The following is a 144,179-nucleotide window of genomic DNA, read 5'->3' as shown; positions in this document are numbered from 1 at the left end:
TGTTGGCCAAACAAAAGAGAAATTAAAAACTCGTATAAAAGAATATAAGGCTGACATAAGAAAATCCACTTCCGAGATATCAGTGGTTTTACGTCACCAGTTGAATGAGATGCATGAATTGGATTGGATAACATAAGAATTTTAGACACAGAACAATCATTAATGAAAAGAAGAATTTCTGAAATGATATACAATATATAAAAGGCCAAACAAGTGGTATCAATAAGAAAAGTGACACGAAAGGTTTGCCTGATGTTTATCTGCCTCTTCTTAAGAAAGATTTCTCTCTCTCTCTCTCTCATTTAATAAATAATTCTAGAACTTTCCAAACTTTTGACTCATATATATAAATAGTGGTAAAATATATATGACAAATAACAACACACAATGTCACGACAAATGTCTATCTATGCAAAGAATGTACTTGAGATTCATCATTATATTTTTTTGCTGTAAAATAGGTAACGATTCTATTCTTACATATTCCGATTAGAAGATATTAATGATACACAAATTTGTTTAAATTAGAATCTAGAAATTCTTGTTCTATACTTTTCGTGATAATTGGCGTTGTAACATTATTGTACGAAGCATCTTCACATATGAAAGAACACGTTTATATAATTACAACATATGACGGTTGAATTTAATGTCAATATATACTATATAAATAACTATATAAATAACTCTGCGTTTTAAGAATATTATGAATTTATTGAAGATGGCCAGATTGTGGCCGAAAGGTTTAATGTTTTAATTAATGTAATGATAATTAAATATCACAAACTATAACTTGTGCTGTGGTTTCTTATGCTCTTCTTTTTATATGTTTTTTATATATAATAATTATATATATATATATAATATATAAAAATATTAAGATATAGATTAAAATAAAAAGAATTATTGAGCAGAGGTAGGTAGAATATATGTAAGTTAAAAGTAGATAGAGGTAAGGGATGAGAGATAGGATAAAGATAAGAAGGTTTATTTTTATAAATTTAAGTAATTTGAATGATTTAAGTTTAAAAAAATATTTCATTTACAATGAAAATATTTTATTATAAGATAAAACATTTAAATTAAAAATAAGATAATTTTAAAAAATGAGGGGAGAAAATGAAACACGAAAAGAGGGGAATATTAAAAAATCATTAATTAATTAATTAATAAAAAAATTGATTACATTTATAAATAAAGATAATTAATAAATAAATTAAATTATTATAATTTAATAGAATATTAATAAAAATAATTATTTTTAATAAAAAAAATAACGTAAAATAAAAAAAATAATAATAATATGAAAAAAATGACAAAAAAATACAAAAAATGAAGAAAAATGATGAAAAATGACAAAAAATAATAAATAAAATTAATAAAAACATTAATAATTATTTAATAATAATAAATAAATAAAAATTAATAAAAAATTAAATTTATATTTAAAAAATTTATAATTTTTTAAAAGAAAATAAAATATCATTCTAATTAAAACAAAAGAAAGAAATTTATTTATAAAAAAAATTTTAAATAAATTAATAATAATAATAAAATATTATTTATTATAATATTAGGTATACTTTGCTTCCGCTGTTTTTTTTCCGAAATTCGAGGCTTTATTGTAAAAAACTGATTATACATTTATGATTCAAAGTATTGTCCATCACTGGCCACTACTTTCTCTCATCTTTCGGGCAGCATACGAATCCCGCGTCGAAAAAACTGGTCATCTTTTGAGGCGATCCACGAATCGATCCAATTTTTTACTTTTTCATAAGACCGGAAGTGCTGGTCAACCAGGCCGTGTGCCATTGATCAAAACAAGTAATAATCAGAGGGAGCAAAGTCTGGAGAATACGGCGGGTGGGGTAGGACTTCCTATTTCAACGTTTTCAAGTATGTCTTGATTACTTTCGCAACTTAGGGGATCGAGCATTGTCATGCTGCAAAATCACTTTATCGTGTCTCTCGTTGTATTGCGGCCATTTGTCTTTCAATGCTCGGCTCAAACGCATCAATTGCATTCGATACTGTGATTGTTTCAATCGGTTTTAACAGCCCATAATACACTACGCTGAGCTGGTCCCATCAAATACAGAGTATGACCTTGGAGCCGTGAATATTCGGTTTGGTCGACGTGGAATGGCCGGGAACTCCCCATGATTTTCTGCGCTTGGGGTTATCGTAATGAACCCATTTTTTGTCCCCAGTCACAATGCGATGCAGAAATCCCTTCCTCGTCTTTGCCTTTCAAGCAGCTGTTCACAAGCAAACGCCAACATTTCTCGGCTTCAACTCGTATGGCATCCAATTTCCTTGCTTCTAAATCATTCCCATGACTTTGAGGCGTTTTGAAATGACTTATTGAGTCACTCCCAATGATCGTGCCAATTCTTCTTCTTGATTTTGACACGAGTCTTGATCAAGTAATGCCTCCAATTCTGCATCTTCGAAAACCTTCTCTCTCCCACCGCTATGCCGGTCTTCGATGTCAAAATCACCATTCTTGAAGCGTTGAAACCACTTACGACACGTTCTTTCACTAATAGCGGCCTCACCATAAGTTGAGAGCATTCGATGATTTCGAATGCTTGCGGCTCAGCCGCTGATTTCTTCATATTGAAGCAGAAAATTAAAACCTCCCGCAAATGATGAGAATTTGACTCGTAAACTGACATTTTCAATCGAGAATAACTTTATGATGCAGACATAAATCGACTAATATTTCTATGAGGTTATGTTGACAGATGCCCAAGTTTATTGTATGACGTCTATGATCTATTTATTTCGACCACCATTTACCGCTAAAGGTATCTATAGGAAAACGGTGGAAGCAAAGTTGTACACCTAATATAATTATATAGGGTGAATATACGACCCCACTCGTCCCGAGCAGGTAGAACGTACTAAACTAAGTAGAAAAGTCCTCTACGTACGGCCCATCGAGCGCGCGGGCTGCGAGGAGCGAGTATGACCTAGCAAGCATGCCCCACTCACCGCTGCAAGCCTCTAAGCTTAAACGGCGCAGCGTGCCTTAAGCCATCTCCGCTCCTCGCGTGCCGTGCGCTCGGTGAGCCTCCGGCAATAGTAGGTCCGGGTGGATTCAGCGCGTATTCGGCTATCTTTAAATGTTAATATCTTGTTAATTATTGCGAGCATTGCAAAATGGTAGAGGACTTTTCTACTCAGTTTAGTCCACTCTACCTGCTCGGGACGAGTGAGGCCATATTCATGAAACCCTGTATATATTAAAATATTATATATTAAAGTTTTATATATACATATATATTAATAATTATAAATATTATAAGTAAAAGTAAAATGGGCTACGAGCCTAAAACATAAATTGACAAACTGTATGAGTAGTTAAAAAAGTTTTTTTGAAATAAAACTATGTCATAAATTAAAAACGTAAAATATAATTTGACAATCAGAAGGTGAACAAACGTTTCGATCCTAGTTGGATCATTTTCAATGTGACAAAGAAATTAGTGTGACAAATATTATTATAGTTACGTCGGCTGCTGGAAAAGTTTCTGCAATCTAATACTTCCAGTGGCGCCAACGTTCTGCTACTATCATTTCCATAAAATGAGACCATAAAATTAGAATTTTTAACCTATAATTTAGTTTACAGTTTATACCCAAGCCAACTAGTTTTGTTTGCATAGTATTTTAAAAGAAGTTATTTTGTGAAAAAATGGAAATTTCGTGAAAATTTTCGGGCACTTATTTTTTACGATTACAAATGTAATCTAAACAATGCAACGATCGACTTCATTTGGCTTTTGGGGATGAAGCATCATCCAATAGGCCTGTTTATAATTGGTTTGCCGAATTCCAGCGTGGACGTATCTTTCTTTGTAATGAATTCAGTGAAGATCGTCCATCCACGTCTGTTGTTGCCACTAATGTTGATGCTGTGCGTGAAATGATTGAGCGAGACCAGCATATAACATACCGCGAGATTCAGGCATTCTTAGGCATTGGCATGAAAGCAATACATTTTGATCACTTGAACGTACGGAAATTTTGCAGTCGTTGGATCCCACACAATTTGACCGAAGCTCAAAAACAGGCTCGTGTTAAATGGAGCAAAGAAATGCTCAAGAAATTCAACCGAGGTCGGTCAAATTTGATCTACAACATAGTTACTGGAGACGAAACATGGATCTATTCATATGAGCCCGAAAGTAAACAACAATCCACTGTTTGGGTATTTCAAAACGAACCGAAATCAACAAAAGTGGTTCGTTCACGCAGTGCTGCCAAGCAAATGATTGCTTGTTTCTTCAATTATGTGCAACCGTGGATTTAGAGAATCGAAGGACTGTAAATACTGATTGGTACAATCAATTCACAACAATTTGTTTGCCAGAAGTCATAAAAAAAATAAATAAATAAATTGCGTAGAACAAACCGAAATCGTCACATCATCCTTCATTATGACAATGCCAGCTGTTACACAGCACGTCAAACCGTTAATTTTTTATCCAGTAAAAATGTTGAATTGACTCAGTATTCACCTGACTTATCACCTAATTCTTCTTCTTTTTGTTCCCAAATATTAAAAAGAAGATACGTGGTGAGCGATTTGAATCGCCTGAAGCAGCTGTTGAAACATTTCGTACTCTGATTTCTGAAATTACAGCCTCAGAGTGGAAAAAATGCTTCAAAAATTGGTTCGAGCGTAAGCAAAAATATTGATCTTAAAAGCGAATACTTCGAAAAACAATAAAGTCATTTACCGAATTTTACATGTTTTTTTTCATATTGTTTGTAGAAACTTTTCCAGCAGCCTTACGTATAATATAAATATAATTAATATAAATGTAATTTTTTTTTATTTTTTTAATAATATTATGATGATTAATAAATTATTTGAATTATATAGGTGGACAAAATTATTTGCATTATTTTGGTAATTTAAATTACTTTAATTATTTAGGAAGTAACGGAGGTTATGAAAGTTAGTTAAATTATCAATTAATTAATTAATTTAAATTATCTAATTGATATAAATTATTTGAATTATTTACGTAATAAATTATTTAGAATATATTCGTTATTTTTTAATATATGCTATTATTTTATTGAAGTTTTTTTATTTATTGAGAATCTATTTATTGATTGAATTTTTTATTTATTGAATCTCTTTTATTTATTGATTGAATTTATTATTAATTGAATCTTTTAGTTATTGAGAATCTATTTTATTTATTGGGAATCTATTGTATTTATTGATTAAATTTATTTATTTATGTAATTTATTTATTTATTGAATCTTTTATTTATTGAGAATCTATTTTATTTATCGAATCTTTTATTTATTGAAAATTTATTGTATTTATTGAGAATCTATTTTATTTATTGAATCTTTTATTTATTGAGAATTTATTGTATTTATTGAGAATCTATTTTATTTATTGAATCTTTTATTTATTGAGAATCTATTTTATGTATTGATTGAATTTACTTATTTATTGAATTTATTTATTTTATTTAAATTAATATATTTATTATATTTATTATATTTAATATATTTATATTAGGTGTTGGAATTAATTCGTAGCGTTTTTTAATGAAAGAATGTTATTTATTTCACATGAGCATTAAAAAATACATTAATGAAAGTACTTCCCATCACTTGTAAAACGCTACGAATTAATTCCAACACCTAATAGTTAATATTATATACATAATAAAATTAATAATAATTATTATAATAAAATTTAAATAAAAATGTTTAATAAAAAAATAATGTATAAAAAATTTGATTTATATTTAAAAATTTATTTTATAATTAAATGTAAATAAAATTTTATAAGATTTAAAAAAAAATTTAAATAATTTTTTTTATAAAAAATAATATAATAATTAAATTTAAGAAATTTAATTTATTAATTTATATTATTAAATAAATAATGATAAATTTTAGTGTCAGCAATAGCAGTTAAACTATAAATTATAACTAAATTTTGTATTAATCAATATTTAAAGGGTATTGAATTTAGGATATATATTTTTTTATTAAAATGAATTTTTATATGGTGAATTACGTAAAGATTTAAATTTAAAGAAAAAATAATGAATTTTATAAATAATTAAATTATGTAGGAAATTAGGATTAGATACGCTATTATCATAAATAAAATTCAAAAGTGATTAAAAATTAAATGTTAAACATTAAATTTAAATAATTTGACGGTATTTTAAAGAATTAGAGGAACTATATAACTTATTATTATATTCAATAATTATATTTATTATATCCTATTTTTTTCCTTAATAATTAAACTTAGCATTCTTCCTTTCTATTTTTGATTTCCCAATCTCAAATTTTTTCCATTAAATATACTATTATATATAATCTTAATTTTTATTCAGAAAATTATTCCTTTTTATAATATCTCTAACTAAACTCAATAATTTCTTTATTCTACATCTTATCTTTCTGTGTTCCATTCTCGCCTCCCCTTATATGTGAATAAATATTATTAATTTTAAAATAATTATAGCTTACTCTTTGTGCGAGAGCGCACCGCGCGGAAAGATTCGAGTGAGAAAACGGCACAAGGTTGATACGATGCACGACAGTAAAGAGAACTCCGTTTCTTTGTAATTTAACAAAAAAATTTTCTTTAATATGCTCAGTTACAAAGTCAAAAAATATAATTAATTAAATATTAGATTAACAGAATAATAAATGCGGTCACCTTTTCCAAATGATATTTTGGAATCGCGGTAATGGAAAATCTCGGCGATTTTCTCGGCACTTCTCGAAGGATTCGTTTTATAGCGGTTTCATTAAGCGGTTAGCACGGCGATTTTACGAAGCGATATAGTAGCGAGACTATGACTCTAAGAACTCTAAGAACTTTTAGAAGTAAGAAGGAGTACGGCGAGCTCGAAGCATTTATTGCTTTCGGCCTGGGCTTTCTTCTTTGGAAAAAATCCAATAAAATTTTGCCACAATCGTAATTATTACGTGGCATTAGGTGTACAAAATTGATTGGCGCTTTGGATTCTTTTCTAACGACGTTCAACGTAACAGTCATGCGCGACAGAAAATCCGTGCGTGGGATTGGTGACAGCGCGTGACGTATTCGTCGAAGCGCGGCGCTCGCGTGCGCGAATTGAATCGTTCTAGAACTTTCGATTGTCCGTTGTCGGTAACGACAACTTGTTTGCGTGTAACGACTTGTTTTTAAAAAGAACAAAGAATGCCAAATCGCTGATTTTTATCGAGGATTTAGATCATGCTCGAGGTGAAATCACGAGCTCAATTTATGCATGCGTTCAATGACAATTACTGTCGGTCGACTGAAAGAATTCTTGCTTTTCTTTTCGAATTACCGATCTCAAACACTTTTCAATCAATCAATCAAGATAAATAATTTTAATAATTTATATAAAAATTTTTTCTTGACTAATATATTTTATTTTTTATTCAATTACTCTTTTATCATTAATTTTTATCTTCTTATTATTTAAAATAATTAAAAATTCTCCTATTACCCCTAATAATAATATTAATTTTAATCTAATATTTTTATTCATATTATTTAATATAACAGGCCTTCCATCTTTTTTATGTTTTTTATAAAATGATATTCAATTTTCTTATTTATAAAATTAAATAATTTATTAATTATTCTAATCCTCATAATATTAAGATCCTTATTTACATCATTTATTTATAATAATATATTATTTTACTCATTATTTTTATTTAAATTAGAATAAAAATTAATTAAAATAAATTATAACAATAACAATATTTATATCTATTTATTATTCCCCTTATTTTTATAATTTATTGTTATTTTAATTTAAATTTAAAATTTTTATTTAACTTAAGTTATAATTTAAACCTTCAACATTTAAAAAAATAATTTTTTTATAAATTTTATTTTTATTTAGTTTCATAAAAAACAGCTATGATTTGATTAATAAACTTAAGAATGTAAAACTGGAATCAGATTCTGTTTTGGTTTCCTTGGATGTGGTATCTCTATTTACTAATATACCTATAGATTTGGCATCTGATAATGTGATTGTAAGGGATGTTATATCCAAGAAGACTAAGATTCCGTTGGACGAGTTTTTGATAGCCTTTCGTATGGTTCTGAATTCGACGGTTTTCATTTTTAATAAAAAAATATATAAGCACATTTTTGGGACCCCCATGAGTTCACCTTTGTCACTTGTTGTTGCAAATATTGTTATACAGGATTTTGAAAAGATGGTATTGGGAAATCGCTTTAACGATACGCTATCTCCGACCACAGATGGCGCTTCTACCACCGGCACGTTCATCTTCCGCGTGCTTGATTCGACAAGGAACAGCATTCCCTGCGTCGCGATCCCTCCTCAACATGTTATGGGCCCAGGCAAAGATTCGCGATAAGTGTTCGTGTTAAAGTGACAAAGCGAGAGAGGTTCTCGGTGATCAAGTGCATAAAAGAAAACGACACTCACGATGAACGTGTCCGCTATGAGCCGCATTGAAACGCTCAATAAAGACAACTACGACACTTGGAAAATGCAGATGCAAGAAATATTGGTGAAAAACAACGCATGGAAATATGTGAATGGAACGAACGTGAAAACGGAACTAGTTGCCGACGACGACGGGATATCTGCCCAAGCTCGTGCGGAATTGGACGACAACGATAGCAAGGCGATGTCGGACCTTTCAATTCACCCAGCAAATTGAAGCAGATCAAAGGCTGCACATCATCTCGAGAAATTTGGTTGAGATTGGAAGGGATATATCAATCCAAAGGTCCCGCCCGAAAGGCAACGTTGCTGAAGCGCCTCGCATTACAAAAAATGGCGGACGGGGAAGACGTGCGCGAACACATTCGCACATTCTTCGACGCAGTGGATAAACTGACCGAAATGGAAGTGATCATAAATCCCGATCTGCTCGCGATTTTGTTATTATACAGCCTGCCATCGCAATATGAAAACTTCCGATGTGCCATCGAGTCGCGCGATGAATTACCTGCACCGGAAGCACTATGAATTAAAATAATTGAAGAGAGCGACGCTCGAAAAAAGGACAACAACGTTCTTGTGCAAAACGCCATGGCGGTCAAGCCTTACGCAAACAAAAATTGGAAGAACAAAAAGAAGGCCGCACCGAAAAACGAGGTGGACAAGGAAAAGTCTAAGCTTAAATGCCACAGTTGCGGAAAAACTGGGCACAAGGCGGTCGACTGCTGGCATCAAGACAAACAATTAGCCAAAACGGCCGAAGATATAGGATTCTTTAGGACGCTCGCGACGAAGCCATTGTTGCCCGAAACGGACGAAGCGCACGAGACGCACCGAAGACTCGCGGAGATAACCGAAGGCGAAGTTTCCCGAGCGATCGCCGAGGACAGAGAGTGCAGACCGCCACGAGCGGGGCCACTCGGCGACAGCGTCCGAAGTTTCCCGAGGGACGCCGAAGGCGCGACTGTAGCGAACCGCAGCGAGAATAACAAGTCGACGCACGCGTTGCCGCAACTCGCAATGAACTATGGTGCCTCGACAGCGGCTGCACGTCGCACATCTGCAAAGCGCATGAATTCACCAAGATGAGGGCGTGCGAAGACGGACAACTCAACTTAGCGAGCAATGCCTCTACAAAGATCAATGCGAAAGGAGTCGTGACTATTGTAGCGAATTCAGACGGACGTGAGACAAACGTGGTGCTGAGCGACACACTACACGTCCCCGACTTGCGCACAAATCTGCTTTCAGTCGGTAAAATAACCGAAAAGGGATTCAGTGAAACGTTTAACAGAAACTCCGCATCTATAATAGACGACGACGGAAATACGAAATTCATCGCAAAACGTATTGACGGACTTTATTATCTCGAGGGAAATGCGCGACCGAAGTGTAGACTGACTTTGCACCGCAAGATCCAAACCGGAATATCAACGGATTCTGAGATCGTGAAATGGCATCGGCGCCTAGGACACCTGAATCTGGAAGACTTAGTGAAGTGCGATCGCGAGAACAGAGTGCGAGGACTGCGCTTGGATAAATTCCATGGACCGCTCGAATGTGAAATCTGCACCCGAGCAAAAATGATTAGGCTTCCTTTCCCGAAGAACTCAAATAGAAAAACGGAATTGTTGGAGCTCATTCATTCAGACGTTTGCGGGCCCATGTGCGTGGAAACGAACGGCGGGGCCCGGTACTTCATGACCTTCATAGACGACAATTCGAAGTGGTGTCACGTGAGGATGATCAAAAGGAAGAGCGACGTATTCAATTGCTTCGTATAATTCAAGGCCTTCGCAGAAAATTCTATCGGAAAGAAGATAAAATATCTTCAAACGGATAACGGTCTGGAATACGTGAATACGGAGTTCTATAAATTTCTGAAAGCGAACGGAATTCAGCGGCGACTCATTGCACCCTACAACCCGGAACAGAATGGAACGGCGGAAAGGAAAAATCGCACGTTAGTGGAGATGGCGAGGTGCCTTCTGACGCAATCTGGATTAGGCACATCATTTTGGAGCGAGGCCATCGCCACGGCAAACTATTTGCGAAATCGGTGCCCCACACGTAGTCTGAAGGGGAGGACACCGTACGAAAAATGGAGAGGACGCACACCAAAGCGGCCAGCCATCTCAGAGACTTCGGATGCGAAGTCTGTGTCCTAGATAGGACACCCGGCAAGGGGAAGCTCGAGCCTCGATCTACGAAAGGAGTATTCATCGGCTACTCTGATACGTCAAGAGCCTACAGAGTCTGGCTACCGGAGGAAAAGAAAGTCGTGATATCTAGAGATGTCAGATTCATGGAGAATAACGCAAAAGATTCTACCCGTATTGAATCTGCGCCGGGAACGTTCAGTGAGAATAGGCCGACGATCCAATAGACGGGCCACATGAAGTGGACATCGAGCTAACGCCCCCACCAATAATTAACGAAACCGTACCAGAAGACGAGACAGAGAAAAACTTCGAGGACAGGCAATCGACGGCGAATGAGCGGGACGTCGTTGCACAGAGAGACTCGCAGGCAAAAAGGGGCCGAGGCAGACCTACCATAGTACGCACTGGACTGAGGGGAAGACCACTCAAAAGGTATCATGAAGCTCGCACCGCCAGCGAAGAAATGGAACACGCCTTCTCCGTTGAGATCCCCATACGTCAGGCCATGGATTGTTCTGATGCGGATGAATGGATCCGCGCCATGGCAGAAGAAGTGATCTCTATCGTCAAAAATGACACGTGGGAACTTGAACAAAGACCGACAAACCGCGACGTGATTGGAAGCAGATTCGTCTTAAGAAATAAGTACGACGCCAACGAAGTCGTTGAACGCCGCAAAGCTCGATTGGTCGCAAAAGATTTCTCCCAAAAGCCAGGAGTGGACTTTCACGAAACGTTTGTGCCAGTAGCACGTTTGAGCTCGATTCGTGCTCTAACCGCGGTGGCGGCGAAACATCAGATATCGATGCATCAGATCGATGTGACGACGGCCTATTTGAATGGAGACATTGACGAAGAAATCTTCATGGAGCTATCGGAATTTCTGGAAGAAACCATGCAGCGAGTGGTTCAATCTGGCATGGCATCAAGAAGAATCGAGGATAAGGTCAAGAAGATGCTAGACCAGATCAGGACTGGCGACATGGTGTGCCGTCTAAGGAAATCCCTTTACGGCCTGCGCCAAGCTGCACGAAGAACAATAAAATTAGTGAAGCCATCAAGGAGTACGGAGGCATTCCTACCGAAGCCGATCCTTGCATATTCCGAGTAAATCGAGGGGGAATCACACTTTTAATTGCCGTATATGTCGACGACATCGTGATCGCCTCCGACAACATCAAGGAGATCCATAACCTCAAACAATTCTTGGCTCAGAAGTTCGACATCAAGGATCAAGGTGAGATTGGGTACTGCATAGGACTGGAGTTCAATCGAGATAACGGAGGTATCTCGCTTCGCCAGAAGGGTTACATCTTAGACGTCCTGAAAAAATTCGGGATGGCCGACTCGAAATCTGTGTCAACGTCTATGGACATTAGGGTTAAACTGACCCGCCCTGAGGGCGCCATGGAGAAGAAGTATGCCGAGTTGCCCTATCGTGAATTGGTGGGTGCTTTGATGTATTTGGCCACTGCAACGAGGCCCGATATTGCACATGCCGTGAGTTTTCTGAGCCAGTTCCTAACCAACTACAGGCAAGAACACTGGACCGCTGCAAAACGCGTTTTGCGTTACTTGAGAGGGACACCGGACATCGGGATTACCTACGGATATGGCGGAAGCTCAGTCATCGGTTTCTCGGATTCTGACTGAGGAAACTGCCTCACAGACAGACGGTCGTACACCGAATACATATTCATGTACAACGGAGGTGCTGTATCCTGGGAATCGAGGAAGCAAAGGACAGTGGCTTTATCCTCGACAGAAGCCGAATATATGGCTCTCACCGAAGCCTCTAAAGAGGCCATTCATTTAAAAGGACTACTGAAATTTCTCAATTCAGAGGACCCGCCAGAGGTCATCGTTTTCAGTGACAATCAAGGAGCACTGAAACTAGCCGAGAATCCGGTCTTTCACGCTAAAACAAAGCATATCGACATATGACACCATTTTGTTCGTGAAGCTATAAATAACGGATCCTTTCAGCTGCGTCACGTCTCAACGGAAGAAATGGCTGCAGACGTCCTAACGAAAGGTTTACCGAGACCTAAGCACGACAAGTGCCGGAGTCTGATCGGCCTCGGCGAAACATGAGTAATAGTTCTCCTTTAGTTCGATCGCGTATCGAGGGGAAGTATTGAGAAATCGTTTTAACGATACGCTATCGCTGACCACAGATGGCGCTTCTACCACCGGGATGTTCATCTTTTGTATGCATAATAAAAACAATAACAGTTCGAGTCTTCCCTGCGTCGCGATCCCTTCTCAACAAAAATGATCCAACAAGGATCGAAACGTTTGTTTTGTTCACCTTCTGATTGTCAAATTATATTTTACGTTTTTAATTTTATGACATAATTCTATTTCAATTTTTTTAACTATTTATACAGTTTGTCAATTTATGTTTTAGGCTCGTAGCCCTTTTTCCTTTTTACTTATTTTGATTTATTGAACCTTATTATTTTTATAATTTAATTTTTTAATATTTTATTATCAAATTATTTCATCATTTTGAATGATTTTTTTATTGTTATTAATAACATTATTATATTTAATAATTATATTTTATTTCTTTCTCTCATAATTAAACTTAATATTCTTCCTTTTCTTTTCTGACTCCCCTTATTTACTAAATTTTTCCCATTAAATATATTATTATTATTAATTACTAAAATTAAACTGAAGTAATTAAAATTACTTTAAACAATTATTCTTTTTTATATAATTTCTCGTATTAAATTCAATTTTTTCATTTTATATGTAATTTTAATTTTATGTTCTATCCTTCTCTCATTTATATGTTTAAATATTACTAATTTTAAAATATTCTTAGCTTATTCTTCCCTTAATCAATCTAGATGAATAATTTTAATAATTTATACAAATTTTTTTCTTGATTAATATACTTTATTTTTTATTCAATTATTTTTTTATCGTTATCTTTTACTTTATTATTATTTAAAATATTTAAAAATTCTTCTACTACAGCCAACATTAATATTAATTTTAATCTAATATTTTTATTTATCTTATTTAATATGGCTTACTATTTATCACATTTTCCTATATTTTTTACAAAATGATATTCAATTTTTTTATTTAAAATATTAAATAATTTATTATCTATTTTAATTTTAATGATACTTAGATCTTTATTTATATTAGTTATTTATATTAATATATTATTTTATTCATTATTTTTATTCAAATTGGAATCAAAATGAATTAAAATAAATTATAAAAGCAATAATATTTATTTATATTTATTATTTCCCTTATTTTTATCATTATTATTATAATAATTTAAATTTACTTAATTTAAAGATTTTAATTTATAATTTAAACTTTAAACCTTTAAAATTTAAAAAATAATTCTTTTTATAAATCCTACTATAATATTTTATTTTACTTAATTTATATTTTTAATCTATTTAAAATATATAAATAATATATATAATTATTTATATATTATTTAAATTATCTTTAAAATATTTAAATTTGCAATTTAAATTTTTTCCTTACATTATAATATATATTTTTATAATATTTTATTTATTATTTTATTTATTTATTCATTAAATTTAAATATAAAATTTAACTTTTTTTAATGTTAGAAATTTTTAAAATTAATTTCTTAAATAAATTTACAATTTATTACTTAAATCAGATATAACATTTTTACTTATTTTATATTTCATTCCCTAATATTATTTATTTTCCTATACTAATAATTTTGCTTACAATTTACTTTAATTTTTTTTATTTACAAAATTATAAAAATTAAATTAATTTTTATATCATCCTTCTCCTTCTTCCTCTTCTTTATTAATTAAAATATATAAATAGTATATATAATTATTTATATATTATTTAAATTATTTAAAAAATTTTAAATTTGCAATTTAATATTTTTTCCTTATATTGTAATATATATATTTTATAATATTTTATTTATTATTTTATTTATTTCTTTATTCAATAAATTTAAATATAAAATTGAACTTTTTTTAACGTTAAAAATTTTTTTAATTAATTTCTTAAATAAATTTCTTATACCCTATAATTCTTCACTTACTTAATTCACTTTATTTTTATTTTATTTCTCTAATTTTATTATACATTTTAAATCATAATCATATAAATAAAATATATTATGAATAAATGATTATTTTCTACCAATCATAAAGATATTGGAATTCTTTATTTTGTATTAGCTATTTGATCAGGTATAATTGAAATAAGCAAATCAGAAATAAGCAATAATATATTAATTCGATTAGAATTAGGTTCTTGTAGAAATTTAATTAAAAATGATCAAATTTACAACTCCCTAATTATAAATCATGCATTTATTATAATTTTTTTTATAATTATACCTTTTATAATTCGGAAATTTTTTAGTTCTTCTTATACTTGACTCTGATATAGCTTATCCTCAAATAAATAATATAAGATTTTGACTTTTATCTCTAACTCTTCTTATTCTAAGAAATTTTTTATACATAGGAACTGGTGCAGAATGAACACTTTATCCCCCCATTACATCTAATATATTTCATAGAAGTCCATCAATTGATTTAACCATTTTTTCTCTTAACATTATAAGAATATCTTCAATTTCAGGGACAACTAATTTTATTTCCACAATTTTAAATATACATCAAAAAATTCTCTCATTAGATAAAATCCCTCTTCTAGTTTGATCAATTCTTATTACCGCAGTATTATTACTTCTTTCCCTTCCCGTTCTTGCCGGAGCCATTACTATATTTTTAACACATCAAAATTTAAATCCCTCTTTCTTCGACCCATCCGGCGGTGGAGACCCTATTTTATATCAACATTTATTCTGATTCTTTGGCCATCCTGAAGTTTATATTTTAATCCTCTCGGGATTTGGATAAATTTCTCATATTATTATAAATGAAAGAGGTAGAAAAGAAACTTTCGGTTCATTAGGTATAATTTATGCTATAATTGAATTTATTGTTTGAGCTCACCACATATTTACTATTGGTCTCGATGTAGATATACGAGCTTATTTCACTTCCGCTACCATAATTATTGCAATTTCCACAGGCATTAAAATTTTTAGATGAATCTCCACCCTCCATGGCATAAAAATCAACTATAATCCCACTTTATGATGATGTATGGGATTTATCTTCCTATTTTTTATAGGAGGATTTACAGGAATTATACTCTCAAATTTTTCTATTGATATTATTCTCCAAGATACTTATTACGTAGTAGCTCATTTTCATTATGTTTTATCCATAGGAGCAGTATTCTCTATTATTGCTGGATTCATTCACTGATTTCCCCTAATTTCTGGATTTAGACTAAATAAATTTTATTGAAATATTCAATTCATTTCTACATTTATTGGAGTTAATTTAACTTTTTTCCCCCAACATTTTCTTAGACTTAGGAGTATGCCACGTCGTTATTCAGATTATCCCGACTCATTTTTATCTTAAAATATTATTTCATCTATCGGATCTTTAATTTCTATCTTAAGATTATCAATTCTTTTATTTATTATTTGAGAAGCCCTATCTAAAAACGATTTATTATTAATATATTCCTTCTTAATTCTTCATTGGAATGATTAAATAAATTTAATCCCCCCCCCCCCTATTAAACCAGAGTTTCTCAGAAATCCCTTCTATTTAAAAAATTATTTTTCTTGTAATTTTACTCTAAATTTATATGTTAATTAATTAAAATTCACATTCATCTAAATAAAATGTTTTATTTAATATAGCAGATTTAAGTGCATTGGGTTTAAACTTCAACCATAAAGATTTTTAATTATATCTTTTATTAAAAATTAATACTTGATCTATTTCCCTTCAAAATTCTAATTCTTCTACCTATGATATAATAACCTTATTTCATGATTTTATAATAATATAATTATCTTAACTTTTATCTCAACATTAATTTTATTCACCATATTTCAATCACTATCCAATAAATTTATTAATCGCTTTCTTCTAGAACATCAAATAATTGAAATTATTTGAACTATTATCCCCATATTTATTTTAATTTTTGCCATTCCTTCCATTAAAATTTTCTACCTTACTGATGAAATTTTTAATAATAATTTATCTATTATATTAAAGCTGTAGGCCATCAATACTGAAGATATAAATATTCAGATTTCTTAAATATTGACTTTGATTCATTTATAATTCCCACTAATCAACTTATAATAAATGAATTTCATCTTCTTGATGTTGACAACCAATGTATCTTACCATTCAACTACCCAATTCGAATTTTAACCACTTTCATAGACGTAATTCATACCTGAACAGTCCCATCATTAGGAATTAAAATAAATTCAACTCCTGGTCATCTAATTCAACTTTATTATTAATTAGACAACTCGGAATATTTTTTGGTCAATGTTCAGAAATTTGTGGTATTAAGCTACCTATTGTTATTGAAGCACAAATTTAATTAACTTTAAAACTTGACTTTCTCAATTCTATCTCTAACAAACCCCTTTTATTTTTATATAATTAATTTTTCTTATTTATCTTCCTAATGAAATCAAATTAATATAAAACAAAATCAAAATAATCCTTATTTCTTATTTATATAATATTTATTGCATTATATAATATTCATAATATTTATTATATAATATATTTATAATCTTTTATTTTACATATTTAATATTTATATATTAAATATTTTACATTTCTTATTTTATGATAAAAAATTTAATTACACAACATTTTTAATACTTCATAAATAATTGCTTTTTTCTTACTTTTTTTTTTATTAACTATTATATCTTTAATAAAAAATTTTTTATCTTTTAGTTAATAAATTTATTCAATTGTAATCATTTTCTTTATCTTATTATAAATAAATTATAACAAATATATAATAAAATAAATCTTTTCAAATAAAAAATTTTAAGTTATTTTTAAATTTTTTAATGTATTTTTTATTTTATTTTATATTTTATATATATATTCAATTATTTAATACAATATTTTTTTTACTTATTATTTAAATCCATTAAATGACTAAAAAAAGTGTTGACCTTTTAAATCAAATTATAATAGAATTTAAATAAATCTATTTTTAATGAAAAGAATTAGTTGTAAATAAAAACATTGTCATTTTAAAAATATTAATTAAATAATAATCTTTTATTCCTCAAATAATACCTTTAATATAAACATATATATTAATTTTTTCAATTATAATAATACTAATTTTAACTTCCTTCTTATATTTTATCTTCGTACCCTTATCTAATTTACACCATCGCAAAAAAAAAATCTCAAACACTATATGACAAACTAATAAAAAAATTCTTTGAAATTAAATATGATAATAAATCTATTTTCTATTTTTGATCCATCTTCATCCTCCTCTTTATCTTTAAATTGATTAAGTATATTAATTTTCCTATTTATGCTTCCCTATTAATTGTTATTCTCACGTCCATCTCGTATCATTTATACTTGAAACTTATTTATTATTTTCGTATTTAATGAATTTAAAATTTTAATTAACCACTCTTTTTCAAACATTATTATTTTTCTAAAACTTATTCTATTTATTTTCTTCAATAACTTTTTAGGACATTTTTCCATATATTTTTACAGCCTCTAGTCTTATAAGATTCTGCTTTTCCCTTTTCCTAAGACTCTGAGTAAGACTAATTTTTTGTTCAGAATTACTAATTATTTAAATAATTTATTAGCTCATTTAATTCCTCTAGGTACTCCCTTTATATTAATACCATTTATAGTTATTATTGAATCAAATATCTTAATTATCCGACCTTTTACACCAGCCATTCGTTTAACAGCAAACATAATTGCTGAACATTTATTACTTACTCTCTTCAGGAACCAATATTCTTAATCCAGCTATTCTCCTAATTCTTGTTTCAACTCAAATTTTACTTAATATACTTGAAATTGCTGTATCTTTAATTCAAGCTTATGTATTCTCAATTTTATCTACCTTATATAGAAAAGAAACTTAAATTTTATTATGATAAGTCATAACCATTCCTTCCACTTAGTTACATTTAGTCCTTGACCATTTATTATTTCCCTCAGAATTTTTAACAATTTAATTTGTTCTATCAGATGATTTCATAATTTTTATAGATCACTTCTTATTCTATCTATCCCAAACACTCTAATCTGTATACTCACTCTATATACCTATGATGACGAGAAGCCGCCTTCCTAGAATGTCATTTAACTTATGTATTTAAGGGTATAAAAATAGATATAATCTTATTTATTATTATTTTAGAAATTTTTTTTTATTTCCTTTTTCTGAGCATACTTTCACTCATCTTTAGAACCTAGAATTGAAATTGGACAATTGTGACCCCCCCCCAAGGGGATTATTCCATTCAATACATTTGATATTCCTCTTATAAATACTATTATTCTAATTTCTTCAGGTCTAACTACTTACATCAATCGACATCATTCTTTAATTAATAAAAAGAAAGAAAAAAAGCCTTTTAATAACAATTACTTTGGGAATTTACTTTTCAATCCTCCAATTAATTGAATACATCAATTCTCCTTTTACTACAGCTGACCCTATTTATGATTCAATCTTTTTTATTGCAACAGGCTTCCATGGAATTCATGTTATCATTGGAACTTTATTTCTATTAGTATGCTTAATCCGACTTTATAATCTACACTTTTCAGCTTATCAACATTTTAGATTTGAAGCAGCGTCATGATATTGACATTTTGTAGATATTGTTTGATTGTTTTTATTTATTTCTATTTACTGATGAAGATTTTAATATTATAAATTAATATTTTTTTTATAACTTATTATTTTATTATTTAAATATAAATATTCTTTAATAAAAAAATGTAAATCTTCAGACACATATTAAATTAAATATAAATCTATTAAAAAATTCTTATCCTACTATAAAAATTTTTTTCATTTGTTATTATATATAATATGGTTAATAAAATAATTTATAATATTAATATAATAATAATGGAAACTAAACTATCTTTACTTTAATTTAATTTTATTTATATAGTATAAAATTATCATTACATTTAACTTACGATTAAAAAATTTAAAAATAAATTAATATAAATAATCATAAACATTTTACTTAATATTTTTTTTAACTATCTTATCTTCTATTTTATTTTTAATTAATTTTATCATCTCTAAAAAAACTAAATTAAGTAAAAAAAAAATATCCCCATCTGAATGTGGATTCAATTTATTCATTAAATGTCCGACTACCGTTCAGAACCCAATTCTTCATTATTATTAGACTAATTTTTCTAATTTTTGACATTGAAATTGCTCTCCTTTTACCCCTATATTTATAATTATCCATAAATTTTTATCCATTTATTATTTTCTACTCTTCCTATTCTTATTTATTCTAGGCATTGGTCTAAACACAGAATATAATAAATTTGAGGATAGGAGGCTATCGATAAAGAATATCTCTTAATTTAACTACGTAATAAAGTAAACTCTTTAATGGCTGTGAATGTACGATACATCGCACTCGTGTGTATACAAGGAATAATATATATAGTAGGGCGTGTCCAGAGTTGCCAACATCGAAGTTGTCAAGTCACGATCTCGTACTGCCATCTACCTATCCTCGAGATCGTTTCCTATTGATCTCTGAATCCTAGTAATTTTTATGTCTGCTTATCTATACCTATTAACAAAAAATCTTATTAGGTGTTGGAATTAATTCGTAGCGTTTTACAAGTGATGGGAAGTACTTTCATTAATGTATTTTTTAATGCTCATGTGAAATAAATAACATTCTTTCATTAAAAAAACGCTACGAATTAATTCCAACACCTAATATATTTATACAATAAAAACAACCTCTCACAATCAGCCCCCTTGGTTTTATTGATTCATGGTTGACATAAATTTCTTTACATTTTTTAGTAAAGTGGGGCCACTTAAGGGTTTAGTCAAACAATCTGCTCTCATGTTATCTTTTGGCTCATGTCTAACGAGAATGTTCTGTTCTTTCACTGTCTCTCGGATGTAATGGCATCTTCTATTCATGAGTTTAGATTTTGTTTTGAAATTTCCACCATTAGCTAGTCTGACGGCGTCCAAATTGTCACATCTCAGTTCACACTGTATCTCATTCGATAATCCAATCTCTTGCAATAGTTTGGCAGTCCATGTAAGCTCGTTTACTCCTTCTAACATTGCCTCTAATTCACTTTCTGTGGAAGATAATGCAACTCTCTTTTGTTTCCTGCATCTCCAATGTACTAAATCTCCATTCCAATAAAGTAGGATTCCATTGAACGATTTGGCATCTTCTGTTCTATCCCACGACGCATCGGTTTCGCATTCTAATTTTTTAATTTTTCTTTGCTTCCCAAACTGTAGTTGATAATTGATAGTTCCTTTCAAATATCGAAGGATCCTCTTCAGTCCTGTCATGTGTATTGTTCTTGGGTCAGTATTGAATTGTGATAAGCAACTTAATGCGAAAGACAGATCTGGTCTGGTATGGACGCTTAAATACATCAGTCGTCCCATTAATTCTTGATAAGTTCGGACTTCAACTCTTTCGCTCTCTTTGTACTCTTCCATTTTTACGTTTAAATCCATTGGAGATCTTACGATGTTACGTTCTTCCATCTCGTATAATTCAAGTAATCTTTTTATATAATTCTTCTGATCTACATACACCTTGCCTTCTTCTTGTGTCACTTCCATTCCGAGTATACTTTTTGCTTCTCCTAGATCTTTAATTTCCATATACTGTTCAATCTTTTTCATGAATCCTCTTTCGAATTCATCATCGCTTGATACTGTTATCATATCATCAACGTGAATACCGCAATATACGAATCTATTTTTTTCTATTGCATAGAATAAACACGGATCTTCTTTAGAATATTTCATTCCGCATTTAATCATAATCTCTGTTAGAAATTCGTTCCAACATTTTCCGGCCTGTTTGAGACCATAAATGCTTCTTTTTAATTTACACACTTTTTCGTGGTTTTCTTGTATCCCATCTGGTAGTTCCATGTAAATCTCTTCCTTTAACTTCCCGTGTAAATATGCGGTTTTTACATCGTAAATCTTCATTCTTTTCTGTTTTTGGGCAGATATACTGAATAGCAATCTTATTGTTTCAGTTTTTACCACAGGAGCGAACGTCTCATCATAATCACTCCAGGACGTTGTCCGCACTCTTGGGCCACTAATCGTGCTTTATATCGTCGCTTTCCATTTGGATCTTCCTTGATGTTGAATACCCATTTGCTCTTGATCACTTTCTTATTTTTAGGTCTAGTTACAGTGTTCCATACTTCATGTTTTTCCATTGATTTTAATTCTTCAAATATTGCCTGTTTCCAATGTACCCATTCACTTGATTGTTTCGCTTCTTGAATATTCTTCGGTACTTCATTCTCCATTGTCATCAATGCCATCTGCTGCCCTTTGATTCTCTCAGACCTTCTAAGATTTCTGTATTCCCCTTCTTCCCTTTGTTCCTCTCTCATTTGTTGTTTTCGAGCTTCTATCATTTCTTTTGTAGTCCCTTTTGGTCTTCCTCTATTTTTCTTTTCCATCTGTTGTATTTCTGTTTCCATATCTTCGTTCTCTGATGTGATGTCATCGCTCTCATTTTCTGAAGATTCTCCTATAACTGCGTCTTCATATTCACTGCTTTCATCTTCTGTTCTTGCATTTTCTTCATTTTCTTCGATCCCTTCTTCTTCTTTAGTTTCTTTTTCATCTCTGCACTCTAATCCTATAACTATTAATTCTTCTTTCTTAATTTTTTTAGAATTTTCGGTATTTAATAACTCACATCCGTTCCTAGTCTCATCAAACCTTACATCACAATCAGCTTTTACTTTTCCATTTTCGGGAATGTATATTCTGTACGTATTGTTCATTGCATATCCAATAAATATTCCTTTAATAGCTTTGGGATCAAACTTCTTTCTTTGTGGTTCCTTGTTTAATAAATATGCTACGCATCCGAATCTCCTCATATATTTTACATTCGGTCTCCTACCATTCCAAATTTCATAGGGTGTCTTCCCATGCACAGATGTCTTGCTTCTATTTTTTATATGCACTGCTGTACACGCTGCTTCAGCCCAAAAAACTAGCGGCATTTGTGAGTCTGTCATCATTGTTCTTGTCATTTCTATTATTGACTTGTTAGCTCTTTCTATCACACCATTACACTGGGGTGTTCTTGCCGAGCTTAATTCGTGTTTTATTCCTTTCTGGCTGAACCACTCTTGTAAGTTCTTTCCTACGAATTCTCCTCCATTATCAGATCTGATAGCCTTTAACTTCATTCCAGTTTGATTCTCTTTCAGTAAAATTAGCTTCTTTAATTTTTCACCAGCTTCATTTTTTTCTTTTAAAAAATCGATAAATATTACTCTCGAATAGTCGTCGATAATGGTAAATATGTATCTCTTACCGCCATATGACGACGGATTTATGGGACCTACTAGATCTATATGCCATAGTTCCATTATTTTGTTGGTTTTTCTATGTGTTAATCTGGGATGCGCTTTACGGCACATTTTTCCTTCCACGCATGTCTCACATTGACTTATCTCCTTGTCTGTTTCTTTTAATCCTGTCACTAGATCTTCTTTTTTCATTTCTTCGATGATCTTCTTGCTTGTGTGTCCGAATCTCTTATGCCAAATGTCCATTTCTTCTGTTCTCGCTGCTGTTTCATTTTTTATCACAGACGATTTGACATAGTACGCATTCTCCTCCCTGACGGCTGTCATTTTTATCTCATCCTTGTTCCTGTAAACAATGGCTCCATATTTATCAAATTCTACTTTGTAACCATGATCGGTGATTTTTGCTACCGATAATAAATTTATATTAATGTCTGGTACACATAATACATTTCTTAACCGTATCCTATCTTCATTAAAATTCTGTTTTATTACTATTTCACCTCGACCATCTGAGGTTAGTTTTTTTCCTTCTTTGTCAGCCAAGGTAATGTCTCTTGTATCGTCCTCTATATTATCAAATACGACTTTATTGCTTACCATATGACTTGTTGCACCTGAATCTAATAGCCATATATAACCTTTTTTTATTTCATGCTCAGGCTCTTTATTTACTTTTGTTGTACTCACGTGTGATCGATCTCTTACAGTTAATACCGCTTCATCTGTAGTTTTTAATGTACTTTCATTATATCCTTGACTACGTCCTCTTCCTCTTCCTCTTGAGATTCCTCTAAATCCTCTTCCACATGAAACGTTTCTCTTCTGTTCTCTGCAATCAACCGCGATGTGATTGTATCCCTGGCAATTAAAGCACTTCTTCCTGTTACGACATTCGCTTGATTTGTGACCACTCATTCCGCAATTGTAGCATGTATAGTTATTTCTTGATTTATCTCTGGCTTTTCTTACATATTCTTCTTTCGATGTTTTTTCATCTTTATGTTTGTCTCTTCGCATTTCCTCTTGTTTTAATGCATATCTTATGTCATTTATGGTTAGCTCTCTCTGTGTTTCAAACACTCGTACATTCTGATCGAATTCAGATTTTAGTCCTCGTATAATATACATCCTCAATTCGTAATCCTCTATGTTTTTACCGAGTTGTCTGCATTGGTTTCTCAAAGCCTCAGCTCTATTAACATACGCATCTACACTTTCGTCCTTATTCATTTTTAGATTTGTCAATTCACTTAATGATCTCGCCTTCAACTGCTCAGTTTCCGCTGCCATATTGTTTTAATTAGATTCCATAATTTATTTGCATCCTTTTCGTGACTGTACTTCAATAATTGAGCTTTACTCATCGTGTTTATCATGACTGTACGTGCGGCGTAGTTATCGTCGTCCCATTCATTCCATAGCTTAAATTTTTCCGCATATCTTTCATCATCTTCTTCTGGTTTGTCGTTTGGCCTCACATTCATTACTTTTTTCCAAAGTTTCTTTGTCCTTAAGATTCCTTCTATTTTTTCGCTCCACAGGAAATAATTCGTGTCGTCAAGCGGTTCCACACAACTCAAATTCCAATTTTCAGCCATATTGAAAATGCGTCTTTTTTATGCTCAAGCAAACTCACGATATTCGATAGCCTCACTCGGATACACTAAGCCAAAACCACGGATACACTAAGCCAACCACGTTCTGCTACCAATTTGTGAGGATAGGAGGCTATCGATAAAGAATATCTCTTAATTTAACTACGTAATAAAGTAAACTCTTTAATGGCTGTGAATGTACGATACATCGCACTCGTGTGTATACAAGGAATAATATATATAGTAGGGCGTGTCCAGAGTTGCCAACACCGAAGTTGTCAAGTCACGATCTCGTACTGCCATCTACCTATCCTCGAGATCGTTTCCTATTGGTCTCTGAATCCTAGTAATTTTTATGTCTGCTTATCTATACCTATTAACAAAAAATCTTATATTTATACAATAAAAACAACCTCTCACAATAAATATTCTCTTGATTGAAAGATAATATAAACAAAAACTCATTTTTTCCCTATTTAAAATCAATAAAAAATTAATTTTAAATATCTCTCTATAATTAATTCAACTATATTATAACTAATCTGTGCTTCGTGGGTTTTCTCCATGTCTTGGTCCATTCTTGATGTGCCAACGTTTCGTGGGCCTTGCAGTCCACTTCATCAGGGCGAGGAGCAGCCTGATACTGAGCTGTTCCTCCAGGTCCTTCCTTTTTATGTTACGCTACTTGTTGAGGTGGGAGATTTTGGTGGAGGGGGGGGGGGGTTAGAGTGATGGGGGAGACAGATAGTGGAATCTTGGTCGGTCTTTGCTGGTCGGGAGGATGGTCTTCCATATCTTACTTATGTTATAGCCATTATCCCTGTTTAGATTGTTAGGGTGTTTTTGTATTTCTATGGCTTCTCTGTATTTTCTTGGGAAGTATGATGTGGTGTTGGTTATCGTGGTTGCTTGGTCAAACAGTATTTGATGTCCTGTTTCGACGTTATGTTCTGATAGTTCCGACTGTATGACATGTTTCAGTCTAACGTCTCGTTGGTGTTCTTTTATCCGTAGGTTTACCATTCTCCCGGTTTCCCCGATGTATACTTGTCCGCAGGAACACAGTATTCTGTATACTCCTGCGGAACTGAGTGGCGGTCTTGGATCTTTGGGGTTTTTTAAGATTTGTCCTATCTTCTTGGGTGGTTTGTAGATAGTTCGGATATTGTGTTTGTTCAATATCCTGCCGATCCGGTCTGTAGTTCCTTTGACGTAAGGGAGAATGGTTAGAGTCCTGTCGTCTGTTTGTGTGTTCGGAGCCGTTGTCTTGTTTGTGTGTTTGTTGATTATTTTGGTTATGTCTTTTTTGTCGTGTCCGTTGTTTTGTAGGGCCTGTTTTAGATGGTTTATTTCTGTCCGTAGATGTCCTCTGTCGGAGATGGCGAAGGCTCTGTGTACCAGTGAGTTTATTACTGATTGTTTTTGTGCTGGATGGTGGTGTGACTCAGCATGTAAGTATCTGTTCGTGTGTGTTGTTTTTCTGTATACTTGATGCCCTAGGGTGCCGTTGGCCTCCTTTGACACCAGCACATCTAGGAATGGGAGTTTCCCGTTTTCCTCTATGTCTATGGTGAAACGGATATTGGGGTGTTGTTTGTTGAGGTGGATGAGGAAGCATCAAGAAGATTATCAACTATATTATATTAAATTCGATTATCTCACTAAAATAATTTCTATATCTTATCATCTATTTAAACACAAATAATTAAATTATTCTCCTCTCCCTCCCCCCTCTGCCTTTCTTAACTAATAAAATTAATATAAGGATATTAGTTAATTTAATTTATAACATTTTAATTGTATTAAAAAATATTTTCTATACCTTATCTTTTCTTTTCTACATCTTATCTTTATTAATTTAATTATTCTTCACTTTTTCAATGATATTTATAAAAAATTTTATAAATTTTTTCCAACCTCACCCTTTTTATACCTTTATGCTTTTATAAACCTGCTAACTTTATTAAATCTTAATTCTTAAAATAATATTACACTTTAACTTCAAATTAAATTATTGATTTTAATCATAAAATCTAAGAATTAAAATTAATTCTACGATATAAATTTAATTATTAACATAAAACATTTCAATATCACTACTACCCATCTACTACTCCCTTTATTTAAAACTATAAACTAATCATTATAATATCAACTATAATACATCCACTCATCCCAATCATCTACAATTAATATTAAAAGTTTTTAACTTATAATTTAATTTTTAATTTATTAACTACAACCAAGCAAGTGGTATATTATAGTTAATAATATCATTGAATAATTTTTAATTTTCTAGTCGAGTAATTTAAAATGAACCTCTAATTCATTATTTATGGAAATTTATCCATTTTACTTTACATTTTACTTTAAATAAAGTTTATAGAAACATTATATTTTCATTATAAAAATAATATACCTATTATTAATTTTATATATTTATATTTAAAAATTTTTTAAATAAATTTTCTTAATATCTTCAAAATTATGCTTTATGTTATAAGTAATCAAATAGAAAAGGGAATATGAGCCTTTTTAGTAATAGCCGCAATATTAATAATAACATCAATTCTATACCCCCTTTAAACATAACTATTTCCCATCTTCCTACTATTATTATTATTCTCATTGTTATCAAAATCCCTACATCTCCAATTCGATTACACAAAACTGTAACCATTCCAGAAATTATAAGATATATAATTATGATAATAAATTACTAAACAATAAGAAACTATTCCAACTAAACCTACCCAACTAAAATTCTAATTACATTTGGACTAATCACTATTGAAATTATACAAAATAAATAATAACAATAAATAATTAAATTGATTTATATACTTTTCTGATTTTACACAATTCTATATAATATAATTATTAAAGAAATTAATATAATAAATCTAATAAATAACATAGAACCTCAATCAATTAATAAAACAAACTTCAAATTTGAAGCATTAAACTCAAAAACTAATCATTCTAAAATAACTTAAATCTTGATAATAAAATCAAACTCACTACCCTCAAAATTATAAATATTCAAAATATATATATATATATATATATATATATATATATATATATATAACGCATTTAAAATAATTTAAGACTCATATGAATCAAATATCATTAATTCCACAAAGTAATATTATATTTTTTCTTTTAAACTACTTAAATTTTATCTATACTCTTAATAATCAATTAACTTTGAATTATTTATTTACTTTTTAACTATTATTATATAAATATAATTAAATTCAATAAATCTATTAATAAGGAAAAAAATGTATAATTAAAATTATACAATATATTCCTTTAAATTAGAATTACAAATCTTATTTTCATAATAAATATTTTTCCCATGATAAACATATGAAAATAAATACAATGAATAAGCCCCTCTCAAAAAACAAAAAAAAAAGAGAAAAAAACGCAGGTAGATGGTAGTCCATTTCGTAGTACAATATATTGTATAAATTATTTTAAGCAAATTTGCAAAAGTAACGAACTTCTAACTTTCACGATGTCAGATAACGAAACGCGAGATGACATTCATTGCCTCGTCTACCTACGTTTTTTTCTCTCTTTTTATTAATGGACTCTTAACACGTTTACTGATATTACTGACAAGAATTTTTTGTGACTACTTTGATTTTTGATAAAAATGACTTGCAGCCTACTACACGGAATGATGAATACGGGATTAAAAATTATATATTAATATTGTAATATTGTAATATCATGTACATATTTTTGGTTTAGAACGATGTTGAAATATTACGACTGCATTGAAAATGATTCGATTGGAGTCGAAACGTTGTCAATTGTAATGGTTTATGTGAATTTTTAATACTAATTTAAATTAAAGTTCTTTGCTGCATTACTAGCTCTTTGCCCTTCTTTTACCACATTGTTTTATACGTACTTATTACTATTTATTAATTATAAATATAGATATGAGTACAAAAAGTATACAGAGTAAAGTAATGTTATTGTAGGGGTAAAAGTAAATGTAGAAAATATTCTTTATATTAATTTAATATTAATAGAAAAATTTATATTAAAAATATTAGAATTTATGAAAGTTAAATGAAAATTGGGAGTGAAAAAAAAATGAGAAGATTTTATGGGAATTTTTATTATTATGATATTAAAAGAGTTGAATAAAATATAATAAAAAATATTAGCGAAAAAGAATAAGGAAGATTATAAGGAAGATATATATAGAGAATTTAGTCACAAGTTAAATTTGGTTAGTATATATAATTGTAGGAGGCACAAAGAAAAGAAAGTTAAATTTAAATTATTATAATATTAAAATTAGTGGAATATGGTTGTTGAATAAAAGGAATAAAAGGGGAAATAACCAAAAAAATAGTTTATGGAATAGAATATTAATTTTGGAGATTAGAGGTATATATTGAAAAATATCTTTTTGTTTTAATAAATAAATAATTATTATATCTTTAATTTACAAAATTAATATTTTATTTAGGATAAACTATAAAACATTAATATAATATTGATATTTTTGTAGATATTATTAGGTGTTGGAATTAATTCGTAGCGTTTTTTAATGAAAGAATGTTATTTATTTCACATGAGCATTAAAAAATACATTAATGAAAGTACTTCCCATCACTTGTAAAACGCTACGAATTAATTCCAACACCTAATAATATAATAATATTTTTTTAGATAGTTTACAATACAAGTTTTTTAAATTTTTTTATTAATATTAGTATTGATATATAAATGTATGTTAATTATATTAATAATAATTGAGTTATTGGTAGTTAATATGTCGATAATATATATTGTTAATCTGTCGTGAATATATCGATTATATACTAGGTGGGGTGAAAAGTAACCTCCTTGGGAATGAAAAAAATTTTTTTCTTATGCAGAATCTCGCCCAAAATATGGCGTGTTCGCTCAGTACTAATCTTTGTAGCATCTGCTAGCTCGCGTACCTTCACTTTCCGGTCAGCCAACACCATTTCATGTATTTTTTTGACATTTTCCTCGGTAACCGCATCGGAGGGCCTGCCGCTGCGGACTTCATCGGTAGTGGAGTTGCGGCCACCACGAAACTCTCGAAACCAATATTTGACGGTGTAATCTGACGGAGTATTAGCCACATAATATTTATCCAACTTTTCTTTTGTTTCCTTCGCCGTTTTGCCTCTCAAAAAATAATGTTTTATGAGAGAACGAAAATCGTTTTCGCAAACACGTCAACAACAATCAGCTCTCAAAACAAAACTAAGGGCAGTATCGCACTGTCACTTGGCATGTCTGCCTAAATATGAACGGACTACAAGGCACCATAAACTTTTTTGCAGTAGTGGCGCATTCTGGCGGTCAAGGAGGTTACTTTTCACCCCATCTAATATATTGTTATAGTACAAGTGGGGATAGAATTTTATTTAATTTATTATTTATATATTCATTTATAATATTTATTATTTTAGAGTTTGTGAAAGGGTATTAGGATTATTAGTAATGATTAGGTTTATTAGTAATGATTGTTCGATTTAAGGGAAATGATTTATATTATATATTTAATTTTAGAAAATTTTAATAGAGCGGAGAGGGATGGGGAGGGGGTAAGTTAGATGGAAGGAAATGTAGGGGGAGATTGAATTAATAATTAAAGGTGGATTAATTTAAATAAAATTTATATTATTACAGTATATATTAATTATAAATATAAATGATTTATATATAAATGTCATTATAATGTTATTATATAAATGTTATTATATGTGTTATTTTATAAATGATATTATATAAATGTATATATATTATATATATATATAATATTATTGTTATTATTATTTTATTGTTATTGTTATATTAATATAATATATTACTTACTAATATTATAGTATTAAATAATATTTAATTTTTTTATAAATAAAATTTTTTAAAGTTTATGTTATTAAATTTTTTAAGTTATGATAAAATTTATTATAATAATTATATTTATAAATTTTTATAGTTATATTTAGTAATAATATAATTATGTTTTATTATAATTTATGTTATTTATTTAGTCTTATATTGATTTTTATATTTATATATAAGGACATCGAATGATTTAATATTACTATAAGAGTAGGTTGTAATTATTAGGTGTACAAATAAGTTTCCGCTGTTTTTAATAAAAAATTAATCATTTATTGTGAAAGAACGATACATAATGTTTTATTGAAAGTATTGTCCATCGCTAGCCACTACTTTTTCCCATCTTTCTGGTAGTATCCGCATTGGAAGAACGCTTCATCTTTTGAGGCTATCCAATTATCGATCCAATTTTTGATATCTTCATATGATGTGAAGTGCTGCTCAGACAGGCCATGCGCCATCGATCGAAATAGATGGTAATCGGAAGGGGCAATGTCTGGTGAATACGGCGGGTGGGGTAGAATTTCCCAATTGAGTATTTCCATGTAGGTTTTGATCGGCGCCGCAACATGCGATCAAGCATTATCATGCAGGAGAATAATTTTGTCATGCCTGGAGTAGTAGTGGGCGCGTTTTTCCTTGAGTGCTCGGCTCAATCTCATCAATTGTGTTCGGTAGAGAGCCCCAGTAACGGTTTCGTTCGGTTTGAGCAGCTCATAATACACGACACCAAGCTGATCCCACCAAATACACAACATGAGTTTTTTTCCATGAATATTCAGCTTGGCTGTCGATGTTGAAACATGGCCAGATGATCCCCATGATTTCCTCTTCTTTGGATTATCGTAGTGGATCCATTTTTCATCACCAGTGACTATACGATGTAAAAAACCCTTTCGTTTATGCCTGACAAGCAGCATTTCACATATGGAAAATCGGCGTTCAACGTTTCTCGGTTTCAGTTCATATGGAACCCAATTCCCTTGCTTTTGAATCATTCCCAATGATGAAACGATGTGAAATTGCTTGTTGAGTCGCTCCTAATGTAAGTGCAAGTTCTTTTTGCGTTTGGCACGAATCTTCATTCAATAATGCTTCCAATTCCGCGTCTTCGAACACTTTCGACCTTCCGCTACGTTCTTTGTCTTCGACGTCAAATTCACCGTTCTTAAATTTTTGAAACCATTCACGACAACTTCTCTCACTTAAGGCAGCCTCACCATATGTTTCTACAAGCAATCGATGAGCCTCAGCTGCGGATTTCATCAAATTAAAGAAGTAAATCAAAAGTTCCCGCAAATGACGCTTATTCGGCTCAAAACTCGGCATTTTCGCACAAAAAAAAATATGATGCTGATACAAAATCGCTAGTATTTCAAGGTTATGTTGTTGACAGATGTCCAACCTTACGATATAATGTTTTATATCAGACAATTTTAACTGTAGCTTGCTAGTGGCGCCGTCTTTTGTCAAACGGCGGAAACTTATTTGTACACCTAATATATTCCTATAAAACATTTATTTAAATCTTATTTTTAATCTTATTTTTAAATATAAAATAACAATATTATTATTCTAATTATTAAAATAAATAAATTAATATTTTAGTTTTATACGTACAGAGAGATTATTAACTTTATATACGCGGGCGAAATAATGCATTATTATCAGAAATATTTTAATTTCTCATTTTCTTATATTCGGTATGAATTTGGTATTGAAACATGCCAATTTCTAAAAGAGTTTTGTAACCTGATGATTAAATTAAGCGTTAATATTAGAACACGTATCAGATTTTTGAAATCTTGCATTAATTTTAATTTAGTTCCTCTACATTTAAAAAGATACACTAATACTAGAAGCTTTGTACAATAGTCATTCTTACAGAAGACTTCAGAGAATACAAATAAATAATGTGAAAGTAATTTTGCAATTGGAATTGAAGGACTCATATCATCACTTACATTGTATTAGAACGAGCATCTTTGATTTCTCCTTTAAAATCCATAATGTTTTGCCAGTTTCCATAGTTTGTGAATTCTTTAAATATTTAGACAATATTAATAGTTTAAACTTTTTTCGACATACAAGGAGAATAGATAAGAAAATTCTATGGTTGAAGGAAAAAGAGAATGGTTGAAAAATAAAAGAGCAAATATATAGCCAATTTCTTATGTTTGTGCTTCTAATAAGGAATTGCTAAATAAAATTATATCTAATGATGCTCTTAATGATAAGTCTTTACAGGAAAAAATACATATTTCGGCTGAACTGTTTGGAGATGCGGCTCCTCTAGATTTTTTAAATAATAAATAGTTCCTCAATTTGAATAATATTGATATTCTTATAGAAGTCCAGTATCTGCTACAGTTGGGAGAAGGCTTTGGCTTTCCTATTAATAAACATAATATTGATAGAACGTTAATTGAGTTTATTAAGAATATTGAAAATAATATTATTGGTCGTCGAAATAATATAATAAATTTCGTTAGAAATAATACTGTTTCAATTCTTGAGAAGTTTCAGAATGATTTTCCTAGGACTGGTTCGAATAACAAATTATTATTTGATTGCATTAAGACAACAAAAATATTTGTTAAAAATCATCCTGAAGTATTAATTCCTAAAGCAGATAAAGCAAATAATGTTACTGTTGCTAAAAATAAACTAGATTACATATCCAAGATAAAATTGATATTTTCAGACAATAATACATATGAGATGATAACTAAAGATTCTACAAAAAAATTTACGAGTGATTTACGTAACATGCTTAGTAGGTGGAAAGGAAAAACGTGAATAGATGACGAAAGTTGCATACGATTGATGGGATCATTCCTAGAGCATATGGTTTAACGTAGATTCATAAATAAAACTATCCTCTTAGAATCATTGTTTCATCTTTAAATAGCCCACTATATAATCTATCATTGTTTTTGCATAACATCATTAATGATTCTATACCAGAAACTCTTAGTTGTTTAAAAAATAGCTTTGACTTAATTAATAAACTTAAAGAAATTAAACTGGAACCAGATTCTATGTTGGTTTCCTTGGAAGTGATATCTCTATTTACTAATATATCTATAGATTTGGCATCTGATAGTGTTGTTGGAAGGTGGGATTCCATATCCAAGAAAATTAAAATTCCTTTGGATGAATTTTTGATTGCCTTTTGGATAGTTTTAAATTCTACGGTTTTTATATTTAATAAAAAAATATACAAGCAAATATTTGGGACCCCTATGGGGTCACTCTTGTCACCTGTGGTTGCAAATATGGTTATGCAGGATTTTGAAAAAATGGCTATCGGAATGCTGCCCTATCTACTGCTATTTTATTATCGATTCGTTGACGATATTATCTTAGCTGCTCCGTCTGAGAGTATTGGCAATATTTTGGATATTTTTAATTCGTTGCACACTAGACTGCAGTTCACTATGGAGGTTGATGGAAAAATAAGTTTTTTGGATATTATGTTGGTTATTGAAGAACGGAATCTTATTTTTGATATATACCGTAAAGCAACCTTTTCCGGTAGATTTCTTAATTTCCATTCATATCATCCACTTTGTCATAAAAGAGGTGTAATTTATGAAGTTGTGGACAAAGTTTTTTGTTAGTGTCATCCGAAATTCCAACGAAATAATTTGATTGACGCTATTAATATTTTTTTAACAGAATGAGTATCTGTTACGTTTTATTTTCTCGACTATTCATAACAGAATTAAATACCACATTAACAAGATTTGAATACGAATAAGGATGACACAGGGAGATTTTTTATGATTCCATATCTCAATACGATATCCGAAAGATTTATACCTATTATTAACATGTTTAATTGTAAATTGGCTTTTACTATTCCTAATATATTAAGAAGTTTCATAAAGAGAGGAAAGGATGATTTGGAACACGTTCAGAATCAAAATGTAATCTACAAAATATCATGTGAGGATTGTAATATTAAAATAAGTAAAAGTAAAAAGGGCTACGAGCCTAAAACATAAATTGACAAACTGTATGAGTAGTTAAAAAAGTTTTTTTGAAATAAAACTATGTCATAAATTGAAAACGTAAAATATAATTTGACAATCAGAAGGTGAACAAACGTTTCGATCCTAGTTGGATCATTTTCAATGTGACAAATAAATTAGTGTGACAAAGTAAATTAACAACGGTAATTAACAATAGAATTATAACATAGATAAAAAACATAAGAGATCAAGTAAAATTCGCATTCGGACGCAAATTAACTATAAAACTCGCTCCAAATTGAGAGGAAATCAAATAAACGATTATAGTTGACAAAAATGTGCTCCTCCGAACCGTATGTGTGTATAAGGACGAACATGTTTCTGTTAGCAAGTATAAATTGTAATAATAAATTAACGGTAGAAGTAAAAATAATAAGAACAATAAGAAAAGTACGAATCGAGTCGCAAACAGTAAAAAGGAAAGTACAAATAAGTCGTAAATAATAAGTCAAATTTAAAGAAAGAGGCAAAAATTATCTTTGATATTATAAGACAAGCACATAAGAAAAAAGAGTAAATCGCCAACATGCATTGCATATGTATGATAAGTTTAGAACAAATAAATTCACAATAAATACCTTATGTGTGTGTCGAAATGATGTATTATAGATTAGGCAATGCGAATGGAATCGAAATTGATCGTCTCTCTAAGAAGCTAAGATATAAAGTACGACATATAAAGACAAGAAGCTTGAAATGAAAAACTAGAAAGGGAAGGGGGAAAAAAATAATAAGAAGGAAAGAATAAAGTGGAAGGGAGAGAAAGTAGGGTGAGAAGAGAAGGATGGGGAAGGGAAAGCAATCAAGAGGGAGAAAGAGACTGGATGATCTGTGAATAAGTATCGGGTAAAGATTCGGTATCGTTTTATCTATTAAGACCTTGTTTCTGTCTTTTAATATGAATCATTTCAGATACCAATCTCTTATTGTAAGAAGATTTGCAGTCCAAAATTCTCACATCGTTTCATTTGAAATTATGATCAAAATTGATTCGATGATCAGTTATAACAGTAAGAGAACCTATATTCTTTTTGATGTCAGAGATATGTTCGTGTAGTCTCGTGCTCAATTTTCTCTTTGTCTGACCAACGTAACTCGCCTCACAATCATCACATGAGATCTTGTAGACAACATTCTGACTGGATAGGCAGCTAAGTTCGTCTTTTCCTCTCTTTATGAAGCTTTTTAACATGTTGGGAATAGAAAAGGCCAATTTACAATGAAACATACTAGAGATTGGAAGGAAACTTTCGGAAATGGATTTAACATAAGGAATCGTAAAATATTTGTCTTTATTGCGTGAATAGTGTGTTGTATCTTTGTTATATTTATGAAACTTTAATCTGCGTTCTATTGTAGAGAAAATAAAGGGAAGAGGATAACAGTTATTTAAGAAAATATGAATAGCATCTATCAAATTTTTTTGTTGGAATCGTGGATGTGATAATAACATGATTTTGTCAATAAAACTGATGATGGTGCCTTTTTTATGGCACAGAGGATGATTTGAGTGGAAATTAAGGAACCTTCCAGAAAATGTCTTTTTATGATAAATGTCAAATATAATTTTTTGGTTATCTATAATCAGTATTGTATCGAGAAAACTTAATCTGCCATTTGCACCAACCTCCAAGGTGAATTGTAATCTCATATGTAAGGAATTGAAAATGTTCAAAGTGTCATTGTCGTATTAGTAATGTTAACCAAACAAAAAGACAACTAAAGACCAGATTGCATGTTTCGAATATTAATATAAGTTCAAAATCTCCATCAGTGATTTCCAACCATCGTATTGAGGAGAATCATAACTTTAAATGGGATAAAGTGGACATATTAGATGTAGAGCCTTCATATAATAAAAAAATTGATATGAAATGGTCTACGAGGTGTGGCTATTAAATAGCGAGACTGACGCTGCTACAGAAGAAGTACGCATGCGTCAAACGCTAGCGACCGACAGCTGTTTAGCCTGAAGCCTTCTCTTTCGAATGCAGTACCTCTTGCTTCTGTAAACAAATCCGTATATCCGTAGCCTTCTTTCGCATTAGAGTTGTTTTTTTGTTTCACCAGAAAAATGATAAGTGTAACAATAGAGCAACGAATTGTTGTGAAATTTCACGTGAAACTTGGAAAAACCGCTTCTGAAACTTATAATTTATTGAAAGAAGTGTATGGCCATGAATGTTTATCGCGTGCACGTGTTTTTGAGTGGTTTAAGCGTTTCCAAGACGGCCGAGAAGACGTTGAAGGTGATTCACGCCCGGGTCGCCCTTCCACGTCAAAAACGGATGACAATATCGAAACAATCGGTAATCTGGTTCGATTCGACCGTCGGTTAAGTATTCGTGCGATTGGTGAAACTGTAGGAATTGACAAAGAATGTGTACGGCAAATTTTACATAACAATTTTAACATGAAAAAAGTGTGTGCCAAAATGGTACCTAAAATTCTCACGTTTGAACAACAAGAAGCTCACAAAAATCTTTGTACTGACATTTTGAATGCCATTGAAAATGGACCCAAACTTATTGGAAAGGATAATAACATGTGACGAATCGTGGTTTTTTACTTATGATCCCGAAACGAAGCGCCAATCCATGCACTAGAAGAGCCCAACTTCACCGAGAGCCAGAAAAGTTCGAATGAGCAAATCAAAATTCAAAGCAATGATGATTGTTTTTTTCGATATTCATGGGATTGTGTACTTTCACTGGGTTCCTGAAGGTCAAACTATTAATCAACATTACTACCTTTACGTTCTTGCTGAACTCCGTGAAAGAATAAGGAAAAAACGACCCGAATTGTGGAAAGACAAGTCATGGGTTCTCCACCAAGACAATGCGCCGGCTCATTCCGCATTGTCTGTCAAGAGGTTTCTAGCCAAGTACAGCATCCCAGTATTAGACCATCCGCCTTATTCGCCGGATCTTGCACCGTGCGACTTCTATCTGTTCCTAAGGTGAAATCTGCATTAAAAAGAACAAGATTTAAGTCCGTCGAAGCTGTGAAAGAGAAAGTGGCACGCGTCCTGAAGGAGCTGACAGAAGAAGACTTTCAGCACTGTTTCAAACAATGGAAGATTCGCATGGAACGTTGTAGGGATAGAGAAGGGGTGTATATTGAAGGTGATAATAAGTAAATATGTATGAAATCAAAATAAAATGTTTTACAGCGTCAGTCTCGTTATTTAATAGCCACACCTCGTATATTAAAAAACAGAAACATGGAATAAATAGACAAAATGGCACAGAGTCTTTGCCGGAATTGTATTCTGACATTATACATTTTCTTTCTCCTTCCTAATCTCTTCTCTCCTTTTTCCTCCCTATTTTGTTGTTTTCCATTCTCGATAATGTTTTTCTTCTTGACATTTCGTTATATGACATCATGTAAGTCAGTTGCCTGTTACTTTTGCAAATTTGCTTAAAATAAGTTTTTTAATAAAGAGACTATTACATTGCATCACTGAAATAAATTACAATCTACATCGTTTTTTTCTCTTTTTTTACTAATGGATTCTTATATTTACTAAGGTACATTATCATACATTATTACTAATTGTTATGTAATTAATATTAATTCTTTTTGTTCACGGTTACTTTTCCAAAATTTTCTTATGACTATGTTAATTCTTGATAAAAATGACTCGCAGCATACTACACAAAATGAAAAATTTAATATTAAGGAATTATAATAATATTGTAAGACCATGTGCATATTTTTAATTTAGAACGATTTATATATTTTAAGATTACATTGAAAATGACTCGATTGGAGTTGAAACGTTTATTATAATTGTTTTGAATTTTGCTTATTTAAATTAAAATTCTTTTATATATTGTATTATTGGCTCTATGTCCTTCTTGTGTACTACTTTGTTTTATACGTATAGAGCCTTATTAATATTTTTTAATATTTTTTAAATTAATATTTATTTTATTTAATTTAACCCGCTCCCCCTTTTTTATTCCTTCTCCTATGACTATAAATTCTCTAATATAATTTTCCTTATTTTTTTATTAATATTTTTTATTATACTTATCATCTTAATTAACTCTTTTAACATCAGCTCTATAATTATTCTACTAATATTTTACTCCTTATTAATCTTTTCTATAATGTCACTCTGATCAAAAAATTATTTATATTCAATTATTATATTCCTTACTTTAATTAGAGGATTACTTATTATTTTTTTATATTTTACAAGATTAATTTCTAATATAAAAAATAATTATCATACTAAAATTCTAATATTAACTTTCTTAATAAATATATTCATATTTATAATAATAAAAATCTCTCTCCCCTTAGAATCTAAATCTTTTTCTCTTTTTTCGCTGATTTTTATTTAACTTTTACAAACTCCAATATCTTTAATATAAATTTTTTATTAATATTAATAAAAGAATATTTGAAAATATTTTTTATATTGTATCTATCTATATATATATATATATATATATATATATATATATATATATATATAGATACAATATAAAAAAAAAATATATATATATATATATTATATAAATCCTTACAATAACATTACTTTATTTTGTTTATTATTCCTACTTACATCCATATTTATAATCATTAAAATCTGCTCAATTAAATCTTCCTTCATTATAAAAAATTAATTTAAAAAAAAAATTTTATTATAATAATAAACCTTCACATCTGCCCCTCTCTTTTCCTTCCTTTTCTATTTTTCGTCAAATTTAATTCCCACCTCATAATAACAACCTTAATAATAAGAACTATTCCTTTTATCTATACAATACATATATCATTATACTCCAACCCCCCTAATATATATTTATTATAAATATCATAAATCCATACAAAAATAATCAACAATATATATGAAAAAAATTAATAAAATAATTAAATACTCTCTAAACCTTCCCTCTCCTATTAATATCTCTTACTGATGAAACTTTGGTTCTTTATTTGGTATTTTCTTAATAATCCAAATCATTAGAGAATTATTTCTATCTATTCATTATTGCCCTAATATTTCCTTTGTTTTTAACAATATTATTTATATCATCTAAAATATTCCAAATGGATGAATTATATTAGGTGTTGGAATTAATTCGTAGCGTTTTTTAATGAAAGAATGTTATTTATTTCACATGAGCATTAAAAAATACATTAATGAAAGTACTTCCCATCACTTGTAAAACGCTACGAATTAATTCCAACACCTAATACATAATATTCACATAAATGGAACTTTATTTTTTTTATTTGTATATATTTACATATTAGATGTAATATTTACTGTAATTCTTTTAATTTAATTCGTACTTAAATTTCAGGTGTCTCAATCTTTCTATTATCATAATTGCAGTCTTTCTAGAGTATGTTCTCCCTTGGACAAATATCTTTTTGAGAAGCAACAGTGATTACTAAGTAATTATCTTATATCAACTATTCCATATATTGTGTACATAAATGTATTATGTAAATCTGAGGGGATTCTTAATTAATAATTTAACTTTAAATCGTTTCTTCTTTTTCCACTTTATCCTTCCATTTATTATCATATGTACTATTTATTTTTATTCATCTATTTTTTTTACATTCAACTGGATCCTACGATCCATCCCTAATAAACTAGGTAGGGTCATTGCCCTTACCAAATCAATTTTAATTCTTTATACTCTCCCTTATATCAAATCTAAATACTTTATCTCAACCATAATTTCTAATCAACTAATCTACTGAATATTCATTAATATCTTTATTTTACTAGCATGAGCTGGAGCTCAATTAATTGAAACATCATATATCCTAATTAATCAAATTCTTAAACTATTTTTCTTTTTTTATTATCCTATCTCTAAATCATAAAACATGAAAATTTATTATTTATAACTAATGTAAAAAAATTTATAATTATAAATTTCTCTTTTTTTTTTTTAAATTTATTATATTTATTTTTAAATTATTAAATAAAATAAAATTTTTTATTTATTATTTATATACATATAAATAATTAATATATATTTTATTTTATAAATAAATAATATAATAATATTAATTATAATAATAATAAGGTTCAATAAATTTAAAAAACAGAAAGACAAAAGGCTACGAACCTAAGATTAAATTTTAATTTTAACTCGTAGCCCTTTGTCTTTCTATTTTTTTAATAATATTAATTAATTTAAAAATAATAGACTTCCGGTTAGGAATAGAGAGCGTGGTGACGTATGTATGTTAACAGAGGAAATAGTAACAAAAAACAGTAAAAAACAGAAAGAGAAAGAAACAATAATAAGTGAATCAGAAAGTAAGAAGGTGGGAAAAGGTCAGGAAAAGAAGACGAGAAATAGAAGAATCTAAAGGAAATAAAAGATCTGAGCAGGTTCGGGAAAGCCGCTAGGTTAGGCGGAAGACAGAGCAATCTGGAGAAGGGGGAAGAGCGAAGAGTTGTTCATAGCAGCAGCCGTCAGGTGGCATCAATGGTAGGAAGATCGACAGGCAGTAAAAACAAACCTAAGGAAGAAAACATGCAGAAATATATGACAGGAAAAGAGAAACCTATGATAAAGTTTATGAAGGAGATGGAGGAAAATATTTGCAAACGGATGGAAAAGATGAATGAAAACATGATGGGACAAATTGAACAAATGAAAAAGGAATGAAAAGAAGGAAAGCTGGAGATGGAGGAAAGAAGAAGAAAAGATAAAGAAGAACACAACATAGAAAGGAGAAAACTGGAAAGAAGAATAGAATAACTAGAATGGGACAGCGAAAAGAAGGATAGAGGAAGACGGAAAAACAACATAGTAATCAGAGGCATAAACAAATGGGGCGGAAACAAGATGGAACAGCAGGTTGTAGAATTCGTCAAAGAAAATTTGAGGATAGAGATGAAAGTAAAAAAGGCGTTTAAGGTACAGGACAGGGAGAATAAGTGCATAATAGCTGAATTAGAGAGCTGGAAAGAAAAAAGAGAGGTTATGACAAGAAAGAAAGAGTTAAGTGCAGGGATATTTATAGATAATGATCTAACAAGAAAAGAGAAAGAAATGCAAAAGCAGTTGAAAAAAAAAGCTAAAGAGGAGAAAGAGAAAGGAAACAATGTGAAGGTAAGCTATGATAAGATTTTTATGAAAGATAAGTGGCCATGCTGGAATGAGAGAGAGAGAGAGAGAGAGAAGAAGAGAGAGAAAAGAAGACAGAGGAGGAAGAAGAGAATAAGAAAAGGAAAAGGATGGCGAGGAAGAAACGAAAAGAGGATTAAGAATTTGTTTTTGGAATATTGCGGGACTGTCTAATAAATGTGAGGAAACGTGAGAACATATCTGGAAGAACTTGACATCGTGGGATTAATGGAGACATGGAACATAGACGAAGAAAGGTGGGAGAAAATTAAAAATAGATTGCCGAAAGACTATGAGTGGAACTGTGTGCTGCAAAGAAGGAACATAAAAAAGGAAGAGCAAAAGGTGGGATAATCACTGCAATGAGCAAGGAAATAAAGAATATAGAAGTTAGGGAAATAAGCGAAGCAACGATGAAATGTGAAATGGTCTATAATGAAAATAAATGGAGAATAATAACAGTGTATAGTCAAGAGGTAGAAAAAACAATGGAAAGGTTGATGGAACATATTCAAGAAGAAGAGGAAGAGTATTTAATAATAGGAGAAGATTTGAAGGCAAGGACAGGTAGTGAACGAGGACTGGTACTAGAGGAAGAAAATGAGAAGAGAAATAAGAGCAGGAAATCAATAGATAAAATAATAAATAAAAAGGGCCGTAGACTAGGAAGGATAGAAGAGAGAGGATGGGCGATACTGAATGGAAGCTTCAAAGAAGAGGGGGAGACTTATATAGGGGAGAGAGGATTTTCGGTCATAGACTATGTGATAGGGATGATGGAGCATGCGAAGAAATTAAAAGGGTAGAAGAAGGCAATAGAACAGAATCAGATCACATCCCATTAGAGGTAGAGCTGCGGGGACCACAAATAATGGAGAAAAAAAATAGGAAAGAGACGGAAGTGGAAATAGAGAGAAGTGACTGAATAGAAGAAGGGATAAAAAGCTATCAAGAGAAGAGTAAAGAATGGAGGAGTACACGAGAGGATACGGAGGGCATTTGGATGGAGATAAAAGAAAAGATTAAAAGTGCGATCAAGAAAAATAAAAAGAAAATACTCCCATGGAAATTAGGAAAGAAAGATTAGTATAATAAAGAATATGGAGAAGTATGAAAAGAAAGTTAAGAAAAAAACTGAGAGAACTGAAGAAAGGAAGAATTAGCAAGGAAGATTATGTGATAAAATGGAGGAATTATAAAGAATGATGTGAAGCACAGAAGAAGAAGTATGAGAAAGCAGAAGAAGAAAAGATAAAAAATATAAAAAGTGAGAAAGAGGCATGGAAATATATAAACAAGTACAGGAAGAAGAAATCAGAGGGGTCAAGCAAGGATAGCTAATACAGATGGACAGCTGGAGAGATTTTATGAAGCTGTTAGGGGGCACGCGGGAGAAAACGACTCTGAATATGGAAAGTGAGGAAAGCGAAGAGGAAAAGACAGGAAGAGAAGAAGTAGAAGAAATTGCAAAAGAAGAATTAACAGAAGTGTTGCGAAAATAAAAAAAAACAAAGACTCCAGGAGAAGACAAGATACAGAATGAGGCATGGAGGTTTATATCCAAAGAAATCGGAAAAGAATACTGGAAAATGATTAAAAGAATATGGAAAGGGGAAGGAATACCATTAGATTGGAACAAAGGATTAATCTGTCCTATCTACGAAAGAGAAGATAAAGAAAAAATTAAAAACTATAGAGGAATTACATTAATGGACACAGCATATAAGATTTACGCGACTATCCTAAACAGAAAAAGCGAAGGAAAAGCTGAAGGAAGGACAGTATGGATTCAGAAAAGGAAGAGGAACGATGGATACAGTCTATAGTAAATCACGTAGTTAACAGGAAATTGAGCAAAAAAGGAGAAAAGATATTTGCCTTTTTCGCATCTGAAAGCTACATTCGATAATATGGACAGGAAGCTGCTAAATGAAATGATGAAAAAGATGCAGATAGAGAACAACCTCAGACTCCGAATTATGGAGACGTATAAAGAAACAAGGAATATAGTGAAAGTAGGCAATAGGAAGTCGGAGGAATTTTAGACTGAAAAAGACCTTAGACAAAGAAGTTCGTTAAACCCGACATTGTTTAATATATATATGTCAGACTTGGAGGAAGAGATCAGACAAGGCAAAAGGTCAGACAGGAGGAGTAGTAATAGGAAAAGAGAAATGTTGAACAATAATGTATGCGGATGATGTGATTCTACTGGTAGATAGAAAAACTGATGTGAGAGAGAGATGCTGAAGAAATTTAAGAGATTTATATAAAAAAAGGACTAAATCTGAACCCGGAGAAGTAAAAAATAATGGTATTTGAGAAGGAAGAGGTAGGACAAAAAAGGGAGTGGAAATGGAGAGAAGAGGAAATAGAAGAAGTTAAAGAAATCAAGTATCTAGGATACACGCTACAGAAAAATGGAGGGACTGAAAAATATATAAAAGAAAGGATAAAGAAAGCAACAGTGGCAATGAAGAAAACATGGAGCATTGGAGAAAAAATATTCAAAGACAACTTCGAAAGGAGAATGAAGATATTTAACTCTTTGATGAAGAGTATAACCCTGTATGGAGCGGAAATGTGGGGCTGGCAGGATGACAATAGACTAGACAAAATAAAAAAGAAGTACATGAAATGGATTCTAAAATTGGACTGGAGAACACCTAATTAGATACTGGTAGAAGAAACAAAGATAAATGAAATCAAAATTAAAGCAATCAGAATAGCAGTAGAAGTACGAAGAAAGAAGGAACTCGAGGAAAAAGTTAATAAAAGAATGTATAAAGAAGTTGGAAAAGGACAATAGAGGAAAAGAAGAGATTAGAAGTGCTGGAAAGAGCAGGAATGAATAAGGAACAAATAAAAAGAATAAGAGAGGCAGGAGAGATCAAGGTATAACAGAAGATCTCATGAAGAGACTAGAAAGAAGAGGGAAAGAAGACAAGTAAAGATAAATGAGTCAAGGTATAATAGCAATTATAAAAATATACGGTCAGAAAAGTTATCAAAATACTTGGAAGGCAAAAAGAGGATGAAAGATAGAAGTTTAATAGCAAGATTCAGATGTGGGAACGAGACAAAAGGAGGCCAGTACTAGAGAGAGGATGTAGAAAAGAGATGTAGAATCTGCCATGCTGCAGAAGAGAGTATAAATCATAGGAATGCAAGGAGACAAAGAGTGAGATGCTGATGGAAGAATTCATAGGGATAGAAGATAAAGGGATAGAGATAATGAAGAGAATAGATAAAGCAAGAAAAGAAGCAGAAGGGAGGGAAAAGAAACAAGAGTGAGACTTACCACAGATTATTACACCAAGTAGATTAGAAAGTTGCAGATAAGTATAATTTTAAGGGCAGTTCCAAGCAATCATAAAGTACCAAAGTCACAAAGTTAGCGTGTAGGCATGCTATATTCAGGAAAGTTTGTAATGTGCAATACACACTGTTTTGTTTTTGAATGAATAGCTTTTATATGTATTTCAAGTATTTCACTGTTTTGTTTTTGAATGGATAGCATTTATATGTATTTCAAGTATTTCAAATGTTTATAAGTACAGGGTCCGGCAAAATGATCTCCCACATTTTGCACCGCCACTGTCCTCGAACCACTGAAGAGAGGGGGAGCTTAGCGTAGTCGGTTGGTAGCTCGCGCCTTGCCATTTCAGTTGTCGTCATGAATTGGACGGGCGTTTAAGGACGTTTTAAGGGAAATGTTTCCAGGACGCGTAATCTCGTTACGTGGAGACGTTGGGTGGCCTGCGCGTTCACCCGATCTTGCCCCATGCGACTTTTTCCTTTGGGGCTATCTGAAAGCGAAGGTTTTTCAACACCATCCCCGAACCATTGACGAATTGAAAGCAGCAATACGCCAAGAAATTACAGGAATATCGCCTTAAATTATTGCTCGAGTGATGGAAACTTTTAGAAATCAGCTTCGAATGTGTATCGAAAAAAATGATCGCCACTTGGACTCTATAATTTTCAAAACTCAATAAAAACAAATGGCATAGCATAAATTTTCAGTTAATAAAAATAAAATCTAAATAGCATTTATAATGGCGTTTTTATTAAAGATTAAAATGTGGGAGATCATTTTGCCGGACCCTGTATTTATACGTATATACAGGGTGTCTCTTAAGATAGGTCGGGGCTACATTGGGAGCAGAGAATGCACCAAAGGGAACGAAAAATTCTTATACCATTTTGAGAAGCGCTCTTTCCCCCTCCTTGCGCACCGTCGTCGACACTCGACTGTGGGCCGTCCTACGAATTCGCGCGGCGCAGCTTAACCGCATATTGGCTTAAACGTTTCCTTTTTTAATTCGAAAACTACAGCGAGAATCTCAAAATGGCATAAGAATTTTTTATTCCCTTCGATCCATTCTCCATCCTCAATGTGGTCCCAACCTATCTTAAGAGACACCCCTGTATATATATATAGAGCGAGAATAGAGCTGTGTATCAGGAAGATATGAAGAATAGATACTGAAGGAGGATAGGGGTCAGATGTTATTAAATTAAGAACAAATATAAATAAATGTATACTGGAAGCCATCCTAAGCCGCAAGGCAAAGATTAAAATTAATAAATAAAAAATAAATAAATAAATAAATTTAAAAATATCATGAAAATTATATTAAATTTATTAATAAATTAATATTTTTTTAATAAATTATATAAATTTAATTTTTTACTATTAATGTCTTTATTATACTCATATATATATATATATATATTATATATATTATATATATATATATATATATATATATATACAGGGTGGGCCATCTATTGGTACGTTTTTGAATTTCGTCGTATGGCAACACCGAACGAGCTACAGACCCGAAATTTTGACAGTTTATTAGTCATACCGTCCGCGGCACGAAACAACATGTTTTCTCTTGAAGAGCGTTTTGAAATTTTAAAAACTTATTTTCAAAGTCAGTGCTGTGTCGCCGAAACTGTACGAATTTTGAAAAGAAATATGGGTCGTGATAGAGCACCCACCGAAGGAGCTATACGCAAATTGGTGAGGAAAGTTCGTGAGAAAGGGATGTTAGTGGATGACATTATATTACGACTGTTTTGAGTGAAATTGGCGCCGAGGTAGTCCAAAATGTCATTAATAATTGGGGTGACCGAATGGCATACTGTAAGGCCAGTAGAGGGAGCCACATGAACGAAATCGTTTTTCATTCTTGACGCGGATACTTTTAGCTTCACAACAAAAAAAAAATTAATAAAAAATATCAATGTATGCTCATTTGATCGCATTTTTAAAAACGTACCAATAGATGGCCCACCCTGTACTTTCATTAATGTATTTTTTAATGCTCATGTGAAATAAATAACATTCTTTCATTTAAAAACGCTACGAATTAATTCCAACACCTAATAATTTAAGGGGGTATAACATCTTTTACGGCCAAAATCGACCTCATTTTCAAGATTTTTTTTTACATACAAAGAAGTGCGCAATTCAAAATCGGGTCTTTGGGCTTTTTTATTTACATATTAAAGACACTGAACATATTTTTTGTTTTTGAAAAATCATCATGGTTTATAAAATAAACGCCGTCAAAAGAGGCCGCTAGCGTCGCGTATGTCTTGCTGGTGTACACGATTGTGGCTGACTGGAGTGACTTAAAGCAAAAATACAAATGGTTCTTAATCTGTGATAGTTTGGCTAAGGTAGTACCGGTGGATTTTAAAAAATATCAATTTTTAAGAAAATGGCGCGACTTTGAAAAAAAAATCGAATTTTCGCCTAAAAATCTAACATAAAATCGATTGCCAAAAAAAATCTAGTGATTCTTTTTAAAAAAGACTAGGTAGTATCATAAAGGCACCCATGCTGAGTATAAAGATATTTGATTTTTGTCGATCGGATAAAAATTGTGGACGTTGTGATGTACACCAGCTTGAAAAATAGTGTTTTTCAGAAAACGCGTTTTAAGTTTTGGTACGAGAAATCTTGCAATTATTAGCTTATTACTTTAATCGGCAATGCCTGGCCCGTACAATTGTCCTTCCAAATTAAGGTCCTCATCATCTTTGGCCTTTTTATTGGACATGTCAAGTCTCCGAGCTGCTTTAGCTTCCGCAGTCATGGCGCGCTCGGCTGCGCGGATCCGCCGTTCATCGGTTTTTATGCAAAAGTTGTAGCAGATGGTACCGATCGTTAAGTTAAGAACTTGCATAATTTCCAATACACTTTTTAGGCCATCGTTGAAATTGCAAACAGCAATATTTGCAGCAATATCGATCGCCTTGCTGCTGTGGACCCCTTTCGGCGCTATAGACCACAGCACAGAGTTGAAGCTCTTGTTGTTATTTTGAGTATATCCGCCAAGACAGCGGGATAATAAATCGTCAGAACTTAATTCTTCGTAGATAGGCTTGACTGCTTTGAAAACTTCATCCTGAAATACTTGACAAACACAAGAGAAAGACAGCGAGCTCGGTGAGCGCCCCGAGGCCCTCTCTCCGCGCTAGAGGTAACACACAAGCATAGCTGTTTTCGACGTGAAATAAATTCAAGATCGCTTAGGCGTTAATGGGATCATATTCTAGACATCTTAAAGTATCATTTAAGTCAATAAAAAATTTTTTTTTTTTTTTGAAGTCGTAAAGGTGTTATACCCCCTTAAGGTATTTTCCCTGTATTGTCTTTTATTAACATCACCTCTCGCATTCACTTTCCTCGAATACCTGAGATCGCACGAGGTCCAGTCCTGGGTCAAAAGGATTAAGTTCCTTGACCCAAAAAGTAGGACCGACGTTCGCACTGTTCAGCGGAACAGGTGTCATAGCGTCCTTTCGGATGTTGACCCATATTCCGGGACTGAAAAGGTACGTACGACTTACAGTTCGCCTCCGCGCGTATACCTGTGAGATTGAGTCTAACCGTCCTTCCACGCCCTCTCCATTTTCCCTCATTATCTCCTTGACCAAATTTTCAAGGGTTTGGTAACACTAAAGAAGAAAAACATGCAGAGATATGTGATAAGAAAAGAGGAACCTATGATAAAGTTTATGAAGGAGATGAAAAATATTTGCAAACGGAGAAAATGAATGAAAACATGATGGAACAAATCGAACAAATGAGGAAGGAATGGAAAAAAGGAAAGTTGAAGAAAGAAGAAGAAAAAATAAAGAAAAATAGAACATAAAAAGGAATAAACTGGAAAGAATAAAAAAACTAGAATGAGAAAAGAAATGATAGAGGAAGGCGGAGAAACAACATAGTAATCAGAGGCATAAACAAATGGAAGGGTGGAAACAAGATGGAACAGCAGGTTGTAGAATTCGTTAAAGAAAAATTGAGGGTAGAGGTGAAAGTAAGAAAGGCGTTTAAGGTACAAGACAGGGAGAATAAGTGCACGCATAATAGCTGAACTAGAGAGCTGGGAAGAAAAAAGAGAGGTTATAATAAGAAAGAAAGAGTTAAATGCAGGTATATTTATAGATAATAATCTGTTAGATGAAGGAAAAAGCTAAAGAGGAGAAAGAGAAAGGAAACAATGTGAAGGTAAGCTATGGTAAGATTTTGTGAAAGATAAGTGGCTACGCTGAAATGAGAGAGAGAGAAGAATAGAAGAAGACAGAGGAGGAAGAAGAGAATGAGAAAAAGAAAAGGATAGCGGGGAAGAGGCGAAAAGAAGATTAAGAATCTGTTTTTGGAATATTGCGGGACTGTCTAATAAATGTGAGGAAACGTGGGAATATCTGGAAGAATTCGACATCGTAGAATTAATGGAGACATGGATAGACGAAGAAAGATGGGAGAAAATTAAAAATAGATTGCCGAAAGACTACGAGTGGAACTATGTGCCGGTAAAGAAAGAACATAAAAAAGGAAAAACAAAAGGTGGAATATTCACTGCAGTGAGCAAGAAAATAAAGAATATAGAAGTTAGAGAAATAAACGAAGCAGCGATGTGAAATGGACTATAATGGAAATAAATGGAGAATAATAACAGTGTATAATTAAGAGGTAGAAGAACAATAGAAAGATTGATGAAACATATTCAAGAAAAAGAGGAAGAGTATTTGATAATAGAAGGAGATTTGAATGCAAGAACAGGTAGTGAAGGAGGACCAATAATAGAAAAAGAAAATGAAAAGAGAAACAAGAATTGGAAATCAATAGATAAAATAATAAACAAAGAGGGTCGTAGACTAATAGGAAGTATAGAAGAGAGAGAATAGACGATACTAAATGGAAGCTTCGAAGAAGAGGGGGGATGGACATATATAGGGGAGAGAGGATTTTCAGTCATAGATAGATTACGTGATAAGAAATGATGAAGCATGCGAAGAAATCAAAAGGGTAGAAAAAGGCAACAGGATAAAGTCAGATCACATCCCATTAGAGATAGAGTTGCGATGACCAAATAATGGAGAAAAAAGATAGGAAAGAGACGGAAGTGGAAATAGAGAGAAATGACTGGACGGAAAAAGGACATAAAAAGCTGTTTGAGATCGGTAATTCGAAAAAAAGGTAAGAATTCCTTCGGTCGACCGACAGTAATTGTTATTGAATGCACGCACAAGGCGAGCTCGTGATTTCATCTCGAGCCTGACATTAAGCTTCGTCAAAGTCAGGGATTCATTGTTCTTTAGTCTTTTCAAAACAATTCGGTTCACGCAAACAGGCATCGGCAACGGACCATCGAAAGTTCTAGAACAATTCAATTCGCGCACGCGAGCGCCGCGCTCCGACGAATACGTCACGCGCTGTCACCAATCCCGCGTACGGATTTTCTGTCGCGCATGACTGTTACGTTGAACGTCGCTAGAAAAGAATCGAAAGCGCCAATCAATTTTGTACAACCAATGCCACGTGATAATTACGATTGTGACAAAATTTAATTGGATTTCTCCCAAGAAGAAAGCCCGGACCGGAAGCAATAAATGCTTCGATCTCGCCGGTCCGCGGGGCAGATTGCTTAGATAATCTACACCGCTTATACCGTTTACACCGCTTAGAGTTCTTAGACTTCTTAGAGTTCTTACTTCTAAAAGTTCTTCGAGTTCTTAGAATCATAGTCTCGCTATTATACCGCTTCGTAAAATCGGCGTGCTAACCGCTTAGTGGAATCGCGATAAAACGAATCTTTCCGAGAAAATCGCCGAGATTTCCCATCACCGCGATTCCGAATACAATTTTGGAAAAGGTGACTGCATTTGATATTTTGTTAATCTAATATTTAATTAATTATATTTTTTGACTCTGTAACTGATTATATTAAAGAAAATTCTTTTGTTAAATTAAAAGAAACGGAGTTCTCTTTACTGTCGTGCATCATATCAACCTTGTGCCGTTCTCTCACTCGAATCTTTCCGCGCGGTGCATTCTCGCACAAAAGCTATCAAGAGAAGTGTAAAGAATGGAGGAGCACACGGGAAGATACGGAGGGCATTTGGATGGAGATAAAAGAAAAGATTAAAAGTGCGATCAAGAAAGATAAAAAGAAAATACTCTCATGGAAATTAGGAAAGAAAGTTAGTATCATAAAGAATGGAGAGGTATGAAAAGAAAGTTAAGAAAAGAACTGAGAGAATTAAAGAAAGGAAGAATTAACAGAGAAGATTATGTGATAAAAAGGAAGAATTATAAAGAATGGTGTGAAGTACAGAAGAAGAAGCATGAGGAACCAGAAGAAGAAAAGACAAAAAAAAATAAGAAGTGAGAAAGAGGCATGGAAATATATAAACAAGTACAGAAAGAAGAAATCAGAAGGGCCAAGCAAGAATATGAACTGCTGGAGGGATCATTTTATGGAGCTGCTAGGGGGCATGCGGGAGAAAACGACTCTGAGTCTGGAAAATGAAAAGGAAAAGACAGGAAGAGAAAAAGTAAAAGAAATTTCAAAAGAGTTAATAGAGAAATGAGAAAGAGAGAAATGCTGAGAAAATTAAAAAAAGCAAAGACTCCGGGAGAAGACGAGATAGAGAATGAGGCATAGAGATTTATGTTCAAAGAAATCGGACAAGAATTCTGGAAATGATTAACAGAGTACGGAAAGGGGAAGAAATACCATTAGATTGGAACAAAGATTTAATCTGTTCTACCTATAAAAGAGAAAAAGAGAAAAAAAAGAAATTAAAAACTATAGAGGAATTACATTAATGGACACAATATAAGATTTACGCGACTATCCTAAACAGAAGATTTGAAAAAGAAGCGGAGGAAAAGCTGAAGGAAGGACAATATGGATTCAGAAAAGGAAGAGGAACGATGGATGCAGTCTACATAATAAATTACGTGGTTAACAGGAAACTGAGCAAAAAAGAAAAGATGTTTGCCTTTTTCGCGGATCTGAAAGCTGATAATGTGGACAGATTCGATAATGTGGACAGGAAGCTGTTAAATGAAATGATGAGAAAAATGCAGATAAAGAACAATCTCAGACACTGAGTTATGGAGACGTATAAAGAAACAAAGAATATAGTGAAAGTAGGTAATAGAAAATCGGAGGAGTTTTGGACTGAAAAAGGCCTTAGATTAGGATGTTCGCTAAATCCGAGAAGAATCAAGATATTCAATTCATTGGTGGAGAGTATAGCCCTGTATGGAGCGGAAGTGTGTGGCTGGCAGGACGACAATAGACTAGACGGGATAAAAAGGAAGTACGTGAAATGGATTCTAAAACTGGACTGGAGAACACCTAATTATATACTGATAGAAGAAACAAAGATAAATGAAATCAAAATTAAAGCAATTAGAAGAGCAATAAAGTATGAGAAAAGAATAGGGAATTCGAGGAAAAAGTTAATAAAAGAATATATAAAGGACTTGGAAAAGGATGGTAGAAGAAAAGAAGATGACTGGGAAAAGAAGAGACGAGAAGTGCTAGAAAGAGCAAAAATGAATAAGGAACAAATAAGAAGTGTAAGAGGCAGGAAATCAAGGTATAGCAGAAGATCTCAAGAAGAGACTAGAAAGAAGAGAGAAAGAAGAAAGACAAGTAAAGATAAATGACTCAAGCATATACAGGGTGGGCCATCTATTGGTACGTTTTTAAAAATGCGATCAAATGAGCATACATTGATATTTTTTATTAATTTTTTTTTTGTTGTGAAGCTAAAAGTATCCGCGTCAAGAATGAAAAACGATTTCGTTCATGTGGCTCCCTCTACTGGCCTTACAGTATGCCATTCGGTCACCCCAATTATTAATGACATTTTGGACTATTGTTTTTCAAAGCTGGAATTGTCTCACACTTTGGGCCACAGCCTCAATATTCTCGGGTGTGCGCACTGTCCGAGCTCTGGGACCACTTCTGTCATCCACTAACATCCCTTTCTCACGAACTTTCCTCACCAATTTGCGTATAGCTCCTTCGGTGCTCCATATTTCTTTTCAAAATTCGTACAGTTTCGGCGACACAGCACTGACTTTGAAAATAAGTTTTTAAAATTTCAAAACGCTCTTCAAGAGAAAACATGTTGTTTCGTGCCGCGGACGGTATGACTAATAAACTGTCAAAATTTCGGGTCTGTAGCTCGTTCGGTGTTGCCATACGACGAAATTCAAAAACGTACCAATAGATGGCCCACCCTATAATAGCAATTATAAAAATATATGGTCAGAAAAGTTACCAAAATACTTGGAAAGCAAAAAGAGGATGAAAGATAGAAGTTTAATAGCAAGATTCAAATGTGGGAACAAAACAAAAGGAGCCAGTACTGGAAAAAAAGGCCAGTACTGGAAAGAGGACAAAGAAAAGAGATGTAGAATTTGTTATACTGCAGAAGAGAATATGAGCCACATACTCAAGAAGTGCAAGGAGATAAAGAGTGAGATGCTGATGGAAGAATTTATAGGAGTAGAAGATAAAGGGATAGAAATAATGAAGAGAATAGATAAGGCAAGAAAAGAAGCAGAAGAGAGGGAAAAAAACAAGAGTGAAGATTTATCCTAGATTGCTACACCAAATAGATTAGAAAGCAAAGTTTTATATAAGTATAATTTTAAGGGCAGATCCAAGCAATATGTACAGGGTTGGCCATATTCGACGGAAAGATGTTTTTTTTTTCAATCATGGGAAAGAGATGTTAGATCGAGTAACGACGTTTCCCATGATTGAAAAAAAAAACATCTTTCCGTCGAATATGGCCAACCTGTATAGGCAATTATAAAGTACCAAAGTCACAAGTATAATAGTTATATGTAAGTACGTTATATAGGAAAGTTTGAAATGTGTACACTTTTTTGTTTTGAATGAATAGCTTTTATACGTTTATTTCAAGTAATTCAAGTATGTATATATATATATATATATATATACATATATATATATATATATAGAGCGAGAATAGAGCTGTGTATGAGGAAGATATGATGTATTGCAACCGCACTCACGAGCGTGGCGCAACTTCGTCGCGCATTCACAGCTAAGATTTTCTTAGGCAACGGATGACATTAAACGAAACGCGACAGAAATGCGTCCTCACGCGGCCGCTCTTAAGGGCGACACACAATCACAAAACAATAGTCGGGCACCAGGTACGAGCGAGCGTGTCACTCTTTCTTAAAATTACGCGATCTTTTCTTTATGCAATATTCGAACGAGCTGTGAACGTCGATGGGCTCTCAACCGGTAGCTCAGCCTCGGAAATGGCAGAGGAAGCGGTTCGTGGTCGAGGATAGCGAATCGTTTGGAGGAGCGAATAGGGACGACAATAAAGTACACACAAATCAACAATAGCAAAAGTAACAAATATATTAAATAAGTCTTCGACATTTACATCTGCCAACAAAATCGGGACAATAAGCTCTACTTGAGCGCGATAACGGATTCACGCAGACCCCGAGGCTTTACGCTAGACGTATCAATTTCGTTAGATTCCCGCGACACGAGCTCACGCCACACAGGGATACTCTCGCGAATTATATGAACAAGACTTCGCCGCCTAAAAAATACTATGGAATTCGGCAACGATTGTAGCGTGGACACGGCATAACTTCGTGCGCGATCGCGGGGTCTCGCGCTGCTGAGATTCAAAGAAAGATCGAATACATGCAAACTCGACACTACGATAATTCCGATACGACAGAATACGCGCAATTACTAATTGCTATCATAAATTATCGTTAATTGCTATGACAGTGGGCCGACGTCCCAATAGACATGCAGATCTTATGCTACAGGCTTCCGAAACGACAAGATACGCGATAATATTACAGTATGGAACTTCAACGCAAAATATGATCCGCGACCAAAGCTTACAATGAATGACGAGGCTGTGGCCTTGGAGGACGCAGTAGGATTATCCCGACGGTAAGGGACCGTTCCGGGAGGCGACACGCGTATCCGAATCCCGCGGAAATCTAATGCACGGCAATGCCACGTGCGCTCATTGTAATACGCCCGATAGGATTCCGATAGAACTACGCCTCTCGGATGCGGAAACTGGCGATTGTACAGTTGTGACGCTCATCTCATCGTGATTCCCCCGCAGGTACTCGTCCTGATCGTCTCCAGAATGCTCTCGTTTCTGCCGCGCCCTGTGTCCCTCCACGTGCTTTCGCCAAGCTGGCCACAGCACAAGTGCCGGACGCTAATCCTCGCGGGGCTCGTTATCCCCGCGAGGGGGCCTTATCACGCCTGATTGGCTCCGCGGCTCCGCTAATCGCGGGAACCGCGTCATGCCCGTGTCGCATGTCCTGGCGCACGAAATTCGAGAGGCTGCAGGATCTTTTCGGGCCGCCTCGAGACCTCGAGGCGCCTATTCGGAGTTCTCGCCATCCTTGGGGCGTAGAGTGGCCATCCCCGTCCTGCCATTCCAATTCTCGGTCCGCCTTGTGCTTGGAAGAGGATACGATAGAAGATGCCTTGCGACAATGAAAAGGGCGCAATAATGAATGATATCACCTGCGACCCGGGGTCGGATGTCGTGCGCCCCGGCGGATCCGTCAGCAGCGGTCGTCACTCGACTCTCATTCCTGACCGTCCTCCTTCTTCTCTCTTCACAGTCCGGTGAGGTGGCGTCAGTCTGTCAAGATCGCGGGAGTCGTCAGCCTCTATGACCCTCGGTATGGGAATACACAGAAAAAAGAAAACGGCAACGCGAAACGCACAAGACACGCAAATAATGTCGCGGAAAAAGCGCAGGTGCGTCCGCCCCCCAAAAGGTGGAAGGACTCAGAACGCTAGACTGCACTGTTCGATCAGGCCATGCGGCCCTTGTGACGGACGGAAAACGTCACGTCACAGTATACAGAAGGGGGATAGGAGTGTTATTAAATTAAAACAAATGTACAAAACAAAATTAATGTATACTGAAAATCATCCTAAGTCGCAAAGCAAGGATTAAAATTAATAAATAAAATAAAAATATTCAATATTCACTTGCCAATATTACAATAAAAAAAAAGAAAAAAAGAAAAGATGGTATAATTTAACATTAAAATAGATATATGTATAGAGTTACACAAATTTTCCAGCAAAAATTGGCAAATTTTAGCGTAAATTAGATTATATGCACAAGAATATCTTTCAATGAATACCTAAGTACTTTAGTTGCATTATTGTAAGTAGGCATAACAAGGAGCACGAAAGAATTCCGGAAAGGAAAACCCTATCTTTCTTTCCTACTTCTTAATGACATAAGTTATAAACTTATACGGATAGCAAAATGCTAATCCTCTTTATATGTAATACATGTATATGTATCAGGATATTGACATTTACTTGTAAAATGGAAGGACGAAAGAACTGAAAAGGCGAATTTCAAAAACGTCCTATTCTTTCCTGCTTCTCTAATAAACCAAAGGACGCATATGTAAGAAATAACACTTAAATGTGAATCCAACGTTACCATGTAATCAAATCCATCAAGTTGTCGAAAGAAAAGGTCGATACCTTTTTTTTCTCTCTCTCTCTCTCTCTCTCTCTTCTCCCTTTTTTGCAAATGTTGCGTTCTCACACCTCAATATTTGTCTAAGGCTGGGGGTGATACGTCCTACAAATGCCACGATTCTTTTCTTTGGCTCCACGTCGCGACTATGGTTGGCGTCTGCGAGACTCGAGCGGAGCCTTTTGATAACGGTCTGACAGAACTGAAAACTCGTAAACGCCAATCAACCCCGAAGGAATAATAACCTTAATGCAGGCCCGAAAAGAAGCAAGATTGCAAAAGATATTATAAATACTGAAGTAACGCAATAATAAAAATCTAAGCTTTGTCATCCCAGACTGACCAACAATTTCATTTCAGGAAAACAGGCGCCATGTCACGTTTAAAAAATCATAATCGCATGGGATAACTTCCCACGGTAGCGTTATCTAAGATCAGACTCGCGACTGACAATGATTGCCCTGCATGCAAAACTAGTTGTGCACGGTAACCATCTGTTTACCTAGCCATATTTTCCGCGAGGATAACAGAATTCATCCATCTGGAGCAATCTTTCCTCTTTAAAGAAAAACGTAAATCACTTCTTTTCTTCTCGAAACTACTCTAACGATGCACTTTAGATTAACAACGATAGGACACTATAAAAATCATAAATCTCGCGTGACATTGCATCCTAGACAAAGGGCATAACGCCCTTTTTTCGGGATATAAATAGAGGTCCCGCGGAAGCGCAGAGCATCAGTACAAAACTCAAAATCATCCGGTTCACGTCAGTGAAGTTCGCGAGTTAAACCATTGTCAAGATCAACTGCGGGCAGTGCGGAAATCCTACCAGAACCCACGATAATCACGCTAGTTCGCGTTTTTACACGAGTGCGAAGAGAAAACGATAAATTGTGAGCAAATCGTCATTACGATCATCCAGCCATACGCCACTGCGACTGCCCTTCTGGCGCTCTCCATGGACAATGAACCTCCTCGTTCACATACCAATCGGTAGCCATCCGAAATCTCGTGGTAAGACTTACTAGTAAGCTAACCAGTAAGTCGCCCTACCATTCCTTCTGGTTCATCCACACGTCTCCCCGCATGAGAACAACATATATATACACTTATATGCGTTTCTGACGAAATATATATATATTTTATTCTTCGGATTGTAGTGCGCACTAGTACGTTAATTAGAAAACGGAGACGAACTACTTCCGACGTCCGGAGGAGTAGGCGGAACCGTCCGCATGGCTAAGCCATAACCGTGCCGCCACAACCGACCGATGACCAATTTCTCGAGGTCTCCTACTCAACTCCACATCAACATCAGACACAACCTCTAGACCTCACCTCTCTCCCTGTCATCGATCTCGCCATCCGAGAAATCTTAGATTATTCCCCTCCTCCTCTCGAGGAACGATTCCCTCCCCCTCCTCCTCTAGAGGGATGATTTCCTCTCCCTCCTTCTCTTGAAGAAGGATTTCTTCTCCCTCCTCTTTTAAATCAGCTCCCAACTCCTTCTCAATTGAATCCTGAACAGATCGACTGGGATCGGCTATTTAGACTATATTCGTCCCCCTCCAATGAAGGGGATAGAACAGTCATAGTCTATATCCCAGGGAACCCCACCCCTTACACCGTACAAGCACCTCACTCGATGTGCTCCTGCACCACTTTCCTCGCCTCCAATAATTTTTTCCTCTTTTCGTACACACACATAACACACACACACACACACACACACACACACACACACACACACACCTCCATAACGTATTGAATATATGTACAAGGATAAAATTTCTTATTTTTATGTAAAAAAAATATTTATTATGTATAAATATTTTATATAACCTTAATATTCCTTTTTTTATTATTGTATTAATAAATATATAATAAGTTAGTATATTTCCCTAGCTCATTTATTGGAAATCACCTCTCGCATTCACTTCCCTTTAAACATCTGAGATCGCACAAGGTCTAGTCCCGGGTCAAAAGGACTAAGTTCCTTCTTAAGACCCAAAAAGTAGGACCGACGTTCGCACTGTCCCTCGGAACAGATGTCATAGCGTTCCTTCAGGATGTTGGCCCATATTCTGGGACCGAAAAGGTGCGTGCGACTTACAAGTATTTGCCTCTGTGCGCATATCTATGAGAGTTTAGCCGTCTTTCCATACCCTCTTCATTCTCCCTCATTATCTCCTTCACCGAATTCCTAAGGATTTGGACGTAATATTATCATATGCTATGCAGCATTTTATATTGGAATGTTATCATACTTTTTAAGATTTTACTTATCGGATGTTATCGAATGCTATATAGTATTCTAATATAATATAAAATGCTATATAGTATATGATAACATCTAATAAATAAAATCTTAAAGAATACGATAACATTCTAATATAAAATGCTGCATAGCATACGATAACATCTGCTAAGTAAAATCTTAAAGAGTATGATAACATTATATATATATATTAGGTGTTGGAATTAATTCGTAGCGTTTTACAAGTGATGGGAAGTACTTTCATTAATGTATTTTTTAATGCTCATGTGAAATAAATAACATTCTTTCATTAAAAAACGCTACGAATTAATTCCAACACCTAATATATATATATATATATATATATGTATATGTATATTAGGTGTACAAATAAGTTTCCGCCGTTTTTTTATCAAAAATTAAGCATTTATTGTGAAAGAACGATACATAATGTTTTATTGAAAGTATTGTCCATCGCTAGTCACTACTTTTTCCCATCTTTCTGGTAGCATACGGATACCACGTTGGAAGAACGCTTCATCTTTTGAGGCTATCTAATTATCCATCCAATTTTTGATATCTTCATATGATGTGAAGTGCTGCTCAGACAGGCCATGCGCCATCGATCGAAATAGATGGTAATCGGAAAGGGCAATGTCTGATGAATGCGGCGGGTGGGGTAGAACTTCCCAATTGAGTGTTTCCATATAGGTTTTGTCCGGCGCCGCAACATGTGGTCGAGCATTATCATGCAGGAGAATAATTTTGTCATGCCTGGAGTAGTAGTGGGCGCATTTTTCCTTGAGTGCTCAGCTCAATCTCATCAATTGTGTTCGGTAGAGAGCCCCAGTAACGGTTTCGTTCGGTTTGACCAACTCATAATACACGACACCAAGTTGATCCCACCAAATACACAACGTGAGTTTTTTTCCATGAATATTCGGCTTGGCTGTCGATATTGAAGCATGGCCAGGTGATCCCCATGATTTCCTCTTCTTTGGGTTATCGTAGTGGATCCATTTTTCATCACCAATGACTATACGATGTAAAAAATCCTTTCGTTTATGTCTGACAAGCAGCATTTCACATATGGAAAATCGGCGTTCAACGTTTCTCGGCTTCAGTTCATATGGAACCCAAATCCCTTGCTTTTGAATCTTTCCCAATGATTTCAAACGATGTGAAATTGCTTGTTGAGTCGCTCCTAATGTAAGTGCAAGTTCTTTTTGCCTTTGGCACGAATCTTCATTCAATAATGCTTCCAATTCTGCGTCTTCGTACACTTTCGGCCTTCCGCTACGTTCTTTGTCTTCGACGTCAAATTCACCGTTCTTAAATTTTTGAAACCACCACGACAACTTCTCTCACTTAAAGCCTCACCATATGCTTCTACAAGCAATCGATGAACCTCAGCTGCAGATTTCTTCAAATTAAAGAAGTAAATCAAAAGTTTCCTCAAATGACGCTTATTCGGCTCAAAACTCGGCATTTTCGCACAAAAAAATATATGATGCTGATACAAAATCACTAGTATTTCAAGATTATGTTATTGACAGATGTCCAACCTTACGATATAATGTTTTACATCAGACAATTTTAACCATAACTTGCTAATGAGGCCGTCTTTTGTCAAACGGCGGAAACTTATTTGTACATCTAATATATATATGTGTGTGTGTGTGTGTATGTGTGTGTGTGTGTGTGTGTGTGTGTGTGTGTGTGTGTGTGTGTGTGTGTGTGTGTGTGCTTAACATTTGATTTACTTTGATTCACTGCGATCCTGGAGTTGTAAAACGGATCAACTGATAAAATAATACAATAAAAATAACAAAAATTTTAATTTAAGTATATTAATTTTTATTATGTTTATTTTTAACACTGAAGATGACCTGATCAGGTTCGAAACAATTGTTATTTATTATTTGTTAGATCATGACAATTATATTTGTTTCTTATATTTACTTTGTTGTTATTTGGTTCATAGCATTTCTAAACTTTTATTTTTAAATGATGAAGAGTTCAACAGAAGTTAAAAATGAAATGATTTCTCGATATTTGGTGATTAATTATAAGGTATAATTTCATTGGGGAGCGTAGATTTTATATATCATTAATATAAATATTTGCTCTATCAAAATCATTAATTCGTAAGATATGAGCCCTTGAATAAATTTATTAAAAGTCAATTCAAGAGTTCATAAGTAGTAATACTAGGCGAGTTCTAACCCAAGGGGCTAGAATAGAGGGGAGCGCGGGGCGCGGGGAGTACTTGTAGGCGCGGGATATTCGTAACGCGGGGAAGGAGGGAGAAAGGTTCCGGCGCTATTGATGTTACGTAAACATAGGACCATGGTCCTTATTTTTGTCGTCACTCGCCGCTCTCTCTCCAAAAATGCATCGGTAATAAAGACTTGCATGTTAGAGAAAGATAGAGCGCGACGGAGCGTATAACGTGCTATGAGTGAAAAAAGGATGAAGAAAGGAAGAATCAATAGAGTACAAGTTTCTTTTTTTACGACACAGTTTTTTTCAATATAGTTTTTCTTAGCGCGTCGAGGCAAAGGATGGGAAGTAAAAGAAAATACATACATAATAATGTTTTATTCACACGCGAACAAAAATGTTTTATTCACATCTTATTACAGTTTTCGTAGTTATTAAAAACTAAAGCTAATAGTTCGCAATCGATGAGTTGATGTCCATTGAAGATGTCGCTATCACGTATTATGTTCTCAGATGCGATGTTGGAGAATCGCGTATACTTGATATCTACCGTATCGAGCTAATCGTTCGAACGTTACATCGATACATCCGTTAAATTAAAGTCAAACATACAGCGTAGCGTCGTTTCGGTCATCGTAATGCGTACGGATGAAGAATCGAGACGTATGAGCGTAGCATCGTTCAGCATGCAAACACTGACGGTTAGCGGTCCAACGCTTATAAAATTATCCTTGTATTCGTTTCGAAACATCTTGTAAATATTCCCTCGCTGCTCGTAGAGGTTCTTCCACATTTCGAGAAACAGCGATAGTCCGCGATGATCTCCAAGGGCGATCTCCACGTAACTCGGTAGGCCAACGTTGATTCCAATTTCCAAAAATTTGTAGTCCGTATTCGTCAAATCGTAACGCCTGCTCAGTAAACGCACCGTACGATGTTCCGTACTGTGTACATACATAATGTTAAAAAAACGTTACTTTTGTGTATAGAACGTTGAAACTTACATGTTATATTTCTTCTTCACATCATACGATGCACTGCTCTCTTTAGCGAAATACATTTTTTCAGCCATTCGTACAAGTGGGTATCACAAGACTGATTGCATCCGCGTAAATTGTGACGTAATACTTCTGAAATCGATGAGAAAAGGTAGGTTCTCCCCCTCTTTCCAAGAATTTCGAACATGTCATGACACGTTTTATCAAGTCTTTCTACATATTTTCTTTGTCACGAATTTATACATATGTTTATACGTACATACGTTTATATATTCGTTTATATATACATACTATACGTTCATTCATACATTTATACATACGTATATGCGTTTTTATGTACATACATTTATATATACATACGTTTATACATACATACGTTCATTCATATGTTTATACATGTGTACATACGTTTATACATACGTTCATACAAACGTTTATGTATTACAAATGAAGAGAAAAGAAATACATAATAAATACGTTAACGTAAAAATTTTTATTTAAAAAATTCTTTTGCAATCACCAGTTATATATTTTCAATACATTTTGCGCAATTCTTAACATGTTGTCCACATCGTATAATATTAGTATAACATATAGATTAGATAAAAATTCCATGTCTTCGTAAACTGCATCCAAGGTCTCGATGTACATGCATTCTCGCTCATCGTCCAGAAGCAAGTTCCACAGCCATGTTCGTTTCTCGCGTCCCTTGACATACACAACAGCATCATCTTCAAATACAGCCATCGTAATTAGACGTTTCGTTGTACAGGATCGTCCCGTCCTCCCATTGCAATCCATGGTGATAAGCAATCAACCAGGAGGCGCAAGACTTGTCGGATCTTGTCAAAAATTTCCATGGCACGGGACTCGTAAAAATATAATGCGTGAGAACGATTCCCTGTTTCAGCACCGCCACTTCCTTCATGATAAATTTCTTGTTAACGATAAATCCTTGCAGATCCACGAACGCATGGACATGTTGTCGAGAAGACTGCGACATCGATTGCGACGTATCGTGTCAGAAGTGCACTTAGGTGATTTTGCGCACAACATTGGTCAATGGATTATACTGAGCTATACGATCGTGTATGATGAGACAATAGGCAATGTTGTATTTGCGGGCACATTCTCCTTGCAGTCAAATTCTATGCGTAGTCCACAGTGGCACTCTTGACGGATTCGTTTTGTCGCGAGCAATCAATGACCACAAAAGGCCCTTTCTCGACAAATGAGAACACGTTGAGTAGCGTTTCGAAGCAATCGATTCCATAATGTACTTTACGAAAACGTGCGTACATATTAAATAGAACGGCGTATCTATTTTTGTCAAAATCCAGATTTAAATCGTCGTACGGATAAAACATCGAATTTAGATAAAGTTTCACGTTACTCAAATTACAATCGTCGAAATGCGTCGAACATGCTAACATCTCGTGACATGATATTCTTTCGACCGGTCTGCAGAGCAAAGATAACATATCGAGGCTTCTCAAGCTGAGTCGCCGTTTTGACGGCCTATGAATGCTTGGTCGTATTCTGTAACAGAGGATACTTGTACAGATCCCACGAGCAAAAACTCATGCTCAGATAATGACCGCTTTCCAATGCTCGCAGCATTGATAATTTATTGACCTCGTTTAACGCAACGTGAGGCATCCACCACTGTACTTTAAATAATTCAACCTGAGACTCCGTCACAGGATTTCCCACCAAGAAATTGTTGTCGTTGCGCGCTCGTACCAAAATTAATTCATGGCGAGCGTTGACAATCAGGCGTTTGTAATCTTCGCAAAAACCCAACAGCATGCTAAGCGGCACGCAAAAATTAAAGTGTCCTTCCTCCGTGTCGGATCTAGAGTTCCATCCAGCGTTCAGCGCAATCAAAGCTTTATCGTACGTCATTGACACGTAATTCTTGAGCGTGCTAGTTATGCCCACGTTTCGATTGCAGTCAATCTCCACACTGTTGAGTTCATATCGAATTTCATCAAACATGAACGCAATTATTTACAAGCGTCATTGGTATCTGATCGTTTTTTTTTTCACCATTAATCTTTCTTCGACGTAGAGAAAACAGCAACGTGTACAAATCCTGTTGCTGTATGGGTATTCTTATCTCGTCGCTATACTCGAATGTTGTATTAGCGAACAGGTTGTACGTGTGAGTCTCAATCTTGACGATGCGATCGTCAAAAATCGGCTCACTGATAATTCAAGATATTAATCTCAAAAGTTGCGTACCGCGAATTTCAAAGATTGTAAAAATTTAACGTTCGAAGTTTCTTTTTGCTGATGCAGTTGGATGAGCGAGCGTTATCGAGCGGTGATGTTACCAGCCTTGTAAAGAATACGTTATCTCTCTGCGTGCACTCCGCTCCGTTCAATACGAGCATCTCACGCTCACTGTCACTGTCGCAGGTGCAATCTGACGGTGATCTCTCCGCGAAAATCGAGCAATCGTCCGTTCTGGTCGACGACGCGTATCGTTAGATCCGTAATGCTCCGTGCCGTAATCGGCAGGTAAATGATCCGCGCCGGCCTCTCTGATATCTTATATCGTGGTAGTATGCTCGGCGAAAATTTGTGTATCGTGTGCGCGGTTTTGCCTTTGCTGTACGCGCCCGCGATCACGTTACATTCTACGCGGATAACATTTACGTTCATTATATTGATCGACATGTCCGATTCGTGCCATCTTCGCGGTCGCAATATACGCTTCGACGAGAATCCCAGTAGCGATCCAATGCTGTTGGGCTTGCCAAAGTTTATTCTGTATGCACATCTAATCTCGCATCTCATCGTGTTGTAGTTTACGCGGAGCGTAATCGGGTATTCTTCACCCTTACCATTATCGTCATCAGTGTCATTGTTGTTGTTGTTTTTGTTGTTATTGACGCCACGCACTGCGTCAACGATTTCAAGTGCGTCGCGGTGCGAACGTTTCCGTAAAATCGCACGTTTCAAAAATTCATTTATGTCTCGCACTTCATAGAAACCCTCGGGAATTGTAATTTCTGCGTCGTCTTTGCCAAAATAAAATTTATTGTTCGATTCGTTTACATTCGGTATCGTGTGATAAGTCTCAAAAATCGCAAGACCGAGCTCGTAATCGCCGTCACTCAAATCTATGGAGGGAAAGTAGTTCGCCGGGAGGACGGTGCTCTTCCTGCTTAGCGTAAGTGTCAGCGACATGACGAAAAAAGCGTTCGACTAATACTAAGATTTTACAGCACCTCATCGAGCTTTTTAAATTCACGCGCGTCTACTGTTTGTAGAAACCGCAGACACATTTGTCCGCAGAAGCTCTGATCGTACGTCTGATAGGATGTACGATTGTTTATCGTCGTAGCACCGTTCTCGAAATATCGCACCAGTTCCTTGGACGGTCGAAGATTACCGAAACTGTCAAAGTATATGACGCGGTTATTCCTCTTGGCGTACGCTACCCAGTGAGTACCAGGCCCGGTCGCATTCCAGATTCACGATACCGCTTTCGTTTCGGCGCGCCTCGCTCGTCGGTAAAGCGTTACGCATGAAGACACCTCTCAAGTATATGTCTCGCGAGCACGTCCAATTGCACGTTGGTAGTTGCACCCGAGAGCATTTTTATCGTCTCTTTGAAGTTTTTTTTCTTCGTTGCTACACCCTGTCTCACCGCGTTTATAGCGGCTGAGATACAGTCCGCGTCCATATTTGTGCGGAGCGAGATACAGGCCGCGGCCCTGTTCCATCGCGCGGTCGTGACGTTGCAACCTCGAGCTGACGTCGCGCGGCTTTGCTATCGTTTACAGCTTTCGCCACGCTGGCCGCTCCGCCAATCAAGGACCCGAGCGCGCCCAATATTGGCAGAAAAGGTAACGCACCACCTCCGTTTTGCCGTTGGAAGTATCAGCTTTTTCGTTGTCTTTTTCCTCGTTGTCATCTTCTTCTTCGATTTCATGCCCATGCCGATCTTGGTCTTGGTTTTCATCGCTGCTCAAACGGCAGCAGCGGCGGCTCTCTCGCTCAGAGTCGAATCTCTCGCGGTGACGCGTTTCTGCGCCTCCTCGGCGAGTACTTCGTCTGCCGCGTGTCTATCGGTGAAATCGTTGCTCTGAGAATACGCAATGTCGTGTTCTCGGCACGCCGCGTCCAGCGGATTTATGCCCGCGTCACCTCTGGTTAATCGCTTCGAAAGTCGAATGTCCGGGCCGCAAAACTAATAGCCCGGAATGTGTAACTCGAAAGGAAGCGCGTTTATCACTCGATTCAATAGACTGCCGCCCGACAACAGACTAACATTTGGTACAGTCCTTTATCTTAGGTGCGTCGATGTGCGTCCCCTGCCACTGCTGATTGTAGTGCTCGTCGCAGCGACGATACGTTCGAACCTCCGAATCCATCTTCACATGTTCAGGAAGCTTGTCCCACACGTAGTCGATATAGTCATCGTACACGCGTAAGAGTACGACCTTCGGTATATACTGCAGCTGCTCAGCGTTCAAGTCCTGAATGTCGAAAGGATGACACAGCGCGAGATACATTTTGCTACTGCACGACTCGTAAATTCGCGCGCTTTTAAATAGTCGTTCGAGAGCGCGTAGCTTAGTGTGAGCATGAAATTCGTGCTGCAACCGCTGTCGATACGCGTCACGAACTGCGACGCGAAATGATGGGAGGCAGCGTGGAGAAGCGCAAGCACGGCGAAATGCTGCCGAATACTATACGCGCGATCATTTGCGGCCCGTCGAATTGTGGTAAAACCAACATTCTCATAAGCTTATTCGAGAGCCCGAACGGCGTACGTTTTGAAAACGTGTACGTCTACTCGAAATCATTGCAACAGCCAAAGTATCGATATCTCGAAAATTTGTTTACGTCTATCGACGAAATCAGTTACTTTACGTTCTCCAACAACAGCGATGTCGTTCCACCGAGCGAGGCGCGTCCAAATTCTATTTTTATCTTTGATGACGTGGCATGTGACAAGCAGGATGCTGTGAAAGAATACTTTTCGATGGGTCGCCACGCGAACGTCGACTGCTTCTATCTCTGTCAGATGTACGCGAGGATACCTAAACATCTGATACGCAACAACGCGAACATCCTGCTGATCCTGTTCAAATAGGACTGTACCAACTTGAAACACGTTTACAATGATCATGTGAATACCGACATGTCGTACGACGAATTTTGTGCCGTAACTGTTAGCAGCAAAAATATGGATTTCTAATGATAGACAAAGACAGTGAGCTCACAAACGAACGATACAGAAAAAGATTTAATGAGTTCGCGATACCGTAACGTGACCAGACGTTGCCGACACTTAGCTAAAGACGAACATGGCAGATGTGCGCGAGCGTGAAAAAATCGCGAGGGAGATCGAGAAGAGCAAGTCGATCCACAAGAAACATCGCGCTCTGAAGACCGGTAGAATTGAGGAGGACATCGTGTTGGACAGACATTTTAAACCTCTTATCGAGCCGCTGCGACTTTTCGTCGACAGCCCCGGCGTGACAAAGAGAGTAGTGCGACGAAGATGCAACGTCTGCCTCTAAACGTGAGAGGAAGGAGGAAGAGGAACAAAAGAAGGAGGAGGAAAAAGAAGTGAACGAGACCTTCGAGCGTTCCACGATTTTGCATAAATCCAATGATCGATCGCATGATCGTGCACAGCCGATAACCTCCACACCGCGTGCCAAAATCGTACCGACGATAGAGTCGTTGGAGAACATTTTCGAAACGACATAAGATTCGCTAGCGACGAAGGTTCAAAATCAGCTGCAAACGTCAGAAGGTCGAGAGACGTTACGAGCTGGCTTGAGCCTGCTGGAGCAAAAGTACGTCGAGGTTATCCTGAGGGGAGTGCAAGATAAAGAAAGCGATATATATCACGTGTACGGCGTTTACCTACACAAGGATGGGCTGATGTTTGGCAATAAACGTTTCGATGTGAATGACACGGACAACATAATTATCGACGGCGTACAATACGCCGGTACATCTGGTCTTTACGAGTTGATTTTCAAGAGAATTCTCGATGATGCCCTCTACACAGAAGACGATATGCACAAGTACAAGAGCATGCTGTTGGTGACGAACGTGCACAAACACATTCGCAAGGTCGATTATTGAGGAACAGGGAATACAAGTACAAACACGTAATCGCGCCGTTGATGTCGATCACACCCAAGAAACAGAAGAAGAAATCTGGAAAGGGATTACCTCATGCAATGACATTGAACGACAACGCGATCGATTACGAGCACTGAGATGATCTCAACGAGCTGGATCTACGAGATAGTCTACGATTATTCGACGCTTCGCACCGAGCAGGCAACAACGCTCATGACAATGAGATGCTGTCAATCATCGAGGAATTTCGCGAAGCTGGTCTTATTATAAATTAAATCGCGTATCCATGAAATGATTCAGTCGAGTAACATCAGCGAGAAAAAATACGTTATTTTCTTGTACCCAGTGTATTACGCGTCGAATCATGAAAAAGAAATCTGAAAAAAAGAGAAAGAAAATTAGCTCCGAAAGACTCGTTGAGGAATTGCATGCTCCTGCGAGAAAAAATTTTCCGCGAAGGCGCGTCATAGTTCGGGGATACGACGATCTGTGACAGGTCGATGTCGTTGAGATGCGCGTACTCGGGCTTCAACAGAGGCCATCACTACATACTCACTGTCATCGATGTGTTGAACAAATACGCGTAGGCCGTACTACTCAAGAGCAAGGATGGAAGCGAGACGGCTAACGCTATCGCTGAGATCGTTCGAGAGAGTAGAAGATATCCGAAAAATTTACAAACGGATATGGGGAAAGAGCTTTACAACGCCGATGTAAAAAATCTTGAAAAAGCACGATGTTAATCACTAGTCCACCTATTCGACGTTGAAAGCGTCAGTGGTCGAGCGGTTCAATCGCACGCTCAAGAACGGTATGTGGAAGATGTTTACGCTCAATGGCAATTACAAGTGAGTCGACGAGATGCTGCCGCATCTCCTGTCAGATTACAATGCGCGCAAGCATCGCACCATCGGCATGCGACCCACCGAAATAACTCCCGTGATCGCCGAAAGACTCTTGGACACAGTGTACAGCGCGATAAAGATCGCGGGTTCTGCAAAATTCAAAGTAGATGATTCAGTACGCGTGAGCAAGTACAAGACGATTTTTGAGAAGGGTTACACGTCAAATTGGACCACCGAGGTGTTTACGATCGTTAAAGTGTAGCGTACCAATCCTATAACCTATTTACTCGAGGATTATCGCGGAAAATCCGTCGCTGAAGCGTTCTACGAGTACGAGTTGCATCGCGTTACTCACCCGGACGTGTATCTCATGGAAAAAGCGCAGGAAGAGAAACAAGATGTACGTCAAGTGGCTGGGATTCGATGGATCGCACAATTCATGGATACACAAAAATAATGTTATTTGATAAAATTTTGATTCATATATTTTATTTCTACATATAAAAAATATATCAATATAAGTATATAAACGTATATTTTTTATTACTTCCCATTCATCTTCATTTTGCAGTACAGATTTTATACAGATATAAAATACGTATATAAATGTACGATACATGAAATGAAAATAATAGTAATACATAATAAATGACAAACTACATAATAATAATACGAGGGGTATCCAGAAAATAAATTCCGTTTGTATTATACGTTTAGTAAGGTCGATGTATGAGCGAGCTGGCAACACAGCATTGAAGAGGGGAAGCTACCGAATAGAATGAGCGGTGTTCAGCGTCAGTAGCTCGTGAAACACGGTCAGGAGAGGTTATCAAAATGGAGTCCTCCACTTCGCGTCCCGCCACCTCCATTCCGATTCCTTCTCGAGTTGTTTTGCGCGGCATCATTCAGTTTCTTTTTGCTCAAGATTTTAAATCGGTTGATATTCACAAACAGCTTGTTTCTGTATATGGAGAGAGTGTGATGAGTGAATCTATGGTGCGGAGATGGGTCCGAGAATTTAAGGCAGGAAGACATTCGCTTGAAGACGAAAGTGGGAGAGGCAGACCCTCCCTTATCACGGATGAGTTGACGACAAAAATTGAAAATGCGATTCGCAATGATCGTCGTTTAACTTTAGATGAACTCCACAACCTTTTTCCAGAGATATCCCGAAGTCTTATCCATGAGATCGTTTCAGAAAAACTCGAATTTCGCAAGGTTTGCGCCCGTTGGGTTCCCAGAGAACTGACTCCTCTACACAAGGCCACACGAGTCAGTTTAGTTGGGATGTTTTGACCCACCCACCGTATAGCCCGGATCTAGCACCATCGGACTACCATCTTTTTACGAAACTGAAGGAGTCCTTGGCCGGAAAACGCTTCCAAAGCGACGAGGAAGTTCAGACAGCTGTAACTAACTGGACTAAAGAACTGGCGGGAAGTTTCTATGCAGAAGGGATTTCGAAGCTTGTTTCCAGATATACAAAATGTATTGAGATTGACGGGAATTATGTAGAAAAAGACTAGAAGTTGTCAAGTATTATCCATGTAAATTTTAGATTTTTTCAATAAAAACTTTATTTGTAAAAAAAAAACGGAACTTATTTTCTGGATACCCCTCGTACTTATATAAATGTAAAAAAAAATGTATTACGTGTAAATTATAATAATAATAGTATTATACATAATAGTAACATGTACACTGTATGAAAATATGTAAAAATATAAAAAAAACATACATAAAGTACAAATTGAGATAATACATAAAGCATAATACATATATACTGTATGAAAATATTAAAAAATGTAAAAAACATAATAGTAATATAAATGTTGATACACACACACACGCGCGCACACACACACACACACACACACACACACACACACATATTACAAAGTATTCGCCAATACCCCCACGGTAACGTCTCCGTCGAGTCCGGTATGACGTATCGTTTGTCATCGTATGGACTCAAAGCGATTTTCGATTCGGATATCGTATTCACATCGTGCAATTTAGATCGTATACACGATTGACGACGAGTCATTTCGATCTCTTCGTTCAAACACCTCGTGTAATCGTCGAACGTTATCGTTCGCGCTACGACGTTACTCTTTACGCCTTTCGCTTTTTTAGTTTCTTTCTTGCCGTCCACCCTCACCGCGTATATCTTCGCTCTGAGACCAACGAATTCGATCATTATCACACCGTTATTTTCGTCCTTCATCAGACCGGGTACTTTTTTGTTCGCGAGAGGCATACCGTACGCGTTGTCCATCGGATAATCGCTCGTGTTGAATCTAGCGTTTCATAATCTCGTAAATGTCCTCGCACTCGACACTGTATACAAGACTGTTCGTGTCGGTGTACATAATTTTACATTTATCGTGAAACAGTGGTAACATATACTCGTGATGAAATTCGTACAAGCAGACTTTCGATATGTCAAGTACACATATACCCACGTAAATCGGCTTGTTGAACTTCACCTCGAGTTTGCGCAGCTCGACGGCGATCAAATTTTCCGCAAAGATGCTACGGCTATTGAAATTCGGTTTCGCGATCATTGCCTCCGCGCCGTATGGTCCGTCCCATTTTGTTAATAATTTTACATCAACGTAGTTGCGCACATTCTCCATAGTTTTATCGAATACCGCGTTGTTCATTAATTTATATAAATTTTTCTCGAAATCGTTTTTAGCGCGAGTTCTGAAATTTATATTGAGTTCAATATAATCGCGAAGCCATGGAGATTGTGCGAATTGTAGTACTCGATGAATCTTTGTTACGCGAAGACCGTGACGAGTACATTGCTGCAGGTTGTGGTAGTGGATGACGTAACGCTGTTTATCGTACAGCATCGCTAGAAGTTTAGCCTCGTGCTTGCCGGGCAGCTTATCGCGCATCGGACAGAACGGCAGATCAATGTGTTGGTCGTATAGATGTTGTGGATACTCGAGATCGACTTCGAGAATGTAACCGGTGAGTGAATCCAGAGCGATCGCGCATCAAAGTTCGCAGCGTCTTCGACCCATCGAAATTCGGCGTATGGCAATGGTTGACACATCGCCCACCTGTATAAATTGTTAACATCGTAGTACATCAAGTACGACGATGATTTCGATGAGTCGTACGAATGCATGTACTTGTTATTAACCTGTGCGTATCTGTTTGAACATTGACTGAGACCGCGTATATCACTCTCGATGAACATGATCATATCGGTCGGTGAGTAACTCAAATCTTATACGCGTATGTTTTAGCATCGCGTTCCACGTGAAACCAGGCAATGTATAGTAATACGCAGGATCGAGACCGTAACTCACGACAATTTTCGCAGAAATTTTCGAAAATGTTGGCCAATAACAAGACATCGGTTTTCAAGTACAGATCACTATACTCGCCGAGCGTTTGAATGGCTTCCAGACGCGGCGTGAGCCTAATCGCTCTCGGATACTGTATCGCTCGTTAACTGAAAAATGATTCGTAGTAAGCGCGTATCCTGCAATTTTTCGACGCAGTCAACGTACTCGTACGGAAAGACACCTTTACCTGTCAGTAATTCAAATTCTTCATCCGATAGTGTTGAAAATTTGGAACATACGATTTTTAATTTGTCTCTGCTTAGAAACGACGCCAATTTATCGAGGCTTGCATTTAGAAATTTGAAAGAATCGATGAACCGTAATTTTATGCATTTTCGCGAGTTTGCTCTCTTGGTGGTATCTTGAACATGTTTAGTGAACGAAATATTTTTCTTTGGTTATCGGTAACATATTTACATGTCCTTCGTACGCGGTAGCAATTTCTTTAATTATAAAGTGCGCGTCGTAGCCCGATAAATTGTGAAAAATAATTGGAATATAAAATGAATTTTTATAATTAAGATTGCAATTTGCATGCGCTGGGCACGGAATCTACCGGTGAAATGACAATGATCGCGGACCCGTGTATCGTCGGGCGCGAACGGTTTCTCACAAATATGACAACGCGTCGCGCTACATACACCTCCAATTGTTCTTTCGACAACGTTTTCATGGGTACGTTAACGGATACGATATTTTTCACTCGATGCACCAAATCGTTGAGTTGTCGCGCGAACCACGCTGTACAGTCTTCATCGCGACGGAACTGATATAATGATAACGCGTCGTTGTACGAACATCGCACGTAGTATCCTATACTAAATACCTCGTGCCGTTGATACGTGTACGACGACGCATTTTCCCTGTCAAGTTCCATCTTCCGTAGAACGCACTCCAAGTCAGCGTAGACGATGAATGGAGCGCGCTGCTTATTGCAATGGTTCTCAAATTCGAGCCATTTGTCGTCCACGCTCAGCAGTCGGATAACGGAGTCGTTGATTTTCTCGCAGTCCATCCGTGCGACTGCAATTTTTTGTTACTGAAGTAGTGCAAGCATCTGAAAAAAAACAAAAAAAATTATAACTATTACCATTATTTTATTAGTAAGACAGAAAATTATAATAATTTTTCATGTATACTTACCGATCGCAGAAAAATTTCTTGTTCTTTTTCCCACTAATCTGCGAGCTCACGAGACGGGATAGATTTTTTATCCACGCAAAATGTCCAACACCGTCGTTGCGTGGATCTTGCACGTACAGCACGTTGACGTGTTTCTCCTTTTCATTGGTGAATCGCAGAGGAAGAACCTGTTTATTCTCGATGCCGTACACGTTGATCGACACCGCATTCAATCGTTCGAATTTAGAAATGTCTTTTAAAGTCATTGGAAACTCAATGTTTGCGAGATTCAATACTGTCGTATAATGCGGATACGACGATTCCCGAGCCGTATACTTTTCAGCCGGGTACAGCGCAGCGATCATCTACGCGAAGCATGCATTGTCCGTCGTACGCATACTGATTACCGCTCGTCGCTATTTTCCACGGCTTTGATATGACATCCCGCGCGCATGGGATTTAATTTGTTCACATTGATAGTTAAATTTACTATATGTGACAATGCCCATCCGCTATCGCGTTCCTGGAACTCTTCGAACGATGCTAGGATAGGCTCGATGACACGCTGCTCGTACCACTCGCGCAAATCGGTGTATCGATATATCTCGCTATTCTTTGTAATTATGCTCTTATGAGCATTTATCCTCATGTTTATCCTTCGTCGCGAACTCACCGTTGAACGCGGTGTTCACTTTTACGCTACCGTATCTTTCTACAGCGTCTCGTACACGCTCGAACACTATTTCTCTCGCGTCTTTCAAAAACCGCCGTGACTCAATGTGATTAGAGTTTATCACAACACCTGTCGATATACGGCTTTCAAACGCGGGATCGATCTCTCGCCAGACGAGAGATATTTCGTCGCGACTCGCGTACTCGCCACTCGCGTACTCGCCACCAACGTACACGAAACGTCGTTGCAATTGCAATTTTGCACCCGCGAATCGCGCGATCCTCGCCACCACGGATTGTCTGTGTTCAACGGCGAGACGCGGACGCTTGGCACGACGAAGTTCTTCGAACCGCTCGATGCACTCGTCGCATCCACGTTGCCACTCGTTGCAGCCACGCGAAATACTTCACCAGAGTAGCAACCTGACCGCATTGTTCCAACAATTCGCGTATCACTCGCTCGCTGATTTTTCATGTCTTTTTTTTACAGTCTTTAGATCACACTTTTCTATGGAGCACTTGCGCGTGACTCATTCACGTTACAGCACCGTGACATATCTAAAATGTCATAATGTTCTAATACTTTTTCATTATATTTGTTTGCGAAAGTGCACTGTTCACATTCAAAACATTGATCGTCGCATCTATCGAAAAATAGTTTTAGCGCAAGATCGCGATCACGAAACTCCATCCATATATTGTCGATAATCAGCAGTTCGACGCACTTTTCATTACCCGCGGGAATCTTAATGCACCAACCTTGACTCTTATCTGCGATTTTCTTCGCCCAATAATAATCGTCCTTTATTACTTGAACATTTCTATTCTACCAATATTTCTTTTCATATTCATCCTCGTAACATTTGTCTCGTGGATACACTTTCTGCCGCGCGAGTAAAGACGAGTCAGAAACAAACTCTCTAATAACTATTTTCCATGTTTCTCACCACGTATACCTAATTCGCGATCGCGTAGAAATTGCACCGGTATTCGCACATCTATGTCTCTTTTTGCAGATTACCGAGAACATCGTCTACATTATAGTCTTCCCACATATTTCCCAGTGTAGTGTTTCGCTCACAATACTATTCGCAATAGTTTTTTTCAATGTGTGCAGTGTGGGCACTTGTTGCATGGAAATATAATGTATGTTGCAGTCTGTAATTCGTGCAAGACTGATCGCTTAGTGCGTCAATATAACCGATATCGTGCTTCCTTATGAGATATAATCCTGCGATATCAGTATCAGCCAAACAGACCATGCATGTTGCACATATACTTAAAGCCCATCGTATAATAACAATGAATTATACAGTGTTTACGGCCGTTCAGTACACGGATTTCTTGGCACAAATCTTTCTACGTAATCTGTATCACGCTCGCTCAAATCACTAGCATAGTCAGCGTCGTCTGATAATATTTCTTCGTCGGAATCAATTTCTCCATTATTTCTTCGAAATTCACTTCTTCGAGCACTTCGTCTCTGATATTTGCGAACTGTTCCGGATCCACGTTTCGAATATACTCGTCTACGTTGGCTATGTTCGATGGTTAGTCATACTTATGCTTATCGTCAATAACTGAAGCCAATTCGTTCGTCTTCCAGGACACTAACTGTGGTGTCGAGCACTTATGACCTATTATATATATATATTTTTTATCCGTTCAGTAGATACCAAGATTTCTTTGTTTCATGAAAATTTTGACAAAACAGTTGTTAATACAAAACGCGTTAATATAAAACTCGAGCTTTAACGGTCACCGATCGGCGAGCGTGATAATATTCAAGAAACGTATTAGAAAATTTTCTCAACGATATTGGAAACGTAAATAAAACCACAAATCCTCAGAATCGCCAAATCCACGGCAATAAAATTTACGACAAAGGTTACAAACCATGTAGAGAAAATCCTGTTTATACGCGATCGGTTCAGTAAGTACAAAATCTAAATGTGGATCCTGTGTAAATAAAGACTCATACTTCCAAACGTGTAAAAGCAAGTTGAAGGGAGTTTTCTCGTCAACAACAGGAAGTTGGTAAAATAAATGAGGAATCACAAAGCATAATTTTTAACTTTTTAGATTATCGATCGTAAAATTTAAGTAAATATTTTCTAAACGAGAGAACGCATGTTCAAGTAATAAAATAGAAATCGATGACAAAAAGGGTGCGTTCGACTTGGAGTACTCGCCTTTGTGCGAATACTTGCACATATCACCGATCTGATAGTATTATATATATAAACAGTATATAACTTTTTTTATTCAATCGTAATTATTAGTTACGAGCGAGACATGGATCGAATAAAAAAATATATACGTCGAAAATCGATCGAGGGGTACTGTCCCTTGTCACCAGCTCCGCCAAGTCCACTACCATCGAGGGAAAAAGCGAGAATGTCCTGATGAAAAAACATCAAAATCGTGTTGCTCATCATCAACGTCATCAATGTCATCAAAATATAAGTCATAAAAGGTATCGTATTTAGAGTGACTAGTACTAATACATTTTATTCTCTGCTAAAAAAGCGAATAGTGATTAAAAAATTTTTTTCGTTCTCTTTTTCCAGAAAGCGCTGCTAGCGATGTTCGAGCCACCGATCGCATTCGATCGCTGCAAACTATTAGCTTTAATTTTTAATAAGTACGAACACCGGTGTAATAAGATGTGAATAAAAAATTTTGTTCGCATTATTATATACTACATGGGCTGAAAAGTCCCGGGATTTTTAATGAAAACAAGCGTTTTTTGTGCAAAGTTATATTTATTCCTCAACATAGTTGCCTTCGAGGGCGATACACTTGGTATAGCGATTTTCCAACATTTCGATGCCCTTTCTATAGTACGAAACGTCCAAGCCTTCGAAATACGCCTCGGTTTCCGTGATGACTTCGATGTGAATCTCTTTCCCTGGAGCCACCGCTTGAGGTTTGGGAACAGATAATAGTTGCTGGGGGCCAAGTCTGGAGAATACGGTGGGTGAGCAACCAATTCGAATCGTAATTGGTCCAATTTGACCATCGCTTTCAAGAACGTGTGTGACGATGCGTTATCGTGATGGTATAGAACTTTTTTCTTCGCCATATGGGGCCGTTTTTTTCTTTATTTCGTCGTTCAGTTTATCCAATAACGCTGCATAATACTCTCCCGTAATTGTTCTTCCCTTCTGCAGGTAATCGATGAAGATTATGCCATGCGCATCCTAAAAAACGGAGACCATAATCTTCCCGGCCGAGCGTTGGTCTTTTGGCCGCTTTGGTCGGTTTTCGTGACTTTTCAGTCACTCTGCAGACTGCCTATTGGACTCAGGCGTATGGTAATGGACCCACGTTTCATCCATCATCACAAAACGTCGAAAAAAGTCCTCGATTACGCTGCAACAACGTCAAACCGATCGTTGAATCATCAACGCGCTGCTGTTTTTGATCGATGGTCAGCAAACGCGGCACCCATCGTGCTGATAGCTTTTTCATCTCCAAAACATCGTGCAAAATGTATCCCGCCCGTTCTTTTGAGATGCCCACGGCCGCAATTAACTCGCGCAACTTCACTTTACGATCACTCAAAACGATTCGATGCACTTGCTTTGCGATTTCCGCATTCGTAGCCTCTTTTGGCCTTCCAGAGCGAGGTGCGTCTTCGGTGCTTGTACAACCCATTTTAAATTCACTAAACCATCGATAAATTGTTGTTCTCGAAGGAGCAGATATGGGATAACATTTCTGCAACCATTTCAATGATTGTTCAGAAGTTTTTCCCATCAAAAAACAATGTTTGATCAAGATGCGATATTCTTGTTTTTCCATTTTTTTTACGAAGGTGAAAGTAACGCCACTTAAACGACTGTAGCTTGTAAACGAATAACGAAATGTCATGAAACTTCATACATAAACTAGTGACAGATGAATCTCTCGAAATGAATCATGTTCATTTTCTAGTGGCATCACCTATTGAAAAATGGGACTTTTCAGCCCATGTAGTATGTATTGTCTTTTACTTCTCATCCTTTGCCTCGACGCGCCAAGAAAAACTGTATTGAAAAAACTGTGTCGAAAAAAAAGGACTTATACTCTATTCTTCTATCCTTTCTCTAACATGATCTTAAGTGTTTCATATGCAGCGCAAATGTTTCCTAGATAGCCTCGTTATGGCAAAGGATGCTTCTCAGCGTCAGTCTTTGCTGAATCCGCGTGCGAGTCTAACAGAAGAGTTTAATATATTAGGTGTACAAATAAATTTCCGCCGTTTTTTATCAAAAATTAAGCATTTATTGTGAAAGAACGATACATAATGTTTTATTGAAAGTATTGTCCATCGCTAACCACTACTTTTTCCCATCTTTCTGGTAGCATACGGATACCGCGTTGGAAGAACGCTTCATCTTTTGAAGCTATCCAATTATCGATCCAATTTTTGATATCTTCATATGATGTGAAGTGTTGCTCAGACAAGCCATGCGCCATCGATCGAAATAGATGGTAATCGGAAAGGGCAATGTCTGATGAATGCGGCGGGTGGGGTAGAACTTCCCAATTGAGTATTTCCATGTAGGTTTTGACCGATGCCACAATATGTGGTCGAGCATTATCATGCAGGAGAATAATTTTGTCATGCCTGGAGTAGTAGTGGGCGCGTTTTTCCTTGAGTGCTCGGCTCAATCTCATCAATTGTGTTCGGTAGAGAGCGCCAGTAACGGTTTCGTTCGATTTGAGCAACTCATAATACACGACACCAAGCTGATCCCACCAAATACACAACATAAGTTTTTTTTCATGAATATTCGGCTTGGCTGTCGATGTTGAAGCATGGCCAGGTGATCCCCATGATTTCCTCTTCTTTGGGTTATCGTAGTGGATCCATTTTTCATCACCAGTGACTACACGATATATTAGGGGTACAAATAAGTTCGTGCGGTTTTTTCTCGAAATTTGGGGCTTTATTGTGAAAAACCGGTTACAATGTAATCATTCAAAGTATTGTCCATCGCTGGCCACTACTTTCTCCCATCTTTCGGGCAATTTGCGGATACCATCTCGGAAAAACGATGTGGGTTTTGATGCGATCCATGAATCGACCCATTTTTTGGTTTCCTCGTAAGAACGGAAATGCTGCTCAGCCAGGCCATGTGTCATCGAGCGGAAGAGGTGGTAGTCGGAAGGGGCAAGGTCTGGACTATACGGCGGGTGGGGTAGGACTTCCCATTTCAACGTTTCCAAGTATGTACTTTTTCACGGCTTGTGCGGCATGAGGTCGAGCGTTGTCGTGCTGCAAAATTATTTTGTCGTGCCTCTGCTCGTATTGTGGCCGTTTTTCCTTCAATTCTCGGCTTAAACGCATCAATTGCAGTCGGTAGCGATCGCCAGTGACGGTTTCGTTTGGCTGGAACAGCTCATAATACACCACACCGACCTGATCCCACCAAATACAGAGCATAAGCTTGGAACCGTGAATATTCGGCTTTGCCGTCGATGTTGATGCGTGACCGGGCTTACCCCAATTTTCTTCGCTTTGGGTTATCGTAATGGATCCATTTTTCATCGCCCGTGACGATACGATCCAGAAAACCCTTTCTTTTTTGCCTTTCAGACAGTTGTTGACAAGCAAAAAATCGCCTTTCAATGTCTCTCGGTTTCAATTCGTACGGAACCCAATTTCCTTGCTTTTGAATCATTCCCATGGCTTTGAGGCGTAAAGAAATGTTTTGTTGAGTCACTTCCAATGATAATGCAAGCTCTTCTTGCGTTTGACATGGATCTTCATCAAGTAATGCCTCTAATTCTGCAAACTTTCTTGGACATCCGGCACGCTCTTGGTCTTCCAAGTCAAAGTCACCACTCTTAAACCGTGCAAACCACTTCTGACACGTTCGCTCAGATAGAGCATGGTCACCATAAACTTCCACTAAAATACGATGACTTTCGGCAGCACTTTTCTTCATATTGAAGTAATGCAGTAAAACTCCCCGCAAAAACACTTTATTTGGTACAAAGTTCGACATATTTGACGAAGTAAAAATATTGTTGTTTACAATTTGAACAAATGACACATACTGAACTTAATACCTACTAATGACAGCTATCCAACGCATACTTAGAAATACGGAACGGTGGAATGAAACAGTAGTTACGCCATCTCTTTCAAAACCGCACGAACTTATTTGTACCCCTAATAAAAAATCCTTTCATTTATGCCTGACAAGCAGCATTTCACATACGGAAAATCGGCGTTCAACGTTTCTCGGCTTCAGTTCATATGGAATCCAATTCCCTTGCTTTTGAATCATTCCCAATGATTTCAAACGATGTGAAATTGCTTGTTGAGTCGCTCCTAATGTAAGTGCAAGTTCTTTTTGCGTTTGGCACGAATCTTCATTCAATAATGCTTCCAATTCCACGTCTTCGTACACTTTCGGCCTTCCGTTACGTTCTTTGTCTTCGACGTTCTTAAATTAACCGTTCTTAAATTTTTGAAACCATTCACGACAACTTCTCTCACTTAAGACAACCTCACCATATACTTCTACAAGCAATCGATGAGCCTCAGCTGCAGATTTCTTCAAATTAAAGAAGTAAATCAAAAGTTTCCGCAAATGACGCTTATTCGGCTCAAAACTCGGCATTTTCGCACAAAAAAAAATATATGATGCTGATACAGAATCGCTAGTATTTCAAGGCTATGTTGTTGACAGATGTCCACCTTACGATATAATGTTTTACATCAGACAATTTTAACCATAGCTTGCTAGTGGCGCCGTCTTTTGTCAAACGGCGGAAACTTATTTGTACACCTAATATAACGTGAGTGATTTTTTCCCCAACATGCAAAAGTATTTTATCATTAACGCTAAATAGTAGAATACTTTTAGATGTTTATTAAGTGATTGTGATAGTGAAAGTGATAATATTGCGATTTTTTTAAAAAATTTCGTCGACTTTTTTTCAGAATATTTTTCATAACAACAACGATGAGTAATTTACAGGATTTGATTAGGATCCGTTACGAGTATCTCGTTGAAGGAGTAAGTTTTTTTCTTTTTTGTCAAATATTTTAGTGATTTTGCGCTTCTAACGTCTTTTTACTTTTCTTTTTTTCAATACCTTATGGTCGATAACGAATCGCAAGTTCGGCTACAGTTGCGAAACCAGGTGGGGGTGCAAATTATCCTCTCAGTAAATAACAAATAGATTTATTTTCTAATTCATTTTTTTTTATAATACTTCTTTTAAATTCATTTTGTCCATTTTTCAGGAGGTATCTCGTTATTATGTTCAAATAAGAGGATTTATAAATATAGTCACGTGGCAAATGGTACGAGTTGACAGACAGCGGGACCGGGAGGAACAAATTGATATATGGGAGGAAAGTGATTTCTTCCTAGCCGAACTGTTCGGCCTCCGACCAAACGAGTCCGATCCGGAGCCGGAAGATTGGAATTGTAAGTGTCATAAATTTATATTATATGCGAATTTCTCTTCGTATATGTTGCATGCTAATATATCACTTTTGTTTTACAGACGTCTCATCATATATTTAAAAATTTTTTAATTTTCATTTTAATTTTCATTTTTTAATTAAAAGTTTTTTTATTTTTTATTTAAAAAATTTTTTCTTAATTAAAATTTTTTATTATAATAAAATTTTTATGTAATGTGAAAAAATATATGTAAATTATATTACTCGGATTTCGCATCTATTTGTTTCCTTCTTATTTCCGCGCTGCTAAATTACGCGCGTCGACAGCATCTTCGCACTCGACGGTATTAAGCTTGTCACAACCGTATTAAGCTTTCTCTTTTTAAATAAAAACGTATGATAAAATATATTTGCGTGCAAGAAGATATAACAAGAATAACAATGCGGCGGCGGCGGAAAAGATGAAATATAAGAGAAAGAGAGATGGAAGGTATATGCGGTAAATGTATGCAAGCCTTTATTACCGATGCATTTTTGGAGAGAGAGTGACGGGTGATGACAAAAATAAGGACCGGGAGGGGTCCTATGTTTACGTAACAGCAATAGCGCCGGGACCTTTCCCCCTTCATCCCCGCGTTACGAGTATCCCCGCGCCTACGAGTACTCCCCGCGCCCAGCGCTCCCCTCTAATCCCATGGATTAGAATCCGCCTAGTATTACTTACTACTTTCATATCCTATAAATTCCTAATTAATGTTATATGATAAAGATAAGAAAATAGTATATATGTATATATGTTTAATTAAATTAAATATACCGCGAATAAAAGTATGCAATACACATATATGATAATATATAATATAATAGTAGAAATTAAGTTACAAATGTATTCAAGATACGTACTATGGCACTTAATTTTTCTATCTCATTATGTAGCCAACTATATTCAGCATACTGAATGTACAATTTTATTTCACAGATGTACTTAGATGATATTTTTCTCGATAATGATAAATGGGAATACATTAATGAAAAAGAAGATTCAATGTTCATAAAAGATTTACTATTTGTAATATGGCGAAATTCGAATGTATTGATGGAATCGTTGGATTCGAATGTATTGGTGGAATTGCTGTTTAGACAAGAAAAGAATGATTAAACAACTACCAAGAAGGTCTCCTCGAAAAAAGTTGACACCATGAAAACTGAAATTACTCGAAGGCTTGTTGTTATTCTTTTTCCTCTTATTATTATTATTATGTATATTATATTTCTCATGTTATATTATGTTAATTATTTGTTTATACTTTAGTTCTTTAATTCTTTGTAACTTATAAATATTATGGCGTTTATTATGTCAAGTGTAGTGGGTTTTAACTTAACCTGAATCGGATCGATGACGTCACATGCTCTACCTTGATTACTGATTGGACGAGGTCATGATAGAATCAAACATGAGTTAATCGAACTGGGTCGGATTCAAACCCACTGCACTCGAAAACGCTATTAGATAAATTTTAATCGAATTACTTTCTTATACCTATCTTATCTACATTATATTAAAGAAATTGTCAACATATACAAAATGTATTTCAGAAGCCTACATTCACCGATTGAAAAAAAGGAATATGTTGACCCAAAACATATAATAATAAAAGAAAATGGGGCGCTTTATAAGCAAAAAATAAATGACCTGTGAAAGACTTACATGAAAAACAAGATTAAAGGATAATTTGAATAGAAAACATATAAATATAGTTGAATACGATTGATAATCATTTATTCGCAATTTATTTTTTAAATATAAATATATATATATTCTATATATTTCTATATATTTCTGTATACTTCATATGAAAAAAATAACATGTAATTTAATAAATAGCTCTTTTTGATTAGTTGATTTCAACAGAATTATGCACATGAGGACAAAATCAATACTAAACATGCCTATAACGATCGAAACTGGATCTTTAATGCTTAAATAATTCAATTCTTGAATTACTAAATATACTATATATATACTCACATATATATATATATATATATATACACACAGGGTGTCTGGAAATAATCGCCAAATATTTCATGGGCAGGTAGAGCGAACTAAACTGAGTCGAAAAATCCTCTACCATTTTGTAAGTTTCACCAATAATTAACGAGATATTAATCCTTAAAAATAGCCGAATACGCGCGCCCGCCTGGCCTATTACTGTGAAGTGTATACATGCCCCGCGCCGCGCACCGCCGCGAGCCTCCATAGCTCTCCAATGTCCGCGCGCCAAGCGAACGGAAGGTGTATACAATTCGCAGTAGTAGGCCGGGCGGGCGCACGTATTCGGCTATCTTTAAGGATTAATATCTCATTAACTATTGGGGAAACTTACAAAATGGTAGAGAACTTTTCTACTTAGTTTAGTCTACTCTACCTGCTCGGGACGAGTGGGGCCGTATATTTATGCCACCCTGTATGTATATATATATATATATATATATATATATATATATATATATATATACCATATTTGTAATCTTTTGAACTGCGCGCCGAATTCTTCTTCCGGACTATATGAACGCAATTAAACTACTGTAAACTCGTCAATTAAATTGACAAGCAATTTTAATAATTTTAATGCTCAATCAGGCATTATATTATAAAGATGTTATGCTATAAAAATTATTTCTATATTTTAAATAAAAGTTATTCTATATTTTAAATAAATAAATGCATTTTCGGTCCCTATTTCTTATTTTATATTTTAAATAATTTCTTGTGGCTTATTCCTTATTTAATATTTTAAATAAGTTTATGGAATCTATTTTATATTTTTTATTTCAAATAAGTCGTATCAGTGATTTTACTGACTTCTACGATTGTATATTTTAAATAAATTCCTGGGACTTATTTTATATTTTTTAAAAATATTTTAAAACTAACGTGGTTCTAATATTAACACATATAAAAAATAAGAGCATAAAAAACCACAGCACAAGTTATAGTTTGTGATATTTAATTATTATTACATTCATTAAAACATTAAACGTTTCGGCCACAATCTGGCCATCTTCAGTAATTCAATAATATTCTTAAAACGCAGAGTTACATCTAGTTGACATTAAATTCAACAGTCGAGAGTTGTAATTAAATAAACATGTTCTTTTGTATGTGAAGATGCTTCATGCAGTAATGTTACACGGTCAATTGTCATATCAAGAAAAGTGTAGAACAAGAATTTCCTGATTCTAAATGAAATTATATATGTTAAAATCTTCTAGTCAGAATATAAAGAAAAAGAATCATTACCTGTTTTACAGCAAAAAAACCAAACGATGAATCTCGAATATTTCTTTTACACAGTTAGAATTTTGTCGTGACATTATGTGTTGTTATTTGTCCTATCATATATTTTACCACTGTTTATATATCTGAGTCAAAATTTTTAGAAAGTTCTAGAATTGTTTATTAACAGAAAGAGACATCCTTTTTTAGAAGAGGAAAATAAACCTCAGGCAAACCTTCCGTGTCACTTTGCTTATTGATACCACTTGATTGTTTTTTTATATGTATCATTTCCGAAATTCTTCTTTTCGCTAAAGATTGTTCTCTATCTAAAATTCTTATATTATCCCAATCTAATTCATGCATCTCATTCATACGGTGACGTGAGACCACAGAAATTTCGGAAGAAGGTTTTCTTATATCAGCCTTATGTTCTTTAATCTGAGTTTTTAATTTCCTTTTGGTTTGGCCAACATAAGAAGATTCACAGTTTAAAAACTCGGATTAAAGAACATAAGGCTGATATAAGAAAACCTTCTTCCGAAATTTCTGTGGTCTCACGTCACCGTATGAATGAGATGCATGAATTAGATTGGGATAATATAAGAATTTTAGATAGAGAACAATCTTTAGCGAAAAGAAGAATTTCGGAAATGATACATATAAAAAAACAATCAAGTGGTATCAATAAGCAAAGTGACACGGAAGGTTTGCCTGAGGTTTATTTTCCTCTTCTAAAAAAGGATGTCTCTTTCTGTTAATAAACAATTCTAGAACTTTCTAAAAATTTTGACTCAGATATATAAACAGTGGTAAAATATATGATAGGACAAATAACAACACATAATGTCACGACAAAATTCTAACTGTGTAAAAGAAATATTCGAGATTCATCGTTTGGTTTTTTTGCTGTAAAACAGGTAATGATTCTTTTTCTTTATATTCTGACTAGAAGATTTTAACATATATAATTTCATTTAGAATCAGGAAATTCTTGTTCTACACTTTTCTTGATATGACAATTGACCGTGTAACATTACTGCATGAAGCATCTTCACATACAAAAGAACATGTTTATTTAATTACAACTCTCGACTGTTGAATTTAATGTCAACTAGATGTAACTCTGCGTTTTAAGAATATTATTGAATTACTGAAGATGGCCAGATTGTGGCCGAAACGTTTAATGTTTTAATGAATGTAATAATAATTAAATATCACAAACTATAACTTGTGCTGTGGTTTTTTATGCTCTTATTTTTTATATGTGTTTATATTTTTTATTTTAAATAAGTTATAGCAGTTATTTTACCGAATCTTACTTTTAAAGCATTTCTAATGAAACTTCATACAACATTTTTACCTTTTTTCCATTACACTTATATAACACTTCCGCAATTAATTGTCTGTTAAATAATATTAAGTTGTTCAGAAAATTCATTTCAAATTTCGTTAAAAATTCGTTAAAATATCATTTCAAAATTATATACAGAATATATTTATTGCGAAGTTTTCGACTATCTGTCGTGAAAGCTCAAAGTTTTCCTTAAAAATTCGTTTTTAAAAAATGTCTTTACGATTTTTTGTTCTGAATTTCTCGCGGGTTAAGTAAGAAGGAACATTCCGATTTATAATTGCGTTACACAAATCATCGTACCGCAATTAAAGATACAGATTTCTAATGCTAAAACTTTCCTCTATCGAATGATATAATTTGCCAATTTTATTAAAAAAATAGAATATGTATAAATTTGAGTTAAAAATATGACTATATTTTCATTGTAATCATTGCGCAATAATTATAGAAAGAAAGTAATATGTTTTTAGCTTAAATGCACATATATATTCTATTTTTTTTTAAATTTATATCACTCGATAGAGCAACGTTTCAGCTTTAGATCTGGTTTTTTAATTGTGATACGATGATTTTTGTCGGAGTAACGAGCAATCAAAGTCAGATTGCTTCTTTTTATTTTATTCAAAATAGAAAAATTGTAGGAATATTAAAAAAAATAGTTTTGTAGTGAAAACTTCAAATTTTCATGATAAATAGTGAAAAATTTTTGCAAATTTATTTTGGGTGACCTACAAAATGAGAAAAAATGTTTTCATTTTTTTCAACTCGTAATTTTGTACATGTCAAAATTACAAAACTCACGTAAACTCAAAAAATATAGTAAATATTTGAAAGTAGAAATTTCAAGATTCAAAATCCTTTTTCTAAATTTAAATTTCATTTATTTTTAACGAAGATGTACGTACAATTTTGGGCTAACAAAATTTGAAACAAACTTTCCGAACAACTTAATATATGCTGAGACACCTTGTATATATACACGCACGCACGCACATCAATATTAAATGTTAATACTTTAGCAGCTAGCTATAGCAAAAGAAAAATTGCGTAAACGTACATATACATATAGTACATATAATTATAAACTATGTTTAGCTCATATATGTATAAAATACACACACACACACACACACACACACACGCACGCACGCACACATATATATATATATGTATATGGTAAAGTACGAAAATTAAAAATGTTAATATTGTCGATGGTTTAGAAAAAATGTGTATAAAAAATAATTTTATTAAGAATCATTATTTTTTTATCTGTGCTCTAATGAAGATGTATGAAAAAAAAAAAATATATATATATATATATATATATATATATATATATATATTATAAGATAATTGCAAAAATCTTAACTTTTTTTGTATAAGTTGTTTAAATATACAAGATGTATTATATAAAGATTCATTGATGCAATAATTATAGAAGAAAAGTAATATTATATTTTTAGCTGAAATGCATATATATTTTATTTTTTTAGAAATTGACATTTATGTCACTCAATAGGGCAACGTTTTAGCTTTAGATGTAGAAATTGCATATTGTTTTGTAAATAAACAAAATATTTCGAATTGAAACTCTTGATATTGTTTAAATTTTTGTGTATAAAAATTTATAATTATAAGCATACATGTAAGTAACAGCTTGGCTCGTCAGCTTTTTTTTAAATTTATATTATTATTAACAAAATATATCGTTTCCTTATTTTATTGAACACCTAATTTTTGCATCGCAAATGAAACTTATAATTGTATTTTAAATACTTAAAATATTTATACAAAAAAAGTTTAGATTAATTTTGTCATTGTATGTTTTTCAAATTTTAGTATGGTAATGAGAAAATAATGACAAATTAAGTAAATAAACTATAAAAATGTGTTTAATAAAAATAAAGTGCTTGGAATACAATTTAATTTATATATATATAGCTTACTTAAAATATAAATTACACATTTGTAAAAATATAATATAACCTTAATATTAATTCTTTTAAGCGAAAATATCATGCGAATGTAAGATTGCAGAGATGAATATTTCTAACGCACAATTTGTGAACGTAGCACAATTATACGAAGGCAAGTCAATAAGTTCTTAGAAAATCTATTAGAGGGTACTCGCAGTGTCATGTCATTACTTTTTGACAAGTAGCATCTTTCAATTGATTACTGTCAAATTTTGTGCCGAATTCATCGCGTGGTTTCATTTCTGTAGACGATTAAAGCGAACAACCTTTGTATTTTTTGCAAAATGGAAAAAAAACGAGTTTCGTGCAGTGATCATACATATGAAAAGTTTAACGCCGAAATAAATCAAAGCCGAATTGGATAATGTTCATAGCACATCTGCACCAGCGTTTGCGACTGTATACAATTGGGTGAATTTAAACATGGTCGTACATTTACATGTGATGCACCTCGTTCGGGAATTGAGGCTACTACGCCAGAAATCATCGATGAAGTCCACGATATTGTTTTGATTGATCGACGAGTGAAATTTGGATAAAAAACTATCGGCAAGATGGGTGTTGCGTTTGGTCACTGTGAACCATAAGCGCAACCATGTGACGATTTCAAAACAATGTTTGGAGATGTTTCAACATAATCCAGATGAATTTCTGCGATTCATTACTGTGGACGAAACATGGATCCATTACTTCACACCAGAGACGAAGAAACAGTCAAAATAATAGACTTCACCGAGTGAATCAGCTCCGAAGAAGGCGAAAAACCGTGAAGTCGGCTGGAAAAGTGATGGCCACAGTTTTTTGGAATGCACGCGGTATAATTCATATCGATTATCTTCCGTTGAAGCAAACGATCAATGGCGATTACTACGCCTTATTGAACCGTTTCAACAACATTTTAAAGAAAAAACATCCCCATTTGGCGAAGAAGAAAGTGCTTTTCCATCAAGACAATGCACGGATTCACACGTGCCCGGCACCGATGGCCAAATTCAACGAATTTCGCTACGAATTGCTTCTCCATCCAGCATATTCGCCAGATTTAGCCCTCTGCGACTTTCCTGTTTCCAAACATGAAGAAATGATTCGGAGGAAAGAGATTCACCACCAGAGAGCAGCTCATCGCCGAAACAGAGGGTTATTTTGAAGGGACAAATCATATTCGGACGGCTTGAAAAAGTTGGAGAATCGTTGGATCAAGTGTATCGAGCTGAAAGGAGACTGTGTTGAGAAATAAAAATGAATCGATAAAAAAAAATGTGTATACTATGTTTTTCGAAAAAAACTTATTGACTTACCCTTGTATGAACCAAGTATTCACTCCAATTATCATCTGGAATTGTAAAGTGGACTTATTACCCTCAGAAAAGTGGACATATTACCCTCAGAGAAGTGGTCGTATTATCGTCAGAACTATATAGTTTACATCCATTTTGTCAGGGGGCAGTAGTGCGCGACAGCATTTTGCGGGTTTTTTTGGACCGGCATGTCCTTTCTTAGGTTTCTCTCTAGTCTCTTCTTTAATATTTCCACCATGGTCATCGTCATAATTCATAATGGAGACAGTGGAATTGTCGGAAGATATTTCACTGAGAACACAATTTACTGTCGACAATTTAGACATAGAAATATTGCCGCTTATTTACGAGATTATTCGCAGGTACATATTCTTCATGATCTTATTCATTTCATTAAGTCAGGTCGTATTTCCGATACAATCACATAACCTAAAACTGATCGGAATCAAAATTTTCTTAACGTCACTTTTATAAAAGGCATTTTTTCTGGTTTTTCTTTGAAAACTCTTACCTAAGATACTGATGTTTTTTTAAATGTTTTTTATGTGTTGCTGTCACGTTTTTATTTAAGTTATCACATGAACATAAATTTTTAGCCATATTATTTCCAAATGTTCAAACCTTTAAAAGACAGATTTTGAGCAATTTTGTTATCTGGTAGAAAGGCATTTAATTTTATACAGTATAATGTTGATTACACAGGATAATCCGATAATGTCGATAAATTGCCACCAGAAATATGATGAAATCTGTTGACTTGTTATATAAGCAGATTTACAGCAAAAATCAAACAGGATTATTACAGCTCCTACTTGATTTCTGCTCCCAGTTTCTCGTTAGATTATCCGTATATGCAGTCTGCTCGATTTCTACCATCAATCTGTATCTTGATTCTGTAATTCTTATTGATAATTCAGTATTGTTATGTTGTTGTGCTCTTTTACCATATATAGTGGATACTTCCTACTTAACGTTTGCAAATATTGTTTTATTCTTGTCATGAAATATTAAACAAGGATGAAATGATATACACTCGAGTATTATGAACATTAAATGAAATATATTCAATATGTGTACAACAATATAATGATTTAAGAATTTTAAGCACAATCATATATGTGAATATATCAAATACTATGAAAAAAGACATGATGAAAAAAGACATGAATTTTTAGGAATTGTATCAAAATTTTGAGAAATTTGTTCAAGTATTTCAAGAACATTTTGTGCAATTATGTAAAATTGATAGAAACACTATTATTATAGATTGTTAGTCAAATATGGATATGCAAATATTTATATTTTGGATATATTAACGTAAGATAAATACTGCTAGTTATAATTTTTAGCATTGAGAAAGATCCACATGATACTTCGCAAAAGGCAAAAGAATCTCAAGATACCAGCCACAAAATCCTAGAGTTACAGAAGAAGTTAGACTCTGCAAGATCGCAGGTAAAAGCTGCATCATTCTTCCATATGGATGTGTTCAGAAATATCCTGCTGTTTTTCGCGCATATGACTTTTTTTTCAGATTAAAAGATTACCAGGGATAGAATATAGTAAGGAGGAACAATTGCAAAAGCTCGAGACTTTGCGCAAACAATTGAGATTGAAGCGTGAACTTCTATTGAAATATCGTAATACATGCACATTTGAAATACCAAAAGTATAAACGTACGCGTGCGCATTTGCGAGCACAAAGAAAAATAACTTCGAGGATGCCTCTAAGAGTTCTTTTCCGGTACTTATTCAACAATGAAAAATTGATTAACAGATTAGCAGAATCCAAACCAATAAGACAAACTGCACAATTTGCAGTATACATATTAACCAGAGCAGGTATGATTAATGGATCACACCGCCCTATCTCTAGTCCAAAAGACTTTATCAAACAGCTGAAAGATATTGCTGACCAATTAAAACAACAATTAGAAGAAAAAAATAAATTTAAGAAATAATTTATGATAGATCACATATTTTATGCCAAATTTTATTATATGATTCTTGTATTTAGATTGCATAGCAATGAAAATCATTAAATAATTTTTATAAAAGATAATAAAATATGTAAAATTTTGTATGTAATTAAATGAAAATTTTATTTAACACATTTCTGATCACAATATTTTGGCAACATGTACAATTGATAATAAGTAAGTGTTCATTTATGTAGGAATGATGTCTAAATTTATGAAGGATATATATCTTTTCTCTGCAGCATGTATGAATAATTATTAGGAAATAAATATTTAATACAATATATGGAAAATTTTCTTTTTATACTGAAATACAGTATGATACATATCTGTTTAAAGTTCCAAAATATAAAAGATTGAATGACATAAATGAGATTATATATTTTTTTCATAAAATTATTATAGAAGATATATTATTACAATGTACACATTGGCCATATTTCAAGTTTTATTTTCAAATTCTAAGAATTGATAAAAGAAGTTTGTAAGTACTCTGTACAAGTGTAAATGGTATAACGTATCCATATACACATGAAGACATGTATTGTGTATTTCCTGATTTTATTTGTATGTAGTATTGGCTTAAGATACGCATATGCCTTTACAAAAATAATGCAATTTATAAATACCGAGATTTTATATTTTGCCACGTTAAAAGAATATTTTTTTAATGTGATTAAAATAGTTGAGATACGAAAAATTATACTGCAATAAATTTATATAGTACGTATTTTAATAAATTTACAAAGAATAGGTTTCTACACAATCTATAAAGTACGAGTTTTTATATCAGGAAAAAAAAATTTGTTTTAGAATACAATAATTTCGTATCTCGTAGATCACATTTTTAGAAATTTAGGGTGCATTCTGAATTATACACAAAATACATAATGCATCATGTTATTTACCGAAGAACAAAGAAAGATAAAATGATATCTCATATTCTTCATGTATAATTTGGAATGTACCTTTATACGTAGCAAAAAGTTATAAGAACATTAATTGTATGTGTTCTTTGTACACTGCTCTTATATTTTTGCAGGAGGGTTCTGCTCTGTTAAAGGCTGAATATTGTTGATAGCATTATGAGATCGTCCTCTTCGACCTCTACCTTTTTTATTCTGATTTAATCCAGATTTTTGTGGTACATTTTCTTGTTTACCTGTTTGTGCTTCATTCATCGAATCAGTTTCGGTTATTTCCAGTACCTAAAAAAAGAAAAATGATGATTATGTTTATTCATTATTTTTGATATACATTTTTGGTTCTCATTAAAATTAATGAAAATAGTTTTACATGGTTGAATTTAAAAGAATAATAAATTAAAAACAATGATTATTTTAATTTTATCACATTAAAAGTATCGCATATATACCTGCACGTTCGCATTCTGCCGACTTTGTGACGTTTTATTCGACTTACTAATTCTAGATGCTTGTATAGTTATATTATTTGAATGCGGTATAAGTTTTACTACATTTCCTACTGCTTTAGTACGACCCTCTCTAAATACCATTCTCTGTCCAGGTTTTATGTACTCGGGATGTTTGATAAATCTAAAGTGTACCAAGGCTTTGTCACCCGTTCTCAGACAATCCTGAGACATAGATAATATAGAAGCAGTTTGTCTTATACTGCCGCAATGTACTGTAATAATTTTTATAATAAAAAATTAATTTGTATGATAAGAATATAATAATAATCATATTATAATAATTACCCATTGCTTGATAACGGGAGCTGATTGTTGTAGGATGATGCAGCACCAAAATTTCACCTTCAAATTCCCAACAGGCTTGTGGATTAAGTGCAGGTGCGACCATTACCATACCTTTGCGAATGTGTGACCGTTTAATCTTTTTTAGTGCAAAACTAGCTGTTTGTCCACCTCTCACTTCGCGAACAGGCATCCTCTTTCGATGAATACTTTTTACAGTTATAGGTGTAAAACGACCCAGTGGATCAGGTCCTAATAACAATGTATCATTTAACTTTATGATACCTTTTAAAGTTGTACCAGACACTACTGTACCAACTCCCTATAATTTTTAATTTATTATCATAACATTTTTATACATTAGAGAAAAAAGTAATATAATATTATATACGTACTGGTACAGAATATGTATCATCTATTTGAAACTCAGCAGGTTCATCATCATGACTAGTAATTCTCGCAGTCAATAAATTGAGAAACATCTTAAGAAGATTTAGATTTTCGCCGGATACGTTGGATACTTGAAATATTGGACATAACCTGGATGAAATATTGTAATATTTTATGGATACTTTAGTATACGAAGTTTATTATTTACTTTTCTTCTTTTTTTTAGTAAAATCTTTTTAGTAAATTCTTGATATAAATTCTTGAACTAACCGTTCTGAGACAAAATTAGTAGCGCTAACTACCACATCATCAGGTGTCTTCACTGTAACTGGGACTTTCCTGCAACCAGGAGATTTCAAAATCCTTATTAATAGTTTCAAATTTTCTTGTAGAACATTCGGCGGGCACATATCAATTTTCGTCACGACAACGAATACCGGTACAGACAACGCTAAAGCAAGTCCTAAATGTTCTTTGGTCATCCCTACAATACCAGCATTTGCTCCGATCATTAACATACCTGGAATAATATTTGTATCAAAATCATAGAATTCTTATAAATTATATAATTGCAAATGACATCAAATAAAAGAAATATATTCGTTAAATATTTTCTTTTTAAATATTTTCTTATCTTATATAATAATAATTTATATAATAATATTTTATTAGGTGTTGGAATTAATTCGTAGCGTTTTTTAATGAAAGAATGTTATTTATTTCACATGAGCATTAAAAAATACATTAATGAAAGTACTTCCCATCACTTGTAAAACGCTACGAATTAATTCCAACACCTAATATATAATAAGAATTTTACCGAAATCTGGAGCATGTCCTGTCATTCCAAAAACAGTCGTCTTTAAATATCTCTCGTGACCAGCGAGATCGATGAATGTAATTACTTTAGAGGATTTTTCACAAATTTTCACCCAATCCAACGAACCATGTTCAGGCTTATTAACTACATTACCTACAAATATATGATGATACTACAGTAAAAGAATAATCACATAAAATATTACAGAGTCAAGACTCACCGACACTATCAAATCCAAGTATGTCATTTCCAACAGAGCTAGTACGTCCTGTTTCAGCTTCATGCTTGTGGCGGAATAATTTTTGACGCGCCAATCCTCGTCCATTGTCAAGTTCACCATGAGTCAGAACACCTAATAGAGTTGATTTACCAGCATCCACATTACCGACCACAGCAACTCTATAAATAGTAGTTACTCATGTGAAATTATAAATTATAGACTTTCGACCATCGAGCGGCGATTCAAAAATTACATTATTAAATAAAAACCTGATCTCTAAGAAATCTTGTCGATCTAAACGTCTTCTCACTAGATACTGTCCTGTTAGACCATGATCTGCTTTACTCTGACGTAGAAGCACACAATCTGCTTCCAATGTTGCAGCAAGAGACTGTAAAGTGGCGACTGATGCTTCATACTCATCCTCTTTTAATCCATCCTCGGATCCATCTAAGTATCACATAGTTTTATATATATATATATATATATATATATATATATAGAGAGAGAGAGAGAGAGAGAGAGAGAGAGAGAAAGAATCATAATTTCTTTTTCTTTAAGATATGTTTTTTAGTACTGACCTTCAGCGATACCAATGTCAAAAATCGTTTCGCTACCTCCATCCTGTATCCTTTCTTTCAACCTTCTCAACAATAATTCATACTGATCTTCAGATGGACTGACCAAGATAGTCTAGAATTCACATTAATTTCCATTCTTATAAAATACTGTAAAACAACATCTTAAAAGAGACAATTTAGAACAACTAAACATTTTAATATACCTTGCCTCTAATGCTAGAGTAATCTACAGTTGGAATAGGTCCATGTTCCTTCTCTGGCAAATGAGCAATGGTTTGTGATATGACAGACCCAGTACCCGACATGTTTCTCGCAATGATACGCTTCGTAAATTCAACTTTCTATTCTTCCTTACAACAGTTTGTCTAATTATTTATCGTTCTTGTATACAAACATCTTGTATACAGACATCTTCCAGTATTTAAATCTAAATTTTTTTCCATAGACTGCTAGTACTCGCATGTACATAACTGTGGCACTTGAAATTTCGTTTACACCCTCTGGTATTCAAATATTCGGCATTCAAATGTTTTGGTTCATTCTTATCATCTAATAACATAACAAGATAACATTTATTTCTTGAACAGCTGATGAAAAACAAGGATTTGAACCAAATGATTCATATAAGTTGATTCATTTAATGTAATATGGTCGCTGAAAGAGATTGCATTATTTTGATCAAAAAATTCTTCCCTCAAAAATCACAATGAGAAATCAAGAACATACATATAGAAGGAACAAAAAAATTTATTACCTGGCTTGAAAACATAAAAAGTAGACATGCATGTGAATGTATGCACATATACCATAGCAAGTGCTTATCGGTCATGTTACAAGCTTATCTACCAAGCAAACGGATTGTGCAACTTCGATCAAGTGACAACATTTGAGTGCTTTCTATTTAGTGACACAAGTCAACACAAACATCATTCTATCTTTCTTGACATTCAGAGAGTAGCAAAGATAAAAAGATACTTATATCAACTTATATCACCAAATGGAAATTACCTAGAATTCGAAAACCTACCCGAGAGCTCTCATATCGTTTTATCCTTGTTGCTCACTCAACAAGGATAAGATAATACACGAGGACATCCTATTGTTATCCTCAGGAGAGATGTGCGTCAAAGCTTGAAACGCATGGAATGATAAGCCATTCAAATTTGAAAAAAAAAAGAAGAAAAGACAATTTTTTTGCGAAATGTGCATAAGTATTACAACCTCGAATTTTTCACGAATATAAAAGTCGCATGAGAGAGAGTTTCTTTCTCCCATAGAGATAAACTAGAAAAATCCGAGATTGCATTTGAATATTAGCGTCCTGTTATCTCTGGCAATTCATGCATTTGTGCATTTACGGAAATATATATATTTACCTGTAAAAAAAAGAATATAAAATTCGCACGGTTACAATTTCGAGCAAACTAAACTGACAACTGACAACTAGATAGACGTTTTCTGCGCTTGCGAATTGCTGTTATTTGCCTAGTTTACATCATGCACTTGATACACGTACTAACTAGTAACTTTCTATTATATTATTTTCATTTCAGCGATGTATTCAAAGAATGATGTACTAATTGGTACAACATGCATCAAAATGATTAATTAAATACACATAGCGTATATATGTTTATATCACAGAAATTAAGATCATTCAACAGAAAGATACTAGTTAGTATCAAGTGTACGATGTAAACTAGAGATTTGTCGCGTCACATGATCCAACATGCACTTACTACCTCCGACTGTAGTTCCTAGAGAGAAACCTGAGAGAGGACATAGCGGCCTGTAAAATGCTGCCGCGCACTACTGCCCCCTTGACAAAGTGGATGTAAACTACATAGCTCTGACGGTAATACGACTTCTCTGAGAGTAATATGTCCACTTTTCTGAGGATAACGTTTACTTAGGGGAACGTATATGTTCACTTTTCAACTCCAGATGATAATTGGAGTTGATATTTGGTTCACATAATCATGCTACTATTCACAAATTGTGCATCAGAAATATTCATCTCTGCAATCTTACATGATGTTTATTTCGCATGATGTTTATTTCGCTTAAGGGGGCTATAACACCTTTGCGGCTTCAAAAAATAAAAAAAATTTTTTATTGGCTTAAATGATACTTTAAGATGTCTAGAATATGATCCCATTAACGCCTAAGCGATCTTGAATTTATTTCACGTCGAAAACAGCTATGCTTATGTGTTACCTCTAGCGCGAGGAGAGGGCCTCGGGGCGCTCACCGAGCTCGCTGCCTTTCTTTTGTGTTTGTCAAGTATTTCAGGATGAAGTTTTCAAAGCAGTCAAGCCTATCTACGAAGAATTAAGTTCTGACGATTTATTATCCCGCTGTCTTGGCGGGTATACTCAAAATAACAACGAGAGCTTCAACTCTGTGCTGTGGTCTATAGCGCCGAAAGGGATCCACAGCAGCAAGGCGATCGTTGATATTGCTGCAAATATTGCTGTTTGCAATTTCAACGATGGCCTAAAAAGTGTATTGGAAATTATGCAAGTTCTTAACTTAACGATCGGTACCACCTGCTACAACTTTTGCATAAAAACCGATGAACGGCGGATCCGCGCAGCCGAGCGCGCCATGACTGCGGAAGCTAAAGCAGCTCGGAGACTTGACATGTCCAATAAAAAGGCCAAAGATGATGAGGACCTTAATTTGGAAGGACAATTGTACGGGCCAGGCATTGCCGATTAAGGTAATAAGCTAATAATTGCAAGATTTCTCGTACCAAAATTTAAAACGCGTTTTCTGAAAAACACTATTTTTCAAGCTGATGTACATCACAACGCCCAACAATTTTTATCCGATCGACAAAAATCAAATATCTTTATACTCAGCATGGGTGCCTTTATGGCACTACCTAGCCTTTTTTAAAAAGAATCACTAGATTTTTTTGGCAATCGATTTTATGTCAGATTTTTAGGCGAAAATTCGATTTTTTTTTTAAAGTCGCGCCATTTTCTCAAAAATTGATATTTTTTAAAATCCACCGGTATTACCTTAGCCAAACTATCACAGATTAAGAACCAATTTGTATTTTTGCTTTAGGTCACTCCAGTCAGCCACAATCGTGTACACCAGCAAGACATACGCGACGCTAGCGGCCTCTTTTGACGGCGTTTATTTTATAAACCATGATGATTTTTCAAAAACAAAAAATATGTTCAGTGTCTTTAATATGTAAATAAAAAAGCCCAAAGACCCGATTTTGAATTGCGCACTTCTTTGTATGTAAAAAAAAAATCTTGAAAATGAGGTCGATTTTGGCCATAAAAGATGTTATACCCCCTTAAAAGAATTAATATTAAGGTTATATTATATTTTTACAAATGTGTTAATATTTATATTTTAAATAAGCTATATATAATACATATAAATTAAGTTGTATTCCAAGCACTTTATTTTTATTAAACACATTTTTATAGTTTATTTACTTTATTTGTTATTATTTTCTTATTACCATACTAAAATTTGAAAAACATACAATCCCATACAACACAGAAGATTGAAGCAATATTGCTGCAATGTTGCAATATTGCAGATTGTTGTAACATTGCAGAGGTATTATAAAAATGTAAATTAACAATGTGCCTGCAAAATGTCAGTACTATGCTTGTAATATTCTACAAACATTGCAAAACTGTAATTCTTTAATTGTTACAATGATAATAATATAAAAATATATGTTTTTATAATATTTATGTAGTCTTTTAATTTTTATGATATAATAATTAATATAATAATTTTATATTTAAATAAAAAATGTATTTATCTATTATTTGACGGCCATTAGCTAAGTTTTATATTTATTTTAAATATGAAATCAAAAGATTGTATGATATCGAGTTTGGATACAATCAATGCACTATTATCGGATAAGATGATAAGCAATTAAGCTATTGAAAACGATTTATCGAAATATTAATTATGTGATCTATGATATTTATGCTTGATGTGAACGCAAAAATAAACCAGCGCCCGAACTTTATTGATAAATTTCATAGTCATTTTTAAATCGATTTCAATTGACTCGGAGTGGTTTCGAATTAAAAAGAATCACTACGATTAACTTAATCCATGATTAACTTACCAAGCGACTGTATTATTAATGTGGATAATATTTGTAGTTTGTTCGGGGCACACACATACGAGGGGTATCCAGAAAATAAGTTCCGTTTGTATTATACGTTTAGTAAGGTCGATGTATGAGCGAGCTGGCAACACAGCATTGAAAAGGGGAAGCTACCGAATAGAATGAGCGGTGTTCGGCGTCAGTAGCTCGTGAAACACGGTCAGGAGAGGTTATCAAAATGGAGTCCTCCACTTCGCGTCCCGCCACCTCCATTCCGATTCCTTCTCGAGTTGTTTTGCGCGGCATCATTCAGTTTCTTTTTGCTCAAGATTTTAAATCCCTTTGGTGTGTCCCTTCTTCACGACAATGCTCGGCCGCACGTCGCTGCTTCAACAACTGCACTTTTGAATCAGTTTAGTTGGGATGTTTTGACCCACCCACCCGGATTATAGCCCGGATCTATTAGGTGTATAAATAAGTTTCCGCCGTTTGACAAAAGATGGTGCCATCAGTATGTTATGGTTAAAATTGTCTGCTGTAAAACGTCATATCGTAAGATTGGACATCTGGTAACAACATAACCTTGAAATATTAGCGATTTTGTATCAGCATCATATATCTTTTTTCGTGCGAAAATGTCGAGTTTTGAGCCGAATAAACGTCATTTGCGGGAGCTTTTGATTTACTTCTTTAATTTGAAGAAATCTGCAGCTGAGGCGCATCGATTGCTTGTAGAAGCATATGGTGAGGCTGCCTTAAGTGAAAGAAGTTGCCGTGAGTGGTTTCAAAAGTTTAAGAACGGTGAATTTGACGTCGAAGACAAAGAACGTAGCGGAAGGCCGAAAGTGTACGAAGACGCGGAATTGGAATCATTATTGGATGAAGATTCGTGCCAAACGCAAGAAGCACTTGCACTTACATTAGGAGTGACTCAACCAGCAATTTCACATCGCTTAAAATCATTAGGAATGATTCAAAAGCAAGGAAATTGGGTTCCATATGAACTGACGCCGAGAAACGTTGAACGCCGATTTTTCACATGTGAAATGCTGCTTGCCAGGCATAAACGAAAGGGTTTTTTGCATCGTATAGTCACTGGTGATGAAAAATGGATTCATTACGATAACCCAAAGAAGAAAAAATCATGGGGACCACCTGGCCATGCTTCAATATCAACAGCCAAGCCGAACATTCATGGAAAAAAGCTCATGTTGTGTATTTGGTGGGATCAGCTTGGTGTCGTATATTATGAGTTGCTAAAACCGAACGAAACCATTACTGGGGCTCTCTACCAAACACAATTGATGAGATTGAGCCGAGTACTCAAGGAAAAACGCGCCCACTACTACTCCAGACACGACAAAGTTATTCTTCTGCATGATAATGCTCGTCCACATGTTGCGGCGCCGGTCAAAACTTATTTGGAAACACTCAATTGGGAAGTTTTATCCCACCCGCCGTATTCACCAGACATTGCTCCTTCTGATTACTACTTGTTTCGATCGATGGCACATGGCCTGTCTGAGCAACACTTCACATCATATGAAGATACCAAAAATTGGGTCGATTCGTGGATAGCTTCAAAAGATGAAGCGTTCTTCCGACGCGGTATCCGTATGCTGCCAGAAAGATGGGAAAAAGTAGTGGCTAGCGATGGACAATACTTCGAATAAAACATTATGTACCGTTCTTTCACAATAAATGCCCAATTTTTGATAAAAAATGGCGGAAACTTATTTATACTCCTAATAGCACCATCGGACTACCATCTTTTTACGAAACTGAAGGAGTCCTTGGCCGGAAAACGCTTCCAAAGCGACGAGGAAGTTCAGACAGCTGTAACTAACTGGACTAAAGAACTGGCGGGAAGTTTCTATGCAGAAGGGATTTCGAAGCTTGTTTCCAGATATACAAAATGTATTGAGATTGACGGGAATTATGTAGAAAAAGACTAGAAGTTGTCAAGTATTATCCATGTAAATTTTAGATTTTTTCAATAAAAACTTTATTTGTAAAAAAAACGGAACTTATTTTCTGGATACCCCTCGTACATGCTTTATATTTACGAATAAATTTATTCTCCGAAATTAATATTTCGGATATTTACATTTATTTGAATATTTTATGGTTTTATCATAAAAAATTGTTTTTTAAAGCAATATCACTAAAAAGCACACATCACTAAAAATGCGATTTGTAGAAAAATTAAAGTTAGTAAAACATATGTATAGAAATAGTTTTCATTTTAGAGAGAGTCTTCGTCAAAAATTTATCCAAATACATTACATTGCAATATTGCTGGAAATTTTGTTGCAATATAACAAAAAGCGAATCTTAACATTGTTGGAATTTTGCAACAATGATTCAGCAACATTTCGCAACCATCATGCAATATTGCAATGTTTCAGTGAAATTATTCTGCAATGTTTTTGCAATCTTCTATGCTATGGGATCCCAGTCAGAAATAATTTCTCGAAAAAACGTCGTTTCGATGTCGAAAATAAAAGTCGAAAGTTTTCAAAATTTCTATTGATTTCGACGATTTTTAGCTCCAATTTCGATTAATTTTCGAGTTGGAAATAAAATCTTGAATTGATCTAGTCAGCATACAAATATACTACTAGTGTCACTAATAACGTAATAATGGAGAAAATTTCATTAAAGTTTTATTGAACTTTTATTGTGAAAATAAGTGTTATTGATTAGCATTATATTTCAGAGGATATACGACAATTATAATAAAAAATTTGTCCCTATATGTTTAAATAGATAGATGTTATAAAAAAATTATTCCACTGTTGTTATATAATTAATTATTCATTGAGTCATTGAGTAATTAATTATTTAATAACCTAAATATCACATTATATTGCGAACTATAGAATACGATAACTTTTCCATAAAATTTATCTTATTCTAACATATAGGGATATTCTGGATTAAATTATATAGTTTCTTATAAACATTATATCGTTTTTATTAGCTTTTATCGTTTTTATATAGCTTAAATATCGTTTTTAATCGTAAATTTCAGATACTTATCTGCTATATTAAATAAATAAAATAATTTTCTGTATTTGTCTATCGTTTTCGTCATATAGCTTAGATACCGTTTTGAATCTATTTCTATCTGATCATGTTGTATTAAAATTAATAATATGCTATCATGTTTTTAAAAATTTCAGACTACATAACTTGTTTAAAGTACTGTACGTGACATATTTTCTTTATTTCTATATCATTTTTATTATACAACTTACATGTATATCGGTTTTAATTAATTATTTTAGTCGTGTGTTTTATCAAAATTAATAATATTCTATCATATCTTTAATCATAAATTTCAGATTCTAAAATTTACAAAGCAAAAACACGAAAGAATATTATTAATTTTGATAGAACATGGTCAGATAAAAATTGATTGAAAACGATATCTGAGCTGACGAAAATGATACAAAAATATAGAAACTTTATCAAATATTTTAGATAAGTAATCTGAAATTTGAAATTCAAAAACACGATAGAATGTTATTAATTATTAATTGTCATAAAACGTGACCAGATAGAAATTAAAAATGATACTTAAGGTATATGAAAAAAAACGTGATACAATGTTTATAAAAATCTATGTAACTTAATCCAGAAATGTCTCTACTATCACATGCTAAAATATCCAGATAAGCATGTGATTATAGCTCAGCGTTAGAGTGCTAGACTATCACCCCATAGATCTTAGGTTTGAATCCCGCCGATTCCAATATGCATTTTCAAAAATTGTAAATTTCCGATGCATAATTATAATTAATAAATTGCATATGAAAATATAAATGAATTCTACAAAAGAATAATAGAAAATAATAACTGTATTTTAATTATTATAAAAAGCTTTTTTTTAAAAATAATATAAAATTTACGATTAAAACAATACAATACTATTAATTATGATAAAACATGACCAGATAGAAATTGATTAAAAACGGTATCTAAGCCGTGTGACAAAAACAATAGAGAAATACAGAAAATCTATCAAATATTCAAGTAAATAACCTGAATCTTTTACGAACCAAGATCATGATAGACTATTATTGATTTTGATAAAATATGATTAGATAGAAATTGATTAAATACGATATAAAAGCTATATGATAAAAAGAAAAGGAAGAGAAATATAGAAAATCTATCAGATATTTCAGATAAGTAATCTGAAATTTACGAACCAAAACACGATTCAATCAGATAGAGTTTTTTCTTATCTGATTCTATCGGACATTTTAAGCAGGGCTTGTAATTATAAATTTTTATACACAAAAATTTAAACAATATTAAGAGATTCAATCCGAAATATTTTGTTTATTTAGAAAACAATATAATCATGCAATTTCATTTAAAGCTGAAACGTTGCTCTATAAATATAATCTATAATTACATAATATGTACTATATGGATATTTATGTTTACGCAATTTTTCTTTTGCTGTAGCTAGCTGCTAAAGATAGAGTATTAACATTTGATATTGATGTGCGTGCGTGCGTGCGTGTACATATACAAGGTGTTTCAGCATATATTAAGTTGTTGGGAAAGTTCGTTTCAAATTTTTGTTAGCCCAAAATTGTACGTACATCTTCGTTAAAAATAAATGAAATTTAAATTTAGAAAAAGGATTTTGAATCTTGAAATTTCTACTTTCAAATATTTACTATATTTTTTGAGTTTACGTGAGTTTTGTAATTTTGATATGTACAAAATTACGAGTTGAAAAAAATGAAAACATTTTTTCTCATTTTGTAGGTCACCCAAAATAAATTTGCAAAAATTTTTCACTATTTATCATGAAAATTTGAAGTTTTCACTACAAAACTATTTTTTTTAATATTCCTACAATTTTTCTATTTTGAATAAAATAAAAAGAAGCAATCTGACTTTGATTGCTCGTTACTCCGACAAAAATCATCGTATCACAATTAAAAAACTAGATCTAAAGCTGAAACGTTGCTCTATCGAGTGATATAAATTAAAAAAAAAATAGAATATATATGTGCATTTGAGCTAAAAATATAATATTACTTTCCTTCTATAACTATTGATGCAATGATTACAATGAAAATATAGTCATATTTTTAACCCAAATTTATACATATTCTATTTTTTTAATAAAATTGGCAAATTACATCATTTGATAGAGGAAAGTTTTAGCATTAGAAATCTGTATCTTTAATTGCGGTACGATGATTTGTGTAACGCAGTTATAAATCGAAATGTTCCTTCTTACTTAACCCGCGAGAAATTCAGAACAAATAATCGTAAAGATACTTTTTAAAAACGAATTTTTAAGGAAAACTTTGAGCTTTCACGACAGATAGTCGAAAACTTCGCAATAAATATATTCTGTATATAATTTTGAAACGATATTTTAATGAATTTTTAACGAAATTTGAAATGAATTTTCTGAACAACTTAATATTATTTAACAGACAATTAATTGCGGAAGTATGTTATATAAGTATAATGGAAAAAAAGGAAAAAATATTGTATGAGATTTCATTAGAAATGCTTTAAAAGTAGGATTCGGTAAAATAACTGATATAAGTTATTTAAAATAAAAAATATAAAATAAGTTCCAGGAACTTTAAAATATACAATCGTAGAAGTCGGTAAAATCACTGATACGACTTACTTGAAATAAAAAATATAAAATAAGTTCCATAAACTTATTTAAAATATTAAGTAAGGAATAAGTCATAAGAAATTATTATATTTAAAATATAAAATAAGAAATAGGGACCGAAAATGCATTTATTTATTTAAAATATAGAATAACTTTTATTTAAAATATAATAATAATTTATCTTTTATTTTAAATGTTTTCGAAGGACATTTCTTATTTTAAATAAAAAGTAGATTTCGGAAATTTATTTAAAGTATAAAGTAAGAAATATGTGTTTTGAATGAACGTTTCAAATAGTATTTAAATAAAAAATATTTTAATAATTTTGTTTATTTGAATATACGAATATAAACAATTACAATTAACAACAAACGTTTCAACTCCAATCGAGTCATTTTCAATGTAGTCTTAATATATCAACATCATTCTAAACCAAAAATGTACATGGTATTACAATACTATTATATATACAATATTATAATTTTTAATATTATATTTTCCATTTCTAAATATAGCGTTTCAGTTTTTTTTTATAGCTACAGCCTATAATTTCAATGGCAATATCGCTGAAAATTACAAAAAGAGCGGATCAACATTTATACGGCAAATGGGCTTCACGAAAAAACTGATGAAGTTAAAGTAGCAATTTTACTGAACACGAAGGTGAAGAAGGAATTGATATTTTCAATAATTTTGGACTTAATGAAGAGAATCAGAAGAAATTTACAGTAGTTTTAAAGAAATTTGATGATTTATTACCAAAAAAGAATATAGTATATGAAAGATTCATATTCTATAAGAGAGTTCAAGAACCGAATGAACCTGTTGATAATTTTTTTTTTTTTAAAGAAGCTCAAAAAATTAGCACAAACTGTGACTTTGTGGACGAGCAAGACATGATTCGTGACAGGATTATCCTAGGCGTTGCGGATGCAACGGTACAAGAAAAGTTATTAAGTATTGCTGATTTGAATAAGGATAAGGTCAAAAATATGCCATTGAGATATGCAGAGCCAAAGAATTGCTGAAAGTTAAAGTCAAAACGATGCAGGAGGAGAAGATAGTAGGAAAAGTCGACAGGAAGCTACCTACGAAAACAAAATTCAAGAAGTATGGAGTCAACAGCCAGGATAGGAAGGACGAAGCGAGTGCTAAAATCGAGTTCCAGTGCAAGAGGTGTAACAGAAGACATGGACCAAGGGAATGCGTAAGGAAAGAAGTGCAACCGCTGCGGAAAACTGAATCATTTTGAGGCGGGATGCAGGGTGAAAAGAGTACAGGAGATTGGAGATGGCGAAGACGAAGAAGAGGAAAATTTAGCAATTGAGTCGATTAATGTAGTAAAAAGAAAAGTACATGAAATGTGCTTGGCGGCTTGGTATGAAAATGTAATAATTCGAGATAATAGTATTAGGTTTAAATTAGATATGGGAGCGCAAGTAAATATTATACCACATAAATCACTAAGAAAGTTAGGAAAGATAGAATTAGAAAAAAACAAATGTGATTTTAGAAGCTTATGGTGATCAGAAATTTAGGCTTGGGTAAGGTTAAACTAGCATGCAGAGTAAAAGGTGGTGAGAAAACTCAAAAATTTATTATTGTAAATAATGATGGGCTGCCATTGTTAGGGTTAAATTCTTGCATTAAGTTGGGTTTTCTAAAAAAAGTTGGATTGGTAAAGGTTAGAAAACAAGCAGGAATTCAAAGGAAAACTTGGATTTGTTTACAAGAACAGGAATGTTCAAGGAAACATGCAAGATCATGTTGAAACCAGATTGCTGTCTAATAGTTAGACCTCCAAGACGTGTACCGTTTGCCCTAAAAGATAAACTGAAAGCTACGTTAGATGATTTAAAAAAAAGGAATAATTGTTAAGACGGAGGGGCCTATAGAATCGATAAGTAATTTGGCTTATAGAAAAGCCAAATGAATAACTTAAGCCATATTTAATGGATAACTTAATAAGCCATAACTTAAGAATTTGCTTAGACCTGGTTGATCTCAATAAAAGTATAAAAAGGAAGCTGTGTTTACTATCAACTCTTGGGGAAGTGCGTCTCTTGCTGCTAAAAAGAGTGGTTTACTGTTTTAGATTTAAAAGACGGGTTTTATCATGTAGAGCTAGATGAATACTCGAGTAAACTTTGCACTTTTAATTCGCTGTTTGGTAATTATAGATTTAAGAGGTTACCATTTGATTTAAGTTTAGCCCCTGAATTATTCCAAAGAATAAATAATAAAAATTTTGGAGACTTAGAGGAAAAGCATGATATAATTTTAAGTAAAGTAATCGATCGAGCAAGAAAACTTGGTATTAAGTTTAATCTGAGCAATTTAGAGTTTCCCGCAGAGGGTGGGATTATCCTGGATGCGATTTGGTAGTCCTGGACACATCTTGATATGATTCCACTATAGATTTAGCGAACCCGCGATGCCTGAGCTCTCGTAATCTCTTCCCTTGCACCACTGGAAGAGACCGAGCGTCCGAGATTGCACTCGACCTCTCGGACGACGAGTTGGGCCCTCTATAAAAGGTCCCCCTGTCCCGTGATAGTGGTGCGCAGTCATGGGATGAATGGGTGGTGGGTGAATCATCCAACAGTGGCCAAGTGAGGGGGAACTGGACTCTATCCCAGTTAAGTGTGGTCCAGGGCGGGTGAAATATTGTTGAGTGGTGTTCCTGCACTGACTCTGTCCCACTGAGAGACATCTAAGCCGTGTGACAAAAACGATAGAGAAATATAGAAAATCTATCAAATATCAGGTAGATAATCTGAAATTTACGAATCAAAAACGCGATAGAATATTATTGATTTTGATAAAATAAATATGACTAGATAGAAATTGATTAAATACGATATATAAGCTGTATATGTGAAAAAGAAAAGAAAGAGAAATGTAGAAAATCTATCAGATATTTCAGATAAGTAATCTGAAATTTACGAACCAAAAACACGATTCAATCAGATAAAGTTTTTTCTTATCTGATTCTATCGGACTTTTTTAACAGGGTGTGATAAATAAACTCCATTCTGCGAATATCTTTGGTTGACCAAATGAATGCGATGGCAGAATTCCACTTTCTGCAAGTTCAAATAAAAAATGATAAAGAAAGTTTATAAAGCAAATAAATTGATAAGAAATAGTAAGAAATAATTATCTATTTGATATTCAAGATTACACAAAAGATTGCGCATATATTTCATAAATATCAAAGGCGAGAAAGTTTTATTCTGAACAACATCTCTATTATAAGCTACGACAGGTATGAAATAACTACAAAAGAAAAACAATCGTGTAATTTATTAATTTTATTTATCTTTATCTTATTTAGATATATCAGTCATTATAATTTCTCATCATTCTGTACTAACTATAACTGTGAAATTATCCTATTGACATATACACATTCATGAAATATGTCATAACAAATCATAACATTTGTTAAAATAAGAAAATATAGTAATCTATAAGAAATAATTTCCATATATGTACCAATTAATGTTATGGCAACATTATGATGCAATCTGAAATGTTCTTTGGATTCTACATTCGTGCAACTATGTACAACTTCGATGTAATTTTCTACGCGATGCCTTCTACAATCAGTTAGCAGCATTTGTAGGATTGGAAACAGAATATCATGATTTTGTTCATCAGTTGAAAATTCATATTCACTATTACTAGTAATGCTGTTACTACTACTACAACTACTGCTGCTATTTTCCATTAGAATATTCATTATTACATCTTAAAGAAATAATTTAAAAATTAATATATTAATATTCATATATAAAAATGTATGTATTTTCGATTTGTTTACTGCTTTTAGAGTATATATTAAACACTGCATTGTTGTTAATTTTCCTTCAAATATTATATTATTATTTTTTAATATTTTATTTAAAAAGTAATAAAATAATAATAAACTTTATGTTTTAAATATATTTTATCTGATACAAATTTTATATTGGGAGTACAAATTAGTTCGGTCCGTTTTTTTGTGTTCAAAAATGCATTTATTTCAAAACTATTGGGATTTTTATTGCTGAATAAGATGAAAAATACAGAGCTTGGTTTCTGGCGCGTGCGAACAATAACAAAGAAACAAAAGGTTAGGTTAGTACGAGAAGGGTGCTCACGCCATCTGTCAGGTAACTGATATAATAGAAGACAAGAACACGTGATATATATACAGTGGGACTAACGGCATACAATCAACACCCCCTCTTGACGTAGTCTCACTCGATAAAAAAAAGATTACAGCAATGGAGCAGCTTTGCATGGGGTAGAGGGTATAGAGGTAGAGAGAGTTCGTTAGCATGTCCGCTGGGTTCTCTGTGCCCGCAATATGTTTAACTTCCACGTTGTTGTCTCCAACAGTCTGTCGTAGAAAATTAAAGCGAACATTGACGTGCTTGGTTTTCTTCTTTATTTCCTCGGATTTTGACAGCTTAACAGCCGCTTCATTGTCGCAATAGATTATTATTGGTTTCTCAGAAGACGTTATGAGTTCTTTCATGAGATCTTTAATCCATATGGCTTGTTTCGATGCTTCATAAACAACCTGCAGTTCAGCAACAGTTGTGGAGTCAGCGACAATCGTGCTCTTCCGTGATTCCCAGGATATTGGTCCACCGTTTAATACGAACACATGTCCATAAGTACTTTTAGCAGTGTCCGGATATCCAGCATAGTCTGAATCACAATATCCAACAACTTCGTTTTTACCTTCACCAAACTGAATTCCTACTGACATTGTGCCTTTTAAGTAACGGAAAATTCTTTTCACTTCCTTCACGTTATACGGTGTTGGTGCCTCAACAGCGCGAGCAGCATGATTAACCTGAAACGAGATATCTGATCTCGTATGCGTCGCTGCATATAGTAAACATCCAATAGCCTGTCGATAAGGGAATGGAACTCCAAATGTTTCATCGTCCGTTAGTTGATGTTTCCTAATTTGAACTTCTCCCGGAGTATGGGCTTTGTTACAATTTTCCATTCCAAAACGAGCGAGCATATTACGAATATATCCCTATTGATTTACGCGAATACGTCCTGATCTTCGGTCAACATTTAGTTCCAAACCTAGGAAACAGGTTGGCTCTTCGATCTTTATCTCGAACGCAGCCTTCATGAAATCTAGCAATTCAGTCACAACGTTTTCTGGTTGTCCAGCAACGAGGATGTCGTCTACATATATTGCCAACAACAAACGCCCCTTCTGACCATTTCCATAATATATGCAAGGATCAGCTATAGAACGAATCAAACCGAAGGTTGTGACAAGCTTATTAAATTTCTTGTTCCAATTCCGAGGTGACTGCTTCAGACCATAGAGCGATTTTTTTAATTTCCAAACTTTTCCATCATCAATGTCTACTGCATCAGGAGGTCGCACATAAATTTCTTCCTCGATGTCTCCGTAGAGAAATGCCGACTTGACATCGCATTGCTTGATCACCAGCTTCTCATGAGCTGCAATAGCTAACAAAATTCTAATTGAATCCATACGAACTACAGGTGCGAATGTCTCGGTAAAATCAATCCCGCGTTTTTGACTGTATCCACGGCAAACAATTCTAGCCTTTAGCTTGTTGATTTCACCATTTGGATATCGTTTGATCTTCAATACCCAGCCTGTGTCAATAACATTCTTTCCCGATGGTAAGACACATGTCTCAACCACATCATTTTTCGCGAAGGAATCGAGTTCATCTTGCATAGCCATTTGCCATCCGGTGGAGTCCTTACCCTCAAGAGCCTCTCTTGCTGTCTTGGGTTCTTCCATGTTTAACGCCATCAGGACTTCATGCCCTCCTTGTTGCTTCTCGTCAAGAACATCCTCACTGATGATGCTACGACTTCGGAGCTTCATGGTTAAAGGTCCACTGGATTTGCGTACATTTGTTGACTTCGGATGAGTAGATACTTTAACGATCTCATTTACAATCTCAGTAGAATCATTTTCTTTGACTTCATAAGTTTCGTCATTGGATAATGATTTTATCTCGTCTTCTACATAGAAAGAATTTTGCTTTCCTTCATTGAATTTTACATCACGTGCGATGCGAACATCTTGAAGATCCTGAAAGTAAACTCGATACAGCTTCGTACTCGGTCCGTAACCTATCAGCTGACCTTTTCGAGCTTTCTTGTCGAACTTATTTCGCTTCGGTTTTGGGATGTGCACAAAAACATCACAACCGAATGCACGCAGATGTTCAATGGACGGCTCCTTCCCATGCCAGAGTTCATACGATGTCTTCTTTAGATCACGAGTGGCGACAGATAACAAGCAGTCGAGACACACTCGGCCCACATAAACTTTGGCAAGTTTGCATCTGCAAGTAGAGATCGAGCCTTTTCTGTAAGAGATCGAATGGCACGTTCGGCCATACCGTTCGACTGTGGTGTATACTCAACACTCATCTCATGCTTGATTTTATATTCTTTCAGAAGATCTTGAAATGATGTACCAATGAATTCAGTGCCTTGATCAGTCCGCAAAATCTCAATTGGATGACCCGTCTCTTCCTTGACTTCCTGAATGACTTTCTTGAATTCTTCGACAAGTTCCTTCTTTTTCAGCATGGCAACTTTCTTGTATCCTGAGCTCTCGTCAACAAAGACAGCAAAATATTTGCAACCACCTGCCGATTCAATTGAAACCTTTCCACTAAGGTCGCAGTGAATTTTTGCACCTGGCTTGAAATCCTTATTAACGATTTCCTTGTATGGTCCTTTGGTCATTTTTCCAAAAATACAGGCTTCGCAGAAGAAATCTTCTTTTCCAGTTGCACAATATCCTTTAGATTCTAATAGAGCTTTGACCTTGTTTTTTCCTGCATGTCCAAGTCGACGGTGCCAAGTTTCCCATGATGCGGAGATCTCCTTCTGAGCCGTGCAAACCTTAGCTGGTTTCTCGACTTTGATCAGCATTCGATACGTCGAGTGTCCTTTTTTAATACCACGGACAATCACCTCGCCTTTTGAATTCTTTACAACAACCTCTGACTTACTAAAAAGTGCTTCGTAACCAAGGTCAGTCGTGGCTACAATAGAGAAAAGATTGAATGGTCCAAAATCAGGAACTAACCTTACATCCTTGAGACATCTCGGCACCCACTCTTTACCGTTATGGACTGTTACATTTATTTTGCCAATAGCCGTCGCCATTAGAATCCTGCCATCCCCTATTTTCACTTCTTCCGGAGGATCCAATGCCTTTGATTCTACAAACCAATCACTATTACGAGTAATATGGCTGTACGCACCTGAATCACCGATCCACTCATCAATATCTCCTAATTGTTGTTTTGCTGGCATTGCCACACGATTGCTAGACGAACGTCCTTCTGAGCTCGTGTCTTTCTTCTCGGATGGGCAGTCACGAGCAAAATGTCCAAAACCTTTGCAGTTGTGACATTGTAGCTTCTTTCGGTCCTTTTTCCAGCCTGCTTTCTTCTTACCTTTGAAAACTTCTCGGTTTTTCTGATCTTTCTGACCAGATAACGCTACACCATGATTTCCAGATGACGTCACGTTAACGTCACGTTCGACATCTAACAATTTTGCTTGTAATTGTTCCACCGTAATGTCCTTCGTAGGACAAATTCGCCATACTTGCTTGAAGTTATCAAACTTTTGCGGTAGACCACGAACAATTTTTGTAATAATCATTTCCTTTTCGATGTTTAATTTTTGCGCCTTGAGCTTATTTTCAATGAGCATAAGCCCTGAAATATACGACGTCACAGTCATATCGTCTTTCCAGTGATAGTCGTTGTATGCTTCCAATGCAGCTAGCTTCGTCGTGTTTGAAACCTCATCATAATGTCCCACGAGAGTCTTCCACATATCAGCGGATGATTTACAGGCGACCACCAAATTAAAATGTGCATGATCGAGAGATTTACTTAACAAAGACCTCGCCAAGGCGTCCTTCTTTTTCCAATCAGCCAGTGTGGCATCTGTTGGTTGCTCTCTCGATCCATCAGCCACATCAAACACATCATTTGCTTCGAGATGAGCCTGAATTTCAAAACGCCAACGAACGTAACTGCTTGAGTTCAGTTGCGTAACAGACTTCAAGTTTATTTCCATCCTTGCAGATTCAAACGATGTTACTTGGACCTCTGTCTTCCTTGCACACACTATCACTCTCCTTTTTCTATTTATTATTATAGCCATTCACACTCCTGGGCCCATAACCTATTGGGATTTTTATTGCTGAATAAGATGAAAAATACAGACCTTGATTTCTGGCGCGTGCGAACAATAACAAAGAAACAAAAGGTTAGGTTAGTACGAGAAGGGTGCTCACGCCATCTGTCAGGTAACTGATATAATAGAAGACAAGAACACGTGATATATACAGGGTGGGCCATCTATTGGTACGTTTTTGAATTTCGTCGTATGGCAACACCGAACGAGCTACAGACCCGAAATTTTGACAGTTTATTAGTCATACCGTCCGCGGCACGAAACAACATGTTTTCTCTTGAAGAGCGTTTTGAAATTTTAAAAACTTATTTTCAAAGTCAGTGCTGTGTCGCCGAAACTGTACGAATTTTGAAAAGAAATATGGGTCGTGATAGAGCACCCACCGAAGGAGCTATACGCAAATTGGTGAGGAAAGTTCGTGAGAAAGGGATGTTAGTGGATGACATTATATTACGACTGTTTTGAGTGAAATTGGCGCCGAGATAGTCCAAAATGTCATTAATAATTGGGGTGACCGAATGGCATACTGTAAGGCCAGTAGAGGGAGCCACATGAACGAAATCGTTTTTCATTCTTGACGCGGATACTTTTAGCTTCACAACAAAAAAAAAATTAATAAAAAATATCAATGTATGCTCATTTGATCGCATTTTTAAAAACGTACCAATAGATGGCCCACCCTGTATACAGTGGGACTAACGGCATACAATCAACAAAAACAAAATGAATGAACAGATTAATTAAAGTATTGTCCACCGCTGGCTACTACTTTTTCCCATCTCTCAAGCAATTTTCGAATTCCATCTCGAAAAAATGACTCGTCTTTGGAGGCGATCCAATTTTGGAGAAGTGAACTGGTGACTTGCCAAATCGTGCTGCATCCTTTAGAACAACCAGTAATCAGAAGGAGAATATGGCGATAAAACATCCCATTTGAGCGTTTCCAAATATTTTTTTACGACTTTTGCGACATGAGGCCGAGCGTCATAAAAAAAAATAACTTTATCATGTCTTTGCTCGTATTCCGGCCGTTTTTCTCGCAATACACGGCTCAAACGAATAAATTGTAGCCGTAATGGAATCGCCAGGTTTCAGCAGTTCATAGTAAACAACACCCTTTTGATCCCAGATACAGAGTATGATCTTCGAACCATGTTCGACTTTGGTGTTGATGTTGAGGTCGATGGCAACGATTGACTGGGCTTAGTGTAGTATTTTTTCTTCTTGGGGTTGTCATAGAATATCCACTTCTCATCTCCAGTCACAATCCGATGCAAAAAACCTTTTCTTGTTGTCTTTGAATCAGTTGTTGTCGCAAGTGAAAAATCGCCTTTCAACGTCTCTCGGTTTCAGAAAAAAGGCATCCAATTTCCTTGTTTTTGAATTATTCCCATGGCTCTCAATCGTGCAGAAACGGCTTGTTGAGTTACTCCCAATGATTCTGCAAGCTCCTCTTGCATTTGACTCTGATCTTCTTCAAGTAATGCCTCTAATTCTTTGTCTTCGAATTTTTTTGGCTGTCCAGAGCGAGGCTTGTCTTCAACGCTGAAATCTTCATCCTTGAAACGTCGAAACTATTCCCTACATAATTTATCAGTTGGAGCAGTGTTACCATAAACTTCGACAAGTATTCGAAGACAAGTATTGGGCTTCAGCTGCACTTTTCTTCCAATTAAAGAAAATTAGAACCTCCCGCAAATGCTGCTTGATTAACACAAAATTCGACATTTCAAACACAGTAAAAATCAAGGTTTTTGTATGAAACTCAAAGCGATATAAACTGAATATTATTAGCAGATGTCTAACATCTCTGAAAACGCCAAAATCAGCTGTCACTATGAACCATTCACAAGCTGGAGTCATCTTTTGGAAAACGGACCGAACTAATTTGTACTCACAATACAATATATTATAAATACCTGTAAAGTTTAAAAATAATTTTGAAAAGTTTGTAACTTGTAAGATGTTAAAACTTTTTTTGGAATACCTCTACTAATTGATACAAAGTATGTACCTTTACTCGAAAATATACACATCACTCTTTGCAATAATCGGATCTCGTGTGTCCTTTTAAGGTTATGTATTAAAAGTTCATACACACGATACACACTGCACATATCGTGTTTCATTTAAGTGTGACAAACTGTACTGTGTATGTTATACTATGTCGAGTATGTTATACTATGTCGATTTGTGTCTCCTAAAAGGAAAGCCTAATTCCCGCCTACGAGAAACACGAAAAGTCGGAGAGGAGAATAAAGAGAATAATAAAATAACTAGAGAATCTCAAAGGGAGAGAGTAGCAAACTGCACGTGACTCCTCTGATCCTCTGACTGGGCGCGATCATGGTGGAAATATACAAGGTGAAATATTGCGCGATAGCAATACAGGAAATAACCAATCAAATGTTACCCAATATGCAATTTCTTGCGTACAATAGCATTGGTATACTGGAACAGCCAATCAAATTTTACCCAAAATTCATGCTGCTACTGCGCAACTATGGGAATGGCTCATCTTGTATATTTCCATCATGGGCGTAATCATCAAAGCTCCATAGGCATGGAAGAGATTAGAGAAAACTATCATCTGATCCTTATCCTGATTGGACGCTGTCATTCACGTGATATAATTTGCTACTCTCTCATGGGCCGGTATTCATAGTCGATTCTTTTTATAACCGGCCTAAGCCGATTCTATATTAGTTGCAAACTGATCGCAAATTCATTGCGATAGCAATATGAAACGTTGTTTTCAAAATCCAAGCTTCAGATTGGCTGATTGCAAGAAACTTACGATCAGCTTGCAACTAATGTAGAACCGGTTTTAAATAATGTCTTAAATCGCTAATGCGGTCTTTTAATTGATTCATGATATCTTAAGACTATACTTAAGATTAAATATAAGAGCCATCTATGAATTTCATTTAGACGGTATCTCTCTAAATCTCCGCCGTCTATAGTCTACGATGCTGAAAATCGGTCCAAGACCTCAGATGAAGAAAGAATTGATCAATCGCAATGGTCATGTGATCCAATTGTTCAAATGTGATTTATTAATTTTTTCTCTGTCCGAGATCTCGGGCCGACTTCTAGCATCGTGGATATCTTAAGGATAGAAATTGAAATATCAAACGTCATTTGATTTTGGTGTTGAAAATTAGCATCGAGCATGAAAAAGCACCTTTATGAATGTCTCATAAGAGGCAAAGGCTACTAACTGTGAAACGCGAGATATATTTCGAGAAGTTGGCATACTCAGGGCCAGTTTCACCAACGCCAGTTAGCTTAATTGGCCGTTTACTAAGCAATCATCTTTGCTGTTTAGTAGAATCGATCATTAATTACGATTAAGCTTGATTGGCGTTGGTGAAATCGGCCTCCTCAATCTTTCCTTGTCTGATATACTTTATAATGCATCTTACAATTAGTTTCTCTTTCTAACCTTCATAATTTATGTCTTAAGTTAAATATTGAATAAAGAATTTAAGGAACAATAACAATAACCAATATGAAATAAGTAAAATATTACTAACGCAGTAAATACCATTATATTGTTAATTAAGTTAGGAAATGATAATGACAAAGCGTTTTGTTCGATCTCGATCTGCATTTATTTATAACTTATTATTTAACAAAAGGAGATTGAACGGAAATGTATTAGGTGTACAAATAAGTTTCCGCCGTTTGACAAAAAATGGCACCACTAGCAAGCTATGGTTAAAATTGTCTGATGTAAAACATTATATCGTAAGGTTGAACATCTGTCAACAACATAACCTTGAAATACTAGCGATTTTGTATCAGCATTATATATTTTTTTGTGCGAAAATGCCGAGTTTTGAGCCGAATAAGCGTCATTTGCGGGAACTTTTGATTTACTTCTTTAGTTTGAAGAAATCTGCAGCTGAGGCTCATCGATTGCTTGTAGAAGCATATGGTGAGGCTGCCTTAAGTGAGAGAAGTTGTCGTGAATGGTTTCAAAAATTTAAGAACGGTGAATTTGACGTCGAAGACAAAGAACGTAGCGGAAGGCCGAAAGTGTACGAAGACGCGGAATTGGAAGCATTATTGAATGAAGATTCGTGCCAAACGCAAAAAGAACTTGCACTTACATTAGGAGCGACTCAACAAGCAATTTCACATCAATAAATGCTTAATTTTTGATAAAAACGGCGGAAATTTATTTGTACACCTAATAATTATACGCTATATTTGTTAACTAGCCAGAAGATGACGATTTATTCGACCTCGATCTTCATTTGTTTATAACTCAATAACTCAATATTTAACAAAAGGAGATCGGATGGAAACGAAATTACACGCTGGTAATTGTTAATTAAGAAATGATAATGAAAAAGTGATTTACTTCTATTTGTTTATAAAATAGCTAGGTTAACAATTATCGGCGTATAATTTCGTTTACATCCAATCTCCTTTTGTTAAATATTGAGTTATAAAGAAATGGAGATCGTTATTGAATAAATTGCTTTGTCATTATCATTTCCTAGCTTAGTTAACAAATAGCAGTGTATAATTCCATTTCTGCTTGATCTTCTTTTGTTAAACATTAATTAGAAATAAATAGAAATAAATCGGTTTTTCATTATCATTTCCTAGCTTAGTTAATAAATACCAGCGAATAATCCATTTCTATTTAATCTCTTTTCGTTAAATATTAAGTTATAAATAAATGGAAGTCGAGATCGAATAAATCGCTTTTTAAATTATATTTCCTAGTTTTTAGCAATTACCAGCGTGTTTTATTATTATACCGACTTTACCGATCTTGTTTTGAAAAAATCATCCGAGACACTATTGTAATACAAACTCACGCCATGCTTAGCGCCGCGACACTGGTTACAGTCGAACGACAGAGGAATGTTCGACTGTAGTTGGTTAGTTCTTACATTCTGATCCGGATTAAACCCTCGATGAAAACTAGGCCAGTGAAACTAGATGCATGTCGTGTCTCTAGATGTCTTCAGATCGCAGCGTTCGCTGATCATGTACGAGGGCAAATCAGTAAGTACCCGTGTTAGTAATGAAGATGCAAACTTTTCACAAAAATTTTTTTTATTTTACAACGTAATTCCCTTTTAGGATACATTTTTTCCAATGCTTCTGCCATTTTTTTAATCCCTCAGAAAAATACGATTTGTCGAACTCTGCAAAATAGGCCTCTGTTTCGGTGATGACCTCATTCGAGGTAAATTTCTTTCCATCGAGTTTCCATTTTTTCAAGTTTGGAAACAAGAAGTCACAGGGGGTTAAATCTGAGTATGGATGCGGCAGCAATTCGTAGCGCAATTCAACTAATTTGGCTTGACGACTGTAGAGGAGTGAGCCGGTGCATTATGAGCAATCACAGCACTCGGGCCGATAATTTTTTTCATTCTCAAGTTCTCATGCAAAATATTGAATGCTGTTCCGTACGATACGCTGTTCCTACGGCCTCTGCTACTTCATGCACTTTCGTTCGGCGATTAGCGAGAATCATGTAGTGGACTTTTTCAACGATTTTCTCAGTAACTACGTCTGCCGGATGGCCTGGGCGCTTCTCATCAAAAACAGACGAACGACCACGTTTGAATTCATTGAACCAATATCTGACGGTTGTCATAGATAGTGAAGAGTTCCCATAGACAGCATCCACCTTCGTTTTTATTTCTTCGCACGTTTTTCCATCCAAAAATAAGAAACGAATCACGGATCGATATTGCTCTTTTTCCATTGTAACGGAAAACGTCAAACACGCTCACTACGAATTGCTGTCAAATCAAGACTATTGCATGAATCACTCTGAAATTTTGTATGGCGTCGTTTGAAAGATGGTAGTACACGATAGTAATGCCAACTTGCATCAGCAATGTCGCCTGTCTTGAAAAACGAGTACTTATTGATTTGCCCTCATATATCACTAGCACTCCTTACATAAAGAATGTCAGAAGGACACGAAAGGAATGTGTGGAATGCGATCGACGATGATGACGCATCTTAATCTGAAAATCTGAATCTGAAAAAATGGCAGTTTTCGGAACTTTGCGTTGCGATATCTCCGCTTGCGCTTGTAGAATACATACAGAAAAAATAAAAATATTTTCATTATATATTTCGAGCGGTTGCAATCGATCGAGCACACTTAGAATTTGATTGGTTCATCTCTTAAGCCGGTTCTACATTAGTTGCAAGCCGATGCAAATTTGTTGTGACAGCCAATCTGAAGCTTGCATTTTGAAATCAACACTTTCTATTGGCTGTCGCAACAAACTTGCGATCGGCTTGCAACTAATGTAGAACCGGCTTAAGAGCTGAACCAATCAAGTTCTGAGTGTGCTCAATCGATTACAACCGTCCGAAATATATTGGGTCATCTAAAAAGTATCCGCGGTACTTTGTCACTAGATATATGACCATCAACACACATCTAGTGACAAAAAACCGCGGATACTTTTTAGATGACCCAATATAATGAGTGTTTTTATTTTTTCTGTACGTATTCTACAAGCGCAAGCGGAGATATCGCGACGCAAAGTTCCGAACTGCCATTTTTAGAGACTAATGTAGAATCGGCTTTATTGAATTTCCGATAACTTCGATCTGATGTAATTCGTCGATTCGCATAAAGGAGGCATGTCCGTGTCTCGCGCCATAGCTTAACGTCGAGACACCAGTATCTCCTGATTATTAAAATAAAAATTGAATAATAAGAAATTATAATTCTAATCTCTATTTCTTCTTGGGTTTCCTCCACAATCCTAAAATATTTTTTTCGCTCCCTTCTAATATCTACTTCTGACATCATCTACTTGTTACGTAACTTAGAAACCTGCATATTCCTGTTTCTCCTTACTGCAAGTGGAAAAGAATCTTCTTTCTTTATAGTTATTTAGAATTAATTATTAATATGATTATTAATATGATTGTTCAGTAGTATGACGTAGTACAATAAGTGTTCGATAGCTACTCAATAATAGTTTATAATGGTTTAATAATTAGGAACGCTCAGCTATTTGTATTATTATACGACATTACATTAATACATTACATTAATTACAAAAATATTATTATAATTACTTGTTAAATTAAAATCATGGCTAAGTCATACCATTAAAAAAATCGTAAAACAAATACCATATTTATTTAATAAAATTGTGAACAAGAAGAAAAGAGAACATGAGAGAGAATATAACGGGAAGAAGAGAGAGCGCTATATATAAGTGTAGATGATGTGAATTCAAATTAACACTGCACGAAACATATCTGTATATGAAGCCGTGCTCTTCATGTTCAAACTCAAACATTCCATCGAGAACGTATACTCTGAGCTGCCAGTATACGCATATCGTCAATGAAAAATTTAAATATTTTGTAACACTTTTAGATGAAAATTGTATCATCGATAAATGTGATGCTGTAGATTTTTTACACAAAATTTATAATAAAAAATTAAATATAGAGTGTGAGTTAGTAGTTTATGCTTTAGATAATATTGTAAACAGTGTGAAAAGTAAATGTACATTTTAGTGCTAATCGGAAGCAGGTGTTTAAAATTCGATTTGAAATTAATTAAATTAAATTAAATTAAGTTCCTGCTTACAAATATTGTAAGAACTATATAATAAGAACTATATATATTGTAAAATTATATATAAAAGTAAACGCATATTTAAACTACAATATATATCTGGGTGTATGACATTATTCATTCCTTTCTTATTATCGCAGCGCTATCATATTCCGTGCGCCATCAGCATCTTCGCGCTCAACGATACTACGACAGACAATCACGATCGTATGAAGCGTTCTCTCTATTTAATAAGAAACGGAAAATAAATCATTAAATAAATCATTAAATAAAAAACATTAAATAATCATCCTGAAATATTAATTTCTAGAGCAGATAAAGGAAATGTTACTGTTGCTCAAAATAAACTAGATTATATATCCAAGATGGAATTGATACTTTTAGACAACAATATGAGAACAATACATATGAGATGATAATTAAAGATCCTACAAAAAAACTTACGAGCGATTTGCGTAACCTAGTAGATAAAAAGAAAAGGGTTAATAGATGACTTTACATATCGAAGGTTACGTATGACTGACGGGATCATTCTTAGAGCATACGGTTTAACGAAGATTCATAAACAAAACTATCCTCTTAGAATTATTGTTTCATCTATAAATAGCTTATTATGTAATCTATCATTGTTTCTACATAACATCATTAATGATTCTATAGAGAAACTCCTAGTTTTATAAAAAAATAGTTTGGACTTAATTAATAAACTTAAACATGTTAAACTAGAATCAGATTCTATATTGGTTTCCTTGGATGTGGTATTTCTATTTACTAATATACCTATAGATTTGGCATCTGATAGTGTTGTTGGAAGGTGGGATCCATATCCAAAAAAAACTAAAATTCCTTTAGATGAATTTTTGATTGCCTTTCAGATGGTTTTGAATTCTACGGTTTTTATCTTTAATAAAAAAATATACAAAGAAATATTCGGGACTCCTATGGGATCATCCTTGTCACCTGTCGTTGCAAATATGATTATGCAAGATTTTGAAAAAATGGCTATCGAAATGCTGCCCTTTCGGTTGTTATTTTATTATCGATACGTTGACGATATTATCTTGCTCTGCTTCGTCTGAAAGCATTGGTGATATTTTGGATATTTTTCATCATTGGATATTTTTAATTCGTTGCACACTAGACTGCAGTTCACTATGGAGGTTGGCATTGATGGAAAAATAAGTTTTTTGGATACCATGTTGATTATTGAAGAACGGAATCTTATTTTCGATATATACCATAAAGCAACCTTTTCCGGTAGCTTCCTTAATTTCTACTTATACCATCCACTTTGTCATAAAAGAGGTGTAATTTATAGAGTTGTGGATAAGATTTTTTGCTTGTGTCATCCGAAGTTCCAACAAAATAATTTGATTGACGCCATTAATATTTTTTTACAGAATGGATATCCTTTACGTTTTATTTTTTCGACTATTCATAGAAGATAGAATAGAATTAAATATTATATTATTATAGAATAGAATTAAATATTATATTAACAATATTAATAATTTGAATGATAATAAGGATGACACAGAAAGATTTTTTACTATTCTATATGTCAATACAATATCTGAAAGATTTACACCTATTTTTAATATGTTTAATTGTAAAATTGGCTTTTACCATTCCTAACACAATAAAAAATTTCATAAAGAGAGGAAAGGATGAGTTGGAACACTTTCATAATCAAATGTATTTTAGAGAATATCTTGTGAGGATTGTGATGTTAGTTACGTTGACCAGATAAAAAGACAATTAAAGACCAGATTGCATGAACATGTTTCAGATATTATAATAATATAAGTTCAAAATCTCCATCAGTGATTTCCAATTACCGTATTGAGGAGAATCACAACTTTAAATGAAATAAAGTGGACATATTAGATATAGAACCTTCAAGGTTGATATCTGAAACGGTCCATATTAAAAAACAGAAACATGGAATAAACAAACAAAATGATACAGAGTCTTTGCCTGAATTGTATTTTAACATTATACATTCTCTTTCTCATTTCTAATATATTCTTTTCTTTTCCTCTGTTTTGCCGTTTTCCGTTCTCGATAAATGTTTTTCTTCTTGACATTTCGTTATCTGACATCGTGAAAATTAGATGTTCATTACTTTTGCAAATTTGCTTAAAATAATTTATACAATAAAAAACTAATATATTGTATCACGAAATGAACTACCATCTACCTGCGTTTTTTTCTCTCTTTTTATTAATGGATTCTTAACACATTTGCTGATATCACTGACAAGGTACATTATTATATTACTAATTTGTATATAATTAATATTAATTCTTTTTGTTCACGGTTACTTTTCCAGAATTTTCTTATGATTACTTTGATTCTTGATAAAAGTGACTCGCAGCGTAGTACACGAAATGAAAAATACGATATTAAAAATTATAATAATATTGTAATACCATGTACATATTTTTGGTTTAAAACGATATTGATATATTAAGACTACATTGAAAATGACTCGATTGAAGTTGAAACGTTTGTTGTTAATTGTAATTGTTTATATGAATTTTTAATGCTAATTTAAATTAAAGTTCTTTTATACATTACTGGCTCTTTGTCCTTCTTTTGTACTACATTGTTTTATATGTACACACAACACAGAACCTTATTATTATTTATTAAATAAGAAACGTATGATAAAATATTTTTGCGTGCGAGAAGAAGATACAATGGGAACGACAACGCGGAAAGATGACGAAACATAAGAGAAAGAGAGATGGTAAGCATATGCAATAAATGTATGCAAACCTTTGTTACCGACGCATTTTTGGAAGTGTCGGCGATTGGCGGCGGTGGATGACTAAAAAAATACGGAACACATAGCGGAATATCATTACGCATACCTTATAATCCATCGACCGAAGTCCTATGCTTATGTAAACAGCAATGTAGCCGACTGAGGCCTTCCCCGCGCTGTCTCTCCCCGCGCTTACGAGTACCCCCGCTCTGACGAGTACTCCCCACGCCTCGCACTCTCCTCAGAGGATCCGACTTAGGACTAGTATCCCTACTTCTCATAAAAGATCAGTCCGATTGAAATATCAATCACCAATTTCGAAAGTAAAGATTTCAAACTTTAAAAAGCTTTTTTAAATATCTCGCTACGATGATTTTTCAATAAATTATTGCTATTTGAATATATTAATATAAAAATTTGTGAAAAAAACTCAGTGTCCAGATTTTTTTTTGTATATGATAACATGATATGAAAACATTGACATCTTGACGGCAGTTACTATTTTACGACGATAGAAACAGCTATATTAGGTGTAATAAAAAGAAATCCATTATTTTTCCAATAAATGGCTTTAGTAATCTGTATCTCATCTACGCGTGATACAGATTACTAAAGCCATCTATTGGAAAAATAATGGATTTCTTTTTACTATACCTAATATAATCTTTTTAAGTACAGTTGTTGTCTTAGAGCTGAATAAATATCATATATTTACACACAGATAGAAATGATACTGAATCATTTAAAGATAGTAATAAAATGTTAATACAATTTACACGAGATAAACGCATTCGATCTTTTCATACATGAAATGTATGTTTCCATACTTTGCGCAATGTAAAATCTATTGTTTTCTATCTCATGTTACAACAGTTTATAACTTTTAAACAGGATTCAATCTTATTTCAAATAAATTTATTTAAAATTTTAAATAAAAAAAATTAAACAATTATTTAGTATTTATTATTTAAAATAAGTCCATGTTGATTTTCCTGGTTCACGAAGGGTTAATACTATTAAGTATCAATTATAGGCTGTAGCTATCAAAAAAAAACTGAAACGCTATATTTAAAAATGAAAAATACGATATTAAAAATTATAATATTGTATATATAATAGTATTGTATGTACCATATACATATTTTTAGTTTAGAACGATGTTGATATATTAAAAATACATTGAAAATGACTCGATTGGAGTTAAAACGTTTGTTGTTAATTGTCATTGTTTATATTCGTATATTCAAATAAACAAAATTATTAAAATATTTTTTATTTAAATACCATTTGAAAAGTTCATTCAAAACACATATTTCTTACTTTAAATAAATTTCCGAAATCTACTGTTTATTTAAAATAAGAAATGTCCTTCGAAAACATTTAAAATAAAAGATAAATTATTATTATATTTTAAATAAAAGTATTCCATATTTTAAATAAATAAATGCATTTTCGGTCCCTATTTCTTATTTTATATTTTAAATAATTTCTTGTGGCTTATTCCTTATTTAATATTTTAAATAAGTTTATGGAACCTATTTTTTATTTTTTATTTCAAATAAGTCGTATCAGCGATTTTACTGACTTCTACGATTGTATATTTTAAATAAGTTCCTGGAACTTATTTTATATTTTATATTTTAAATAAGTTGTATCAGTTATTTTACCGAATCCTACTTTTAAAGCATTTCTAATGAAACTTCATACAACATTTTTACCTTTTTTCCATTACACTTATATAACATACTTCCGCAATTAATTGTCTGTTAAATAATATTAAGTTGTTCAGAAAATTCATTTCAAATTTCGTTAAAAATTCGTTAAAATATCGTTTTAAAATTATATACAGAATATATTTATTGCGAAGTTTTCGACTATCTGTCATGAAAGCTCAAAGTTTTCCTTAAAAATTCGTTTTTAAAAAATGTCTTTACGATTTTTTGTTCTGAATTTCTCGCGGATTAAATAAGAAGGAACATTCCGATTTATAATTGCGTTACACAAATCATCGTACCGCAATTAAAGATACAGATTTCCAATGCTAAAACTTTCCTCTATCGAATGATATAATTTGCCAATTTTATTTAAAAAATGGATATGTATAAATTTGAGTTAAAAATATGACTATATTTTCATTGTAATCATTGCGCAATAGTTATAAAAAGAAAGTAATATGTTTTTAGCTCAAATGCACATATATATTCTTTTTTTTTTTTTTTTAATTTATATCACTCGATAGAGCAATGTTTCAGCTTTAGATCTGGTTTTTTAATTGTGATACGATGATTTTTGTCGGAGTAACGAGCAATCAAAGTCAGATTGCTTCTTTTTATTTAATTCAAAATAAAAAAATTGTAGGAATATAAAAAAAAATAGTTTTGTAGCGAAAACTTCAAATTTTCACGATAAATAATGAAAAATTTTTGCAAATTTATTTAAGGTGACCTACAAAATGAGAAAAAATGTTTTCATTTTTTTCAACTCGTAATTTTGTACATGTCAAAATTACAAAACTCACGTAAACTCAAAAAATATAGTAAATATTTGAAAGTAGAAATTTCAAGATTCAAAATCCTTTTTCTAAATTTAAATTTCATTTATTTTTAACGAAGATGTACGTGCAATTTTGGGCTAACAAAATTTGAAACGAACTTTCCGACAACTTAATATATGCTGAGACACCTTGTATATATACACGCACGCACATCAATATCAAATGTTAATACTCTATCTTTAACAGCTAGCTACAGCAAAAGAAAAATTGCGTAAACGTACATATACATATAGTACATATAATTATGAACTATGTTTAGCTCATATATGTATAAAATATACACACACACACACGCACGCACGCACACATATATATATGTATAAAATACGAAAATTAAAAATGTTAATATTGTCGATGGTTTAGAAAAAATGTGTATAAAAAATAATTTTATTAAGAATCATTATTTTTTTATCTGTGCTCTAATAAAGATGTATGAAAAAAAAAAAATATATATATATATTATAAGATAATTGCAAAAATCTTAACTTTTTTTGTATAAGTATTTAAATATACAAGATGTATTATATAAAGATTCATTGATGCAATAATTATAGAAAAAAAGTAATATTATATTTTTAGCTGAAATGCATATATATTTTATTTTTTTAGAAATTGACATTTATGTCACTCAATAGGGCAATGTTTTAGCTTTAGATGTAGAAATTGCATATTGTTTTGTAAATAAACAAAATATTTCGAATTGAAACTCTTGACATTGTTTAAATTTTTGTGTATAAAAATTTATAATTATAAACATATAATACATGTAATTAACAGCTTGGCTCGTCAGCTTTTTTTTAAATTTATATTATTATTAACAAAATATATTGTTTCCTTATTTTATTGAACACCTAATTTTTGCATCGCAATGAAACTTATAATTGTATTTTAAATACTTAAAATACTTATACAAAAGGTTTAGATTAATTTTGTCATTGTATGTTTTTCAAATTTTAGTATGGTAATAAGAAAATAATGACAAATTAAGTAAATAAATTATAAAAATGTGTTTAATAAAAATAAAGTGCAATTTAATTTATATGTATATAGCTTACTTAAAATATAAATATTAACACATTTGTAAAAATATAATATAACCTTAATATTAATTCTTTTAAGCGAAAACATCATGCGAATGTAAGATTGCAGAGATGAATATTTCTGACGCACAATTTGTAAACGTAGCACAATTATACGAAGGCAAGTCAATAAGTTCTTAGAAAATCTATCAGAGGATACTCGCATGTCATTACTTTTTGATAAATAGCATCTTTCAGCTGATTACTGTCAAATTTTGAGCCGAATTCATCGCGTGATTTCATTTCTGTAGACGATTAAAGCGAACAACCTTTGTATTTTTTGCAAAATGGAAAAAAAACGAGTTTCGTGTAGTGATCATACATATGAAAGGTTTAACGCCGAAATAAATCAAAGCCGAATTGGATAATGTTCATAGCACATCTGCATCAGCGTTTGCGACTGTGTACAATTGGGTGAATTTAAATGTGGTCGTACATTTACATGTGATGTACCTCGAGATGTCCAATTGAGGCTACTACGCCAGAAATCATCGATGTCCATGATATTGTTTTAATTGATCGACGAGTGAAATTTGGATCAAAAACTATCGGCAAGATGGGTGTTGCGTTTGGTCACTGTGGACCATAAGCGCGACCATGTGACGATTTCAAAATAATGTTTGGAGATGTTTCAACGTAATCCAGATGAATTTCTGCGATTCATTACTGTGGACGAAACATGGATCCATTATTTCACACCCGAGACGAAGGAACAGTCAAAATAATGGACTTCACCCAGTGAAGTCGGCCGGAAAGGTGATGGCCACAGTTTTTTGGAATGCACGCGGTATAGTTCATATCGATTATCTTCCGTCGAAGCAAACAATCAATGGCGATTACTACGCCTTATTGAACCGTTTCAACAACATTTTAAAGAAAAAACATCCTCATTTGGCGAAGAAGAAAGTGCTTTTCCATCAAGACAATGCACGGGTTCACACGTGCCCGGCACCGATGGCCAAATTCAATGAATTTCACGTAGCACGATTATATGAACCAAATATCCACTCCAATTATCATCTGGAGTTGTAAAGTGGACGTATTACCATCAGAGCTATGTACTTTACATCCACTTTGTCAGGAGGCAGTAGTGCGCGGCAGCATTTTGCAGTTACAGGTTTTGGACCGGCATTTCCTGTCTCAGGTTTTTCTCTAATATGTATAGATCAAAATTTTCACTTTTCACATTTCCTCTCTAGAAAGAAAGTTGTGATCGATATCCTCATCATTGTTGAGTAAAAAAAATGTCAGGACGTAAGAAGAACAAATTGTTAGAAAGAAGATCTCGATATGTCCTCAGCAAGGAGCAGAAATATTATCGGAAGAGAGTCGACGAAGGATCCGACAAAGATAATAAGGCAGGTTAGGCGAGATACATCTTGTGGAATTTAAATTCTGTAATAACCGATTGAATTTACAGAAGTCAATGAACAATCGATTAACTTTCCGGTAGCTATGTGGGACATGGAGCATTGCGATCCCAAGAAATGCTCTGGAAGAAAACTTGCAAGACACGGTTTGATAAGGATCCTACGACTGGGTGCACGATTCCCAGGCTTGTGTCTTACTCCAATGGGTGATAAGGTAACTAGTGAATCAGGAAGTTATTAATTAGGGTAAAGAAAGTATAAAGAAAGCAGGTTTTCTGCTTTCCAATACTGAATGATACAAGTTATCGGCGTTTGAGATTAATACAATATATGCCTGTTAAAGCAGGAAACCTGTTAAAAATACTTCTAAGACTTTCACATGTTTTTTATTCAGAGGTGCCAAAGGATTTGCAGGTACTGTATCGTGATCCATTACTTATGCCAATGTTTTGTACACCTTGCTGTTTATTTTATCAGGGCAAGAAGTGTACTGATATTAATAACGTTTTTCACTGGCAGAACTGATGCACACTCAGTGTACATTCTGAATAAAAAATTTCGTAACTTTTAATTTAAAGAATAGAACTCTAGTATATATCTACATAAAATTTGTCTTATTCGATGCCAAGTATGGTAGTAACTATTTAATCTTTCTTTAAAATGTTATAACAAAATTGCATTAACCTCATCTTTAATTGCATCTTACTCAACCTAAGAGTAATTACAAAGAATTAAGGATATAACGATATAAAATAAAAAAAATTTAATGAAATAAATACTTTATGTAAAAAAAACTTACTAAAGGCGCTAAAAACCAAATTAGGAAAATAGAAAAAGCCATTGTGAATTAAAATAACAATGCATGCAGGCATGCATGCATACATACGACATGTACACCGTCCCTTGATAAACACAGGATGTACATGTGTGAGTAAATTATATTGCACGATTTTCAATTATATAAATTATATAAATTATATAAAAGAAATAGGCATTAGTGTACGTACATATGAGTATATTATATAGTCGTTGAGTACGTATAGTCGTGCGTATCAATATTAGATATATGTCATACTAGATATATGTGTCAATCAGATTAAGACTTAGTTTATTTGGTATTTAAATTTGTTTGCGCGTAATATAGACAAGCTGTACTTGTGTAATCTTTATATGAAACAATAAAATTTGTTTTTATTCAGTCTAACAGTTTTTATTCAGATTAAAGTGCTGATTTTCTTAACTTAGTTGAGCAGCGCCAAGTTTTTTCGCATAAAGTATTTTTTATTTCATTAAAAATTTTTTATTTTATACTGTTACGTCTTTAATTCTTCTCTTGAGTTGAGGTTAACTCTTGGGTTGAGTAAGATAACGCAATTTTGTGATATAACATTTTAAAAAAGGATCAAATAGTTACTACCACACTTAGGCATAGAACAGGAGAAATTTTATATAGGTACATATTTAAGTTCTATTTTTTAAATTAAAAGTTACGAAATCTTGAAATTTTTAAAAAAGAGTTTTATACAGTTAGTGCAACTTAAATGCTTTATATCGTTTTTGAAAGTACATACTTCTTAGAATTATGTTTGGCGTCAGTTATTGATCATTTGGGCCGATTTCCAATGTCAATTATTTAATTGGCCATAGAACTGACTAATTATGTTTGTATTTAGTAGAATTGACCACTTATGGTTGATAGTTAATCACCGATTCGACTTAATCGAGTTGATGAAACCGGCTGTTTGTATATAATACTAAGTATCCAACCTAATTAATAGTAGTTTTAATTTTTCTTTAAGGATATTTTTATTGAAGATCTTTTTATTCCAACCTAATGGCATGAACAATTTTTCTATTTAAATTAAATTTTTTTGTTTTATACGGTTAATTCTTTAATTTTTTGTGATAACACTTAAATTGAGCAAAGTAACGCAATTTTGTAATAATGTTTTGTATAATAATTTGAAGGAGAATTAAATAACCACTACTTTAGTTAGAAGAGAAAATGTCTTTGAATGAATTGTGATATAATAATTTCATTTAAGAAGAATTTAAACCTTTTGGATTGGAAGAAAGATTCTTCAATAAGATATACATATATTTAGGTTTCATTGCATAAAAATTAATGATAGTACTATTTGGATTAAGTAAATAATAATAAAGATATCATTTGGGTTTTACTTTTTATTTTGATAGTAGAATTTAACTTGGCGCCACAATTGTTGATATCAATTCTTTTATACAAATGATACGAGATGTGGCTATTAAATAACGAGACTGATGCTGCTACAGAAGAAATACGCATGCGCCAAACGCTAGCGACCGACAGCTGTTTAGCGTGAAGCCTTCTCTTTCGAATGCAGTACCTCTCGGTTCTGTAAACAAATCCGTATAGCCGTAGCCTTCTTTCGCATTAGAGTTGTTTTTTTGTTTCACCGGAAAAATGATAAGTGTAACAATAGAGTAACGAATTGTTGTGAAATTTCACGTGAAACTTGGAAAAACCGCTACTGAAACTTATAATTTATTGAAAGAAGTGTATGGCCATGAATGTTTATCGCGTGCACATGTTTTTAAGTGGTTTAAGCGTTTCCAAGACGGCCGAGAAGACGTTGAAGATGATTCACGCCCGGGTCGCCCTTCCACGTCAAAAACGGATGACAATATCGAAACAATCGGTAATCTGGTTCGATCCGACCGTCGGTTAAGTATTCGTGCGATTGGTGAAACTGTAGGAATTGACAAAGAATGTATACGACAAATTTTACATAACAATTTTAACATGAAAAAAGTGTGTGCCAAAATGATACCTAAAATTCTCACGTTTGAACAACAAGAAGCTCGCAAAAATCTATGTACTGACACTTTGAATGCCATTGAAAATGACCCAAACTTATTGGAAAGGATAATAACATGTGTCGTGGTTTTTTACTTATGATCCCGAAACGAAGCGCCAATCCATGCACTGGAAGAGCCCAACTTCACCGAGAGCCAAAAAAACTCGAATGAGCAAATCAAAATTCAAAGCAATAATGATTGTTTTTTTCGATATTCATTGTGTACCTTCACTGGGTTCCTGAAGGTCAAACTATTAATCAACATTACTACCTTCACGTTCTTGCTGAACTTCTTGAAAGAATAAGGAAAAAACGACCCGAATTGTGGAAAGACAAGTCATGGGTTCTCCACCAAGACAATGCGCCGACTCATTCCGCATTGTCTGTCAAGAGGTTTCTAGCCAAGTACAGCATCCCAGTGACCATCCGCCTTATTTGCCGGATCTTGCACCGTGCGACTTCTATCTGTTTCCTAAGGTGAAATCTGCATTAAAAGGAACAAGATTTGAGTCCGTTGAAGCTGTGAAAGAGAAAGCGGCACGCGTCCTGAAGGAGCTGACAGAAGAAGACTTTCAGCACTGTTTCAAACAATGGAAGATTCGCATGGAGCGTTGTAGGGATAGAGGAGGGGTGTATATTGAAGGTGATAATAAGTAAATATGTATGTAATCAAAATAAAATGTTTTACAGCATCAGTCTCGTTATTTAATAGCCTCACCTCGTACATATCATTAGATTAATATTCATTATTTATTTAATTTAGCATGGTATAAAGAAATGGGATTTAACTTTACGCTAGTTTTTGATCAAATTTTTTAAAGGAATGGTACATATCATTAAAGTTAATATTATTTATATAATTTGGTATCCGAATTACATGGAATTTAACTTGGCGCCAATTGTTGATATCAAATCTTTTTTACGAATACTATATAAAATTTTGAAGAATTTCACTGCCAATTTTGTTAATATCAAATCTTTTATACGAATAATACATATCATTAGAGTATTGTAAATAACAAGAGATAGTATTATTTGTGTTTTACTTTTTAATTTGATAAAATTTAACTTGATTAGTTTAAATTGTAACATATGGGTTTTAATTTTTCATTGGATACATCCACTTTTTTCGAAATGTAATAATTATTGACAGAGAATTAAAGTTACCATTACTTGGGTTAGAATAAGAAAATCTTCAATATGAATATTTTTGAAGAAAAATTAAAACTATTATTAATTAGATTGGATACTTAGGTTTTACCCGAGAAGCACGTATTGTTAGCGTCTTTATCTTTTTTAAAAAAGGTTTTCTATTAACAAGTAATTTTACAAAAGAAAGAGGGATATTTGAATATGTATGAATACTATATATTATATATGATTAAGTGTTTATAAATATTTATACATATTAATGTATGAAAAATTTTTTACCGGGTGTTGAAACATGCAACGCGAATAAACCTTGTATAAATAAATATATTGTATGTGTATGATATACACACACACACACACAACACACACACACACACACACACACACACACACATATATATATATATATATATATATGTATAAATATATAATTTTAATAAATAGTACAATAAAAATGTATGGAAATTATTATATATAACGTATTATATATAAATTCCGTATTCTTCTCAGGCGCATGTATTATACTTGCGGTTTTATTTCCGTAGAGTTTGTTTCATCGACCTTTTCTATTCTTTCATTCTATAATTCTATTCTTGTTTTTTTACGCAATGATTCCTGGTTAACCTTATTACTGGTCATTGTGTCGTCTACAGGAACGGTAATTGTAATATTTAATATGAATGTAATATTTAAATGGAAATATTACTTTCATCTCTGTATAAAATAGACAGGACAATATAAGCAGAATAACAGGGCCATGCCAATTTAAACATTTAAGAAAATTTTTTTAATTCAATAAAAAATAACGGTTTAAAATTCAACATTAATGTTCTGGCATCAGAGTTCTACAGTTTTAAGAATCTTTGTGATATTATGAATTTTATAATTGCATTTAGTACTCAATTTTTTCAATTAATTTGGACGATCTAACTTTAATCAGCAGTTGTAAAAGGAACATGAAGCGTATATACATCTTTTTTACATTGCATTCACTGTATCAACCTATTGTATATTTGAGAAAAAATTCATAGTTAATAGATCTTATATGATTATTATGTGATTTATGAATTTGACTAACATTAAGTTCCGATGTGAAGTTGTTTGTATCTAGGCCGTTTCTTACTGTAGTTCCTTTTGTCAACATGCAAGTACAACATGCGCTTTTTATATTTTAATTTGTGAACATCTCGCGTAGTTATCGGTAACATTTTTAAATTTATTATTTAATATTGAAAATGACCCGATAGAGATCGAAACGTCTGTACAAAATTTAGATTGTTGATAAAAATAGTTTTACTCATATAATAACTTGAGTGATTTATAACCCTATATTATTTAACAAAATTTGTATCAAATAACAGAACATTAAATTTCTATAATATGTCACTTTGTTTGCAATATGCAAATGCAATAACTAAATATATTTTTCGTATCGTGTTCTACCGTGTTCTACTTTTGAATTGGCATTCTCAAAAATTTGATTAACAATCTCTTTCAATCAATTCACTCTTGTGTGTGCCATAACCACCGATTTCCTAAATCTTATACCTCATGTACTTGAGCAAAAGTTCCAATCGGATAAATCATTTAAGTTTCATTTAAGCTATCATTTAAGCTTTGAACATCAGCTTCATTTCTGTATGAATAAATGACATATTAGAACTGAAATAATTTACATTACGTATACCATTCACATAATTATTAATTTTAACATTTATGTCAATATAAATTAATGCTAGAGAATGATTTGAGGGAACTTATTCTTCAATTTTTTCAAGAAGACATCCTCCCATATAAAGATCTAAGCACAAGAATTATCGTAACACTTACTTAGACTTAAATTATAAAACGTAAGTAACGCACAAGTTTTTACGTATGTTTCTAAGAGATAGCAATAAATCGTACATCATACTCCAAAGTACGCTTGTGCGTTACTAACGTTTACAACTTAAGTCTCTAAGTAAGTGTTACGATAATTCTTGTGCTCAGATCCTAAGGCTGATTTAGATTTATCTTTCTATGTATTAGGAATGCCTTTTCATGCCTTTTCATGCGACGCTGAAATGCTCATTTTCTAGCGTCGAAATATTGAACCTAACTTTGTAATCTATAGAGAGAAGACAATAGATTTCTGCCATGTATCATTATATGTTATTTATTTTGGAATTTAAAGTTCAACATGTTTAATTATTCACATATGAATTAAAATAAAATCTTAATAAAATATACTCATTCGACACGTTTTTATTCAAAACGAAAGAATCTGATAAAAAAACGGCAATTGGCTTTGTGAATAGAGTTATTAAGTGTTAAAGTTGGAGACTTTAGAGGTTAATCATCCCGATTCAATATAGCGCTATGTATACGTTCTGCTTTATACAAATTCATTGCTTTTAAAAATACATTCACTGCTTTAAAAACAAAAATTCACTGCTTTAAACACACAAATTCTTTGCATTAGCAGTGAATTTGCGTTTGTGAAACAGAGAATTTGTTTTTAAAATATATAGTATACAGAAAGGCGAAAATGTAAATCAAAATCAAAATGGGTACACAAAATGAAGATAAAGCAATGTCCTTGTATGTATGTGTGATTTCTGATCCGCAGAAGTTTCATTTCGTATGTCCCATGGAGCGGAACTTGCAGATGCACAATCAATACGAGCCAATGACAAACACTATTCCGAATGAATCTAATGAAAGTGATCTACGAGAAGACTCTTGTGACTGATCAGCGTTAATTGCGCATTCCGGAAATTCCACTCCATAGGAAAACATATTTTAGCGGAACGGAATCAGCTGAATGAAGCCACGATCGATCACAAGTGGTCCGCCAATTCCGCACCATGGGACCGCGTCTCCCATGGGATGCGGAACTGCGGAACGTTCGTGATTGGTCGTGATTTCATTCTGCCGATTCCGCCATTTTCTGTTTTTCTGCACAAATTTATTGGTCACAGCACAGACTCTTGCATAATGCATATAGTATATAAGAGAACCAACTAATCGAAATTCTTCTTTTCTATGAAATGGGAGAAAAAGAAATATTCTTTTTAGTTGATTCGCTTATGCACTATACATCATACGTCATGCAAAAGTCTGTGCTGCGGCCTTATTTCTTTGGCAGATTCCGCCAATGCTTGCGTGTATAGCCGATCACAGAAAGGTTGCAACACTTTTTTTGATGGGTTTCGAACCCATGTTCACCGATTTATTCTTATTTATAGATCCATGAGTAAGAATCACTCGGAGATCAAGCTGCGTTCCGAAACCCATCGGAAAAAGTGTTGCAACCTTTCTGTGACCGGCTGTACACGCAAACATCGGCGGAATCTGCAAAAGAAATAAGGCCGCAGCACAGACTTTTGCATGACGCATAACGCATAGTGCATCAAATAAGTGAATCAACTAATTAGAATCTTTCTTTTCCTCCCATTTCATGGAAAAGAAGAATTTCGATTAGTTGATTTCTTTATCCACTATACGGAAGAAAAAGTGTTGCAACTTTTCTGTGACCAGATGTACATGTACAACATATACTCATAAAAATTAACTTCGTTAAGTTAGTTTAAACGGAGAAAACTATCTCCTACAAGCGCATAGTTAGGTTGATAATTTCAACTTATCAGAAATCGGATATATCAGAATATGATAGGTTGAAATCGTTTATTCTTTATTCCTAATTCCTTATTCCTTCTATTGTGCGCAGGACCTTAATCAACGTGCTCGGATTGCCACCTGGATGTTTTCCGAGTGCTATGTCATCCTTGTTTAACAGTCGATAAATAATAACAATAGTGTGATATCTGGTTAGCACTCGGGTGGAAATCTGAATATAATCTTAAAGGTAATTAATTAAGTCTCCAGATAAATACGGAGATCAATATGATCAGAACGTGAATGTCGCATATATAGTATACAAAAAGGCAAAAATGCAAATCAAAATTAAAATGAGTACACAAAATACAGTTTTGGCACTGTTCCTGTATACATATGTGATTTCCAATCCGCAGGAATTCATTTTCCTATGTCCCATTGAACGGACCTTGCGGATGCAGAATCAATACGAAGCATTATTCCGATAGATTTAGGTCGGTTCATAGTCGATTCTTATTTCAAGACCATCCTAAGTAATGTTTTAAGATGCTAAGACAGCCTTCTGATTGATTCGTGACTTCTTAAGACCGTGCTTAAGATGTGCTTAAATCTTGAATATAAGATCTGATTATAAATACCGGTCCTAAAGCAGGGAAATGAAAATTTTATTGCAGTGTCTGCAGTACATGCTTGCATCGCAATATTTCGTCGCTGCGACCAACTTCTTAACTTGAATAGTCATCGACTTCAATGACTAATCACGGTTCATGAGGCAAAGCGACTTTTTTTGGTCAAACTTTTTCTTATTTTTATGCGAAAACGCATCGATTGGATGTATTGTCATCACTGTTATTAAACCCGATTAAGAGTGTCGTATGTAATCGCAGTTCCTCAGCGTCAATCTCGATATTATTTGGATAACTAGACATTTAATTACGCGAAAATACATCGACTAAAAGTATTTTTATCAATATTTTTTGAGATAACCGGAACCCAATATTATATATAATATAGCTTTAACCACAATCGCACTTATTCAATTCCTTCGCGATCGCGTCATCGTAAAAAACAATAACTTTAACTTATAATCTGCAGAGTGTAGAATGTGCAGAAACGCTTGCAACGTTCGCTGACTATGTGTGATGTGACGGAAGTTATCCCATGCGTTTTACGATATTTTTTAAGCGCGACATGGCGCCTATTTTTCTTAAGATGAAATTGTTGGTCAGCCTGGGACGACAAAGCTTGGATTTTTATTATTGCGTGACTTAAGTGCATTTATAATGTCTTTAGCAATCTTGTCACCTTTTGGGCCTGCGTTAAGGTTGTTATTCTTTCCAGGTTGATTAGCGTTTACAAGTTTTCGTGGAGATTGTCCGGTTCCTCTTTTTCAATTCTGTCAGACCGTTATCAGGCGACTCCACTCAAGTTTCATAGACTCCAACCGTAGTCGCGACGTGGAACTGATTCTTCCGAAAGAAAAGAATCGTGGTATCTACAGGACATAATATTTATATTGATCATAAAAATTTCCCATTTTTATCTGGAAAACCTGAAAAAGTCAGAGAATTTTAAAATTCATTTTCTGTGGCAACTCTGTACTATATTTGACGTCTTATTTTTTCATTTTTTGGAATAGTAATTTTATATTTTAATTTTATTTTACTGACAGTTACAAAATAATCCTTTTTATATAAAATTTTTTTCTGAACGGGATGTATACTTGGCGTATTTTTTTTATTTTTTCTTAGAAGATATATAAACAAATCTGAACTTGCTTGTACTATGTGTAGTCTCTCTGTAAGATAATCCATATATATTATTGATGCCGGCTAGTTTTTAAAAAATAGAAAACCTGCTTTTTCTGTACACGTATCTTAACATGAAATCTGATCTTTGTTGTTGCACTAAAATTTATCTTTTATTTTTTATCAAATTCCAAACATATATTTTATTTTAACTATTGTATTAGCGTATACTCTTCAGTCACAAAAAGACAGATCTACGATTTTATTACAAAATTTGATGCCAATAACCGAATGTTACAGTGCGTGAGTCCGACGGATTGTGATATTGTACAGGAGTATGGCTGCGCAGTCGTGGATTGTAGTTGGGCGCGGTTGGACGACACTCCCTTCAACAGAATGAAGACGTCTCATCCTCGCATATTGCCATTCTTAGTCGCTGCAAATCCAATAAATTATGGAAAGCCTTATCAGCTGAGTTGTGTAGAAGCTATAGCAGCTACTCTAATTATAACAGGATTTCCGAACGAGGCCGAGCTTTATCTCGGAAAATTCTCATGGGGACATTCGTTCTTGGAGCTGAACAGCGAATTATTGGAAAAGTACGCTCTTTGCACAACCAGCGAAGAAATAATTACGGCACAAGAAACGTACCTAAAGAAAGCCTGGCAGGAGAAATTAGATAGGCTTAGTAAAGATTTTTTCTAATCTCCTTTTTCTGTCCTTTATCAATGATTTTTGCTTTAATATGATTATATACTTCTTCTTAGCGCTTCCTGATTTTCCGGAAAACAATACAGAGTCTGAAGAAGAGGAAGAAGAGAAAGACACAGATACGGTCTTAAAAGTAACTGAGGACCTAGGCGATATAAAAGTATAAAGTATAGTCATTAAAGGTAGTTGACTTTTTAACTAAATTCTTGATTTTGAATTTCCAACCATTACATTACAAATATTAAAAATATATAATAAATTTCTAAGACTTATAAAAAGACTTATAAATAATTGTCAAATACAGAATGTAGAAAAAATGTGTATAGATTGGAAAAGATTTAGACTTAAAAAATTTGTAAAATCTGAGTAGTTCGTCATAGATCAAATCACATTTAATGGCAATTTGATCATCAATTCGGCGAGTTTGTTTGAGACGGTCTAGTATTGTCAGATCTGTTAAAAATTATATCTATGTTGCGATTTTCTCCATATTTTAACTATAATTTGGATATTTCTTTGTATTCTCTTTCAAAAAATTCCTCAAAAATTTTATATTTTTGTAATTCCAAAAAATCTCGATGAAAAGAAAAAATTCTAATTGTCAAAAGCGCCGTACACTCTCCGATATACAACTTATCCTGCTTCCTAACACAAACACTACAATCCTTCACTGATCCGAAAATCCGAATCACACATAACTAACTCAACGGACTTCATACAAAAGATCCAAAAAAAATTCGACTACGTCTCACAAATCTGCTTGCAAGTTTCGACGTAGAATCCCTTTTTACATAAATCCCAATAAAAGACACATTAAACATAATAAAGGACTCACATGAGTGACTCCTCTCCGACTTCATCCCGCTAATAGAGCACTATTTAACAACCACTTACTTCTCCTATAACAACTAATTTTATGAACAAACTTCAAGAACGGCAATATCTACATGATGATATCTACATGCCTAACCAATATCTACAGGCAATATCGCACCACCAGCTAGCACAAAAACAGTCTGCAATCAACTCACTTGTACATAGAGCTTTCACCATCTCTGATAAAGAACATCTACAGACAGAATTCAACCACTTAAAACTAGTCTTACAGAAAAACGGACACGACAAAAAAGATATAATCAAAACAATCGATAAAGACAACAAGACAACGGTCTCTGACACATAACCAGACGAAAGGATCCTATCTATTCTCCCATATGTCAAAGGAACAACAAATCGGATTGGCAGGATATTAAACAAACACAATATCCGAACTATCTTTAAACTATCCAAAAAGATAAGACAAATCTTAAGAAATCCTAAAGATCAAAGACCTCCATTCAGTTTCACAGGAGTATATAAAATACCTTGTTCCTGCAGGCAAGTATACATTGAAGAAACCAGGAGAATGGTCAACCTACAGATAAAAGAACACCAACGTGATGTTAGACTAAAATACGTCACGCAATCAGCATTATTAGGATGTAACATCGAAACAGGACATCAAATACTGTTTGACAAAACGACCACAATAGCAACATTACATCATACTTTCCAAGAAAGTATAGAGAAGCCATAGAGATACAAAAACCCTAAAATCTAAATAGAAATAATGGCTACAACATAAATAAAATATGGAAAATTCCCAGTTATTAAAAACTGATCAATTTCTTCCACCTCTCTCTTCCACAATTCTCTTCTTTCCCTTACTCTAACAAGTAGCGTAATATAAAAGGAATGGCCCGGAGGAACAGCTCAGTATCAGGCTGCTCTTCGTTCTGATAAAGTAGACTGCAAAGTTCACGAAACGTGGCATTCCAAGAATGTATCTGGATCAAAGGAAACCCGCGAAACGCATAATCTTTATATAAAAAAATTCCAAATTTAGAGGAAAATCTCCCAACTGAAACAATAAGTCTGTTCGCGTTGCATACATTTTTTGCACTTGGCATCTTCACTTTCTCTATTTTCAACGTCTAAATCCCTGTTTGGAGGGTCTCGCGATATTTCCTAATCAATAGACAGTTTATTCATAATAATACAATTAAAACAATTAAAATAATGGAATAAAAAGATTACTAACAATATTTTACGTCATTATACATAATTATTGTTAATTTTATGCTATTAAATATTTTCAAAATGACAAAATAAAACAACATAAATAGAGTTACATTGAATCAAAGCTCTTTTGAGATGAATCGATCAATGAATTAAGGCTCCTGACTACTCAGCCAAGAACTGAGTTGACGGTGGCGACACAGAATTAAGTAGTCTGGCGAAACGGTAGCCACACACTTAAGCACGAGCCCATGTCCGTGCTCGCCTGCAGCGCGCTGAGAGTGAACGAGACAGCGAGCTCCTTCTCCCACTAGTAGCTTGTTTCAAGCAACCAAAAATGCTTTCTCGGCCGCTCGGTCCTAAACATCAATAAGGAGCAGGGGGGGAGGCATCCTAAATAACATAAATTTTAATAAATTGTAGTAATAGTGTATCCCTCCCCTTAATCAAGAATAGTACAAATCATGTTAAAAAATTATGAGATATTTAAATGTTTACGATTTTTCATGCGCATTATACTCGTATAGTATATCTTTTCTTCATAAACTCGAGTAGCAAGAAGTTCAGTAGAAGTAGAATTTTACCGGAAAAAAATTATAACTAGCATTTCTCTTCACGAAAGTCTCGAAAGGCCATCAGGAAAGAAATGCGTATGTTCGAGATTCAAGATTTGTGAAGAAAGTATGCAAAAAAAATCGAATAGTTGCAAAAAACACGTTTTTCGCTTATAAAACGAAAGATATTGATTGTATGAAAAAAAATTCGGTATAAAAAATGTAGGTATTCGAAATATCTACGAAATAAGACATGAAATATTAAAATCGATCTATTAAATCAGTAGAAAAAAAAATAAAAAACCGAAAAAGACTTTTTTTCACTCGTTCTGTGTTCATTGAGATTTAAACGCAAAGCTTTGAAATTCTCGTAAAATGTAGCCCTCATAACGAACAAATGTAGCTCTGAAAATGTCCATTAATTTTTGCAAAAAGCCATTTGTTCAATAAAAACCCACAGAAAACTTAATTTCTTTATCTTTGAGCAGTCGCACAGCAATTTACAGGGATTTTGCTTCTTCAAGAGTTGCACTATTACCTACGCTTAATAAAATGATTTTTTTGCAGTTAAACTATCATAAAACGATTTTAAAAAGTGGGTATCTATTTCCATATAAAAAAATGAAAATAATTTTGTTAATATGCATCATATCAAATAGCCGTGTGAAGCATTCGAAATCTGACATTTTTCTACGAATTTAAAAAAAAAAAATTACCCTCTTATTATTAGGAGCCGAGATAACAATTTTTTTTTCAAAAAATCACTGTGGTTCTAGTTTTTAAGATTAACAGTTCCGTCTGACACTAATTTGTCTTCTGGCACCAAGAAAGAATTGAATTTGCTATTAAAAAAATCTCGAATTGTAACCATGAAATTTTAAATTTCGAAAATTTTTTTTTGAATTTTTATTTTTTCGGTTTTATTTTAAAAAATCACATTTGAGAATGGAATGCATGTCTGATTAACAAATTTAAGTCACATTAATTATCTTTCTTTATTTAATATGCTGTAAAAAGTGTCCAATTGAACTATTAAATATACGGAATTATCAGTACAAAATTATTTTTATGAATTTAATTGTAGATACAAATATGACATATGTAAACAAATAATTAATAATTTGCTAAATGTTAGCGTAACTGTTAAAGATATAACACTAACTTTTACATATATAAAAGTAAATTAGTGTTACATGAAAAATTTTTTGTAACTATATTCAACAGTTATACTAACATTTGACAAATTATTTATTATTTATTTACATATGTCATATTTGCATCTGCAATTAAATTCATAAAAATAATTTTGTACTGATAATGCCATACATTTAATTGTCCAATTAAACTTTTTGCGGCATGTTAAATAAAGAAGAATATAGTTAATGTGATTTAAATTTGTTAATCAGACATGCACTCCATACTTAAACGTAATTTTTTAGTAATAAACTGAAAAAATAAAAATACAAGAAACAAAAAACTAAAAATTTCATGATAACAATTACTTTGCGAAACATTTGGTTAAGTTATTTGTTTATATCTCGTCGAGCTACTCCAGATTTAAAAAATCAGGTTCCACGTCAATTTATTGCTGAAAAAATATAAATTTAGCAAATTTTAACACACGAAATCAAATATGCGCGAATCGCCGAACGGATCAATCTTCTCTACTCGACTGCACGCCGGCTTCCCTTCAGGATTGTTTTGTTTAAAACTTTTTTTTTAAACAAATGTTTAAAACATGTTTTAAACATCAGATTAAATTAAACATGCTTTTTTTTAAAGAAATTAAAATAGATGTTTAAAACGTTTTTTTTTATGTGTTTTTAATACTGGTTAGTAGAAGAGAAGATAATACTCCAGTTACACGATAACTTGTTTACTTGGTTAATAATGAATATTTAAGTTTAAAACTTTACAATTACATTCATTAAAATGTTGTTTACAGAAGTTTACTTTACAGAAAAACTGCAAGAGACAATTGTTAATTTTCTTTTCATAGAGCTCTAAGAATTTTTTCAGAATTTTTTCAGAATTTTCTTATATTGATAAAAATGAAAAAATGAAAATAATACTAAAAAATTGATAAAAAATTCGTAAAGTTCTATGAGAAGAAAATAAACAATTTTTGTCTTTTGCTATTTTTCTGTAAAGTTGATAGTATTTTAGTAAAAATTATTGAAGGCCAATTTTCGTCAATTTTTAGCAATTAATATCTTGCTACTCGAGTTTATGAAGAAAAGATATACTATATAACGCACATGAAAAATCGTAAACAATTAACTATCTCGTAAACTGTTGCGTTTTAACATGATTTGTATTATTCTTGATTAAGATGAGGGGTACACTATTACAATTTATTAAAATTTATATGTTATTTAGGATGCCCCCCTCTGCCCCTTATTGATGCTTAGGGCCGCCGAGCGGCTGAGAAAGCATTTTCGATTGCTTGAAACAAGTGGGAGAAGGAATTCGCTGTCTCGTTCACTCTCAGCGCGCTGAAGGCGAGCACACGGACATGGGCTCGTACTTGTTTGTGTTACAACGCCACGGTAAATGACCGAACTTAGGCGTGGAAAAGTGACGTTTTGACGACGAAATTTATTATATGTTGCGTGCCATTTCGTTATTATTTGCCTAATTGTGAAAATGTGACTTGTCTCGTACTTATCAAAGTTGTAATTATCGATAGTTTTCCAAAAAAACTAAAATTATCTTGGATAATTTTATTTTATATCTAAAAATGTATATTTTACTCGTTTCAACAGCTGTCAGACCATGTATTTCTGCCCGAATATAGGCTCATTTTACGTACCTTTTACGACCATTTACTAACTGTCAAGGGAGG

General features: G+C 33.8%; 8 protein-coding genes, 1 long non-coding RNA gene and 2 pseudogenes across 13 annotated transcripts; 7 read left to right on the top strand and 4 right to left on the bottom strand.

The window, feature by feature from the left end:
- Positions 1–24,815: 24,815 nt before the first annotated feature.
- LOC147910698 (uncharacterized) lies at positions 24,816–26,365 on the bottom strand. Its single transcript, XM_087416622.1, has 3 exons — positions 26,236–26,365; positions 25,548–26,174; positions 24,816–24,880 (listed from the first exon to the last, which is right to left on the bottom strand). The coding sequence occupies exons 1-3, from the start codon at positions 26,363–26,365 to the stop codon at positions 24,816–24,818; spliced, it is 822 nt and encodes a 273-aa protein (XP_087272748.1).
- A 10,385-nt stretch (positions 26,366–36,750) lies between these two features.
- Positions 36,751–131,481, top strand: LOC147910691 (uncharacterized). Its single transcript, XM_087402906.1, has 2 exons — positions 36,751–37,840; positions 131,256–131,481. The coding sequence occupies exon 1, from the start codon at positions 37,516–37,518 to the stop codon at positions 37,834–37,836; it is 321 nt and encodes a 106-aa protein (XP_087259032.1). The 5' UTR covers positions 36,751–37,515; the 3' UTR covers positions 37,837–37,840; positions 131,256–131,481.
- Positions 41,171–43,328, top strand: LOC147910697 (uncharacterized; annotated as a pseudogene).
- LOC147910696 (uncharacterized) lies at positions 43,455–45,874 on the top strand (annotated as a pseudogene).
- LOC147910695 (uncharacterized) lies at positions 47,304–51,473 on the bottom strand. The gene is made up of 2 exons (XR_015544067.1): positions 47,814–51,473; positions 47,304–47,460 (listed from the first exon to the last, which is right to left on the bottom strand). It is a non-coding gene; the product is annotated as an uncharacterized LOC147910695 (long non-coding RNA).
- LOC147910694 (uncharacterized) lies at positions 52,114–52,811 on the top strand. The gene has a single exon (XM_087402771.1). It carries the CDS (start codon positions 52,245–52,247, stop codon positions 52,803–52,805), a length of 561 nt encoding a protein of 186 aa, XP_087258897.1. The 5' UTR covers positions 52,114–52,244; the 3' UTR covers positions 52,806–52,811.
- Positions 63,686–64,165, bottom strand: LOC147910693 (uncharacterized). Its single transcript, XM_087416374.1, has one exon. The coding sequence runs from the start codon at positions 64,163–64,165 to the stop codon at positions 63,686–63,688; it is 480 nt and encodes a 159-aa protein (XP_087272500.1).
- On the top strand, positions 89,818–91,379 carry MED9 (mediator complex subunit 9). The gene is made up of 3 exons (XM_011070785.2): positions 89,818–89,975; positions 90,963–91,068; positions 91,148–91,379. The coding sequence occupies exons 1-3, from the start codon at positions 89,872–89,874 to the stop codon at positions 91,286–91,288; spliced, it is 351 nt and encodes a 116-aa protein (XP_011069087.1). The 5' UTR covers positions 89,818–89,871; the 3' UTR covers positions 91,289–91,379.
- On the bottom strand, positions 91,690–97,056 carry GTPBP1 (GTP-binding protein 1). Its single transcript, XM_011070786.2, has 11 exons — positions 96,697–97,056; positions 95,524–95,869; positions 95,321–95,432; positions 95,009–95,189; positions 94,740–94,918; positions 94,520–94,672; positions 93,970–94,219; positions 93,705–93,849; positions 93,313–93,631; positions 92,968–93,239; positions 91,690–92,800 (listed from the first exon to the last, which is right to left on the bottom strand). Exons 2-11 carry the CDS (start codon positions 95,623–95,625, stop codon positions 92,621–92,623), a joined length of 1,893 nt encoding a protein of 630 aa, XP_011069088.1. The 5' UTR covers positions 95,626–95,869; positions 96,697–97,056; the 3' UTR covers positions 91,690–92,620.
- On the top strand, positions 97,050–98,553 carry LOC147910692 (uncharacterized). The gene is made up of 3 exons (XM_087416358.1): positions 97,050–97,070; positions 97,544–98,042; positions 98,396–98,553. Exons 1-2 carry the CDS (start codon positions 97,050–97,052, stop codon positions 98,039–98,041), a joined length of 519 nt encoding a protein of 172 aa, XP_087272484.1. The 3' UTR covers position 98,042; positions 98,396–98,553.
- On the top strand, positions 127,901–140,378 carry LOC105154969 (18S rRNA aminocarboxypropyltransferase). Of its 5 annotated transcripts, none has more exons than XM_087402901.1 (5): positions 127,903–128,669; positions 128,728–128,891; positions 138,312–138,699; positions 138,779–138,904; positions 139,705–140,378. In XM_087402901.1, the coding sequence occupies exons 1-4, from the start codon at positions 128,552–128,554 to the stop codon at positions 138,886–138,888; spliced, it is 780 nt and encodes a 259-aa protein (XP_087259027.1). In that variant the 5' UTR covers positions 127,903–128,551; the 3' UTR covers positions 138,889–138,904; positions 139,705–140,378. The 5 variants fall into 5 exon arrangements, with proteins under 5 accessions (XP_087259028.1, XP_087259027.1, XP_087259026.1 ...); XM_011070788.2 differs by having other exon boundaries at positions 127,905–128,669; positions 140,100–140,378; XM_087402902.1 differs by having other exon boundaries at positions 127,901–128,669; positions 128,761–128,891; positions 138,779–140,378.
- The last annotated feature ends 3,801 nt before the right edge of the window (positions 140,379–144,179 follow it).

This window comes from Acromyrmex echinatior, chromosome 2 (genome assembly GCF_024713525.1).
Source record: "Acromyrmex echinatior isolate Ae372 chromosome 2, ASM2471352v2, whole genome shotgun sequence".
Classification (NCBI taxonomy): Eukaryota; Metazoa; Arthropoda; class Insecta; order Hymenoptera; family Formicidae; genus Acromyrmex; species Acromyrmex echinatior.
Note: the sequence above shows the minus strand (reverse complement) of the source record. Positions and strands in the feature narration are given on the sequence as shown.

Bases quoted from the DNA above. Each gene is read 5' to 3' on its own strand.
- LOC147910694 (XM_087402771.1), top strand. From the start codon at position 52,245: ATGGAGACGTATAAAGAAACAAAGAATATAGTGAAAGTAGGTAATAGA.
- GTPBP1 (XM_011070786.2), bottom strand. From the start codon at position 95,625: ATGTCGGGTACTGGGTCTGTCATATCACAAACCATTGCTCATTTGCCA. The intron at 93,850-93,969 runs GTTAGTTCAAGA...TATTTCATCCAG, and splicing joins ACTAATTTTGTCTCAGAACG to GTTATGTCCAATATTTCAAG. The intron at 93,632-93,704 runs GTACGTATATAA...TAAAAATTATAG, and splicing joins ATGATACATATTCTGTACCA to GGAGTTGGTACAGTAGTGTC.
- MED9 (XM_011070785.2), top strand. From the start codon at position 89,872: ATGGAGACAGTGGAATTGTCGGAAGATATTTCACTGAGAACACAATTT. The intron at 89,976-90,962 runs GTACATATTCTT...TATAATTTTTAG, and splicing joins ATTTACGAGATTATTCGCAG to CATTGAGAAAGATCCACATG. The intron at 91,069-91,147 runs GTAAAAGCTGCA...CTTTTTTTTCAG, and splicing joins TAGACTCTGCAAGATCGCAG to ATTAAAAGATTACCAGGGAT.
- LOC147910691 (XM_087402906.1), top strand. From the start codon at position 37,516: ATGGGTTCTCCACCAAGACAATGCGCCGGCTCATTCCGCATTGTCTGT.
- LOC147910693 (XM_087416374.1), bottom strand. From the start codon at position 64,165: ATGTTTGATGAAATTCGATATGAACTCAACAGTGTGGAGATTGACTGC.
- LOC147910692 (XM_087416358.1), top strand. From the start codon at position 97,050: ATGCACTTACTACCTCCGACT. The intron at 97,071-97,543 runs GTAGTTCCTAGA...TGTTACCTCTAG, and splicing joins TGCACTTACTACCTCCGACT to CGCGAGGAGAGGGCCTCGGG.
- LOC147910698 (XM_087416622.1), bottom strand. From the start codon at position 26,365: ATGCTTCCTCATCCACCTCAACAAACAACACCCCAATATCCGTTTCAC. The intron at 26,175-26,235 runs GTATACAGAAAA...ACCACCATCCAG, and splicing joins ACGGCACCCTAGGGCATCAA to CACAAAAACAATCAGTAATA. The intron at 24,881-25,547 runs GTAAGATATGGA...CTTTATCGATAG, and splicing joins GGATAATGGCTATAACATAA to CCTCCTATCCTCACAAATTG.
- LOC105154969 (XM_087402901.1), top strand. From the start codon at position 128,552: ATGTCAGGACGTAAGAAGAACAAATTGTTAGAAAGAAGATCTCGATAT. The intron at 128,670-128,727 runs GTTAGGCGAGAT...TTGAATTTACAG, and splicing joins CGACAAAGATAATAAGGCAG to AAGTCAATGAACAATCGATT. The intron at 138,700-138,778 runs GTAAAGATTTTT...ACTTCTTCTTAG, and splicing joins GGAGAAATTAGATAGGCTTA to CGCTTCCTGATTTTCCGGAA.